The following is a 117821-nucleotide window of genomic DNA, read 5'->3' on the forward strand; positions in this document are numbered from 1 at the left end:
ATTCAGGTCTTTCTTAATATTTTTCAGTAAAGCTTAAAATTTTCTGCATTAGGATCTTACAAGTCTTTTGCTAATTTATTAAAAAATAATCTATACTGTTTTTTACTATAACTAAGGTCTTTAAAAATTACGTTTTCGGAGTTCTCATGGTGGCGAAGCAGAAATGAATCCAACTGGGAACCATGAGGTTGCGGGTTTGATCCCTGGCCTTGCTCGGTGGGTTGGGGATCCAGTGTTGCCATGAGCTGTGGTGTAGGTCGCAAACAAAGCTCGGATCTGGGTTGTTGTGACCATGGTGTAGGCCAGCAGCTTCAGCTCCGTTTGGACCCCTAGCATGGGAATATCCATATGCCTCGGGTGCGGCCCTAAAAAGACAAAAAAAAATTTAAAAATTACCTTTTCTATTTGTTTCTAATTCATAGAAATGTAATAGATTTTTGTATAGTATATTGATTTTTTTTCTTTTGTCTTTTTAGGGCTGCACCTGGGGCATATGGAGGTTACCATGCCAGGGGTTCAATCAGAGTTGAAACTGCTGGCCTACGCCACAGCCACAGCAACACCAGATCCGAGCCATGTCTGTGACCTACACCACAGCTCACAGCAACACCGGATCCTTAACCCATTGAGCAAGGCCAGGGATCGAAACTGCATCCTCATAGATGCTAGTCAGATTCATTTCTGCTGAGCCACAATGGGAACTCCCAGAAACTCTAATTTAAATTACAGTAGATTTTGTACCTGAAAACATGAAAGCCAGAAGAAAGTGGCACATTTTTCAAGTGCTAAAATGAAAGAACTGTCAACTAAGAGTTCTATATCTGACAAAATTATCCTTTGGGAATGAAGGGGAAATCAGAACACTCTCTGATGAAAGAAGACTACAAGAATTTTTTCCTTCTTTCCTACCCTTAAAGAAGGACCAAAGGAAGAAATGCCCAATTTATACTTTTTTTAGTGCTTAGGCTTAGTGTCATATCTAAAATCCAACCAAATTTAAAATAATTTAAACAAACAGAATATGTTCTCTTAAATAATAGGATCACAATAGAAATCAATAACGGAAAGACAATAGGAAAATCTGCAAAACACTTGGAAAGTAAACAACATATTTCCAAATGATCAGAGAAGTCATAAAGGAAATAAAAAAATTCAGAGTTAAACTAATTACTGAATAAAGCACCATGATTTGCGAGATACAGTTTATATAGTGCTGAGAGGGGGATTTATGTAACAAAATGCTTACAGGAAAAGAGGGAAATATCTCAAATCAATAGTCTAAGTTCTTATCACAAGAAGCTAGAAAAATGAGAGCAAAAGGAACCCAACTCAAAAGCAGAAGCAAAGAACTAATCAAGTTAAGAACACCTAGGAGTGCCTATGGTGGCTCAGCAGAAACGAAACTGATTAGCATTCATGAGGACTCGGGTTCTATCCCTGTCCTTGCTCAGTGGGTTAAGGATCTGGCATTGCCGTGAGCTGTGGTGTAGGTTGCAGATGTGGCTCAGATCTGGCATTGTTGTGGCAGTGGTGTAGGCCAGGGGCTGCAGCTCTGATTTGACCCCTACCCTGGGAACCTCTATATGCTGCAGGTGTGTCCCTAAAAAGACCAAATAAAAAAAGAAAAAGAAAAGAAAAGAGCACCTAGATGACCCTTACCCTAGGTACCATGAGAGGACAGGCTGGACCTGAGCCACTGGGAAGGGCAGCGCTTGAGTCTGGAGGGTCAGTGCTGGTTTTGTGGGTGGGATGTAGCTGGGAATGAAGGAGATGGGATGACTGTGGGGACCACAGTCTTTTCTCTTCTCTTGGGAGGTTGCAGGCATATCGAGGAGCCCTCAGGTGATAGGTTCTACCCTGGGATATTTGTCTTCCTATGGGTCCTTTGGGAAAAATGTTTGCTCTGCTAGGAAGGACACTAGGCATGTGGCTTAGCCTGGAGGAGAAGGGAGAGTAGCCCAGGGGCTCTTCTCAGCCCTGCTGCCTTGGGGGAGGGGCTTAGCTGGGGTTGGGGGGAACAAGAGAGTGTGCTCATGGAGTGCTCCAGGCTGGGTGATGGGTGTGTTTCCAAAGTCAGGCACCAAGGGTCAGAAATTAATCATGAAACATTCCCTACACTATAAGCAAGTCAGTTGCCTGACTGTCGGGGTGGTGGTGTGGTGGTGGCGGTGGGTGGGAAGCAGGGAAGTTTCCCTTAGAGGTCAGAGCAAGCTATCAGCCTCCCCAGGGCCACACTCTGGGTACAGCTTTGCCATATGGTTAGTTGTAAAGTATGTACCAAAAAGTAATGTGCAAAGGGCTCGCTGCTTATAAATTAGAGAAAACAGGGTAATCCCTTAAAATTCTGCCTTATTGCATCTTCCTCAAAGAAAGAATAGAAATGGGTGGTATTTCCAGCCTTCAATTCTCTTTCTGTCCTTCCTGCTACAGCTCAATGGATGAGCATCATGGAGACGCTGTCCGTGGTGCTGACGAACACCAACTACCCAAGGGATCCTCCTCTGCTTTCTTTTCATTCTTAACAACTGAGTATTGGAGTTCTCGTTGTGGTGCAAGGGAAAATGAATCTGACTAGTATCCTTGAGGATGTAGGTTCAATCCCTGGCCCCCCTCAGTGGGTTAAGGATCTGGTGTTGCTGTGGCTGTGGTGTTGGCTGGCAGCTGTAACTCTGATTCGACCCCTAGCCTGGGAACTTCCATATGCAGCAAGGTGGACCTAAAAAAGCAACAAGCAAACAAACAAACAAACAAAAAAACCCACAACTGATTATTACTAATAAGTAAGAGGTGGAGAGGACCTCAGGGAGTATCGACTGGCCTCTGCTTCTATGCCTCAGAGGCAGTGAGGAGCTGTGAACATCATTACAGGACCTGCCCCACCATCAGGATGAGCAACTCCAGGTTGCCCATAAGCAGTTTGTAGTGAGAGAAGGTGATGACCATAGCCTTGAGAGATGTGGTAGACAGAACAAGGGGCCCTCAAAAATGTCTCTCAGAATCTGTGAATATGTCCCATGAAAAAGGGAATTTACAGATTAAATTAAGGATCATGTGATTAGGAGATTATGGTGGTTTATCCGGCTGGGCCCAATATAATCACAAGGGTCCTTTCATATATGTGAAAGAGGGAAGCAAGAGAGGCAGAACCAGGAAAGGAGATGATGGAAGCAGAACACAGTGAAACCTCAAGATGCGACACTGCTGGCTTTGACGATGGAGGAAGAGGCCACAAGTCAAGGAAAGCAGGCAGCAAGGAAAAGGCAAGAAAAGAAACTCTCCCCTGGAGCCTCCAGAAAGAACAGGGCTATGTTGACATCTTGATTTGTGTTCTTTTATACAGCAATTTGTGATAATTTGCTAAAGCAGCAACAGGAAACCACAAGAGGTGCCACCTTTTTTCACCCGACATTGTATGTTCTGAGATAAGGAATATCTTAGCGCTAAATCATGATGTGAAGCTTAGGTTTTGGGAGCAGAGACAGGAGTTAGCACCAGGGGTGTGAGGAAGCTTAGGCCCATCCAGCCAGGAGAGGCTGTGGGTCCAGCTTCCAGAGAACCAGTGAGAAGGAGCACCACCTGAGGAGAGACCCTTTGGCAATTTTAGGGTCCAGTGTGGGCTAGGAGGTGACCCATGACTCAGAACCCATATGTCATGCAGACTAGCCAGGTGGGGCCCCCCAGGGAATGGGTCAGAGGCTTTGGGGGTGTCTCACTGGAGGAGACATGGCAAGGCAGGACCAGGGGCTCTCAGCTGCTCCTGAGCTGAGCACTCACCAGGAGTGGACACTGGGGGCTGGTGCTCTCTGAGGTCATGCTGGCCACTGGCCCTAGGAAAAGGTCAAGACTATTTGTGAAGGGGTGTGGGAGGAGGTCACAGTTTTGGTCAGAATATGGGACAAGGAGGTTCCCTTTTCCAAGCAGGGGGTAGAGAACTCCTTTCTCCACCAATGCGGTTTAGGAGGGGACGGGCCAGTAGGGAGGAAATGAGGAAGGTCCTTAAGAAGCCACATCTGTCCTGGACCCAGAGGGGAAGGATTCATAGGCTGATGGGGGTCCAGGAGAAAGCGGCTTGAGAAGAGAAAAAGGATCCAGGAAAGGACTCGGACAACAGGCTTTGAGCGGAAGGGTCAGGGCCTCAGAGGAAAGCAGGGTCAGCATGTGGGGAGGACACCTAGGGAGCCTGGGTGTCTTGGATCTGGTGACTGTAGTGGCTCTGCTGAGGCCAGACCTGCCCTTCAGGCCAGGAGATGCTGAATTGCAACAGTGGCCTCATTCTCTATCTCTATCTGCCTGGAAAGTGGTGTAAAGGTCGTCTGAGACCTGCCATCCTGGCCAGGCCCATGTTCTCCCATCCTACACATCATGGGCTGTGGTTAATGCATCTGCCACGTGGGAGCATTTGACTCGACCTGGCCTGTCCAGGTGGCTTGTCTTTTCTGTGTGAACTTGGCCAGGACCACCCTCAGATTCTGAGGCTATAAATCCCCCTCACCAGGGTGGTTGGACTTAATGAATTAATTATTAATATTATTATTACTTGCTTTTTTAGGGCTGCACCTGTGGCATATGGAAGTTCCCAGGCTAGGGGTGGAATTGGAGCTGTAGCTGCTGGCCTATGCCACAGATCATGGCAACACTGGATCCTTAACTCACTTGAGTGAGGCCAGGTATTGAACCTGCATCCTTAAGGATACTAGTCAGGTTCCTAACCCACTGAGCCATGACGGGAACTTCAAGGGTGGTTGGATTTAAATAAATAGCAGGAGGTACAATTTGCTGAGTACTTACTACTTGCCAGCATAGCTGCAGGTCTGCTCAGAGAAGCAGGACAACACTTGAGTGTGGAGGGTAGGAGGGGGACTTATGTGTGCTAATTTATAGATGAGAAAGCTGTTGAGAAGCCCTCAGATCAGCAGCTGGTGAGGGAGGAGCGGATGAATGAGAGGGAATCTCCAGGGGGAAGTAGGGAGGCTGTGGAAAGCCAGGCTCAGAATCCGAGGGTGGGTGTCCTTCCTCCTGACCTGGGATCAGCCTGAGGGATAGAAGCAGCATCTAGGAAATGCCATCATACCTCCTGATCCTTGTGAGGAAAACACAACACCCCAGGGTGGCCACCAGAGCCACCCTAAACAGGACCCCAATCACGATGAGTATAATGACCTCCACACTGAAGGTTGGGCAGTTTTTTTTTTGACCTGAAAGGAGAAGAGAAAGGGGGAGGTGAAGGCTGAGTCCCTGGAAGGAAAACCACAAGGCTTCCAGGGGAGGGGGCCTGGTTAGGGCGGAAGGAAATGCCCTGAGGTCTGCGTGTGACGTGTGTGTTTTGTTATCGCAATGTCCTCCTCCTGACTCTCCCGAGGCAGGGGGTTGCATCATTTTCTCTTTCTCATATTTGGAACCTTGGACTTGCTCTAATTCTATATTCCTCCACATGTAGCCAGTTCTGCATCCTGTTCATTTTCCTTTAAGGTCAATTTTCCTCTCACGCTATCCTCCTTCCTTTTGTTCCTTCTTTCCATCACTCTTTTTTTTTGGCCTTTTCTAGGGCCGCACTCGCTGCATATGGAGTTTCCCAGGCTAGGGGTCTAATCAGAGCTGTTGCCATCAGAGCCACAGCAATGCGGGATTCGAGCCACATCTGCAACCTTCACCACAGCTCATGGCAACACTGGATCCTTAACCCACTGAGCGAGGCCAGGGATCAAACCCGAAACCTCATCATGGTTCCTAGTCATGATTTGTCAACCACTAAGCCACGACAGGAACTCCACCTTTCCATCACTCTTGATGGTTTTAGAGGGCAGGCCCTCAACAGTCCACTCAACGCTGATGAGTAATAATAATAGCTGACTGTTTTCAGGTCCTGCCGTGTGGCTGGCATGGGGGAAATCCTTTACATCCCTCCTCTCTTATCCTTCCATCCCCATGAGGGAGAGGGCTCATTCCCAGCGTGCATGCATAGGTCTGATCTGCAGAGTGCTTAAACAAATCAATGGAGGTCATGGAACTGGTAAGTGGTTCCACTGTATCTAAGTTCTGCTTGAATTTACAGCTCCTAACAGCTATGTTAATAAGAACAGTAATGCTATTTGATAGCATTTATTGAGCCCTGGCTCTGTGTATGACACGAAGAGCTTTCGTCCCATTAAATATCCTTACCACAGCCTAAGATCCAGCTGTTCTAGTCCAGTTTCACTGATGAGGAAACTGAGGCTCAGGTGGTCGACTATCTTGCTGAAGATCAACCATCTAGTGCACATCAGAATCCAAACTATAAAAAGCTTGTTTAATTCCGGCATTCTCATCCGTGTTGCTCTAGAGGCTCTGTAGGAGGGGCCCAACTCCTCAAGGCTGCCGTCACTTTCAGTCCCTCACCCCTGCCAGTGAAGGACATGTGGAGGAAGTGGGGGAGGTAGGGTCACTCACATTTCACATCCAGCCTGAGGGGGTCACTTTTGCTGGAATTGCCCAGGTTGGAGGCCTCGCACTGATAATTCCCAGCATCCTCCCTCCTGTCGGGCTCTATGGTGAGGGTGCCATTGTCCTGGGACAGCTCCATCCTCTCTGTGAGCAGTAGACTCTGGCCATTGAAGAACCAGGAGATGGCGACCCCGGTGTCATTTGTGAGGCATTTCAGGACCACGGTGTCCTCGTGTTCTGTGACGGTGGTGCTGTTGGCTTCGATGATGGGCTTTGCCACTGGGTCTGCGGAGAAACAGAGGAGGTGACTTGGTGGTGAGTGTGTCTGGGGCCGGGGGCCACGCTCCTTCCTCAGAGACCTCAGCCATTCCTGGGGCCCAGTGACCTCTGTAAAGGCGACTCAGGATGGCCCTGACCCCGTGAACAAGGTCTTGGGTCTCTCCTCATGGAGGAAGTGTAAAGGAGAGGGCAGCACCTCCTCTCGGACCTCTAGGTCCCCCGGGACGAGCCCTGACCAGTCCCCTCGACATCTCTGTAGTCTCAGCACTAGGAACATCTTCTCAGCCCACAGTCCAGCAAACTTAATGTCAAGTGGAATTTTCCCAATGGATTCCTATGTGATTCTTTTCTAGAACTTCTGTGACTTTAAAAGGTCAGGCCCCACTTCTCATATTCACTTCTGTATGTGTTGAGGAAGGCAGGCTTGCCAGCTCTGTCCATCTTTGGTGTAAAGGCAGCTTTACATAAAATAGAGAAGGTATTTACTTTCTGTTAAATTATTAGTGAACATGGATGGCCTCGCCCTGGCTTTGTCACCCGAGGAATTGAACAGCTTCCAATCTCAAGGGTTTCTTGCTCTAAAGAGAACTTGTACTTCCTAATCTGTAGAGTGATTATCACAGTGAAAGAAATCTCTGGAGACATAGTGCCAGTTTCACAAAATATTGGCACCCTTGGAGTAGAAGGAAACTCCTGCTACTAAACAAAGGGCTTATTATATGAAAAGCCCAGAGCTAGCTTCACACTCAGTGGTGAAGCACTGAAAACTTCTCCTCTAAGATCAGGAAGGAGAGAAGGATGCCACTTTCACTACTGCTATTCAACACAGAACAGAAGTCCAAGCCAGAACAATTAGGCAAGAAAAAGAAATAGAAGGGATCCAAATTGGCAAGGAAGAGGTACAATTATGTCTGTTTGCAGACAGCATGACCTTACATGTAGAAAAACCTTGAGTTCCTATTCGTGGCGCAGCAGAAACGAATCTGAATAGGAACCGTGAGGTTGCAGGTTCAATCCCTGGCCTTGCTCAGTGGGTTAAGGATCTGGTGTTGCCGTGAGCTGTGGTGTAGGTCCCAGATGTGGCTTGGATCTGGCATTGCTGTGGCTGTGGTGTAGGCCAGCAGCTCTAGCTCCAATTTGACCCCTAGCCTGGGAACCTCCATGTGCCATGTGTGCAGCCTCAAAAAGAAAAAAAAAAAGGAAAAAAAAAGAAAAACCTAAATATTCCACGAAAAACTGTTAGAACTAATAAGTGAACTTAGCAAAGTTGCAGGATACACAACAGACAAAAATCAGTTCTGTTTCTCTACACTAACAATGAATTACCTGTAAAGAAAAATCAATAAAACAATTGCATATACAATACCATCTAAAGAAATAAAATGCTTAGGAATAAATCTAGTGAGGCAAAAAAAACGGACATAGAAATCTACACCCTCCTTCACTGTTGGTGGGAATGTAAATTGGTACAACCACTATGGAAAACAGTATGGAGGTACCTCAGAAAACTAAATATAGAACTACCATATGACTCAGCAATCCCACTCCTGGGCATATATCCAGACAAAATTTTCATTCAAAAAGATACATGCACCTTTATGTTTATTGCAGCACTATTCACAATAGCCAAGACATGGAAACAACCTAAATGTCCATTAACAGATGAATGGATTAAAAAGATGTGGTATACATACACAGTGGAATACTACTCAGCCAAAAAAAGAACAAAATAATGCCATCTGCAGAAACATGGATGGAACTAGAGCTTCTCATACTATGTGATGTAAGTCAGAAGGAGAAAGACAAATACCATATGATATCACTTACATGTGGAATCTAATATATGGCACAAATAAACCTATCTATAGAAAAAAAACCTCATGGATGTAGAGAACAGACTTGTGGTTGCCAAGGGGAAGAGAGAGGGAGTGGGATGGATTTGGAGTTTGGGGTTAGAAGATGCAAACTCTTGCATTTGGAGTGAATAAGCAATGAGATCCTGTTGTGTAGCATAGGGAACTATGTCTAGCCACTTCTGATGAAACATGATGGAGGATAATGTGAGAAAAAGAATGCATATATATGACTGCAAGGAATGTGTGTGTGTATACATATATGTATGTATGCTGTATATATGTACAGCAGAAATTGACATAATATTGTAAATCAACTACAATAAAAATAATTAAAAAATATATATTTTGCTTTTTAGGGCCACACCATGGCATATGGAGGTTCCCAGGCTAGGGGTTGAATCGGACATACAGCTGCTGGCCACAGCCACAGCAATGCAGGATCCGAGAGGAGTTTGTGACCTTCACCACGGCTCATGGCAACACCAGATCCTTAACTCACTGAGCGAAGCTAGAGATCGAACTTGCAACCTCATGGTTCCTAGTCAGATTTGTTTCTGCTGTGCCACGATGGGAACTCCAAGATAATAAAAATCTTAAAGAAAAAGAAACCTACAGAATTTTGCTGGAAGAAGAAGGATAGGAGTTCCCTGGTGGTGCAGTGAGTTAAGTATCTGGCACTGTATGGGTTTGATCCCTGGCTTGGGAACTTCTCCATGTCATGGGGGCAGCCTCCCCGCCCCCCCTGCAAAAAAAGAAAAGAAATTAAAGAAGCATGGATAAATGGAAAGACATCTGTGTTCATGGATGGGAAGATGTAATATTGTTAAGATGACAACTTAACAAAGAGACCCACAGATTCAATGCAATCCCTATCAAAATCCCAATGAAATATGATGCAGATACTGAAATTTCCAAAAAGTCACATATAATCTCAAAGGACCCCAAACAGCTAAAATAAATCTTGAAAAAGAACAAAATTGGAGGACTCATACTTTTTGATTTTAAAAGTCACTGCAGGGGAGTTCTTGTTGTGGCTCAGTGGGTTATGAATCCAACTAGTATCTATGAGGATTCAGGTTTGATCCCTGGCCTTGCTCAGTGGGTTAAAGGATCCAGTGTTGCTGTGAGCTACAGTGTAGGTTGTAGATGTGGCTCAGGTCTGGTGTTCCTGTGACTGTGGTTGTGTGTGTAGGCAGGTAGCTACAGCTCCAATTGCACCCCTAGCCTGGGAACTTCCATATACTATAGGTGCGACCCAAAAAAGACAAAAAAAAAAAAAAAAGCAACTGCACAACTACAGTAACCAAGATAATGTGAGTCTGACATAAAGATAGACATATAGACCAATGGAAAAGAAATAGAGACCCCAGAAGTAAATCCCAGGGTATATGGTCAAATGATTTTCAGCAAGATGCCAAGACCATTCAATGGGGAAAAATCTATTCAAAAAATGGTAACAGGAAAACTGAATATACACAAACAAATGAAGTAGAACCCTTAGCTTGTACCATGGACAAAAATTAAAATAAATTTAAAATTTTAGCAGTTCCCATGGTGGCTCAGCAGGTTAAGAACCTGACACAGTGTCTATGGGTATGTGGGTTTGATCCCTGGCCTCACTCGGTGGGTTAAGGATTTGGCATTGCCACAGCTGAGGTGTAGGTCACAGATGCAGCTCAGATCGGGCATTGCTGTGGCTGTGGTGTAGGCCTCAGATGCAGCTCTGATTCGACCCCTAGCCTGGGAACCTCCATATGCCACTGGGGCACATGGAGGTTTTTCCTAAAAAGAAAAAAAAAATTTTTGTCATTTGCAACAATATGGATGGACTTGGAGGTATAATGGTAAGTGAAATAAGTCAGCTAGAGAAAGACCAATACTGTATAATATCACTTAGATGTGGAATCTAAAAAATTAAGCAGGAGTTCCCGTCGTGGCGCAGTGGTTAACGAATCCGACTAGGAACCATGAGGTTGCGGGTTCGGTCCCTGCCCTTGCTCAGTGGGTTAACGATCCAGCGTTGCTGTGAGCTGTGGTGTAGGTTGCAGACGCGGCTCGGATCCTGAGTTGCTGTGGCTCTGGCGTAGGCCGGTGGCTCCAGCTCTGATTCGACCCCTAGCCTGGGAACCTCCATATGCTGCAGGAGCGGCCCAAGAAATAGCAACAACAACAACAACAACAACAACAAAAAAGACAAAAGACAAAAGACAAAAAAAATAAATAAAAAAATAAAAAATAAAAAATTAAGCAAACTGGTGAATATAAAACTTCCATATGCTGAAGGTATGGCCATAAAAAGAAAAAAAAAATCCTTAAACATGAGAGTCAAAAGTATAAAAGTCTTAGAAGAAAACATAGAGGAAAACTTCTTGAAACTGGATTTGCTAATGATTTCTGAGATAAGATACTAAAAGCACAGACAACAGAAGAAAAAAATCGGTAAATTGGATTATATCAAAAGAAAATTTCTGGGTATCAAAGGACAAAAATCAAGAGGGTGCTGGCAACCCACGGATTGGGAGAAAACATTTGCAAATCACATCTGGTAAGAGATTAATGTCCACTTTTTCTTTCTTTCTTTTTTAATTTTTTTTGGCTTTTGTCTTTTTAGGGCCGCACCCATGGCATATAGAGGTTCCCAGGCTAGGGGTCGAATCAGAGCTGTAGCTGCCGGCCTATACCACAGCTCATGGTAAGGCTGGATCCTTAACCTACTGAGCAAGGCCAGGGATTGAACACATACCTTCATGGTTCCTAGTTGGATTCATTTCTGCTGTGCCACGATGGGAACTTCTAATGTCCACCTGTTCAATTCAACAACAAAAAGAAATTAACCCTGAGGACCTTTCGTCTTTTCCCATCTGCAGTGTGCCCGCCACTGCATACATGAGGCTGAGAGAACCCCCTCCCCATATCCAGGCTGGACTCAAGGTCTGCCAGGAAAAACCAGACAGCAAGGAGAGGAAGGGTCTGCTGAGATATAGTGGGAGGGTTTGGGCACACATTTGGGATTTGCTTGTAACTTTTGGGAAGTTGGGAAGTAACTTCTTTCGGACTCTTCTCTGAAAACCTACAGGCTCTATCACACAGCTTGGTAGTGATGGTCCAGGGGTCACTTACCAGAGACTGTGATAGTCTTGACTGTGGTTTTACTGAGGCCAGTGACAGAGTTATGGACAAGGCAGCTATAGAATCCACTATCATTTGCAGTGATGTTGAGGATAAAGGTCCCGTGTGACTGCTGGGGCCTCCCAGAGATAAGTCAAGAACAGAGCGGATGGGTTAGAGGCTACTCGGCTGGAGAGGCTGAGGTTGCCTCTGGATGATCATAGGAGTCTGAGGGGGAAAAGGTGGGAGTGCCTGGGCCATTTGGAGCAGAGAGTATAAAGCCACATGTGATGTAATCAGAGGGAGGAGGAAGCTCCTGGAGTGTGTAAAGACCACAGTGTCCTTCCGAACTTGGTATAATCTCATTTTAAAACTTTCTGACAATAACCGCCCCTCATTTTCCCTCACTCTGAGTCTGAGACATTAACAAATCTCTTTCTCCCATCACAGGATAGTGATCCTGAGCCTCTCAATGCAGAGCTACACATCCCCTCCCAGTCTTAGCTCAAGGCTGGGCCTGTCCTGATTTGCCCGGGACAGGAAGTCATGTCGCATCTGTGGGTCCAAGGGTGACAATCTAGGCACTTGGTCCTGAGGGGAATGGGTATGACCTCTGGCAGTGTGGATTTCAGTGGGCAGCTGAGGCCATGTAGGAACCAAAGTTACTCACGGATAACATTCAGGGTGAATGGGTCACTGTAGGTGGCACTCCCTGGGTTCTGGATTTCACACTCATAGGGTCCTGTGTCATTCCTTTTGATGCTGACTAAAGCGAGTGTCCTGTTGTCCTTGGACAGGTCCAGCCTGGTGCTGCTGGGGAGGCTCTGGTTGTTGATCCACCACCTGTAGGTTGTGTGCTGAGTCTCAGGTTCACATGTTAACACCAGAGTGTCCTTGTGCTCCATGGGGTTGGGGTTGTTGCTGGTGATGACGGGCCTGGGTAACACCGCTGTGCAGGTAACAGAGAGAACATTGCCTTTCTTATACCTTTGACTCCTCCAAGAGTGTCTTCAGTCAGAGCTGGCATCTCTCACCTCTCAGTCAACCTGAGTCTTTAAAGAATCAGGCAGGTTTGTGTATCCCAAGACAAATGAGAATGTGAGGCCACCTGCTCTATATCTGGGAGAAAGCACGGGCGTCTTCTGCACTGAGTTGTGGAAAGAACAAAGTGGAAGTCAGAGACTACCTGGCAGGTGTCTGGTTCTTCCCTGACCAGCCTGGCCTGGGAACTTGGGGTTTGAGCAGAAAGAAACAAGGGGAGACCAGAAGAAAGCTCAGAGGTCAGCTCAGTACTCAGAGTCTGGAGGTGGGCAGTTCTGTCCAAGGGTTTGATAATGACTGACATGAGGCAGTGGCCCCATAAATGGTAGGGCAGAGTCCAGTGAATCAAAGAGAAAAGAATGATGGAGTTCCTATGATGGCTCAGTAGTAATGAACCCAACTAGTATCTATGAGGATGCGGGTTTGATCCCTGACTTCGCTCAGTGGGTTAAGGATCTGGCATTGCTGTGACCTGTGGTTGCAGGCGTGGCTAAGATTCCTCGATGCTGTGGCTGTGGCATAGGCCGCAGCAGCAGCTCTGATTCAACCCCTAGCCTGGGAGCCTCCATATGCTGCAAGTGCAGCCCAAAGCCAAAAAAAAAAAAAAAAAAAGAGAGAGAGAGAGAGAGAGAGAGAGAGAGAGAGAGAAAAGAGTGAGCAGATAGGCAGGCAGGAGGGAATGATAAGTGAATGAATGAATGAATGACCCATAACCTCTGTAGAGACTGCATCCTGGGTGCAGGATCCAAGGGGGTCTGGCCACTCACGCTTCTGCTCCCTCCCCGTGAGGTCACACCATTTACTCCTCCCCTCCTTCACAAAAGCAGCTGCGTGTGTTGCACATGGGTTCTGTGCTGGTTGCAGGTATAGAGTGGGGACTGAGAATGACAAGTGCTTTCCTTTATCCTCCAACACATCAGGAAACACATTTCAAGTTTAGTGTGGGGAGATGTGGATCTGCCATCTGAGGGAGGCGCCTGGACTTTGTCTGCACTGGCTTGGGTTGTTGCCTCAGATAATTTAGTTCTCTGGCAAATGCAGATTAATTTTCCATTTGGCCTCACTCCCCAGACCAGAATCTCTCCCTCTGAGCTGGGGATGCTCAGAAGAAAGGATCTGAACCAAGGTCTAGTCTTGGGGTCTAGAGACATCTAATGAGGCCCTGAGGGTGTGGGAGAGGAGGGGGCTATAGCTGCAGACCCACTTCTTGTGACTTATCTGCCACTAGTGTCTGTGTGATCCTGATTCAGTGACTGTATTCACTGTGCCCGAGTTTCCCCGTAATAAAATAAGACGAATGGTAAATGGTCTCAGACTTATCATGTTGTTTGTATATTAACTGTAAATCATTCATAATTAACAACCTAAAGCTGGGCATAGAGGAGTTGACAAATAAACTGTCCACTTTTATTTGTGTCCACAGGGGAGGGCCCCTTGGGCTGAGTCCTGGTGGACGAGGAGCTGCCAGCAGCATCTTTTCTCCTTTGTTCATCCCTGGGGACACTGATCTTCCTCTGGAGTCTCGTTAGTCCCCACTGAAATTGGCTAGTGGCCTGGGGACCTGACCCACCTTGCTTTTCATACTGAGTCTCAGGTGAAGGACCAGGCTCCATCCCTGCCCAGATGTGGCTCTTGGGACTGAGCTCTGACTGGTGAGCAGCTCAAAGCCTTGGGACTCAGGCAGCTGGGAACTTGCTGTTCCCTGTCAGCCCTGCCGCACAGACCCTCTAGGGTCACTGGAGGCAGGGGCCCTGGGACAGGGTCTGGGGAGGGGGCTTCCCAGGGCTGAGCTTCTCTGTGAGGATCCCAGGGGACCCTGAGGCCAGGCCCCTACTGAGTCCTACAGGGTCTTCCTCATGGTCACGGTCACAGGGAGGGGCCCAGGGGGTTGACTGAGACTGATCTCCCTCTGCTGAGTTACTGCCATAGGACTGGTCCTTCTTTTTGCATAGAATGTCTGTAGGGTCTGGATTCCAGGAAAGGAATTTTGATTCTTCGAATTTTGTTTCCAATGCATGTGTCCTAAATTTTCAAATCCCCAACATGGGATATAATGCAGAGGGGATGGGGCACAGTCCAAGCCTGTCAATCCTGAGGGTATGACTAGAATTCACCCCACCCAACACCCAGAGTTCAGAGAAGAATCACTCACGGTATATACGGAGTTGTCCAGTCACACTTTCAGTCTGATTATCTCTCTTTGTGACAAGTAGGGTGTAGTAGTTTCCTGTGTCACTCTGGGCGACCTTCTGGAACAGCAGGGATCCATTGGGGTAGATTGTCTCTCGACTGCTCTGTGCAGGCCCTGGGGTATTTGCTTGAGCGTCCACTCTACATGATACGATTAACTGGTTGGTCTCTACCCTTTCTCCTTTGTACCAGCAGTAGCCTAGAATATTCTCTGTCACATTGTGGACAAGTAGAAGAACACTTGTCCCTTCCACAGCATTGAAGGGCACTGATTCAATAGTGATCTGGGCAGTGGTGGGCAGGTTCCAGAAGGTTAGGAGTGAGCCTAGGAGGGAAGAGAGAGAAATCAGTTAATATACGGACTTATGCATTGGGATGGGAAATAGACCTGGGTCCTGAGCAGGTCTATTTATACCTCAGCCTTGTTGTATGTTTTTGTAGAATGTATGTGTGTGTGTCCTACTGGTGCATGGTCAGCAGCATGACCTCGTTTCTTCTGCCCCCTGAGCTTATTATTTCCCCTGGTTGGAATACTCCTCCCAGGTGTGTGCCTGGCTCACTCCCTCACGGCCCTCACTCACCTGCTCACACTCAGGGGGCTGTTAGGAGCTGCCCTCCCCAATCACCTGCTTTAATGACTCCGTCTTCACTGTCTACCTTTTCCTGCTTTGTTTCAAGTCACTTGTCAGCACTGATAGCACATTCTGGATCTCTTTGCTTGTCTGTCTTCCTCCCATAGAACGTGAGCTCTATGAGGGCAAGGACTTGTCTGATTCTCTTGTCCCCTGAGTGCTTGGAACAGGCTGCAAACACCTGGTGATGAAGCAATCATTGTCCCCAGGGCCCGCCACACCTTGGTATTTATTTGCATTTTCTAAAGTTGGTGGGTAATGTAATGTTTAGTGTCCCTGGCTGAGTTGTTTTTCTATGACAATAATTATGATTAGTATTGTCATCGGTTTTCAATGATTTTTATTATTTTTTTTTGGTATTTTTAGGGCCGCACCCACAGCATATGGAGGTTCCCAGGCTAGGGGGCCAAGCAGAGCTGTAGCTGCCAGCCTACACCAGAGCCACAGCCACAGCCAGATCCAAGCCGTGATTGCGACCTACACTACAGCTCACAGCAGCACCAGATCCTTCAACCACTGAGCGAGGCCAGGGATAGAACCTGTAACCTCATGGATACTAGTCAGATTCATTTCCGCTGAGTCAGGACAGGAACTCCAGTTTTCAACAATTATTGCTCAGTGAAGAATAATTTGCAAGACCTACAGAACCTGTAGGTGTCCTGCCCCTCACCAATTGCAGTTCACTGAGATTTTTCCTGTTGCTGAGCCCCTCCCCCCTCCTACCCTGGTCCTCTGTCCTCTCCCTTCAGGTCCAAACAGAAACCCTCAGTCCCCTCTCAGAGCCCTGTCTCCCCAGGAGACCCCAACCAGGCTCTGTTCTCTCATCTCCAGCCACTCCCTGAAAACTGTCCCCTCTCACCTGCCAGCAGGAGCCTGTGCCAGGGGACATGCCCTCTGTGGGCAGGGGCTGAGGGGGGCTCCATGGTGCCTGCTGCCTGCTGTGTCCCTCCCTGTGAGAGAAGAGTTTCTGCTCCAGAAAGGCTCACAAGCACTGCTGTCTGAAGTGTGAGCTCTGCTGTCCTTCCTCCCTCTGTGCTGGGCCTCCTCCTGGGGCAGGAGCACTTCACTGGGTCACATGGGTGGGGGCGGGGTCTCTCCAGGACCCTCCCTCTCCCTCCCCTCTCGTTCCTGCCTCCCCAATGCCCTCCTTCCCCTCCCCTTCTGTCTATATGTCCATCCCTGGACACTTCTGAGACACACACACACACACACACACCCCTGTTTAGACAAGCACAACCCAGTGGTGTCTGGGTCATGGGCTCCCTACAGCTATGGATCAGAATTCATTCTCAGCCTCCCACACAGCCCTCTCTTATCTCCTTCTGGCTTTTCCCTCCCGAGCAGGAGCCTGGGTTGGGGGGGAAGCATCAGGAAGCCTTGTCATAGGAATGTCATCCCCACTGTGCATGGGAATCAGCTCTGGAACTTTATAAGGACCAAGAATGCCCAGGTGACACCTTAGAAAGGCTGCTTCAGCAGCTGCCTGGATCACATGCTGCCCAGCCTGGCTGAGAGCCTGCAATGCTGGTGAGGCTGCTTCTCCCCACCCACCCCAGTGTTGCCCTCAGCTGTGTTCTGGCCTGGGGTCTGTCAGCACCACACAGAGCCAGGCATCTCCAAACCCTGTGATACTTTCCTTTTGTGACACAGAACCCCAGCTGGGCACCCAGTTCTCAAAAATCGGAGAAAGTTGGATTTACTCCCAGCAGGAAGGTCACAGATGACTCTGGAGGTGAGAAAGAGGCAAGCTGAGTGACAACTGATCAGGGGACCTGACCTCCATCTTTAGTGTCACCAGCCTGGTGGCTGTTTCCAAGGACAAAGACCCAGAGCTGGATGTCAGAAGGAGCTGTAGGTTTTCCCACCTTGGCTCAGTGGGTTAAGGATTCAGTGTTGCTGCAGCTGTTCCACAGGTCATAGCTGTGGCTTAGATTTGATCCCTGGCCCGGGAACTTCCATATGCCAAGTCTATGGTTGAAGAAGAAAAAAAAGGAAAAGGAGGAGCTGCAGTTCCCAGGTGTGAAAGGAAATGTTTCCTGTGTGTCCTTGGAGGAGAGGATGGTGCTGCTGGGAGACAGGGCAGCTAGAGATGTAAATCTTGCCTATGTGTGCATGTGTTGGGGGGTATACTCATCTTTTCCCATTTTCTCCAGCTGGAACCCAGGGCATCATCCTGGCCACATCCTACTCCCATCCAGTCCATCATGAAGTCCTGTTCCCCTGGCCCCTCTAGAAACCATAGGAATCTGGCCCTTCTCCCACCTTCACTGCCCCTTCCTCTTAACGACTGTGACAAATCTTTCTGTGTCTCTGTCTTTGCCCCCTCCAGGTCTTTTCCACGAAGTAGCCAGAGGATCTTTCTAAAACTTAAATCTGGTCACACACTCCCAGCCTTTCAACAGGCCCATCCTTGCTCTCAGGATAAAGCCCCAAATCCTGGGCGCAGCCTCCCAAACCAGGTGCCCAAATCTGGGCCTCTGCGCACCTGGCCCCTTCTCCTCCTCCCCTCCCTCCGTGAGCTCCCTGTACTGCAAGCTGCCACTTCCCTGGGACCCTTTTGCCCAGCAGCCATCTGCTCATCTTTGGGTCCAATGTCAGCTCCTTGGGAAGCCTCCCTCTTACATTTCTCAGGATTTTCCTTCTTGTATTCACCACAGATTGGCAGATGAGAAAACTCAGATAATCAGATAATTATATCTGACTTGTGGGAGGGTTATTAATGCCTGTATCCCCAGCTCAAACATGAACCTGTCCTCACCATGAGAGTCCAGGCCTGGTACAGGTAAAGGTTTGTTGGGTGTCTGCTGAACGAACCTGCACCAATGGAGAGTTTTGGGTCCAGAATCAAGGTTGGGGCACATGGCAGTTTTGAGCTCACACATTTCCTGCCCTCAGGAGGCTGGGGTGGCCATGTCCTTGCCCTCACTGGCCAGGCAAGGATGCCCAGGAGCCCTCGCTCCCTCAGAGCCTCAGTGTCATCATCTGGGAAATGGGGTGATCATAATGACACTAGTGTCATCTGTTACTGGCCAGACCAAACTGATGAGTAGGATGGCTCCAGCCAGCCAGGATGCCCTTGGAGTTGGGGTGGGTCTGATTCATTCAGCAGAGGCCTGCACCAGGGCAGGGCCTCAGGAAACGACAGGGGAATCTAGGGGCTTGGGGGGATGAGCCCTTGGGAGTAGGCAGGCCCATGGGTTTGGGAGTAGGACGGGCTCAGCCCTGTGCAGGGGTCCCTACCCAAGAGGATTCTAACTTCTCACAACAACCCTAAGGGCAGCACAATCATTATTATCCCCTATTATCCCCGTGTTACAGTTCACCCATTCCTTCCTTCTTAATGGAATGAATATTTGAGTGCCTATGTGCTGGCACAGCAGGCTCTGCAACTGTGGGGCAGACAGAGCCCCGCTCTCAGGGAACTCACGGGCTAGTTGGTGGTAAAGGTAAGGATAACCCCCATCTCTCCTGAGGGCCGGTTGTGTGACAGCGCCAGACACACTACTGCGCTCCTCCAAACCTCACAACGGCACTGGCATAGGGACTCCTGTCATCACGCCCATTTTATAGCTCAGAAAGTTGAGGCAGAGAAGGAGGGAGCCTCTTGTCCGTGTCCCACTCCTCGTAGCCTGAGGAACCAGGTCTCCCTTTCTTGACCATGGTCTGTACTGCCTCTGGGCTCTGTGTCCTGTGTGTGGGGCTGAGTCTTACAGTGTGACAGGGAAGGCCCTTGGGCCCCAGTCTGAGCTCTGAGCCTACTTAAGCCTGCTTATGCATCTGGAGACAACTCCAGTTCTATCCTTGCTAATGATAAAGTCTATGGCAGGGAGGATGATGAGCTTGGGGGTCTCTGGGCTTGAGGGCTCTGTCAGTTTCCTTCCTGTACAGGAACCTCCCATAGGTCCTCACTTGGATTGACACATACTCCTAATCCAGCAAGGACTTCATGTGTGCCTCTGCCTGAGGCTTGTACCATCTCTGTTTGGCCCATTAGTTTGTCTCCAGCCTGCTGAGATCTGTAAATAATGTGACACTGGAGAAAACCAAGGTGACAGCTCTCCCTTCTCCTAAGCAATGGTTAGGGTATCCAAAGCCAACCCTGGGCCCCCTGGTCCTAGGAGTAGGTATCAGGAAGTCAGGTCCTAGGGCAGCCAGGCTGAAGCAGGTGAACTGACAATGAATGGATGAGCGGATTGAATGAGGGATGGTGGGACAGGACTGCTTTGAGCTGTACTGTGCCCCCTCCCCCAGGCAGTCCCTACTACGGGGCACCCCTTCCTCTTACCTTTCCCTGATTCATCCCAAACATCCTCCCAGAGCAACGGTTGCTAAATCTCTTCCCCATTACCGTCTGATTGGTGCCAGAGACCTGAAAATTGGGCTTGGACCACTTCTACCTTGGAAACATGGAGGGTAGAGGTTGCCCACACTCACCTAGTGAGTACCGAGGAGGAGCAGGAATCCTGGTTTGGAACACTCACATCCTGGACTCTCTTCCAGTTTTCCCAGAGCACAGAGTGCCTCACTCCCCGCTCACTGAGCTCCGCTGAGGGGGTGTTGTGTGTCGGCAGCTGCGGTGGCTCATGCTTTAATCTATGCAGAGGCTGATGGCAAGTGTCAAACTCCAGTTCACACTTCCTAAGATGGTACTGGGCAACTGATAAGTCTCTGTGGTCAGGGTAGTATCTTCCTCTCACATGACCCCCTTCTCACAGTGGATTTTTCCTGTACCCACTCCACACAGGACGTCACTGGGCCAGTCCAAGAGCTTCCCCAGTTCTCTTGGCAGTGAAGTCAAGGCCACTTGGTCTCCAGTTTCCCGTAGGATGTCTAAGGTTCCTTCAGGGCTGCTGTCCTCTCCCACTCACCTTTGTCCCTCTTCGAGGCCCATGCCCAACTGGCCAAGGCGGTCCCATTTCCCTAGCTTACTCCTTAAATCCTCTGAGGTCCCAGATCCGGGGCCAATTCCCGCTGCAAGGCGGGTGCGGTGGAGCCTCCACACCATCCAATCCCAGACTTTCTTTGCTCTGAGTCCCGCCCCCTGAGCAATCCGAGCGTCACTGCACTGCCAGACCCCGCCCCCCTCGGCTAGGGCCTGAGGCCCCGCCCCCTCCAGCGCTGTGCAGTCTGCGATCAACAAAAAGTACATCGCTGGAGGCAGCAAAGCCTGTGTGTCAGGCTGAACTAGTGGGGAGTCCCGCGGGGGTCTCCCCAGCAGGGAAGCCCGTCTTTTCTCATGTTGGGTGTCAGCGTCATTTTTTCGCTTACCTTCCTAAATTAAAATCCTCTAGAACGCACCCCACCCGCCAGCTGGAGCGGGAGACAGGGATGCCACTGAGCCGCATTCTAGCGTAGGCTCCGGGAAGGTGGGGCAAGGTCTTCAGGGGATTGTAAGGGAGGCGGGGCGACAGCGCCTGAGGCGGAGTTCTGCCTGAGAGCCTGTGGCAGAGGAAGGTTTTTTCCTCCGCCGTCTTTCTCCTGCACCACTATAGTTCTCTTTCTCAGGGTTCTTTTCTCTGCCCTTTCCCTCACGGCAAGAACTGCAGGCAGTGATGGTGGATGTAGAGTGATCAACACCTGTGCACTGGCCGGGAGCCACACACCGCCTCGCGGGATCAGGCTGCCTGAGGGGGCGTGGCGCGAGGCTGGGAAAAGGAGGGAAACAGACGAGGCTCAACGGTCGCGCATGCGCACAGGCTCAATTGCCGCTGGGCGTCCAAGGCCAGGCCGCCTCTGCCGTCGCGTCGCTGTCCTGAGGGCGTCTTTCGAGACTCGGTTCCGGAGGCCTAGAGAAGCAGCTGGAAGTAGCAGATATGGAATCCGCTCTTCCCATCCCGCCCCTCCTCAAGCACAGGACCAGCCCTGGCACTGAGACACCCAAATGACCCTCTTCTCGTCCCTGAGGGAGACGGCGCAGCTCTTCTAGGGGACACAGGCCTCTGAGCCGAGACCCCCCCTCCCCCATTACCAGCCTTTGGACTGAGCGGCCTCAGCGCCCTCAGCTTCCGGGTTGGGGCCCGTGCTGTTTTCTCCACCTCAGGCTCTTTCGCCAAGTTTCCCCACATTCCATGGGTAGAACTTCCGTGCCCCTTTGAGCCTAGAGGAGGCGTTCAGGGGCTGAGCCTGCTCCCCCGGGGCAGCATGGCCAGCTCGGGAGGAGGACCGAGAGTGCCTCTGCCCACGGAGTCTTGAGCCCATGACTCGCTCTCACCGCTCCCCCAGCTCTCGCTCCGTGCAGCCCCGACCTTGCCTGAGACTTGAACGGAGCCCCAGCGCCTCAGCCAGGCTCCCCCTACCTGAGATCACACCCCACGAGGCCATGGACTGCCGGGACGGGGCCTCCCCTGGGGGGCCACCTGGCAGAGGAACAAGCGCCTTCCTGCCCGCTGGGCACCCAGAGAGCTCCAGGGTGGCTCCTGCCCGATCTTCAGCCTGGCCCGCACGGAAACTCCCGAAGGTAAGGGCCCACATTCAACATGGTGCCTGCCCCAGAGCTGTGCTCAGAGCGTTCTGGAACTCAGGGATGAGTACTGGCTCCTTGCCCAGGGCCTTTTTTAGTGTCGGTTTGATTTCCCCCAGACCCCTGTGGGGAGGCAGCCTGGTGCAGGGGAAGGAGTCAGAGCCTGGCTGGGGATCCTGGCTTGGCCAGCCCCTCACCGCCCAGCCTCCAGCACCATCCTTGTCTTCTCTAGGCCTCAGCTTCCTCCTCCATCAGATGGGGCTGTTGATCTGTGTGTGGCAGGACCTGAGCTCACCTGACATTCTGGTAGGTCTTAGTCCTTCTTGACCTAAAGAAGGACGGTCCCTGGGAGGTCTCCATGCCTCCAAGGTCAACTCACCTGTGTTCCGGTAGTGTCGGGGGTTCTGGCCTCTGGTTTTCTTCTTGAGTGCTGGCATCCCACCAAATCCTGATGTCACTTCCTAACCAGGTTTTCCCTTGAAGGCCAACTTCATTCTCTGGGCCACTGTGCCATCCCCTGAGCTGGCGAATTGTTGTCTAATGTGGACCCCAGTAATGAATCTGCACCAGAATCTGTGACCCATTCAAGAAATATCTTCCACTCCGAGGCGGGTCTCTGTAGGATGGTTGGTTTGGTTTTTTTTTTTATTTTTTATTTATTTTTTATTTTTTGTCTTTTGTCTTTTTGTTGTTGTTGCTATTTCTTGGGCCGCTCCTGCAGCATATGGAGGTTCCCAGGCTAGGGGTCGAATTGGAGCTGTAGCCACCGGCCTACGCCAGAGCCACAGCAACGCGGGATCCGAGCCGCGTCTGCGACCTACACCACAGCTCACGGCAACGCCGGATCGTTAACCCACTGAGCAAGGGCAGGGACCGAACCCGCAACCTCATGGTTCCTAGTCGGATTCATTAACCACTGCGCCACGACGGGAACTCCTGGTTTGGTTTTGATAGAAATCTCCACTGGGCCAAAAATCCCTGCTGGGATCTGGCTCCCTGGGCTGGAGCTGTGTGCTTGGGGTTGTAGGGTCTGACTGTTGCCGGCTGTCTTGGGATACAGGTTTAGTCTGGGCTGGTGGTCCATTTGGGGGTCCTAGTCCCGGCTCGGCCAGAGGTGTTGATCCAGCTTCTTGTTGAGCTGGAGGTGTCTCTACAGGCCAGGTTGTGGCTGGGCTCCAGGTCCCTCTCTCAATTCTGGCTCCTGTTGATTTCTAGATTCTTTTGCTGGCCCAGGTCTGTGCTGTGAAGCAGCTTCCTCTTTCATGAAGGGCATCTTTTGGATGGGGGCGGGGGGGGGGGTGACTGCTGAGGTGCAGGTTCCTGTGGGGCAAGAAATTCCTGCTACAAAGCAGGTTTTTGTTGGGCTTGAGGTTCCTGCTGGGATTCAGCTTCATTTTGGGCAAGAGGCTCCTGCTGAGTGAGGAGTATATTGGGTCCCTGCTGATCCTTAGATGCTGGCTTGGCTGTGGCTGTTTTTCTGGCCCAGGGTCCGGTTGGGCGATTAGTGTCTGGTGTGGCTCAGGTTCCCAGTGGCCCAGATACTGACTTAGAACCTGGCTCCACTGTTGTATGTCCCTCATGGGAGATGTTGACCTCCCAGGCTTCATACCTCTGGGCCCCCACAGGCCTCCTTGGTCGCAGATCCCTCATTGGTTACTCATGAGGGCACCTCCCTTGGGGTTCCACTCCTTCACTCTGGTATCCTTGGTCTTCCTTTTGAAGGCAGTTGGTGAGTGGGCCAACCACTGCTAGTGCCCCACTCCTGTACCAAGTGAATCACTCTGTGCCTCCTGCTGTGGGAGGAGGGATTATGAACAGATGGAAGCTGAGGGCCCAACAGTCTCCTACCAGAGGGATTGTGTCTTAAATGAACCCCATCCCACTCACCACTCAGTTACAAAGAAAGTTTCTTCTCATAAGGCCAGCATTCCAATTTAGTCCTCTGTTTCATCTGGATGACAGAAGCCAGATTCTGATCAGTGTTCCTTTTATATTCTCTACTTCTGATGTTTGAGGAGAGGGTCAGAGGGGAAAGCGGGATAAACTGTTGTAATTTTTCCCTCTTAAATCATTCTTTCAGATGGTTGCCACCTTTATTTCCTTATATTATCATTCTGACCATTTTATTCTCATGTTAAAAAAGATATCCTCCTATTTCTTCAGCTTGAAGCCCTTTTCAATGGCATTTGAAATCGTTCACATCAATTTCTAGCCTTGAACTATGCCTCTGCATATGTCTCCTTTACTAGATTGGAAGTTTACAGTATCAGATGACCATTGATGATGATGATGATGATGATGATAAATAATGGAGAGGTTTTACGTGCTAAGAAAACTGTGCCAGGTTTTTTTTTTAACCTATGTTATCTTTAGTAAGACTATGTTTGATTCATTGCTTTAACTTCTTTCTTTGCCTTACCTAGCTCTTACCTCCAAAAATTTTGTTGAATGAATTAAAGAATAAAAAAATGGGCAGTGGAGAGAGATTGAGGGTAGTATTGGATGTGCGTATAATCTGGATTGAGTTTGGAATGAACAAGGTAAAGTGAGTCGTCTGGACTGAATGTGAGGTTCTAGGCCCTATTTGAAAATGATTTTGACTTGTTATATTTAAACATATTTATTGCCTTTTGTTTGCTACTTGCTTGGTTGTATTTAAGGTCCCATGGGACCAGCTAGGCAACCGGGGACTCCTGGTTTCTTTCAGGTAAGTAAGTTTAAGCTGGGTAAGGAGAAGCCCCAGGAAAAGACTGACAAGAGAAGAAGGCACTCCAGGGAGCAATAATCTTGGGGAAAATGCTTTTTGAGAACAGTGGAATGATTTAGGAAGCAGGGACAGGTGTGGGGAGCTTGAGGCGAGAGAAGAGCATCTTCTAGGTGTGCTCACTGCCTTGTTGACTGACAGTGTTTCATCAGGAAGGTGGGCTCTCAGAGCTCCTATAAAGGCAGAGAAAAGCTCTCCAGCTTACATAGTCTGAGAAATTGCTGGCAGGCTCTGGAGGGCTTGTTTTGCTTCTTGTGGTGTCTTTGGTGTCCTAGGGTGAAAAGAAAAGGGAGAGATTACTGTTAAAAATATTTTCAAAATTCAGTTTTTATTTTATTTTTATTTTTTTGACTTTTTTTTAGGGCAGAACCTGCAGCATATGGAGGTTCCCATCGAATCAGAACTTTAGCTGCCGGCCTATGCCACAGCCACAGTAACACCAGATCCGAGCTTCATCTGCGACCTATACCACAGCTCATGGCAACGCTGGAACTTTAACCCACTGAGTGAGGCCAGGGATCGAACCTGCAACCTCATGGTTCCTAGTCACATTTGTTTCTGCTGCGCCATGACAGGAACTCCAATGTTCAGTTTTTATGAGAGCTTTGAAATTGGGTTTCTTTTTTTTTTTTGGTCTTTTTGCCATTTCTAGGGCCGCTCCCTTGGCATATGGAGGTTCCCAGGCTAGGGGTCTAATCGGAGCCTCAGCTGCTGGCCTACACCAGAGCCACAGAAACGCGGGGTCCGAGCCATGTCTACACCACAGCTCACAGCAACGCCCGATCCTTAACCCACTGAGCAAGGCCAGGGATCTAACCTGCAACCTCATGGTTCCTAGTCAGATTCATTAACCAAACTGAGCCATTATGGGAACTCCAAGAACTTTTAAATTGTTAAAAGTAAGGCTTGTTCAGTGGAAAATATCAAAATGAAAAAATATACCCAGTAAAAAGTTAAAAGATGCCCCAACCCCAATCTCCACTCCCCATTTCATAGAGCTAACTACTGTTACTAGTTTGGTGCATAGTTCTCCAAACGTTTTTGTATAAAAATACAACAGTTTAAAACACAAGTATGAGCTTATACTATACATATTGTTTTACTGTGTTCCTTTAACAAATCTTTTATTATTGCACAATATTATACATCTATAGCAGTCCTTAAGACTTAAATGTACAGTTCAGTAAATGGTTACAAAGAAATATGCATGAAACTAATACCCAGGTCTGGAAATAGAATATTGCCAGCAACCCTCCTCCTTTTCTGATCTCTACTCTCTCCCCCCATGGTGGCAATCTTGACTTTTGTAGTAAGCATTATCATTTTTTTCTTTATAGTTTTACCACCTACCTATGCATTCCTAAATCATGTAATTTTGCATTTTTTGAACATTATATGAAATCATGGTATGATTGTTCTTTCTTTTAATTTTATTCAACATGTTTGTTAGATTCGTTTATGTTGTTTTGTTATTGTTCATACTTCACAGATACATAATATTTGAAAATACTACTATATATTTTTTCATTGGCCAATTTTCAGTTTGGGGTGGTTATGAATAATGGCTATGAAATATTGTTTATGTCTCCCAGTGTACATAAGCATGCATTCCTTTTGAGTTTATGGTCTGAGAGTTGAATTGCTTGGTCAGGAGCTTAAACTTAGATAACTACCAGCATTTTTTCAAAGTGATTTACCAATTTTGGAGTTCCCGTCGTGGCGCAGTGGTTAACGAATCCAACTAGGAACCATGAGGTTGCGGGTTCGGTCCCTGCCCTTGCTCAGTGGGTTAACGATCCGGCGTTGCTGTGAGCTGTGGTGTAGGTTGCGGACGCGGCTCGGATCCTGAGTTGCTGTGGCTCTGGGGTAGGCCAGCGGCTACAACTCCGATTCAACCCCTAGCCTGGGAACCTCCATATGCTGCAGAAGCGGCCCAAAGAAATAGCAAAAAGACAAAAACAAAACAAAACGAAACAAAACAAACAAACAAAAAAACAAAGTGATTTACCAATTTACACTCCCACTAGCAGGAGATGAGAGTTTCTCTGTGCTACTCTCTGCCAATACTTGGTATTGTCAAACATTAAAATTGTTGCCAATCTGATGATGTAGAGTGATCTCTATTTGGGCTTAATTCATATTCTCCTAATTACTAGTAAAGTTGAGGACCACTTCCCATGTTTGTTAGCTATTTGGATTTCTTGTCTCTGAAGTGCTTATTCAAGTCTTTTGCCTATTTGTTGTGTTACCTGCCTTCCTCTCATTTATCTATAGGAATTTTTTATGTATTCTGAATATTAATCCTTTGTCAGTATTAAAAGTTGCAGGCATATCCCTACTCTGTAGATTATCATTTTATTCTTTTGATGACCAAAATTTCTTAATTTCAATGAAGTCAGATTTATTAATTTTTTCCTTTATGACTTATACTTTTTGTACCTTGTTTAAGAAATTCTTTCCTGCCCCAAGGTCATGAATATATTCCGCTATATTCCCTTATCAGCTTGTCCTTCAGGGATTTCCCTCATTGCCTAGTGGTTAAAAGAATGTGGCATTGTTACTGCTGTGGCCTGGGTTTAATTCCTAGCCCAGGAACTTCTGCATCTCCCCTCCTCAAAAAAAAGTTTGTCTTTCAAATTTAGATCTTTAATTCACTGAAATATATTTTTTATTTTTTAATTTTTATTTATTTTTTAATTTCTAAAATTTTTTTGTCTTTTTTAGGGCTGCACCTTTTGCATATGGAGGTTCCCAGGCTAGGGGTCGAATTGGAGCTGTAGCTGCTGGCCTACACCACAGCCACAGCAAGGTGGGTTCCGAGCCGCATCTGTGACCTACATACATCACATCTCACAGCAACACCGGATCCTTAACCCACTGAGTGAGGCCAGGGATCGAATCTTCGTCCTTGTGGGTACTAGTCAGACTCGTTAACTGCTGAGTCCCAACGGGAACTCCTGAAAAATATTTTTGTGATGGGTTTGAAATAGAGGTTCTTTGCATCTTTTTTTCACTTAATATACTGTGGATATCTTTCCAATCAACGTATAAGGAATGATCTAGCTAATTTTCTTTTTCTTTTTCAGCCGCACTAGTGGCATGTGGAAGTGCCCAGGCAAGGGATCAAGTCTGAGCTCCAGCTGTGACCCACTCTGCAGCTGCAGCAACACTGGTTCCTTAAACCACTGTGCCACAGTGGGAACTCCTACCTAATTATTTCCAGCAAATGCAAAATTGTCCAGTTTGCTCTTGATGAAATTTTTTAATTGAGGTATAATTGATATCTAGCATATTAGTTTCAGGTGTGCAACATAATATTTGATATTTATATACATATTGAAATGATCACACAATAAGTCTGCTAATGATGAACATTTAATATGTTCATTTATGGAAGTTCCCAGGCTAGGGGTCCAATCGGAGCTGCAGCTGCCAGCCTATGCCACAGCCACAGCAACTTGGGATCTGATCCGAGTCTGTGACCTACACCACAGCTCACAGCAACACAGGATCCTTAACCCACTGAGCAAGGCCAGGGATCGAACCCGCAACCCCATGGTTCCTGGTCGGATTCTTTAAACACTGAGCCATGACAGGAACTCCTATCTCATTCTTGACAACAGCATAATATCAATCAGTTTAACATTTGCCAATATACTTCTTTTTTCTTTTGGCCATGCCTGCTGCAGGTAGAAGTTCCCAGGCTAAGGATTGAATCTGTGCCACAGCAGTGGCCATAGTCACAGCAGTGACAACACCAGATTCTTAACTTTCTAGGCTACCAGGGAACTCCATCAATATACTTTTTTATATGACATTTAATTATACCTAGACTATGGAGGTAGTTTAAATTACCTAAACACAGACACTGGTGTCACTGTCAGAGATCTATGAACAGGTCCCCAACAGCCCTGTCTCCCTCCACTTTGATAAGCAATGGCATAGTATCATTAAAGAATTGGGTTAAGCTTCTCTAGTCATAAAAGAATTGTGTTTTGCTTTTCTTGCTCTTCCTATTTCCCCACAAGTTGACACTGAGTAGAAAGGGCTGAGCTGTGTGCTTATCCTGGTCTTCATTTCATTTCTCTTGTCTCTTTGCAACCCCTGCTTCATCCCTAGTTGATTCCACAGTCATTCTGGTTTAAGGAAGGTCATTCTTTTGTAACTTACTGGTTTTCTTCACTCTGCCCTTGAAATGGTCACAGGGACATGGCTTCTTCGGCAGCCCGTGCGCTGTCATGAATTTTCTTCTAGGGGCTCTCAGGAACCAATCTGAAATAAGGGGGTTTCTGCTTAGGAGGGTGAATATGTTTCTTTTACCTGCCGTCTTTCTTGCTTCTCAGTTCTTTTTCATACTGCAGTGAGTGTGGAAAAAGGTCAACATAGAACAATGGAGATATCCAGTTGTATGAGCACCAGCGTTTCTAGATTGTTTTGCCTGACCTCTCTGGGCAAGAATTTGGTGGCAAATTTGGAAGAGGCATCAGAGTATCATTAGGAAGACTGAAAAATGAGGAATAAGACATACGTGTCTGCCTTTTAGTGGCTGCTTTACTTCAAGCAAGACATTTTCCCTCTTTTTTTTTTTTTTTTTCCTCATGTGGAGTTCCCAGGCCAGGGATCAGATCTGAGCCGCAGTTGCCACCTAGGCCAAATCTGCAGCAATGCCAGACCCTTAACCCATCATCCTGGGCCGGGAATCGATCCTGTGTCCCAGAACTCCCAAGATGCCACTGATCCCCTTGTGCCACAGCAGGAACTCCCCTTTTGCCTCTTGATTTCAGTCTTACGTGTGAGTGAAATAAGGTTGAGAATGGGGTCCAAGAAGGTCTTTGACTGCGGCCCTGGGATGTTGGGGAAAAGGATAAGGGGAGGGAAGCCAGAGAGTCAGCCAGCTTTTCCTGGACCTGGCAGGAGTCCAGCACTTGCTTGAGACTCAGGAAGGAAATAAGTGTTGGTGCTTCATGTGATGGGCTGGTGGAGAGGGAACAGGGTGAGGTCAGCTCAGATAACATCTGCTCTGGTCTCGGAGGGACCCAGGGAGCAAGTTGGGATCTTGATGGTGCATCACTGTTGTCAATGTTGAATTACTGACCTTTGCACTCACATTCTTGGACAGCTTCCTGGAGCCACTTCCCAGAAGCCTGCCGTGGGTCCCTATGGCCTCTGGTGATTCCTGTCAGAAGGAAACAGGTCACTTCCAGGCACTGGGTGAAGAAGAGACCAAGACAAATGGTCCACATTTTTTCAGTGCATCTCCTTTGCTTTTCCTTTTTCACTCAGGGAACTAGGGTACTTCGAGAGACTAGTATTTAAATAGATAAAGAATTGAAGTTTAAAATCTGGCCTAGAGAAAAGATTAGCTGGAACCAGATGGAGAAATAATGGCTTTTTGATAGGAGAGAGGACAGAAGGTAGGGGTTAATCAAGACCTTACAATATTCCCCCATTAAGATCTCCCCTACACACATTAAAATTTTCATGACTTAAGGAATGAGAACAAGGAGTAGATTATTCCTTAAAGAAGTCAGGAACTTCACCTGACCGCCACATTTAGTTGTATTTGTATCCATAATCCCAGTTCAACTAACTGCAAGATAATGGTATTTACCTCTGTTCCTCTGGCACAAATCCATTCCTCTTTGGAACTCTATTCAAGCCTATTTTATTATCTGATGCTATCTTATTCCCATTTTGTGATACCTAAGATATTTTTGTGATAATCAAAAATGGTGATTTATAGAGATTCTGGTCTAGAACTGGGTCCAGATGATGCTTCCTCTGTGTAGGAATTGCTACTTCCTGCCAGACCTAATGTGGCATCACATGTTCCTTCATCATGTTTGAATGTAGCTGTCACTGCAAATTACACTTACTGTTTATTTTTTGAAATGTGTTGTGGACTGAATGTGTCCCCCTAAAACTCAATGAGCCATAAATCTTAATAACTCAGAATGGGAGTTCCTATTGTGGCTCAGCGGAAAGGAATCTGACTAGCATCCGTGAGGATGCAGGTTCAATCCCTTGCCTTGCTCAGTGGGTTAAGGATCTGGTGTTGCTGTGAGCTGTGGTGTAGGTTGCAAACCTGGCTCATATCCCACTTTGCTGTGGCTATGGCATAGGCTGGCAGCTACAGCTCCAATTAGACCCCTAGCCTGGGGAACTCCATATGCTGCATGTGTGGCCATGAAAAGACAAAATAAATAAATAAATAAATAAATAAATAAATAAATAAAATAAAAAGAGTTAGGGCACTACTGTCAATGGCAGTGTAAAATGGACCAGCCTCGATTGACAATAGTATGGAGATCCCTCAAAAAATAAAAATAAATAACTCAGAATGACTGTGTTTGGAGATAGGGCCTTTACAGGCACAAATTAAAATAAGGCCCTTATGTTGGGCGCTAATCCAGTCTGTCTGGAATCCTTATAAGAAGAGATTTGGGCACACAAGGAAACACCAGGCATGTACATGCCCAGAGGAATGACCAGGTGAGGTTATAGCAAAGAGATGGCTATCTGTGAGCTAAGGAGAGAGGCCTCAGAAGAAAGCAAACTTCTGACACCATGATTTTGGACTTCCAGGCTCCAGAATTGTGAGAAAATAATTTGCTGTTGTTTAAGCCACCCAGTCTGTGGTATTTTGTTTGGCAGTCCTAGTAAAGTAAACATCTTTCTTCCTCACTGGGCTCTGGCTCAGTAGTTATTCAGTTCCTTGGCTCCTGACTCATGGTAAATGTTTGTTTGATAAGCAGACAGACAAGTTGTCCAGAGAGGGCCCTTAGAGCAGCATCTGGTTCAGTCCAACTCTCTTGTTTCCCAGACTCATGCCCTTTTTGCCACACAGATGGAGAGCATTGCATCATTTCCCCAAGTGCTGTTTCCAAATGTCCTCATGCCCGGTTTTGAGTGGTGTTAATCTCAACAGGCAGAGTCCTTGCCATCTGAAGTTTTCTGATATTTCACTTTCTCCTGACCTCTACTTCTAGTTCTAGAGAAAAGCCACAGGATATTAGAGCCAGAAGGAATCTTGGACATTATTAGTGGAACTCCTTCATTGAGAAATTTTTCTTTTTCACTTTTAATGCAATGTAACTATATTAGAAAAAAAATTCATAAAGTACAAATAAAGAAATTTTTACTCTTTATCAACTGTTGGAATTTTGGCATGTTTCCTGCATACAATTATAAAAAAATATAGTGATAACCACTGTATATGAACAATTCCCTTTTGCTCACTTTATAAGCTTGCTCCCGTGTTGTCTTAGAATATTTATTACAGACATTTTGAATGACTGCATAACATTCTCAAATATGTGCTCCAGATTATTTAACTATTCTTCCATTGCTGAATATTTAGATTGTTTTATTTTTCGATATTTATTGTTTCTTTGTGCTTGTAACTGTTTTCCAAATGTTGGATTTGTGCCTTGGACAAGATTTCCAAAAATGGAATTACTGGGTCAAAAATTAAGAACAGTCTTATGTTTATTGATATCATCACCAAGTTGCTTTTAAAAGAGCTGTACTGATTAACTAAATCACTATCTCTTTTATTTTCAGGTGAGGAAACTGAGACCTAGAGAGAGTGAATGAAATGTCCAACTTCACAAAGGTAATGGTGACTCATCTGGAGTTAAAACCTGGGTACAATACTCTTATTCTGTTGTTCTTTCTGCAGCCCTACATGACCCTAATATCTGGATGAATCTGAAAATGAAGCTGCACGTTACTATAGTATTATGTCCTTCATGACAAACATCCGACATTTTTGGACCACTTTTATGATTTTGCTATAACTTATACCACCTCTTCCACTATTTAATTCATAACTTTTTCTCTAAATAAAGTTAATTTACAAAATGGCTCTTTCCGAAGCAATGTTTTCTCTGAGATTACAGGTTTGATACATGCTTAGATTTTTTTATACATGCATTGAAATAAGTATATGAATATTAAAGTGGAAGCTAATTCATGTTCTATTTAAAATCAGTTTTGGAAAATATTGATATAGTGAAAGGGCATATACTTTATATCCAGACAGACCTGGGGTCAACTGCTTAACTATATAGTCTTTGAGAAGTCACTTTGCTTCTGTAATCTTTGGTTCTCTGGTTTGCAGAGTGGATATTAGTAGCTACCTGGCAGTGTTGTTAGGACTAAAGGAGCTACTGTAGGCTCAGTGCCCAAGCAGGTGTTCAGTACATGATGGTTGTTATCCTGGAAGCTATTTCCAAAGGGAGTGTTTATGCTGGAATATTAGGCTTCTTGCTTTCTGTTCAGTTGTCTGTGTAAAGAAGTCATTTCCACTTGTTAGCTTTTATGATAAATCTATTTTAATTTTGACTTCTCAGTTCCACTACTTATTAGCATTGTGATTTTGGACAAGTTGCTTAACATTTCTGTGCCTCATTTACATAATTTGTAAAATAGGGCTAAAGAAGGTACATTGGTGTGTGAGTATATCATCTGTTTTCTAGTTCTGTCCACCGGAGGGCCCAGATTCAGTAGCCTTAGTAGCAACAGACAATAACTAATGCCTCAGGTTTGTGAATATCATTCTCCCACGAAGGAAACCAGGACTCTGTGGGGAAATGGCTGACCTCAGGGCTGGGAAGGAAAGTACAAGATGAGCTTGGAATATCTTTGTGGTGTGAGAAATTCAGGAACTGCTAAAGAAATCACATGTCTGAGTTCCCTGGTGGCCTAGCAGTTAAGGACCTGGTGTTGTCACTGTCATGGTGAGAGTTTGATCCCTGGCCTGGGAATTTATACATGCCATGGGCATGCACCCCAAAAGAAAAAGAAAAGGAAATGATATGTCAAAAAGACATTGAAGCCACCTTGAGCCCAGTGGCTAGTGAGCAACAGTGGGACAATATGAACAACATTGTAAATAAATTCAGTAATAGATTATAATCCATACATATCCCTGTGTCTTTACTTCTATAAATAAATAATTGAATGCCTAGATAAATGGGAGAGAAGGAATAGCTCTTACACATAGTAGAATCTTAATAAATATAGAAGGAATGATGGAATAGAAAATCACCATTTTGCTAAGACCACAGTAATGCTTGTTGGAAGCAAGAATCATCAATGAATTTTAAAAATTAATGGGCAAAAGTATGATGAGAAGAAACAAGCTGTTTGCATAGTCTCAAAGTACCTCTCCACAAGATACTTATTGAAATGGGAAAATAGTACCTTTACCAACACCATCTTAACCGGTGTTCAAATTTAACATCACTGCCATGAGAGAAGGCATGTGGTATTAGTGCCCCAAATGTGTAATCTGAATTTGTTCGTACGGAAACATCAGATAAGCCTAAATTGAGGCACATTCTGCAAAATAACTGATGGTACTCTTCAAAAGCATCAAGGTCATGAAAAACAAGGAAGGTTGAGAAACTACCCTAGATTGGAGGAGACCAGGAGAGATGCTTTCTTCAGTGTGGGATCCTGGATTGGATTCTGGACCAGAAAAAGGACATCCATCGAGATTAACAAAATCTGAGAATCTGTGCACTTGCTAATAGTTGTGTAGCATTGCTAATTTTTTGCTTTTGATAATAGTTATGTATGGTGTTGTTTAAAAAAAACTTGGTAGAGTTTGGATCTTTTGGAGCTCTGATTATTTATACAACATTTTTAAGTCTGAAAAATGAGAAGTTAAAAAAGTACACTAGATTTCGGTGAGGAATGTATAAAGTGCTTAGGGAAATCCTGCCACATGGACTGTTTAATACATGGAAGTTACTATTATAAGTAATTTTAAAATTAATAAGTAATCTTATAAAGAGTATTCTATTATTGTAAATAATTTATTTCTTAACATTTTCATCTGTTCTTAGTTACTTCTTTTTTAATTTCCACTTGCCTGTGAAAAGCATTTTAAACATGGATATGTGGTTATTTTCAGACATAAGGCAAGATCATATTTTATTTTGAGAATATTTTGAGTGGGGATGAGTACGTCTTATTTCCTCTCACCAGATTTGGGAAACAAGAACTGAGCTCAGCCACCACCGAGCCTCTGTGGTTTGTCATTGCGCCACCTCGCGGCCTAGTGAGCTTTCTTCAACTCATTGCCCTTGTGCCTTAGGAGCTACTTTAGATGTTTTACCCAGTTCATTTCTTGAATCCTTACTAGGTTCATATTATCAATCATTTACTTTTCAAAACAGTTATATATGCTAAGTGGTAGTTTATTCATTTTTAGATGATAAAACTGTAGGCTTAAAAGTGTTGAGCATCTTGTCCAGGCTTGCAAATTCATGGAGCCAGGATTTGGATCATGGTTCTCCTGAATTCAAGTCGAGTCTAAAGGTCCAGGTGAGTCTAAAGGAGTTGCTGTGTTTGAGAATTATTGGTATAAACAGTGGCTCTCAAATGGGGATAGGTACCCCCTCCAGGGCACCTTTGGCAAAGCCTGGAGATATTTGTTAACTGGGGGTGGGGTGAAGCGAAGGGAGAGGCTGCTATTGGCTTCTAGCAGGTAGAGGCCACAGGAATGTTGCTAAACAGGTTACAAAGTGCAGAGCAGCCCCCAACAACAGGGACTTATCCAGCCCTAATGTCAGTAGTGCTGCTATGAAACCGAGTATAGAATCCCTTAAGGGCAACATTTTGAACTCAGAAACCTGAAGATTTTTTCTTTACTTAGCGAATGTTTAGTGAGCACCGTGCAGGATAGTGTGAGGGATGTGGAACAATATACCAGGAGGTGCCATGGGGAGGGTGCAGGGTAGAAGGGCAGGGCCAGGGGTAGGAGAGGCACACCAACACCTCAGCTTACCTAAGGCAGAGCATGAAAAGTGCAGAGAGTCAAGTTAAGCTTGTTCACAGGAGGGAGGGCTCACGTCTGGGCCTGGGGCGAATCAAGGCAGGCTGTGGGAGGAGGTGGTTTGGAGCAGGTTGTGTGAGCAAAGTTGAGCTGGGAAAGCACCAGACCAGCTGGGGAACAGCCCCGGGGTCTAGCTGAGTGGAGCACAGAGCACTCGGGAGTGTGAGGAGGGGTGGACTGAAAGGCAGCTGTGGCTGGAGCTTTGAATCCAGCCTGAGGACTCGAGCCTTGGTTTCTGTCACAGCGGTGGAAAAGCCTTCCCTTCCAGAATGGTGGTCTAGTGCCAGGGCTGTGGGGCCAGCGGCTTCCAGAGAGCTCTCTCTGTAAGGGAGGGAACGTTTGGAATTGGGGTGGAGTCGGGGGGATTGGGGTGCCGTGGCTTTAGGGCTGAGTCAATGCTGAGTGACAAAGCTATTTGGCCTTCAGGTAGCCCTTGGGGAGATGTTCCCTTCCAGTGGGCACACACGTGGGGATGAGGTCCCTTCTGCACAGTTGCCCTGCTAGGGGCTCGGCCACTTGGCTGTAGTGAAAAGTGGCGCTTATTCGGAACCCCTAACCCAAAGGTGAGCTGTGGGAACAGGGCTTCAAACATGGGTACTGTGTGGTGGTGTGATTTTTCTAGTTCATCATCACCTTACCATGAAGTTGCGCTAAAAATGGTTGGGACACGTCTGGTGCGCTGTAAAGAATGTCATGGAGGACCGACTTCTTGTCTTCAGATGTCCAGTCACCTTCAACACCCTCCACCACCGCCTCCCAGGCTGGCCCTGGGGAGGTTCATTGCTCTCTGCCACAGGGATTGGGGCAGAGGTAAGGCGGCAAATCTTTGAGGAGCCCGTGTTTACTTCTCCCCCGCCAGCTACAGTTGCAGGCACTTTCACACACATCCTCCCGTTTAACTCTCACAGCCCTCTCTGGATTTCTGTACAGTTCTCTCCTTTTTATAAAGGAGCAAACAGACACTGAGAAAGGCTAACTTGCCCCCAGTCCCTGAGGCCTAGAGGGGCTGCATTTTACTGCATGTGTGGTCATGCTCGTTTCTGTTTTGCCACATTTCTCCCACCTTTTTATCTTTCACAGAAAATTTAAAAAAATTGTTTTACCTGTATTTGGGTTGCTGGAGACCGTGGACATCAGCCTTAGTGGCAGCAACAGAAGGAGGGAAGCGATTAGAACTTTCATTCCACCTGTTGGTGCTGCGACAAGTCACTTGAAGTCGCTTGAAGACTGTGACAGGTTCCCACTCCTTGGGGTGGCTCAGGCTGAGTGTGGTTCGGGGTTGGTGGTCTGCGCTTTAATCCCAGGCCAGTGTTCCCACTAGAGGGTGAGAAGGGCTAAGTGCCACCAGCCTTGTTAGGTAACAGGTTGGATCATGGGCTTTATCGGAATCTGGGAGGGAAAACCAGGCAAACAAAAGAAGTGAAAGACTCTTAAGAACCTGAGCAGGTGACTGATAACTTGGCAGCAGCGCTGCTTCCCTCCCCCTCTATACCCCCCAACGTGCTAGGATTTCTTCCCCCAGTCTGTCTGCTTGTTTGAATTTCCTTATACCTTTGAGTGGCATTTTCTAGCTTAGTCTCTGACAGGAAAGCGAGTCTCAGGGTTGGCAAAGCGAGGAGGACACGGTCTGCTTCCCCTCTGCCCTCCCGACTCCCAGCCTTGGCACATCATCGGCAATAGCAGTGTTGTTGTTTGGGAAGTTGCCGTGTCCTGACTTTGACAGTTTCCTCGAGTTCTGTGGCCACACGGGGTGGGAAGCAGAGAGGATGAGGGAGGAGAGGCTCTCGTCTCTTGCCCCGAGCCCTGCCCTGGAGCGCTGGGTCAAACCAGGCCTCCTGTTGTTGGTCAGGAAGGTGGCGCTGCCTAAAGGAGAGGGACCTGGGTTGGTGGAAGACCCTCAAGGCTTCAGGTCCAAGAGGGTTTGAGAAACAGGAACCACAGCGGGGAAGGTGTTAGCTCAGGCTGCTGGGCTCTTGGTGCCAGACCTCGTTTGGAAAGAGTCCAAGGCTAAAGCAGGAGCTGATCCTACCTGGAACAAACACCAAGGGTACAGGAAATCAACACTTACTAAGTGTGACTCACTCCAGGGACTTTAGGAAATGGGCTCAAAGACAGAGCAGAGGCTGGCCTTGAGTGCTGGGTGATTTTTGTGGGGCTGAGGGGAAGGTTAACAAGGAAGTCCTCCCTGGCTCCTCCAGACCAGAGTGAGAACAGGTGGTGTGACCGTTCCAGCCAAGGAGAGGGAGGAGGCAAGGAAGGCATGGCTTTGGTTTGCTCTTTCTTACCCTCTTGGTTTCAGATTGTTTGCCTTTGGACATGTTGTAGACTTTGCTACCACGGAGTTTATAAAGCATCTGCAGGCAGCAGGCACTGTGCCAGGCAGTGGAGATTGTCCTGGAGTTGAAGGCTCGGGCTCGGCTGAGCTTGGTCTGATATAAACCACTGATGTGGCTCCTCCCTGCAACGTTCTAACAGTGGTCTGTGTCCTCAGGAAGCTCAAGTCTAGCCAGGGAGGTGACGTGTATATGTCATAACACCTAGAGACACAGTGGGACCAAATTTGAGAAGAGGCAAGAGTTCACTGTGGACTGTGAGACGCCAGGGGACTCTGGGTTTAGCGGAACTTGGGCTGGGTCTGGAGGGTGGGGGAGGATTTGTGTTGGGGGAGGGCAGAGGGGGGCAGGGCAGAGAAGGAGCCTGGAGCTGATTGGGTGGGGGCTTTTGAGGCAGGGGCCGTTTCTTGTTTATGTCTATGTGCCTGAACTCATGTGGGTAGTGTGTAAAGTTTGTTGAATTGACCGATATTTTTGTAACCCTTTAACTAGGCCTGCTACGTTAGGAAGCATGTGGAAGTGCAGCCCATTACCAGAAAGAACCGTTTTTCTGACAGAAGATCATGCGTGCGCACGCGCACACACGCGCGCGCACACACACACACACACACACACACACACACACACACACGAGTCTGAGGGGCTGCTTTGCTGTCCCATCGAGTGGCCCCGCAGTCCACTCCGAGACTGCCGGGGGATGAGGGAGCTGGTCCTCACACCTTCCTCCAGGTCCCCTCTGTTTGCCCCTCTGCTCTCCCCAGGTCCTGGCTCCCTGTCAGCTCGCTCCGTCTGGCTTTCTCCTCTACGGACTTTGATGGGGTGTCGGGTCCTGTTTTCCACGGGAGGGAGCTTAGGGTCCCTCAGGTCCATGGCTATAAAACACCCCAAGCCCGACAGGCTCTTCTCTTGTTAATACTGACAGCTACTCAGAGCACCAGCTCTGACTAGAACAGTCAACACTCTGCGACTTCCAAAGGTCTGCCTCCAGGACGGAGGTAAGGGGAGAGTGGGAGAAATAACTGTTTTCCCACTGTAATTTTGTCTCCCCACTCTACATTGTGCTTAGTTAGACATTCCAAAATGCTTGTTGACTGTATCCATGCTTCCTGCTGCTCTAAGAATAGCCATTTGTTCACACCTACATTCAGTGGGCATTTGAGTCCCTCATGTGTGCCGGGCATTTGAGTCCCTCATGTGTGCCGGACATCCCTCCGGGTGTCTCCGGAGTAGAGGAAGGTGTGACGCTGTCTCTGAGGAACTGTCACTACACACAGACCTGTGGAGAGTTCGTCCAGCTGCCCCTCTTTGTGGAAGCAGAAATGAAAGCTCAGGGAAGTTATGTGATTTCTTCAGGGTCTCACTCAGTTAGCTTCAAAGCCAGGGAAGGAAAACTCGGGCTTCCTGACTTGCTGGAATCTCTGCTAGTGTGCGGCTGCCTGGCTGCTGCCTGTGCAGATGTGGTGAGCTCCGGTAGGAGAGAGAGGACGTTCAGGATGGAGCAGGAGCCCACCAACATTTGGAGACTCCAGAGGGAAATGTCTGATTGAACCTTGCCTGCAACAATCTGGGCCACTCGCCTTCTTTTACTTTTTCACTTGGAGCTTGAAATGAGGAGCGTGAGAGCCCAGAAACCCCAGAGTGGACGATTTTCACAGGAGGTTGATGAAATGAGCCCAAGTCTTTGTCTACGTCTTTCACAGCATTTCTCGTGTCACTGTTAGGCTCTGGCTTTGAGTGGGGTTCCCTCCATGCCTGGTCCTCAGGGAGGGCAGGGGCCAGGTCCGATTCATCCCTGTGTCTCCAGCGCACAGCGCATAGCAGGCTCTGATAAATGCTTCTTGACAATAAAGCTGAACAGAACGTAGACACCTGCACAGGTAAGGGCTGACTGGGCAGCAGCACAAGTAGGCGAATCCAGTCTCCTGACGGCAACTGGTGTGGAATTAGGCTCTCTAAATGCAGGTGAGGTGCTCAGAATGGGGACGTGGGTCGTCCTGTGGCTGTGCTGCTGGGGTTGGAACAGTCCCCGGACTCGGTGTTTCTGCTGTGGTTGACACACCTCACTTGCCCGTCAGAAAGTGACCAGAGAGCACAGGGAACTTCAGAATATGTCATTTTGGAAATGGCTGAGGGAGGATGGAGGGGTGCATGGTGGTTTCTCACAAGTATTTGAAGGTCTGTTGTGTGAAAAGGTATGAGGCATTTCTGTGCCTACAGAGAGTAGCAGTAGGCTTGTGAGTCTGCATTGGACACATTTTGGCTCAGGATGAGAAAGAACTGTCAGGGTAAAGTAAGTTTCCTTGGAAAATGAAAAGTTTACCGAGTTCAGGCAGGAGCTGGATGTCTGGAAATAACTGTCCTGGTGATTTTCTTCTTGAAGGTTACTAGGGTAGGGCTTGGCTTGGCCCCCTGGATTCCCATTAACACCACATTTCATTAGGTATTATAAAAACTGCCTTTTGAAATGTGACATCACTCTATGACGCAGGCCCAGGTCTGACAGTTACTTCGTCATTGTGGGTGGTTGTGATTCTCTTGTGTAATCTGTGCCTTGGTCTCCACCTGGTCTGCTCACACCCTCCCGGCTCCTTTACTGTGAGCACGGTAAACTCATTGCATTTCCAGAGCGTGACCACAAGGTGGCAGCGGTGCCCCACTCGTGTTTCTAAAACTACAGTGATTGCCAGTGTAAGAGCTCTGTTTAGGATTAGGAAAAGGGCAAGGTGAAGTGACTAGGTAAACTTTTTTTTTTTTTTCCCGATAAGTCCAGAGTTGAGATGAATCTGAAACTATTACATTTTATTTTTTATAATTTTTAAAGAAATTTATTGAAGCATAGGTGATTTACAATGTTTTTCAGTTATACACATGTATTTTATACACATGTGATTCAGTTATACACATGTATTTTTTCATATTCTTTTGCATTATAGTTTATCATAGGATATTGAATATAGTTCCCTGTGCCATATAGTAAGACCTTGTTTATTCATCCTCTATATAGTAATTTGCATCTTCTTTCCCCAAATCTCAGTCCTTTCCTCCTCCATTGCCCTACAACTTGTCAACCACAGGTCTGTTTTCTGTATCTGCGAGTCTGTAAAACTATTGCAGTTTGGAAGTGGCAGACACTTTAGAGAAGTATCTCAAATTTTAATATGCTAACAGATCGCCTGAGTATCTTGTCCAAATATAGATCTTATTTTTCTGGTAGTGCCTGAGATCTGCATTTCTTTTTTTTTTTTTTCTTTTTTGTCTTTTTGCCATTTCTTGGGCCGCTCCCCCGGCATATGGAGGTTCCCAGGCTAGGGGTCTAATCGGAGCTGTAGCTGCCAGCCTACGCCAGAGCCACAGCAACGCGAGATCCGAGCCGCGTCTGCAAACTACACCACAGCTCAGGGCAATGCCAGATCGTTAACCCACTGAGCAAGGGCAGGGATCAAACCCGCAACCTCATGGTTCCTAGTCGGATTCGTTAACCACTGCACCACGACGGGAACTCCCCAGAGATCCGCATTTCTAATAAGCTTTTGAGTGATGCTGTTTGCTCTGGTTATTGGACCACACTTTGAATAACAAAGACTTAGAAGTCATTTGCTTGGGTACACATTGGGAGAAAACTATACTTGAAAAGACACATGCACCCCATTTTTCATAGCAATGCTATTTACAACAGCCAAGACATGGAAGCAACCTAAGTGTCCACCAACAGATGAATGGATTAAGAAGATGAGGTTCATATATAAAATGGAATATTAATCAGCTATAAAAATGATTGGAATGTTGCCATTTACAGCAACCTGGGTGGACCTAGAGATCATCATACTAAGTGAAGTAAGTCAGACAGAGAAAGACAAATAGCACATGATATTGTTTATATGTGGAATCTAAAAAATGATACAAAGGAACTTATTTACAAAACAGAAATAGATTGGCAGACATAGAACAAACTTGTGGTTATCAAAGGGGAAATAGGAGAAGAGGGATAAATTAGAAGTTTGGTTTTAAAACACATATTACTCTATATAAAATAGATAAACTATGGGAGTTCCTGTCGCGGCTCAGTGGTTAACTGAGAACTAAGAACCATGAGGTTGCGGGTTCGATCCCTGGCCTTGCTCAGTGGGTTAAGGATCTAGCATTGCCGTGAGCCTTAGTGTAGGTTGCAGACGCGGCTTGGATACTGCATTGCTGTGGCTGTGGCGTGGGCCAGTGGCTACAGCTCCGATTCGACCCCTAGCCTGGGAACCTCCATATGCCACAGGTGCGGCCCAAGAAATGGCAAAAAAGACCAAAAAAAAAAAAAAGGATAAACTATGAGGACTTACTGTATAGCACAGGGAACTATATTCAGTATCTTTTAATAACCTATAATGGAAAGGGATGTTAAAAAGAATATATAGGGAGTTCCCGTCGTGGCGCAGTGGTTAACGAATCCGACTAGGAACCATGAGGTTGCGGGTTCGGTCCCTGCCCTTGCTCAGTGGGTTAACGATCCGGCGTTGCCGTGAGCTGTGATGTAGGTTTCAGACGCGGCTCGGATCCCACGTTGCTGTGGCTCTGGCGTAGGCCAGTGGCTACAGCTCCAATTCAACCCCTAGCCTGGGAACCTCCATATGCCGTGGGAGCGGCCCAAGAAATAGCAACAACAACAACAACAACAACAAAAAAGAATATATATATATATGTGTGTGTATAACTGAATCACTTTGCTATATACCTGAAACTAACACAACATTGTAAATCAACTATATTTCAATAAAACTATGATAAATAAATAAAAAGACTACGTGTGAATCATGAAAGAACAGAGAATGTGATTTATGAAAGCTTAAGAATTAGAAGAATAGCTTAATTGCCTCTTAGCTACACTATTGGAAAAACAAGCTATAGTTCATATCACTTAAAACATAGAGATGAATGATATTTAAAGACATTTACTATAATAAGGACTTCATGTTGGCCTCAGGACCTAATTTACCCCATAACGGAGGGGGTGCTGAAGAGTGATGGTGGAAGAAAAAGTACTATATTGTAATCAATTTATAATGTTTACCTTGTTTTAAATTGTCTACATTATCTATAGATGGCTTCTCAAATGTTTAGTCTAAGCAATTAAAACTCAAAATTACTCCCTCTCCCCCAAAAGAAATCATTTAGATTAATTCTCCCTTCCCCAGATTTGTGGATGAAGAGAGACTGAAGTCCGGAGAGAGAAGGTGACTTGCCTGACATAGCCGTGACTTGAGCACTTGGGTTTCTCCATCTAAACCAAATCTTCTCACTCTTAGTCCAGTTCTCTCTCCACTGTATCGTGTGGCCCTCTTTACTGTCGTGGTGGTGACTCTGTAGCTTTAGGAACAAGAACTCCCATTTTCACCACCATCCCCTTTGGTCTTTGCTCAAGGCATCACTTTGGTTACTCCGATTGATGGAAATGATCAATAACCAATCTATAGTAATAGTAAAAAAGAGTTTTATTGGAGCCAAACAGAGGATGGTGGCCCTGGAGACAGTGAATAGGTCTGAGAAACTGCTCTGGAGAAGCATGGTTTTCAGCCCAATTTTATATATTGTCAGAAAGACCATCAAACATATCCTTCAAGTTACATTCCTTCAAGGTTTCAAATAAAAACAGATCATCCACGTACACAGCAAGTTAGCATGGCCTCAGCACGGCCTGGGAAGGGAGTCTTATTGTCAAAGGAGTACTAACACTGGTGTCCTCGGAAGGCAGGCATTTGTTTTTTTTAAGTGCATAGTCTCCTTCCTCCCTCCCTCCCTCCCTCCCCCTCCCCCTTTCTTTCTTTTTTCATTTACAATATTAAATTAGATTCAGGAGTACAACTTAATGATTCTATATTTTTGTAGATTATATTCTATTTATATAATCTATTTATAGTCATTATGAAATATTGGTTATATTTATATATTTGTGTGCTATACCATATAATTCTATAAGTTATGTATTTTGTACATAACAGTTTATAACTCTAAGTCTCCTACTCCTGTCTTTCTCCTCCTTCTTCCCTCTTCTCGCTGGTAACCACTAGCTTGTTCTCTATATCTGTGAACCTGTTTCTTTCTTTCTTTCTTTTTTTTTTTTTTTTGTCTTTTTGCTATTTCTTTGGGCCGCTCCCCCGGCATATGGAGGTTCCCAGGCTAGGGGTCGAATCGGAGCTGTAGCCACTGGCCTACACCACAGCCACAGCAACGCAGGATCCGAGCCACGTCTGCAACCTACACCACAGCTCACAGCAACACCAGATCGTTAACCCACTGAGCAAGGGCAGGGACCGAACCCGCAACCTCATGGTTCCTAGTCGGATTCGTTAACCACTGCACCACGACGGGAACTCCCTGTTTCTTTCTTATCATACTCACTAGTTTATTGTATGTCTTCAGATTCCAGGTATAAGTGATAAAATATAGTATTTGTCTTTCTGTCTGACTTACTTCACTAAGCATCTATGTTGTTGCAAGTGGGAAAATTTCCTTCTTTTGAATGGCTGAGTAATATTTCATTTTGTATATTTACTACATGGACACTTAGGTTGATTCCTTGTCTTGATGATTTTAAGTAATGCTGCTGTGCACACAGGGGTTCATGTATCTTTTGCAATTAGTGTTTTCATTTTCTGCAGACATACACCCAGAAGTGGCATTGCTGGATCAGGTGGTGGTTCTATTTTTAGTTTTTCGAGGAACCTCCATACTGTTTTCCATAGGCTGCACCAACTTACATGTCTCCCAACAGTGTACAAGGGTTTCCTTTTCTTTACATCCTCACCAACATTTGTTATTTATGTTCTTTTTGATAGTAGCCATTCTGACAGGGGTGAGGTGATATCCTCATGGTGGCTTTGATTTGCATTTCTCTGATGATTAGTGATGTTGAACATCTATTTATGCACCTGTTGGCCATCTGTATGTCTTTGCTGGAAAAAATGTTTATTCAGGACTTCTGCCCACTTTTTTTATTTTTATTTTTTTTGGTCTTTTTTTAGGGCCACACCCACAGCTTATGGAGGTCCCCAGGCTAGGGGTCTAATCGGAGCTGTAGCTGCCAGCCTACACCAGAGCCACAGCAACGCCAGATCTGGGCCACGTCTGCAACCTACACCACAGCTCACGGCAACACCGGATCCTGAACCACTGAGTGAGGCCAGGGATCGAACCTGCAGCCTCATGGTTCCTAGTTGGATTCATTAACCACTGAACCATGACGGGAACTCCCTGTTTTTTTTTTTTTTTTTTTTTAACATATTGAGTTGTGTGAGCTATTTTTATATATTGGATAGTAATCCCTTATCAATCATATCATTTGCAAATAGTTTCTCCCATTCAGTAGGTTGCCTTTTCATTTTGTTGGTAATTTCCTTTGCTGTGCAAAAGCTTTTAAGTTTAGTTAGGTTCTATTTGTTTTTTTCTTTTTTCTTTTGTTTCTTGGTCTTAGGAAACAGATCCAAAGAAAATATTGTTATGATGTAAGTCAAAGGGTGTTCTGCCTCTATTTTCCTTTAGGAATTTATGGTTTCCAATCTTATATTTAGGTCTGTAACTCATTTTGAGTTTATTTTTGTATATGGTGTGAGAAAATGTTCTAATTTCATTGTTCTACATGTAACTGTCCTGTTTTCTCAGCATCACTCATTGAAGAGACTATCTTTTCTCCATTGTGTATTCTTCTTCCTTTGTCATAGCTTAATTGACCATAAATGGATTCATTGGTTTAATTCTGGCCTCTCTGTTTTTAAATTTTATTGACTGATTGATTGATTGTCTTTTTAGGGCCACACCATGGCATATGACAGTTCCCAGGCTAGGGGTCAAATTGGAGCTGTAGCCACTAGCTTTACCACAGCCACAGCAATGCCAGATCTAAACCACAACTGTGACCTACATCACAGTTCACAGCAACACTGGATTCTTAACCCACTGAGCAAGGCCATGGATTGAACCCCCATCCTCATAGATACTAGTCGGGTTCATTACCGCTGAGCCAACACGGGAACTCCCTTGCCTCTCTATTCTGTACCATTGATCTGTGTGTCTGATTTTGTGCCAATACCACACTATTCTGATTACTGTAGTTTTGTAGTATTGTCCAAAATCAGGGACTATGATAGCTCTACCTCTGTTCTTCTTTTTCAAGATTGTTTTGGCTATTTGGGGTGTTTTGTGTTTCCATGTACATTTAAAAATTATTTGTACTAGGAATTCCCATTGTGGCTCAGTGGTTAACAAATCCAATTAAGAACCATGAGGTTTCGTGTTCCATCCGTGGCCTTGCTCAGTGGGTTAAGGATCTGGCTTTGCTGTGAACTGTGGTGTAGGTCGCAGATGCGGCTCGGATCCTGCATTGCTGTGGTTGTGGTGTAGACCGGCGGCTACAGCTCTGATTAGACCCCTAGCCTGGGAACCTCCATATGCTGCGGCCCTAGAAAATACAAAAAAAAAAAAAAAAAATTTTGTTCTAGTTCTGTGAAAAATGCCCTTGGTATTTTGATAGGGATTACATTGAATCTGGAGATTGCGTTAAATGGTATGGTCATTTTGGCCACACTCATGGCATATTGCAGTTCCCAGGCCAGGGATCGAATCTGAGCTGCAGCTGTGATCTGTGCCACAGCTGTGGCAACGCTGGATCGTTAACCCACTGCACCACAGAGGTAACTCCTGTCTTCAGTTTCTTTCATCAATGTCTTTAAGTTTCCTGACTACTAATCTTTTACCTCCTTAGGTAGGTTTATTCCTAGATATTTTATTCCTTTTGATGAGATTGTAAATTGGATTGTTTTCTTAATTTCTCATTCCTATAGTTCATTGTTAATGCATAAAATTCAAGATTTCTGTCTATTAATTTGTATCCTGCAATTTTGCCAAATTTGTTGATGAGCTCGAGCAGTTGTTCTAGTGGTATCTTATGTTAAAATAAAACATAAGAAAAGAAAAACAAAGCTTCCAGTTAATTAATGATTTGCCGGAGTTGAGAACCACTTCCCTAAGTAATCTTCCTGAAAATGGTATTTTGTCATGTTTCTGACCTTTTAAAGCTTTCCTGTAACTCCTGTCTTCTGTAGGATGAAGTTCAAAATCCTAGGTTGCCATTGAAAGCCCCATAGCATGTCCCCCATCTGCTTCCTTGGTCTTTGCAGTAAGACTCAAACTCAAGTTTTACTTTCCCATGTCTGCATTTATTCTAATTCTTTTCCTTCTTCCTGTAGTTCCCTTACTTCCTACTCAGCTTCCTAAATTATTTTTCATCCTGAGGCCCATTTCAGATCCTGTGCCTTCACTGAAAACTTTTATGAGTATTTCTGTTAGAAACAGTCACTTTCCTGTCCTTGGATGCTGGTGGGTAGGATGATGTGGAGTGAAAATATGAGCTTTAGATTTAGAAACATGTGAGTCTGAATCTTGGTTCTCCCTTTTACCTGTTCTTGGATAAGGGCCAAGAAAATTGATCTTCTTGCAATTTTTGTTTCTCATTTCCCTAATAGGGGTAATAGCACCTACTTCACAGGGTCATCGTGAGCATCAGATGAGGTGCAAACATAAATGTCCCAGCACACGGGAGCTTCCTTCCTCCTCTTGTTTGTAGCTCAGTGGTCCCCAGAGGGATAGTGTGTGGTGCAAAGGCTCTTGTCAAAACTTCCTCCAGAGCCTGAAAAGATATCTGACTGGTCATCACTAAGATGACAGACACACTTGTTCTGAACTGAGTGCTTGGATCTTTAAGGAATTCAACTGAGATTTTTGTTGTTGTTGTTCTGGAAACCAACTCAGCAAATAAGTGACCTATGGATAGAGGAATGTAACTAGCAGGGTGGGGGCAGGTAGAGAATAGGTTAAAAACATTGGGAGGAAGCCATCATGCCTCCCACACCCACCCCTCTGCTCTCAGTAGGACATTGAGGAAGTGTCCTTAGTAAAACTCCCTAAACCACGAGTTCTGCTTAGCAAGCCTTCCCTAATCCATTCTGTGCCCAGGTGTTGTGTACACAGTGAGTCAGGCCCCTTGTAAATTGAGTGCTTTCTCCCTTGCTGCTCCCTCCACCCACACAGTTCGGTGTTGGGTGCTCTGGTTTGGCCCCCGGTTCCAGGCCCCTCGTATGGGTCTAAGACGTCAAGGCCAGGAGGGGCAGGCTGGGGAGGAAGGCAGAGGCCAGCAGGTAGGGAAGGAGGCAGGTGGGGCTGCCATTGTTCAAAGGCCACAAACTCTGGGTGTGTTTTATGATTGTTTCTGCATTTAGGACCTCCTCCCCTTTGTGATCAACCCAGGGACTCTCCCTCCTCTCTTTCCTACTCATTACCCATTTTGTCCCCAGTGTCCCCTGTCTATGGCCAGAGAATGGCTGTGCAAATAGTTGACAGTTCAATAAAAATGACTTTTCCAGTTACCTGATCCTGTTTCTTGCCCCAAAGAGGCTGAGGTTCATAAACGCTTGCTTTATGAGGGGATGTGTAATTGTGAGTGTAATGTTAGAGTTCAGGTGTGTAAGTCAAGGGCAAGAGAGAAAACAGAAGGATGACTGTCACATCTTGAAAATGGAGGGGCAAAAATAATTCAGGAAGGTGGATTTCATTCAGGAGACCTCAGCAATCTTAGGGCATCTTCTACCAAGATTAACATTAACATTTATTTGAGTGGGAAAGGAGGTTAAATTATGTTGTTAGATGCTGGGTAAATCACTTCTCTGTCTCAGTTTTTGTAATCTGTAAAACCCTGGGTGGTAATGCTCATGGTATTTGAGAGGCATATGTTGAATATGGGTGGGTATGAGCTCTTAGAATTATGGATATAGATAGGCAAAGGTGGCACCTTGGTCATATGGGTGGGGAGGCATCTTCTAGCCAAGATCCTGGCTGGCCAGCTGGAGATGAAGATGGTAGGGGGAGTCTTATCTTGCATGACTGGAGAGAGTGGGTAGCAGTAACTCATGAGGGGCCTTTTGGAAAATGTCTTAATGTAAAGGCAGGAATATGTAGAGGGCATGTGGCTTGTGTCACAGTTTTTGTCCCTGGGAGTCTAGGATTGTGTCCTAGAGTTAAATGGTTTTGCTGAAAGCCACGCTTATAACCAGGCTTCAGGGTATGTCTTGCAATAGACACCATCTTGCTTAAGGAATTCCCTGTTGTGGCCCAGGCAGTACTTTTGTCTGTGTAGCATCTTTATTTATAATGTGTAAAGAGCAAGACTGAAAAAGGAAATAAGGAAATGTATGTGGATATTAAGAGGGCAGAATTGGGACAGCAGGTATAAGATGTAGGACGTATATATATATATAAGTTTCATGTGAACATAAGAGGACTTTTTAAAAATTGGATCTCTCCATAAAAATATACTGAGCTACCTTGAGTGATGTCAGATTCCATCTGAAGAAGCACTGAAACAAAATCATGAGAGATGAATGTATAGCCTTTTTAGCTTAATGGTTAGACTGAGTCACTGAAGTGAAAGGAGACGAAGAAGAAGATGGACGAGGGTGAGAGAAAACAGGATGGAAACAGGCAGGAGTTGAAAGGGATGTTTACTGTGGCTCATCAACATAGCAGGCACTGTGTTTAATGCCTTAGATGTCTCACCTGCTGTCTTACTATCATTTCCCAGTGCGGTAAGAGTTATCCTCATGTTACAGATGAGGAAGAAGGGGCTAAAGGAGACGAAGTGATGGCTCCAGGGTCATCCAGCCAGTTAATGACAGAGCTAGTGTGTTTCACGTCAAGGCTTGTGCTCCTGCCTGTGGATCAGAAAAAGGAAAGAGAAGGAAGGCAAAGCAAGTTTGGGTGTGGGTCAAGTTTAGGCAGATAATGGTCTTCCCCAAACGTCCCCATCCTGATCCCTGGAACCTGTGAATGTTACTTTTTAAGGGAAAAGGGACTCTGCAGATGTGATGAAGTTCAGGATCTCGAGACAGTGAGAATATCCTGGGTTTTCCAGCTGGGCCCAGTGTCATCACAAGCATCCTCATAAGTGAAGGAGGGAGGCAGGAGAGTCAGGGTCAGAACAGCGCAGCGTGAGAAAGACTCCACCAGCATCGCTGGCTTTGCAGATACAGGGGCTGTGGGCCAAGGAATGCGAGTGGCCCCTGGAAACTGGAGCAGGGAAGGGAGCGGTTTTGCTCCTTGGATCTCCAGAAGGACTACCATCCTGCCAACACCTCGATTTTATCCCAGTGACACCCATTTTGGGCTTCTACCTCTAGAACTGTATGAACGGGGGTGGAGGGGTGTATATTGCCATTGCATTTCAAGGAGATTCCAGTTTGCCACCTAGGAAAGGAGACTGGTAGAAATATGTCCATATATTAAACTGATTAAGCCTAGATGATGGGTGGAGAATGGAACACGGGCGATCGTTTTTTTCATACTTTACCTTAATTTTCAAAAGTAAAAATGAAATATCATTACTTTGTGATGTTATGAACGTTGAAATATAAGTATGTTCAATGAACTGTGGGAGCACAGAGAGGGAACCACACTCTTTTGCCTGTGGAGGCCCTTCCCACTCTGAGGGCGCGCGCCCTGTGAGTTTGCTGAGGGCAAGGGCAGGGGAAGGACGGATGTTGCAGGTAGAGGAACAGCTTGTGCCAGGGCAGGAAGGAGGAGTGATAGACTTTGTTGGGGGTGGGCATGAGACTTTGTCCTTCAGTCTAAGTAAGTGTTCAGTCATGCAAAGGATGAAATCCAAAGGGACGAGTCTCTAGGTATCAAGGAATATGGTTGGGGACATCTTATGGGCTGAACCAAGACTTTCTGGCATTTTGAAATCATACAAGTAGCTTCAGACTCAGTGGCTGGGGAGGATGTGCTCGTGAAAGAGTTGTTGTTTAAGGCTCAGGCTTTTGTGCTTTTCCCTCCTCCTGTTTCCTGCAGGTGGTCAGGTTCCCAGTCCCCAAATAGGTCCCCTGTATTTTGCAGGAGGGTTTGTTTCCTTTGTTAGGAGTGGAGTGGTTTTTTGTTTTTTTCTTTCACCAGCAGTTAGGAAAAGGATAGAGTGACTTCCTTCTCTGCTAACAGTAGAGAATAGAATAGAGCCATAGAATCTCATCTTGAGAGTCCTCCACCCACCAGAGAACCACTCCTATTCCTGGCCCTCCTAGATCCTGGGGAACTCACAGGCCACACAGAGCTCTATGTGAGGAAAAAAACCAAAAAAAAGAAAAAAAAAACAACCCAACAATAACAAAAAAACCCCCAAAACCAAAGGTGAGTAAGAAAAAGTGTTGTAATTGATTTATTTTTTTTTTTTTTAAATGTTTCTCCCTTTTTTTCCTCACCACCCTTATATGTTAGTGCCAATTGCTGCTCTCTGGGCATAAAACTCATTTCCTTGATCCTGCTGTGGTTTGGTTCCACCCATCATAACAAGGGACCTATTTTTTTTCTACAGTGAAAGACCCCTGTGTTTGTCCCTAGAAGTTCCACCCTGAACTGGTGCCACAGGTTGAATTTCCCTGTTCTGTTTCTTCCAGGTCATCTTAGAATCTGCAGGCTTGTGGGGCTGGAAGAGGGTCCCGAGTTGCGTGCAGGGAAAGGGGAGGCCTGTGCGAATCCCATGCAGTTCTAGGCCTGTTTGCAGAAGAAGCAGGATTGTGGGCCAGGGGACCTGGGTCCTGGGGCTGGTGGCTAAGCTTGACCTTGAATTAGTAGACTTGTTTCTCTAGGCCTCAGCCTTCCCTGCTGCAGAACGATGATCTCAGGCCCTCCAGCTTGAACACCCGCCATGCATTTTCTTTCCTTTTCCTCTTTGAAATCTGTATCATTCCTTCAGAGCCCAAGGATCCACCATCAGATAAAACTAACTTGACTAATGTCTGTGTGAGAGGGGACCCGCTCCCAGGTATCCTATACCCAGTTGGCTGGTCTTTTAGGATGGAGTGAAGGGTGGATATTTTTGGCCTGGTCTCATTTGGGACCCTCTTTGGTGGCAGGAAGGGCAGGGGTGTATGAAATTGTGAAAGTCTCGACGAGCAGCTTAAGGAGTTTGGACTCTTGTGACTGAGGAACCACCAGCGGCTTTAAGTGGGAAGTGACCTGGTCAGATCTGTGTGTTGGGACATGTGCTCTGGCAGCTGTTATGTAGGGAGAACTGTGGCTGTGGAGCGTCCCCATGAGAGGCTGAGATCGGAACGGGGAGAGCAGAAGGCCTGGGGAACAGGGGACAGGAGAGCCTTTGGAAGACGAGCAGGCCTTGGCGAGTGACCCGAGAGGAGAGGGTGGTGAGGAGGAGGCCTGAAGATGAGCGGGAGCGGCGTCCAGTTAGGGCTCTTGGGCGATCAGATGCCACGAACCCTGAGATAAGGATGAGGGGAGGTTGTCTAGGGCCCGAGATGCTAACTCAGACCTGGAAATGTTTAGACAAGATGCCTGTGGACTGTGCAGGTGGAAGTGCTGCCCAGGCAGTGGGAAGAAGCTCCCCGAGGAGCTGGGGCTGGAGCGAGTGAGTGGTGGAGGCTGAGGGGGGGAAGCGGGAGCGAGCCTGGGGGCTGCGCCCGTGCGGTACTGCTCGGCCTGGTCTCCTCGTCACAAGGCACAGAGCTGAGTTCCGCTCCTCATCACCCTTTCCTCTGTTGATCAGGGTGCCTTTTCAGGGTTTGGGCGAGAGAGACATTCTTAACCTGGGGGTCACTTACTACCTGCCTGTAATGTAAGTCTTTGGCAAATGGGTGCTGTTACGCGACGAGGGGCGAGGTGGGAGGGAGGGAGAAAGGAAGAACTTCTGGACAAAGTGGCGGAGAAGGGCAGGCAGTCACGCACTCTAAGGCCCTTTGGCTTTCTTTACGAAACCCAGAGCACAGCGTGAATGTGAGGTTGTGTTGAGAGCACCTGTCCATGGGCAGAAGGCGGAGGGGTGAGACCAGGAGGGTGGAGAGGAAGAAGTGCCTTAGAAGGAGAAGCTAGTGGCTAGGCTCCTAGGTCTAGAAACGTCCTTGGAAGGCTCCTTACTGCTTAAAAATTTCTTGACCTGCCCATTCCTCGGGGGTAAGGCGTTTGATGTGTACATACTGCAGTAGAAACTCCTAACAGCCAGCGCATTGATTGACATTGCTGGTGACAGTACAGTTGACAACTAGTACCACTAGTCGTATACTAATAGAACAACTGACAATCAACAAATATTGTGTGCTTACTGCAGGCCAGGCAGTGTGCTAAACACTTTAAATAACCAGATGACCTCATTTGTTCCTCACAAGGGCACATGTGGTAGGTACTTTTATGAGCCCCCCCCCTTTTTTTTACAGATGTGGGGACCAAGATGTAGTCTGTTGCCCAAGGCCTTGCAGCTGCAGGGCTTGAGCCAGAATTTGAAGCCAGGTTACCTGGGGGAGTTTCTGGCCTGTGCTCCTAACCACTCAGCAGTCCTGTGGGGATGTGATGAGGTGGTATTCTCACAGAGTGGTGCTCAGACCATCCGTGTGAGTGTTACCTGGGATGTTTATTAAAACTGAAGTGGGAGCTCCCGTCGTGGCGCAGTGGTTAACGAATCCGACTAGGAACCATGAGGTTGCGGGTTTGGTCCCTGGCCTAGCTCAGTGGGTTAAGGATCCGGCGTTGCTATGAGCTGTGGTGTAGGTTGCAGACGCGGCTCGGATCCCGCGTTGCTGTGGCTCTGGTGTAGGCTGCTGGCTACAGCTCCGATTGGACCCCTAGCCTGGGAACCTCCATATGCCGTGGGAGCGGCCCAAGAAATAGCAAAAAGACAAAACAAACAAACAAACAAACAAACAAACAAAACCCTGAAGTGTATAGGTCTCACCCAGGGACATGCTGAGAGCGGGGGTGGGGATGGTGGAGGGGCAGCCTGGCATGTGCAGTGCAATCTGTCACCCACACAGAGGTCTGCATGCTCCCCATCTTTTTTGAAATGGAGGGTCAGTCTCCCTAAGGGCTCTGAGCTGCAATGCAGAGAAACTGGTTGAAATAGAGAGCATCCAAACACGTTTACCGGGCTGATCTTTAAAGTCCCTACCTCAAGTGAGGACAATGCAGAGTTTCTACAGTTTACTTTTGGGATTTTCACACATTGTGGCATTGGGGACCTGTACCAGCCGTGGTGGGGGCTGTGTATGCAGAGCCCTGGGCTGGTAGTGTTGAGAGCTGGTCTGAGTCAGCTCAGCAACCAGTTTTCTTTGTTACAATGAGAATGTCAGTTGCTTATTCTGGACTTGAGTTCTTATCTGGAAATTGTTGGATTGGGGTGAGATAATCTCAAGTTCTGCTTCTATGATTAGTAGCAGGGAGGTCAGGGAAGGTGTGGCAGAACCATGAATGCTTCTTTCCTTTTTCTTTTTTTTCTTTTTATAGCCACACCTGCAGCATATGGTAGTTCCCAGGCTAGGGTTCAAAGTGAACCTGCAGCTGCTGGCCTACACCACAGTCACAGCAACGCCAGACCCGAGGCACATCTGCAACCTACATGGCAGCTTGTGGCAACACCAGATCCTTAACCCACTGAGCAGATAGAACCCACATCCTTGCAGATAGTAGGCTTGTTTTTTTTTTTTTTTTCTTCTTCAAGGGCCGCATTTGGGGCATATGGAAGTTTCCAGGCTAGGGGTAGAATTGGTGCTGCAGTTGCTGGCCCACACTGCAGCCACAGCAATGCGGGATTTGAGCCCAGTCTACGACCTACACACAGCCCACAGCAACACTGGATCCTTAACTCACGAGTGAGGCCAGGGATTGAATATGCATCATCATGGATACTAGCTGGGTTCCTAACCGGCTGAGCCGCAATAGGAACCCCTTCTTTTTTTTGTCTCATGTGTATTGAGTTCTGTCTATGCCCCTCTTGCACGGCGCTGTGTCGCTGTGGCCTGGCGCTGTGCACTGTCGGTGGTGAGGAGAGTCTCTGGAGCCAGGAGCCCCATGGTGCTGGGGAAGGAGGCCTAGTTGGTAGGTTCCCTGCCATCATAGAGACTCTGTTTTGTTGTGACAAGACTTCCTTCCTGTTCTCCCTCCTCCCCCCTCCCCAGCCTTGAGCATCCCTTTCAGTTTCTGGAGTGGGCTAAGATTGTTAACTTTCCTGGCTGTTTCTTTCCTACCTGTAGTTCCCTGAAACAGAGAGGAGGAAATTCATTTCATAGCCACCAGGGTCTCTGCTTCATGTTTTCCTCTTTCCCCATAGAGCCTGACAGAACGCACAGGGCTCAGGGGGACACATGTGCACCCTCCAGCTCCCAGCATTCACATATGGTGAAGGGTGGGGTTATGTTCTTAAAGTTGCTTGGGGGCCTCCTAAAACACATGTGAAGCCTTGTGGAGCCCTGATGTCTGTTCCTGCCAACTAAGAGTTGAGAGTGGGCTCATAAAACTCAATATCACAAAACAAATGATGGATTAAAAAATGGGCAGAAGACCTGAACGGACATTTTTCCAAAGAAGACATACACTTGGCCAGTGGGCACATGAAAAGATGGTCAACGTTGCTAACCATTCAGAAATGCAAATCGAAACCATAATGAGATATCATCTCACTCCTGTCAGAATGGCTGTCATCCAAAAGTCTGCAAATAAGGAATGTTGGTGAGGATGTGGAGAAAAGGGGACCTTAGCACTCTTGGTGGATTGCAGCTATTTTTCCATTGTACAGCTACTATGGAAAATAGTATGGAGATTCCTCAAAAGTTAAAAACAGAACTAACATATGATCCTGCAGTTTCACTGCTGGGTATACATCTGAAGAAAATGAAAACATTAAGTTGAAGAGATCCATGAATTTCAGTACATAGCAGCATTATTTACAATTTCTAAGATATGGAAGCAGCCTAAGTGCCCATCAACAGATGAATGGATGCAGAAGATGTGGTATAGCTATACGATGGAATAGTACTCAGCCATAACAAGAATGAAATCCTGGAGTTTGTAACAATGTGGATGGACCTAGAGAGTATTATTCTCAGTGAAGGAAGTCAGACAGAGAAAGAGAAAACTCTATAACTGATATGTGAAATCTAAAAGGTAAAACAAAGGATGTAACAGAAACAGACTCACAGATTAGAGAACAAATTTGTGACTACCATTGGGGTGAGGGAGAGGAGAAGGGGTGAGATAGCGGTATGGGATCAAAAGACATAAACTACTGTGGATAAAATAAGTTAACAACAAGGATATGTAACCAAGCAGGTCTCTGTGGGGCCTTCCTAGGACAGAACCCCCCATGTTCTCCTCCTGCCTCCTGTCAACGGAAAAACTTGAGCCGAAGAATAAATTTAATCACAGAAATGAGAAAATGCAGAAACAAAGGAAAATAGTCAAACGAGACAAAATAATAATAGTTTAGCCATTAAACAAATTAAAGGACCTTTAGTTCCTCCTCAGGGGCTATAGATAATATTCTGAGCAATATCCTTTGAGCTGTTTTGCCGATACTGAAACCCCCACTAGATGGAAGAAGTTAACTACCTGACGACCAGACTGTAGCCATCACATATATTCTGCATCTTGCATGATTTCAAGACTGGCATCAAGGAAATGGGAACAAACTGATCCTGAAATTGAAGATTAATTTTACTTAAAACAATCAAGATGTTGCTTATCGGAACACCCCATAACCAATTTCAAGATGATTGTTGGAGCTGACTGTGCTGTTTTCCCCCATCTCTCTGCCTGTACACCTCTAAATTGCCCTCACCCCTGTTTTAAAATTTTTTTGGCTGTGCCCACAGCATGCACAAGTTCCTGGGCCAGGGATCGAACACACGCCATAGCAGTGACAGTGCTGAATCCTTAACTGCTAGGCCACCAGGGAACCTCACGAAACCCTCTTTAAAAGCCCTTACAGGAGTTCACTGATGCCTCAGCAGGATAAATATCCCAGGACTAAGTCCTCCGTCTCCCCAGGTTGCCAGCCTCCTGAATAGAGCAACCTTTCCTTCCCTATAACACTTGTCTCTTGAGGGACCTTTCAAGTGATGCAGCTGATCCTGAGTTTGGTGTCAGGTATATTGTTCAGAGCAGTGAAACATGGTCATTATTTTGTAATAACATTAAATGGAATATAATCTATAAAAATATTGAATCACTGTTGTACATCTGAAACTAATATAATACTGTAAATCTATTATGCTTCAGTAAAAAAAAAAGAGTTGAGAGTGGGTTCTGTGAATGAGCAAGAGTGAATTACCTGAGCCTGGGTGTGAGCCTGTGGGTCAGAGTGTGGGGTCAATGGCAGCTGATGGTGAGAGGAAGTGATTCAGAAGCTGGGTTTGCTTTCTTTATGTTTCTGCTTTTTATGCAATGTACTAGTAACTTGTGTTGTCAGAGGGCTGATTAAAAAGATGTTAGACCTTTCCTTAATGTGGACTGAAATTTGCTTTGTTTTATTCTTAGGTGTGTAATGTGTGTGAGGGTGTGGGCAGTGGAGGATGACACACCAGACCTTCCTGAGCTGTCTGAGGTCAGCTCTCAGAAATTCAGTGTTGAGTATTTAGTCATCATCACCCTTGGACTTGTGAGTAGGACCCAGGTGATTTGAGAGCGTCTATGACAGAGGAATCATCCTGTTCCGGGAAGGTTAGAGGCACTTTGACAAGCAAGAAGCAGGCCACTGTTAGCCACTGTTAAGAAGGACAATGGCAGTGAGAGGTCAGGGCAGTTGGAGGCCTTGTGGAATTGTCTCTAGGGAACCGTTCAGACCAGGAGATTGAACAGTAGCTAAGGGTGAGGTGGAGAGAAAGATGCACGAAAATGCTCAGAGCAACCGGTGCCAAATATTTTCTGAGGCTAGGCGTATGTCTCCTTGACCACACTGAGGCCCCAAGTCAACTTGGTGGGATCTGCCCTCTGTGCTGAAAACCCCCTCTGCTAAGGCTTCTTGGAGCCCTTGTATGACTTCTTTCTTCTTCAATGAATTTATTACATTTATAGTTGTACAATGATCATCACAACCCAATTTTATAGCATTTCCATCCCAAACCCCCAGTGCATCCCCCCATCTCCCAAACTGTCTCCTTTGGAAACCATAAGTTTTTCAAAGTCTGTGAGTCATTGTCTGTTCTGCAAAGAAGTTCATTGTGTCCTTTTTTCAGATTCCACATGTAAGTGATAGCATTTGATGTTGGTGTTTCATTGTCTGACTGACTTCACTTAGCATGATAATTTCTAGGTCCATCCATGTTGCTAAAAATGCCGGTATTTCATTCCTTTTAATGGCTGAGTAATATTCCATCGTGTATATGTACAACATCTTCTTTATCCACTCCTCTGTCAGTGGACATTTAGGTTGTTTCCATGTCTTGGCTATTGCAAATAGAGCTGCAATGAACATCGGAGTAGATGTGTCTTTGCGCCTCGTGGTTTTCTCTGGATAGGTGCCCAGGAGTGGGATTGCTGGATCAAATGGTAGTTCTATTTTTAGTTTTCTGAGGAATCTCCATACTGCTTTCCACAGTGGTTGCACCACTTTACAATCCCACCAACAGTGTACTAGTGTTCCTTTTTCTCCACACCCTCTCTAGCACTTATTGTTTGTAGACTTTTTGATGATGGCCATTCTGGCTGGTATAAGGTGGTACCTCACAGTGATTTTGATTTGCTTTTCTCTAATAATGAGTGACGTTGAACACCTTTTCACGTGTTTTTTGGCCATCCGTACTCTTCTTTGGAGAATTGTCTGTTTAGATCTTCTGCCCATTTTTTGATGGGGTTATTTGTTTTTTTGGTATTCAGCTACAGAAGGTATTTATAAATTTTGGAGATTAATCCCTTGTCAGTCGATTCATTTGCAAATATTTTCTCCCATTCTGTGGGTTGTCTTTTTGTTTTGTTAGGGTTTCCTTTGCTGTGCAGAAACTTTTTAAGTTTAATTAAGTCCTGTTTGTATATTTTTGTTTTTACTGGATGTGAGAAGATGTTGCTGTTGTTTATGTCAGAGAGTGTTTGGCCTGTTTTCCTCTGAGAGTTTTATACTATCTGGTATTTAATCCATTTTGAGTTTATTTTTGTGTATGGTATTAGGGAGTGTCCTAATTTCATTCTTTTACATGTGGCTGTCCACTTTTCCCAGCACCACTTATTGAACAGGCTATCTTTTCTCCATTGTATATTATTGCCTCCTTTGTCATAGGTTAGTTGGCTGTAGGTGCATGGGTTTAATTCTGGGCTTTCTATCCTGTTCCACTGATCTATATTTCTGTCTTTGTGCCAGTACCATACAGTTTTGATGACTATTGCTTTGTAGTATAGTCTGAAGTCAGGGAGCCTGATTCCTCCAGCTCCATTTTTCTTTTTCAGGATGTCTTTGGCTATTCTGGGTCTTTTGTGCTTCCAAACAAACTTTAAAATATTTTGTTCGTGTTCTGTGAAAAATGTCCTTGGTAATTTGATAGTGATTGCATTGAATCTGTAGATTGCCTTGGGTAGTATAGTCATTTTGATAATATTGAACTTTTCCAATCCAAGAGCATGGTATGTCTTTCCATCTATTTGTGTCATCTTTGATTTCTTTCATCAGTGTCTTATAGTTTTCAGAGTACAGGTCTTTTGTCTCTTTAGGTAGGTTTACTCCTAGGTATTTTATTCCTTTGGATGCGATGGTAAACAGGATTGCTTCCCTAATTTCTCTTTCTGATCTTTCATTGTTAGTATATAGAAATGCTGTCGATTTCTGTGTATTAATTTTGTATCCTGCGACTTTGCCACATCCATGGATGAGCTCTAACAGTTTTCTGGTAGAGTCTTTAGGATTCTCTAGGTATAGTATCATGTCATCTGCAAATAGTGATAGTTTTACTTCTTCCTTTCCAATCTGGATTCCTTTTATTTCTTTTACTTCTCTGATTGCTGTGGCTAGGACTTCCAAAACCATGTTGAACAGTAGCAGTGAGAGCAGACATCCTTGTCTTGTTCCTGATCTCAGCGGGAATTCTTTCAGCTTTTCACCAGTGAGAATGATGTTCGCTGTGGGTTTGTCATATATGGCCTTTATTATGTTGAGGTAGGTTCCTGCTATGCCCACTTTCTGAAGGGTTTTTATCAGAAATGGGTGTTGGATTTTGTCAAAGGCTTTTTCTGCATCTATTGAGAGGATCATATGGTTTTTGTTTTTCGGTTTGTTCATGTGGTATATCACACTGATGGATTTGCGGATATTGAAGAACACTTGCATCCCTGGGATAAATCCAACTTGATCATGATGTATAATCCCTTTTAATGTACAGTTGGATTCGGTTTGCTAGCATTTGTTGAGGATTTTCGCATTGATGTTCATCAGTGAAATTGGCCTGTAGTTTTCTTTTTTTGTGGTGTCTTTGTCTGGTTGTGGTATCAGGGTGATGGTGGCCTCATAGAATGAGTCTGGGAGTGTCCCTTCCTCTGCGATTTTTTGGAATAGTTTCAGAAGGATAGGTGTTAGCTCTTCTCTAAATGTTTGATAGAATTCGCCTGTGAAGCCATTTGGACCTGGACTTTTGTTTGTTGGAAGTTTTAAAATCACAGTTTCAATTTCAGTTCTTGTGATTGGTCCATTCATCTTTTCTATTTCATCTTGGTTTAGTCTTGGGAGATTGTACTTTTCTAAGAATTTGTCCATTTCTTCTGGGTTTTCCATTTTTTTGGCATGTAGATGCATGTAGTAGTCTCTTATGATCCTTTGTATTTCTGTGATGTCCATTGTTACTCTTCTTTTTCATTTCTTTTTTTTTTTTGTCTTTTTGCCTTTTCTAGGGCCGTTCCTGTGGCATATGGAGGTTCCCAGGCTAGGGGTCTAATTGGAGCTGTAGCCGCTGGCCTATGCCAGAGCCACAGCAACTCGGGGTCCGAGCCGCGTCTGTGACCTACACCACAGCTCACGGCAACGCCGGATCCTTCACCCACTGAACAAAGCCAGGGACCGAACCCTCAACTTCATGGTTCCTAGTCAGATTCGTTAACCACTGCGCCACGACGGGAACTCCTCCTTTTTCATTTCTAATTTTATTGATTTGAGTCCTCTCTCTTTTTTTTTTTTTTTGGTAAGCCTGGCTAAGGAGTTTATCAATTTTATTGATCTTGTCAAAGAACCAGGTTTTCATTTCATTGATCTTTTCTATGGTTTTCTTAGTTTCTATTTCATTGATTTCTGCTCTGATTTTTAGGATTTCTTTCCTTCTACTAACTTTAGGTCTTGTCTGTTCTTTTCTCTCTAGCTGCTTTAGATGTAAAGTTAGCTTGTTTATTTGATCCTTTTCTTGTTTCCTGAGGTAGGCTTGTATTGCTACAAACTTTCCTCTTAGAATACTTTTGCTACATCCCATAGATTTTGGACTGTCTTATCTTTGTTGTCATTTGCTTCTAGGTATTTTTATTTATTTTTTTGGTCTTTTTTTTTTTGCTATTTCTTGGGCCGTTCCCACGGCATATGGAGGTTCCCGGGCTAGGGGTCGAATCGGAGCTGCAGCCACTGGCCTACGCCAGAGCCACAGCAACGCGGGTTCCGAGCCACGTCTGCAACCTACACCACAGCTCACGGCAACGCCGGATCGTTAACCCACTGAGCAAGGGCAGGGACCGAACCCGCAACCTCATGGTTCCTAGTCGGATTTGTTAACCACTGCGCCACGACGGGAACTCCCTAGGTATTTTTAAATTTCCTCTTTTATTTCTTCAGTGATCCATTGGTTGTTTAGCAGCATGTTGTTGAGGCTCCACGTGTTGTGTGTTTTTTTGCAGTTTTTTTCTTGTTGTTGATTTACAGTCATATAGCAGTGTGGTCAGAAAAGATGCTTGATGTGATTCCAGTTTTCTTAAAGTTACTGAGGCTTGATTTGTAGCCCAGGATGTGATCGATTTTAGAGAATGTTCCATGTGCACTTGAGAAGAATGTGTATTTCTTCTGCTTTTGGATGGAATGTCCTATAAATATCTATTAAGTCCATCTGGTCTAATGCTTCATTCAGGGCCTATGTTTCCTTATTGATTTTCTGTCTGGATGATCTGTCCATTGCTGTAAATGGGGTGTTAAATTCCCTGACTATTATTGTGTTATTGTTAACTTGTCCTTTTAAGGTTGTTAGAAGTTGCCTTATATATTGTGGTGAACCTCTGTTGGGTGCATAGATATTTAAAATTGTTATATCTTCTTCTTGGATTGATCTTTTGATCATTATGTAGTGACCTTCCTTGTCTCTTAAAATGTTCTTCACTTTAAAGTCTATTTTGTCTGATATGAGTATTGCTACTCCAACTTTCTTTTGATTCCCATTTGCATGGAATATTTTTTTCCATCCTCTCACTTTCAATTTGCATGTGTCCCTAGAAGTGAAGTGGGTCTCTTGAAGACAGCATATATATATATAGGTCTTGTTTTTGTATCCATTCAGCCAGTCTGCATCTTTTGGTTGGGGCGTTTAGTCCATTAACATTTAAGGTAATTATTGATTTGTATGTTCTTATTGCCATTTTATTCATTGCTTTGGATTTGTTTTTGTTGCTCTTTTTTCTTCCCTTCTTCTCTTGTTCTCTCCTCTTGTGGTTTGATGACTATCTTTAGTGTTGTATTTGAGTTGATTTTTCTTATTTGTGTGTGTATCAATTGTAGATTTTTGGTTTTCAGTCACTCTGAAGTTTTGATATAGGAGTCTATATATATATATATATATATATATATATATATATATATATATATATATATATATGAGATTGTTTTAAGTTGCTTATCTCTTAATTGCAAGTGCATCTCCAATGTCCTGCTTTTGTACCCTCCTCTTCTCATGATTTCTGATTTTGGTGGTATAATTGTGCATGGATGATTTCATATCTTTACTGTATATATACCTTTACTGGTGAGCCTTGTCATTTGTGGAATTTTTGTGTCCAGTTGCAGCCTTTTCTTTTCTGCCTAGAGAAGTTCCTTTAGTATTTGTTGTAAGGCTGGTTTAGTGTTGCTGAATTCTCTTAGCTTTTGCTTATCTGTAAAGCTTTTGATTTCTCCTTCAAATCTGAATGAGAGCCTTGCTGGGTAAAGTAATCTTGGTTGGAGGTTTTTTCCTTTCATCATGTTAAGTGTATCATGCCACTCCCTTCTGGCCTGCAGAGTTTCAGCTGAAAAATCTTCCAATAACCTTATTTGGGCTCCCTTGTATGTTATTTGTTTCTTTTCCCTAGCTGCTTTCAAGATTTTCTCTTTGTCTTTAATTTTGGTCAGTTTGATTAATATGTGTCTTGGGGTGTTCCTCCTTGGGTTTATTTTGTATGGTACTCGTTGCGCTTCCTGGATTTGAGTGAGTGATTTCTTTCCCACGTTAGGGATTTTTTTCGGCTATTATCTCTTGGAATATTTTTTCTGTTCCCTTCTCTCTCTCTTCTCCTTCTGGCACCCCTATAATACGGATGTTGGTGCATTTAACATTGTCCCAGAGTTCTCTGAGACTCTCTTCATTTGTTTTCAATCTTTTTTCTCTTTTCTGTTCCACACCCATAATTTCTACTAATCTGTCCTCCACCTTGGTTATTCGTTCTTCTGCTTCCTGTATTCTGTTAGCTGCTTCTAGTGAATTTTTTATTTGTTATTGTATTTTGCGTCTCTTCTTGTTTAAGTTTTCTATCTTGTATCTCTTTGCTCAGTGTTTCCTGTAAGTTATCCATCTTTGCCTCCAGCTTATTTCCAATGTCTTGCATCATCTTCAGCACCAATAGTCTAAAGTCTTTTTCCTGGAGGCTGAGAATCTCCTCATTGCTTAGCTGATTTTCTGGGCTTTTTTCTTTCTCCCTCATCTGAGTTATAGTTCTCTGTCTTTTCATTTTTATAGGTTTTTGGTGTGGTGACCTTTTTACAGATAATAGAGTTGTAGCCTCTCTTACTTCTGGTGTCTGCCCCCCTTGTGGCTGAAGTCAGCATGGGGGCTTGCTGTAGGCTTCCTGATGGGAGTGACTGGTGCCTGCCCACTGGTAGGTGGAGCCGATTCCTATCCCTTTGGTGGGTGGGGCTTTGTCTGTGGGTGAGATTAGAGGTGGCTATGTGCCTGGGGGGGGTCTTTAGGCAGCCTGTTTACTGATGGGTGGGGCTATGATCCCACCTGGGTTGTTGTTTGGCCTGGGGTTTCTCAGTGCTGATGGGTGGGGCCATATTTTCCCAAAATAGCCCCCTCCAGAGAAAGGCAGGGCTGCTGAATATTCCCATGAGCTTTGGTTCCAATGCCCTTCCCCCACAGCAAGCCACATTCACCCCATTTTCCCAGGAGGTCCTCCAAGAACTGCAGTCAGGTTTGACCCAGATTCCTATGGAGACTTTGCTTTGCCCTGGGACCCAGTACACATGAAAGTCTGTGTGCGCCTTTTAAGAATGGGGTCTCGGAGTTCCCGTTGTGGCGCAGTGGTTAACAAATCCGACTAGGAACCATGAGGTTGCGGGTTCGGTCCCTGCCCTTGCTCAGTGGGTTAACGATCCGGCGTTGCCGTGAGCTGTGGTGTAGGTTGCAGACGTGGCTCGGATCCTGTGTTGTTGTGGCTCTGGCATAGGCCAGTGGCTACAGCTCCGATTGGACCCCTAGCCTGGGAACCTCCATATGCCGTGGAAGCGGACCAAAGATATAGCAAAATACAAAAAAAAAAAAAAAAAAAAAGAATGGGGTCTCTGTTTCCCCCAGTCCTGTGGAGTGGCGCTCCTGTGCATCAGTCCCATTGGCCTTCAATGCCAGATGCTCCGGGGGCTCTTTCTCCCAATGCCAGATCCCCAGGTGTGGGGGCTTGATGTGGGGCTCATAACTTTCACTCCTGTAGGTGAGTCTCTGTGATATAGTTACTTTCAGTCTGTGGGGCTACCCACCTGGGAGGTGTGGGGTTGCTTATATCATGTAATCACCCCCTCCTACCTCTTGATGTGGCCTCCTCTTTGTCTTCTGGAGTAGGATATCTTTTTGAAAGTTTCTAGTCCATTTGGTTGAGGATTGCTCAGCATTTGGTTGTGATTTTGTTGTTTTTAGGAGAGAATTTGAGCTCCAGTCCTTCTATTCTGCCATCTTAATCTCACCTCTCTAAAGTGTCTGGGAAACTTTAAAAAAATTACCAGTGCCTGGGTTCCACCCCTTACCAGTTAAATCAAATCTGGGTGGGGCCTGATACCAGTTGTTTCTAAAATTTTCCCAGTTGTTCTAATGTATAGCTATATTTCCCACTGGATTTCTCCCTGTCTTGCCTTGTGGCATTTTCCATTTCTATTTTGGTATTATAATAAATTATCATGTCTTATCTTCTGTCTTAGGCTTTCTGTTCCCTGGGGTAGGTGCCCTGTGTTTCTCATTTCTATATTTTTCATGGGGTCCAACACAGAGACTTGTAGCCCAGTAGCCGTGCCATAAGGATTTCATGAACATGTAAACTGGTCGTCAGGAAAATATTCTCAATCACAAGCAGGTTGTGTCCTGAAGCTGAGGTTTACATGTTAATACCACAGGTCCCTCGTCCTCCCCATGATTAGAGTTGCTGCTTGTGATGATGGGTGTGAATAACTCCTCCCTTCAGCATAAGGGAGAGAACATCGCCCCGTTTGGTATCTGTTTTCAGGCATGTTATTGTGACTACGGATTCTCTGTGTGTGTATAGCAGGGATGGGTAAGGAGACAAATCTAATTAGAACGAAGGAATATACTACTGGTAAGAGAAGTATTAGCAAAGATGAAGAAACTGGAACTTCTCTGATTGGCCAAGGGAGGCCTCTGTAGGTTCTTGAGTAGGAGAGTGAACCAGTGTTTAGGAAGGTAGTGTGAGGCAGTAGTATGCAAGGAGGATTTCAGTAGAGAGACCAAAGCTTAGAATTCAAGCAGTGCTTCCAGCAGAGGTGCTGAGGGCCTGGGTTACTTAGGGGGATGGGAGTGGAGAGAACAACCTAACAGAGATGTTAAAAAAGAATCAACAGACTTCTGGTGATGCATTGAGTCTGGGAAAAAAAAGAGCAAGGGCTGAGGAAGCAGTGGTGTCCTCAGAGAAATGCATGTGCTGTGGGGGAAGCCATTTAGGTGGGGAGAAGTTTTGGAAGGTATTTATTTATTTTAAAAAATTTTTATTATGATTGATTTACAATGTTCTGTAAATTTCTACTATACAGCAAAGAGACCCGTTCTTTTTCTCACATTATCCTCCATCATGTTCCATCACATGTGATTAGTTATATAGTTCACTGTGCCATTGCTTATCCACTCCAAATGGAAGAGTTTTCATTTACTAACCCCAGACTCCAATCCATCCGACTCCCTCCCTCTCCCCTCTGGCAAACACAAGTCTGTCCTACATGTCCATGATCTTTTCTGTTTTGTAGATAGATCATATGTGCCATTTTTTAGACTCCACATATCGGTGATACATGTAGTGTCTGTCTATCTTTCTGACTTACTTCACTCAGTATGAGAGTCTCTAGTTCCATCCATGTTTCTGCAAATGGCATTATTTTGTCCTTTTTTATGGCTGAGTATTCCATTGCATATATGTACCACATCTTCCTAATCCATTCATCCATTGATGGCCATTTAGTTTTTTTCCATGTCTTGGCTATTGTGAATAGTGCTGCAGTGAACATAGGGGTGTATGTATCTTTTTCAATGAAAGTTTTGTCTGGATATATACCCAGGAGTGGGATTTCTGGGTCATATGATAGTTCTATATTTAGTTTGCTGAGGTGTTTCCGAACTGTTTTCCATACTGGTTGTACCAATTTACATTCCAACCAACAGCGTAGGAGGGTTCCATTTTCTCCACATCCTCTCCAGCATTTGTTATTTTTTGACTTGTTAGTGATGGCCACTCTAACTGGTGTGAGGTGGTACCTTACTGTAGTTTTGATTTGCATTTCTCTAATGATTAGTGATGTTGAGCATTTTTTCATGTGCCTGCTGGCCATCTGCATGTCTTCTTTGGTGAAATGTCTATTTAGGTCTTCTGCCCATTTTTCAACTGTGTGTGTGTGTGTGTTTTGCGTTGAGTTGTGTGAATTGTTTGTATATTTTGGAATTAAGCCTTTGTCAGTTGAGTCATTTGCAAAAATTTTCTGCCATTCTGTGGGTTGTCTATTTTTTTTTAAATGGTTTCCTTTGCAGAAGCTTTTGAGTTTAATTAGGTACCATTGGTTTATTTGTGTCTTTAATGTCTTTATTCTAGGAGGTGGATCAAATAAGATGTTGCTGTGATCAGAAGGTGTTTGGATGTGAGTGTCTGAGCTCTGGGAAGTGGTAGGGGCTGGAGGTATCTATGAAGGAGCCATCTGTAGAGTGCCATGGAAGTTGTGGAACGAGGGTGGTGTGGAATGAGACTGGCAGGTCTGAATTGAGATCCGATGTGGGGGTGCAATGCACAGGTTGGGGCGTAGGAGGAGAATGTCCAAGAAGAAAAATGTTGTCTATGGTCTCAGATGTTGTAAAAGTGAACCATGTGAGGGCAGTGAATGTACTTTTGCATTGGCCAAGAGATGGGTACTGATTTTATGCTGCTTCTGTCTTGGGAACAGAGGCAGCAGTGCAGAGCGCCAGGAGGAATCAGGTGACGGGGCAGGGGAGAGACAGCATATGTTTCAGCTGCTTGGCAGTGAAGGAAATGAGGTAACAGCTAATTCTTGGTGGAGTTAATAACGGAGGGTTATCCAGGTTAGAATGGATCTGACCTGTGAGGGGACAGAAGGAAGGAACGGGACATGAGGAAGAGGGCGGGTGCTAGAGAGATTTCTATATGCCTGAACTTGAGGAGACTGCTAGGAGTGAAAGCTGTATTGCTGCATCTGATTCATGAGAACATTTGTGTGGGAAATGTGGTTTATTCCTAATAATGAGGCCAGGAGATCTTTTACTCATGAAATTGTCCTGTTTCCCAGAGGAAGATAGGCAGTTTCTTCCAGGCACTTTGGGGCTGTGGGCTGTTGCTTCTAGACAGACTCACTTTGTCAGCAGATGTGCAAAGGCATTTAGCTAATTCTCTGATCACTAGGTCAATTATATGTAGACTTAGAGATGGTTCACTGTGACCCCCAGTTAAGCAAATTCTGTTTCTTCTGCAGGTAAAGAAGACATTATGGAAAGCAGTAAAAGTGTGAGGCAGCACGTTGATGTCTGATATATAATTTTTATTATAAATATAGAGCAAATTTTACAAATAATTCAGAAGCAGACTTAGCCAGGCAAAGCTAAATTACACAGAATAGCACGGATGAGAGGAGTTGCATAGAGTCTGTGTCAGGGTTAGAAAACCCTGAAAGAGGTACCTGAGTACAGAGACCTGCCATCCAGCCCTCTTTGAGGGGGTCAGTTCCACACAGCATGAGGTCAGGTCATGGATATGGAATAAAACCTTTCTCTCGGAGTTCTCGTTGTAGCCCAGGGGAAATGAATTTGACTACGAACCATGAGGTTGAAGGCTCAATCCCTGGCCTCGCTCAGTGGGTTAAGGATCTGGTGTTGCCGTGAGCTGTGGTGTAGGTCACAGATGCAGCTTGGATCTGGCATGGCTGTGGCTGTGGCGTAGGTTTGCAGCTGTAGCTCCAATTAGATCCTTGGCCTGGGAACCTCCATATGCCCTGGGTGTGGCCCTAAAAAGCAAAAAAACCCAACAACCTTTCTCAACAACCCCGAGGAGCTTCCATCTGTGCAGAAGGCTGAGTGACAGGAGGACGTGCTTCTCTTTCTCCCTCCCTTCCTTTTCTGCTGACACACTGGGTCTCATAGGCGCCAGGGCAGAAAACAGATTGCAGAGGTTATTCAAGAAGCCTAGGGCTGAGTTATATCCCTCCCCTTGGGTCCTAAGGAGCATCAGTACCAGTGCAACTTTCTAGGTTGCAAACAGCACCAACAGCATGTGTGGTAGTTTCCTTCAGGGCGCCCCCACTTCTCAAGGGCCAAACACAGCTTAGCAGAGGCCAAGGTTTCCTGAGAAGGTGAGTGGGGCAGACGGATGGAAATGCACAGGTGGGGACATGGATCATGGTGGTGCTGATGATTGGTCTGATGCCTAGAAACTGAGTGAGATCCATTTCTTGCCAGGAATGTAGAGAACAGCTGCTTCCTATTTTCTGAGTGGAGCCCCTGACATAAAAGGCTTGAGGGGCTCCTGGCCAGAGGGACTTGGAGGGTTTGAGGGGCTTCTTTCCCTAATGCAGTCAGATTGGCTTACACAGGTAACTAAGTAAACATAACCCCTTTCACATAAACAAGCAGTTACAAAAAGTAAAATAGCAGAATGTCTCAGAAGAAGGGAAAAAACCTAATACCCAAATTGTGATTTCTTTAACAATTATTTAAATAATCTCTGAAGGATAGCGTTCAGATTCCTTTCCCAAATCCCAGCAGACTGTTTTTGTTATGAGGTGACTGTCCCCTAAAGCAATAATGTCTCCTCCATAAAGTTATTATAATATATATATATATATATTTGCATTTTTCATTAGGAACCACTTATGGATCCTGACAATTGGTTTTCTAGTTGCCTTTTTTTTTTCTTTTTCTTTTTTTTAGGGCTGCACCTGATATATATGGAAGTTCTCAGGCTAGGGGTCGAATTGGAGCTACAGCTGCCGGCCTACACCACAGCCAAAGGAACTTGGGATCTGAGCCACGTCTGTGACCTACGCCCAGCTCATGGCAACGCTGGATCCTCAACCCACTGAGAGAGGCTAGGGATGGAACCTGAATCGTCATAGATTCTTGTTGAGTTTGTTAACTGCTGAGCCGAGAAGGGAGCTTCCTCTAGTTGCCTTTTTTTTTTTTTGTCTTTTTGCCTTTTCTAGGACCACTCCCACGGCATATGGAGGTTCCCAGGCAAGGGGTCTAATCGGAGCTGCAGCCACTGGCCTACACCACAGCCACAGCAATGTTGGATCCTTAACCCACTGAGCAAGGTCAGGGATAGGACCTGCAACCTCAGGGTTTCTAGTCAGATTCGTTAACCACTGCGCCACAATAGGAACTCCTTTTTTGTTTGTTTGTTTGTTTGTTTTCTAGTTGCTTTTAATAGATTCTCTGAAGATAGACTTTCCAAAGGGCCAGGTGGTATTCTAGGTAAGCAATAAGGTGTTTAGGCCCAGGTCCTGAAGGTAGATAACCTTGACAGCGGACAAAGGTGTAAAATTTACAGTCCCAAGTTGGTATTGCCCTGTGGTGTTGAGTTCACACCAGGTTTTGGAGAGCAAGGAGAAGCTTTTCCTCTTCCTTTTTCTCTCTCTTCTCATTTCTTCCAGAAATGGCATGTCTTCCAGTGCAAAAGGACATAACTCTTAAAGTTATGCCAAATTCAAGTTAGACTCCAGTAGGACAGGGCTGAGGTGGGAAGGAATGAGTGTGTTCTGAACAGGCAAGTTTAAAACCAGGTTAGGTCAGGAAATGGGGAGGGGCAGAGGCCCTGGCACCTCTCTCCCAAGATCTGCTTTGCCACATGTCACTGACAAGGACTGTTGGGTTTCCTGCAGACCTCCTCCTACATGTGCCTTTTCATCTACTGACACCGAAGGAGGAGGCTGTGACCAGGCAGCCTGGTCGAGCCTCACTGGGGAATGAAGAGGGGGAAAGACCGTCTTCCCATTTTCCCTGAGGGGAAAGGGGTCTCCTGGGGATGGGGCTGAGAAGCTTAGAATAAGTCAGCAGTGCATCAAGCAGGACTGGCTGCATTTCTCTCTCTCTCTCTCTTTTTTTTTTTTTTAAACTTCTGAATGAATCATTTCTGTGGCTCTTGGAGATGAAGGTGCTAAAGTAGATTTCTTTGATTCCTGGGCATTGAGGTTCAGGGAAAAATAGGCACCTTCATCGATCTGAAAGGCATGAGCAGCAGTCAGTTAAATCAGTGTCACAGCTTAGGCCCTCACATTGGCTAGTGTGATCCAGCTCCATGTGATTTCACTACTTTGAGACTTGTGGCTTCAAAGAAGGGCTTTTACTAGCCATCATCTCTGCTTGCTAACATCCTATTGAATGATCACTAGAAAAGATAGATAATGGAATTCTCCAGTGGAATACCATGATACAGCAATAAGAACAAAAACCTTAAAGACATCAACAATATGGATGAATCTCAAAAAAAAAAAAAAACAACAGTTTTGAATGAAAGAAGCCAAGCACATGTAAGGACATACTGTGTTTTTCACTTATGTAAGAGCATAATCAGACAAACTAATCTAGTACTTTGGAAGTGAGGATAGCAGTTACTCTTTGCAGGGGAGTAACTGGATATATTTTTTTTAGCTGGAGAATGACATGTTTTATTTATTGATTTGGATGCTTTTTACATATATTTTCCAACTGAAAATTCATAGATTGTTAAAATATGATCTAAGCACTTTTCAGTATATATAGTTCAGTATACCTACTGAAAGGTCAGATGAGAAAATTCAGTAAAATTAATAGACTCTAAAGGAACTAAGACCTCAGACCCATTAGAATGGAAACTATTATTTGACAGGAAGAGCAGGGTCAGATTTCAGGCACAGGAAGGAGGATACTCTAGTGCCTTCCTTGCACTGGACATTGTGCTGGGTACTTTACATTTGTTATGTCATTTAATTACTTGAACTTCTTTTTGAAGTGGGCAGCAAGCCCATTTTATAGATTAAAAAAGCTGAGCATCAGAGAGGTTAAGTTACTTGCTCAAGGTCATAGCCAAGATTCAAACAGGGTGGGAAAAATTTCAAAGTCAACATTCCTGCATGAGTTAGACTCTTGGGAGTGATTAACCAATAATTCTTTGGTGCTGCAGTGGGGAACTTTGGCTTATACTTGATCTCACATTTGTGTCTTCAAGAATAACCCATTCTAAATGGAGATATTTCCTTGAGAAAAGGAGCTAATGAAACTGGCTGTACTTACCTTGTTAGGTGAGTTGTTGACATGGCTGTGACCTGGGGAAGCAAAAGAAGAGTTATCAGCCCATGAAAATGCAGAGCTGACTTGTGGCCTCAGAACATGGTGTTCCTAAGCTGTTGTGACTACTGGCTGAAGGAGGTGGCAGGTGGTGGCAGGGTGGGGTGTGGGGTGGTCCATGATCATTTAAGGAATTTCCTCCCCTCAGTCTGTGGTCCAGACCCCAGGACATTAGACCAAGGAGGGGTTGGCAGCTACAGGAGGCCTCCATGGGCTTCTGAAGATTTCTTCCAGTTTACAAGGCCTGAGTTTTGCCCAGGAGTGTTTCTCAGCAACAGGCTTCAGTGTCAAGGAGGGGCGTTGAGGCCCACAGCACCCCGAGCAGCAAAGGCAGGGAAAGTCTCACCAAAGGAGATACTCACGTCTGTAACAGAGGCAGGAGGGAAAGGAGCAAGGATGAGGAATGGCTCCTGGGAACATGTCCATGTCATGGCCTTCCTGGCTTGCCTGGTCTGGTGGGAGTGAGTGTTCTCCTGGGGCTGGGTCTCAGGGGAATCTTGCTTGGCAAGGAAGGGTGTGAAAACCCATGACAAATTAAGGTTGGGACATGGAGAGCCCTTCTAAAAACTCAGAAGGGAGGGAGATATTGGGAATCAGGATTTTCGACTGGGGCAGGGCATGTGGTGAGTGAGCAGGTTTACTTACTTACTATGGTTGAAGTCTGGGGATTTGTGCTCTGTGATATCATGCCGGTCACTTGCCCTAAATAAATGTGAGACACTGTGACTGACATTTATTTGCACCTTGAATTAGGAAGGACACTGTCAGCGTGATTCCTTGGGGCTCCTCAACGCTCATTTACACTCGGTTGGTACTCTTGCCTCTGAGGACCTCCTTCAGTCTACAATCATCCCTTCTAGTGTTTACTCCTTTCCTGGTTACTGGCTGTTCACATATAGGGCCTTTCACATCGACTGCTTCCGAGCCTATTTCTACCCTGGCACCTTTCCCCTTTTGTGGGTAGATGGCTGGTTGTTTCTCAGTTTATTTATTTCCCAAGTGCCTTTGATTGTTTCTGCCTTTTCTTAGGTTCTCTTCCTGTCCTATCGCTCCCTCCTTCTGCTACTATTTTTGAGAGCAGACTACTCCCTTTCTGTGATCCTATTTTAATTTCTTCTTTACTTTTCCTTTTTGGATCTTGGCTTTACTCACTGGGGACAGAGGAACACAGCTGGCTCTGCCCCCTCTAAACCAGAAGGGGATGGAAATAACCATGTCCAAGTGAGAGTGGGGCACAGGAAGCATGAAGACCAGGGAAGAAGAGGAATTAATGCCGAGAAGCAGGGCTTTAGGAAGAGTGAGGAGCAGATCCAGGCTCAGAGACAGGGATGAAGTTTCCTTCCCTCTCCCAAGCATGGCAGTTAGGTTTAGAGAAACAGAACAAGAGGAAATGCATCATACCATTTGGTCTATATCACACACAGAATATACACCAAGGCTCCTATCAGAGCTACCCCAGCCAGGGCTCCAGTCTCGATCCCGGCAACAGCACCACTTGAGAGGCCAGTTGCTGAATCATCTGTCATAGAAATAAAAGAGAAGAATGAATGAAGGTGGTATTATTTTACAAATGGAGATGCTTTGGGAAACAACTGGCAACATGAGGGTGTACCTACTTGCTCCTTCAAGGAATAAATTTTCTGTGGGAAGGTTGCTGAGAGGTGATTAAGTGACTATATTCTTGTGTTTTTTTTTTTTAGGTTGATGTTCACTTAAATTTCCACCACGCATTTCTGCACTCAGATATTTTTGAAGTAAGAGGAGCTGATGGCTAGTTTTGTATAACTTCCCACCTTTTGATGGTTACATCTTTTTCTGGGTACTAAGTGTTGTAGCCATAAATATGTGCCTCTCAGGTGTCTTGTGGTGGGGACTTAAGTGATGGAAGGCCCTCCGAGTTCACTACCCCTTTGCAGAGATACCACCTTTTGCATAGGCATCTAGCAAGGATGTGAAATCAATCCCAATTCTTGAGAACTGAACTCCCTCCAAGGGTGATTTTAGCACAAGGACTCCCTGTCAGCTTTGCAGACACCCTCTAAAGCTGCACTGCAATCTAAAACTTCCTTCCTTCTTGTTCTTCTTCACAGGCATCAGATATGTATGCATCATGGTCTGAGGACCCTCCCAGGCTCCTCCCACTCCTGCCCCACTTTCCTTCACAGGCATTTCCCCCAGTTAATGTCTTGTATGTCTAATCCCATCTTGGCTGCATCTCACAGAATGTAAACTGTCATATCAGACATGAAACTATGCACTCAACTCCTTTTTTCATCTCCCATATTTAGTCAGTAATATGTTCCTTTGGGTGTTTTGTATTATGCCTCTCTTCCCATCAATATATAATACCTTTTGCATCTGGTTATTCTTTTTTATTTCTGTTGCCCTCACTAGTCAGCTCAAGTTTGAAGATTAATGCTGATGTTGGCTATTGTTATGAGTTACTATTATGTACCCTGCTCTGTGCTATACACTTTCCATATATCTCATTTAATTTATATAATAACCCTGCCAGATTGACATTATTTCCATTGTACAAGTGAAATACCTGAGGCTTTCAGTGGTGAAAAAACCTAGTAATAGCTAATAAGAGATGATCTAGAGTCAGGTAGTCCTTGACTCTAAGAGTACCTGATTTTATAGAGCCTCATGGTAATAGTAATAATAGTATCTAACATTTATGGAATATTTCTTCCGTGTATGGCATTTTGCTAAGAGTTTAATTGACTATTACTTTAGTGTGTGAAATAATGCCTTGAAGCCAGTACTTTCATTTTGATTTTCTTTTGAGGTATATGAGGCTCAGAGAAGTTAAGAATCTTGTGGAAAAAGTTTATAATTATACATGCTTACATTTAAAAATAATTATATCAAATCAGGAGTTCCCGTCGTGGCATAGTGGTTAACGAATCCGACTAGGAACCATGAGGTTGCAGGTTTGATCCCTGCCCTTGTTCAGTGGGTTAACGATATGGCTCGGCTCCTGCGTTGCTGTGGCTCTGGCGTAGGCCATCGGCTACAGCTCCGATTTGACCCCTAGCCTGGGAACCTCCATATGCCGCGGGAGCAGCCCAAGAAATGGCAAAAAGACAAAAAAAAATATAAATAAATAAATAAAAAATAAAAATAAATAAAAAGAATTATATCAAATCAACATCCAAACTTTACAACTTAAGGAAATAGCTAGCAAAGGAAGAACAAACCAAACCATAAGCTAGCATAAAGAAGGAAATAATAACAATTAGAGTAGAGAGAAATAAAATAGAGAATAAGAAAATAATAGAGAAAATCAATAAAACCAGAAATTGTTTCTTCAATAGAGATTAACAAAATTGACAAACTCTTAGTTAGATGGATCAAGAAAAAAAAAAAAATGGAAGATTCAGATTACAAAAATCAGAAATGAGGGCGTCCCTGTTGTGCCTCAGTGATTAACAAACCCAGCTAGTATCCATGCGTACTCGGGTTCAATCCCTGGCCTCACTCAGTGGTTAAGGTTCTGGCTTTGCTGTGAGCTGTGGTGTAGGTCACAGATGTGGCTCGGATCTCGCATTGCTGTGGTTGTGGTGTAGGTCGGTGGCTACAGCTCCAATCTGACCCCTAGCCTGGGAACTTCCATATGCTGTGGGTGCAGCCCTAAAAAGACAAAAAGAAAAATAAATAAATGAATAAATAAAAACTGAAAAAAAATCAGAACAATCTCATTAAAGAAAAGTATAAAAAAAAACAGAAATGAAAGTGAGACCATTACTACCAATTCTCAGGAAATACGAATTACAAGAGTATTATGAATAATTGTATGCCAATAAATTGCACAACTGGTGAAATGGACAAATTCTTAGAAACACAAAAGATACCAAGGCAGAATCATATAGACATGAAAAATATAAATAGAACTATAACTATGAAAGAGATTAAATCAGTTTAAGCATTGGGCAAAATTCAAAATATTTTCATTGTAAAACCCTCTAGGAATAGAATGAAACCACCTAAACAAACGGAGGCCATATTTCGAAACCTGAGTCTAACATCATTCTAAATTTGAGAAGTAAAGTTTTTCCACTAAGATCAAGACCAAGATAAGGATGCCTGCTTTTTATACTTCTATACAAAATAATATTAAAAGTAATAGGCAGGAGTTCCTGTCACGGCACAGTGGAAACAAATCCGACTAGGAACCATGAGGTTGCGGGTTTGATCCCTGGCCTCACTCAGTGGGTTAAGGATCTGGAATTGCCATGAGCTGTGGCGTAGGCTGGCAGCTGCAGCACTGATTTGACCCCTAGCCTGGGAACCTCCATATGCCTTGGGTGTAGCCCTAAAAAGCAAGTAAAAAAAAAAAAGGTGCAATTTTCACTTAAAATAAAAAAATGAAAAAATGTAGATATAAAAAATAAAAGTAATAGGCAGACCAATTAGGCAAAAAAAAAAAAAAAAAAGAAAAAAGAAATAAATGACATTGAAACTGTAAATGAAGAAGTAAAATTAACTATTTCCAAATGAAATCCAGATGATCCTTATATAGAAAACCCTAAAAATCCCACAAAAAAACCCTATCAGGACCAATAAACAAACTTGGCAAAGCTGCAGGATACTAAGCCAACATATAAAAACAGCAGTATTTCTATACATGAAAAATGAACAAACAATATTAAAAGGAAATTTTAAAAATTCCATTTACAACAGGATCGATAGGAATAAATATTTAGGAACTAACTTCACAAGGTAGTTGACAGATTTATACACAGAAAAACTAAAAAATAATTTTTAAAAAAGACATTGTGAAAGAAATTAAAGAAGACATAAATAAATGGAAATATGTCCTGTGTTTATGGACTGAAAGACTTAATATTGTTTAGATGACAATACTAAGGAGAGTGAGTGGATATATATATAGGTAATGATTCCACAACAATATGAATGTACTAATGCCACTGAGATATAAACTTAAACGTTATTTAAAGGCTAAATCTTTTTGTTTGCTTTTTTTAGGGCCACACACCCAGCATATGCAGGTTCCCAGGCTAGGGGTCGAATTCGAGCTGTATCTGCCGGCCTACACCACAGCCATAGCAACAGGGGATCCGAGCCACGTCTCCGACCTACACCACAACTCACGGCAACACCTGGATCCTTAACCCACTGAACAAGGCCAGGGATCAAACCTGCCTCCTCATGGATGGTGGTCAGATTCGTTTCCACTGAGCCATGATGGGAACTCTGAAATGCTAAATCTTAAATTTTTTTCCATGTAAAAAAAGTGTAACATAGAAAAAATAATGTGCAAGGTCACAGATTAAATGCCAGATCCAGGATTAGAAACTAAGTATATTTGACTTAGAGACTGAGTTCTTACATTTTATCATTCTGCTTGCTGTAATGGTCTCTTAAGTAATACTCTGTTTTGCACATCACTGGTAGAATCATCCAGGGTATGAAGCATGAGGCCAGGGGTCACTTACATTTCACATCCAGCCTGAGGGGGTCACTTTTGCTGGAATTGCCCAGGTTGGAGGCCTCGCACTGATAATTCCCAGCATCCTCCCTCCTGACGGGCTCTATGGTGAGGGTGCCGTTGTCCTGGGACAGCTTTATCCTCTCTGTGAGCAGTAGACTCTGGCCATTGAAGAACCAGGAGATGGCGACCCCGGTGTCATTTGTGAGGCATTTCAGGACCACGGTGTCCTCGTGTTCTGTGACGGTGGTGCTGTTGGCTTCGATGATGGGCTTTGCCACTGGGTCTGTGGAGAAACAGAGGAGGTGACTAAGTTCAACTAAATAAAGGCCTTATTATATGAAAAGCCCACAGCTAGCATCACAGGCAATGGTGAAACACTGAAATCTCTACCTCTATGATCAAGAAGAAGACAAGGATGTCCCTTTCACTACCACTCTTTAACAGAGTACAAAAGTTCAAGCCAGACAGGTAAGAAAAAGAAATAGAATGAATTTAAATTGGAATGGAAGGGAGTTCCCGTTGTGGCACAGCAGAAACGATCTGATTAGTAACCTTGAGGTAGAGGCTTCAATCCTGGCTTCGCTAAGTGGGTTAAGGATCTGGCTTTGCTGTGAACTGTGGTGTAGGTTGTAGATGCAGCTCAGATCCTGCGTTGCTGTGGCTGTGGTGTAGGCGAGCAGCTGTAGCTTGGATTTGACCCCTAGCCTGGGAACTTCCATATGCCGTGGATGTGGCCCTAAAAACCAATAATAAATAAATAAATAAATAAATAAATAAATAAATAAATAAATTGGAATGGAAGAAGTACTATTACTTCTGTTGGCAGATGGCATTACCTTACATGTAGAAAACCATAAAGATTGCACCAAAATAACCTGTTAGAACTAATGAATGATTCAGCAAAGATGCAGGATACAAAAACAACATATAACAATCAGTTGTGTTTTATACACTAACCATGAACTATCCAAAAAAAGAAATTAAGAAAAAAATTCTCTTTACAATAACATCAAATGGAGTTCCCGTCGTGGCTCAGTGGTTAACGAATCTGACTAGGAACCATGAGGTTGCAGGTACGATCCCTGGCCTTGCTCAGTGGGTTAAGAATCCAGTGTTGCCATGAGCTGTGGTGTAGGTTGCAGATGCGGCTCTGATCCTGCGTTTCTGAGGCTATGATATAGGCTGGCGGCTACACCTCCGATTCAAACCCTAGCCTGGGGACCTCCATGTGCCGCGGGAGCGGCCCAAGAAATGGAAAAAAGAAAAACAACAACAAAAAAATCAAATAACATAAGCTACTTAGGAATAAACACTTCTGATGCGGCCAAAGAGTTGTCCACGAAAGTCTAAATGTTGCTAGGATATTAAAGAGGTCGCAAAAAATGGAAAAACTTCCCATGTTTTTGGATGGGAAAACATAAGTGGTTAAGATGAAAATACCGCCGAAAGAGATCCATACGTTCAATGCAATCCCTATCAAAATTCCATTGACTTTTTCCCTTTTATTTTTATTGGAGAAGATCTGATGTCAGCGACTCTCCCTCCCTTCCTCCCTTTTTCTCATTACACATGCCAAGATGCATGTGCTTCTTGTTCATTGGTGTATCTGATCACTAGGGAAATGAAATTGAAACCACAAGGAGATACCCACCTTACACTCATTAGGAGGGCTATCATAATAAAAAGAGAGAACAGCAAATGTTGGCAAGGATGTGGAAAAATTGGAACTTTTGTGCATTGCCGGTGGGAATGTAAAAGGGTACAACCACTGTGGAAAATGGTATGGCAGTGTGTCAAAGGACTGAACAAAGACTTCCTATTTGATCCAGCAATTCCGCTTCTGAAGTATTAGCGATTATTTCTACTCAAAATAATTGAAAGCAGGGTTTTTGTTTTTTTGTTTTTTGTTTTGGTCTTTTTAGGGCCACAGCCGTGGCCTATGGAAGCTCCTAGGCTAGGGGTCAAATCTGAGCTATAGCTGCCAGCTTACACCACAGCCACAGCAATGCGGAATCCAAGCCGCTTCTGCGACCTACACCACAGCTCACGGCAAAGCCAGATCCTTAACCCACTGAGCGAGGCCAGGGATTGAACCAGCATCCTTATAGGATGCTAGTCTGGTTCTTTACTGCTGAGCCACCAGGGGAACTCAGAAAGCAAGAATTTGAACGGGTATCTGTCCACCCATGTGCATAGGAACATTATGCATATTATCCAAAACGTGGCAACAAACAAAAGTTCAACTAATGAGTGATAAACAAAACGTGATATATATGTGTATATCCATACATATAGGGGGACACACACACACACACACACACACGGGAACATATGTAATTCAGGCCTAAGAAGAAATGACATTGTGGAGTTCCCTGATGGACTAGTGATTAGGGATCTGGCATTGTCACTGCTGTGGCTTGGGTCACTGTTGTGGCGTGGGTTCCAACCCTGGCCCAGGAGCTTTCGCATGCCACAGATGTAGCAAAAGAAATGCCATTCTGCTATAGCCTATACGAGAGATGGAACCTTGAAGACATTATGCTTGGTGAAACAAGCCAGACACCAAAGGAAAGGTATTGTATGATTCCACTTGAAAGAAGGACCTAGAATCGTCAGATTCAAAGAGACGGAAAGTGGAAGGATGATTGCCAGGGGTTCAGACTGGGGAGAGGGGAGTATAGGTAAAGGGTACAGAGTCTGGTACGGTTAACATGAACGTTCTGGATGGACAGAGGTGATGACTGCACGACAACATGAGTGTACTTAATGCCACTGAGCTGTACTCTTAAAACACAGTTAACATGGTGAATCTTAGGTATATTTTACCCACCTAAAAATGGTGGAGATTACCACTGTGAAAAAAGGAAGACTCTTGTGCAAGCTCGCAGAGTAATTGCCAGGCCCAGGATTAGAAACCAAGTGTATGTGAGGTAGAGACTGAGCTCTTAACCGTTTTGCCATTCTGTTTACCTAGTGGTCTCTTGACTGATAACTCTGCCTGCTGTGGCCTCTATCCGTTTTGCACATCATTGGTCGAATCATCCAGGGTATGTAGCATGAGGCCAGGGGTCACTTACATTTCACATCCAGCCTGAGGGGGTCACTTTTGCTGGAATTGCCCAGGTTGGAGGCCTCGCACTGATAATTCCCAGCATCCTCCCTCCTGACGGGCTCTATGGTGAGGGTGCCGTTGTCCTGGGACAGCTTTATCCTCTCTGTGAGCAGTAGACTCTGGCCATTGAAGAACCAGGAGATGGCGACCCCGGTGTCATTTGTGAGGCATTTCAGGACCACGGTGTCCTCGTGTTCTGTGACGGTGGTGCTGTTGGCTTCGATGATGGGCTTTGCCACTGGGTCTGCGGAGAAACAGAGGAGGTGACTTGGCGGCGAGTGTGTCTGGGGCCGGGGGCCACGCTCCCTCCTCAGAGACCTCAGCCATTCCTGGGGCCCAGTGACCTCTGTAAAGGCGACTCAGAGGATGGCCCTGACCCCGTGAACAAGGTCTGGGGTCTCTCCTCATGGAGGAAGTGTAAAGGAGAGGGCAGCACCTCCTCTCGGACCTCCAGGTCCCCCGGGACGAGCCCTGACCAGTCCCCTCGACATCTCTGTGGTGTCTTGTCAGCCCCTGTGTCCAGCATCCTCCTCACCAGGTGGAATTCTTTTCCCACGTGGTTTCACTGACCCTTTGTGGAACTCTCTTTGGCCCTAGAAGTTCAGGTCCTATTCCTTTTAGGAATTTGAATATGTGAACTTCTCGGTATGTTGGGGAAAGAATGCTTGCCAGCCCCCGTGCATCTCTGGGGCTCAGGGAACTTTGCATAAAGTAGGGAAGGCATTTTCCTTTTTGTTAAATACCTTATTAGGGAATGAGACTGGCTCGTCCCTGTCTTCCTGACCTTAGAAATGGAAGAGATTTCATTTCCAAGTCTTTCTCACTCTACAGGGAGATTTTCTTCCTGGACTTTGTGTTGAATAAATATCACAGCCAAGGAGATCACTAGGGTCATGGTTACTGGTTTATCAGAATACTGGCATTCTTAGAAATTGATGGAAACCCCTGCAACTAAACAAAGCCCTTAGTATATGAAAAGCCCACTGCTAACATTACAGGCAATGGCGAAACACCGAAAGCTTTACCTCTGTGATCAGGAAGAGGACAAGGATGACACTTTCGCTGTGCTATTCAACACAGTGCAGAAGTCCAAGCCAGACAGGCAAGAAAAAGAAACAGAATGCATTTCCGTTGGAATGGAAGAAGTACTATTACTTCTGTTGGCAGATGGCATGACCTCACGGGTAGAAAACCCCAAAGACTGCACCAAAATAACCTGTTGGAACTAATGAATGAATTCGGCAAAGCTGCAGGATGCAAAATCAACGTATGATAATCAGTTGTGTGTTTTATGCACTAACCAGGAACTATCCAAAAGGGAAATTGGGAAAACGGTTCCTTTGCAACAGCTTTGAAAAGAATAAGATACTTAGGAATAAACTCATGCGATGAGGCAGTAGACCTGTCCATGAAAGTCTACCAAATGTTGCTAGGATATTAAAGAGGACACACACACAAAATGGAAGGACATCCCGTGTTTGGGGATGGGAAGATATGAGTTGTTAGGATGACAGTACCACCCAAAGAGATCCGCAGGTTCAATGCAATCCCTGTCAAAACCCCGATGATTTTTTTTTTTTTTTCCTGAAATAGAAACATCCATCCTCAAATTCATATGGAATTTTAAGAGACCCGGAGAACTGAAAGAAGCTGGCAAAAAAGAAGAACAAGGAGTTCCCTGGTGGCTCAGTGGGTTGAGGATATGGCATTGCCATTGCTGTAGCTCAGGTTTCTGCTGTGGTGCAGGTTTGATCCCTGGCTCAGGAGATCTGCATGCTGTGGAAATGGCCCGAAAATAAAATTTAAAAAAGAGCTACTTGAAGGACTCGTGCTTCCTCTTTTGAATGTTTGCTACATAACCTTAAAACAAAGGCAGTGTGATAATAGCATAAAGACAGTCATATAGACCAATGTAATAGAAAGTCTAGAAATAAATTCTGGATACATGCTCAGATGGTTCGCAAAGGTGCCAGTACCATTCAGTGGGGTAAGGATGGTCTTTTCAACAACTGATACCGAGGAGACTGGATAGCCAGCAAAGAATGAAGTTGAGCCCTTACCTAATATTATGCACAAGAAATTAACTCACAATGGATCAAAGACCTAAATGTGAGAGCTGAAACTACAGAACAGAAGAAACATAGGGTGAAAGCGTCACGATGTTGGGCTTGGCAGTGATTTCTTGGGTAGGAAACCAAAAACACCCTTGACAAATTAAAAAAATAAGATAATCTGTACTTCATCAAAATTGAAAACTCTTTTGTGTACCGAAGCACACTGTCAACAGAGAGGAAAGACCACTCACAGAATAGGAGAAAATCTGTTAAGGAATTAATTTCCAGGATGTATAAAGAACTATTACAACCCAACAGAAACAACAGCAACAAAAAACCCTCAATCTAAAAATAGGCCAAGTGGGAGTTCCTACTGTGGCGCGGTGGATACGAGTCTGACCAGTGTCCCTGAGGATGCGGGTTCAATCCCTGGCCTCGCTCAGGGGGTCGGGATCCAGTGTTGCTGTGGCCGTGGTGTAGGCCAGCAGCTGTAGCTCCGATTCGACCCCTAACAGGGAACTTCCATATACCGCAGGTGTGGCCCTAAAAAGAAAAATAAAGAGGCAGAGTGGGAGTTCCCTTGTGCCTCAGCAGGTTAAGGTTCTGGTGTTGTCTCTGTGAGATGTGGTGGGTTCGATCCCTGGCCTGGCTCAGTGGGTTAAGGATCCCACATTGCTGTAAGCTGTGGTGTAGGTTGCAGATGCAGCTTGGATCCAGTGTTGACTTGGTTGTGGTGTAGGCCGCCACGGCAGCTCCAATTCAGCCTCCGGCCCGAGAACTGCCATATGATGCAGGTACACCGTAAAGGGAAGAAGAAAAAAAAAAAAAAAAAAAAAGGCAGAACGACCGAATAGACATCTCCAAAGAATATACGCAAATGGCCAATAAGCACATACTAAGATGCATGTGCTTCTTGTTCATTGGTATATCTGATCACTAGGGAAATGAAATTGAAACCACAAGGAGATACCCACCTTACACTCATTAGGAGGGCTATCATAATAAAAAGAGAGAACAGCAAATGTTGGCAAGGATGTGGAAAAATTGGAACTTTTGTGCATTGCCGGTGGGAATGTAAAAGGGTACAACCACTGTGGAAAATGGTATGGCAGTGTGTCAAAGGACTGAACAAAGACTTCCTATTTGATCCAGCAATTCCGCTTCTGAAGTATTAGCGATTATTTCTACTCAAAATAATTGAAAGCAGGGTTTTTGTTTTTTTGTTTTTTGTTTTGGTCTTTTTAGGGCCACAGCCGTGGCCTATGGAAGCTCCTAGGCTAGGGGTCAAATCTGAGCTATAGCTGCCAGCTTACACCACAGCCACAGCAATGCGGAATCCAAGCCGCTTCTGCGACCTACACCACAGCTCACGGCAAAGCCAGATCCTTAACCCACTGAGCGAGGCCAGGGATTGAACCAGCATCCTTATAGGATGCTAGTCTGGTTCTTTACTGCTGAGCCACCAGGGGAACTCAGAAAGCAAGAATTTGAACGGGTATCTGTCCACCCATGTGCATAGGAACATTATGCATATTATCCAAAACGTGGCAACAAACAAAAGTTCAACTAATGAGTGATAAACAAAACGTGATATATATGTGTATATCCATACATATAGGGGGACACACACACACACACACACACACGGGAACATATGTAATTCAGGCCTAAGAAGAAATGACATTGTGGAGTTCCCTGATGGACTAGTGATTAGGGATCTGGCATTGTCACTGCTGTGGCTTGGGTCACTGTTGTGGCGTGGGTTCCAACCCTGGCCCAGGAGCTTTCGCATGCCACAGATGTAGCAAAAGAAATGCCATTCTGCTATAGCCTATACGAGAGATGGAACCTTGAAGACATTATGCTTGGTGAAACAAGCCAGACACCAAAGGAAAGGTATTGTATGATTCCACTTGAAAGAAGGACCTAGAATCGTCAGATTCAAAGAGACGGAAAGTGGAAGGATGATTGCCAGGGGTTCAGACTGGGGAGAGGGGAGTATAGGTAAAGGGTACAGAGTCTGGTACGGTTAACATGAACGTTCTGGATGGACAGAGGTGATGACTGCACGACAACATGAGTGTACTTAATGCCACTGAGCTGTACTCTTAAAACACAGTTAACATGGTGAATCTTAGGTATATTTTACCCACCTAAAAATGGTGGAGATTACCACTGTGAAAAAAGGAAGACTCTTGTGCAAGCTCGCAGAGTAATTGCCAGGCCCAGGATTAGAAACCAAGTGTATGTGAGGTAGAGACTGAGCTCTTAACCGTTTTGCCATTCTGTTTACCTAGTGGTCTCTTGACTGATAACTCTGCCTGCTGTGGCCTCTATCCGTTTTGCACATCATTGGTCGAATCATCCAGGGTATGTAGCATGAGGCCAGGGGTCACTTACATTTCACATCCAGCCTGAGGGGGTCACTTTTGCTGGAATTGCCCAGGTTGGAGGCCTCGCACTGATAATTCCCAGCATCCTCCCTCCTGACGGGCTCTATGGTGAGAGTGCCGTTGTCCTGGGACAGCTTTATCCTCTCTGTGAGCAGTAGACTCTGGCCATTGAAGAACCAGGAGATGGCGACCCCGGTGTCATTTGTGAGGCATTTCAGGACCACGGTGTCCTCGTGTTCTGTGACGGTGGTGCTGTTGGCTTCGATGATGGGCTTTGCCACTGGGTCTGCGGAGAAACAGAGGAGGTGACTTGGCGGCGAGTGTGTCTGGGGCCGGGGGCCACGCTCCCTCCTCAGAGACCTCAGCCATTCCTGGGGCCCAGTGACCTCTGTAAAGGCGACTCAGAGGATGGCCCTGACCCCGTGAACAAGGTCTGGGGTCTCTCCTCATGGAGGAAGTGTAAAGGAGAGGGCAGCACCTCCTCTCGGACCTCCAGGTCCCCCGGGACGAGCCCTGACCAGTCCCCTCGACATCTCTGTGGTGTCTTGTCAGCCCCTGTGTCCAGCATCCTCCTCACCAGGTGGAATTCTTTTCCCACGTGGTTTCACTGACCCTTTGTGGAACTCTCTTTGGCCCTAGAAGTTCAGGTCCTATTCCTTTTAGGAATTTGAATATGTGAACTTCTCGGTATGTTGGGGAAAGAATGCTTGCCAGCCCCCGTGCATCTCTGGGGCTCAGGGAACTTTGCATAAAGTAGGGAAGGCATTTTCCTTTTTGTTAAATACCTTATTAGGGAATGAGACTGGCTCGTCCCTGTCTTCCTGACCTTAGAAATGGAAGAGATTTCATTTCCAAGTCTTTCTCACTCTACAGGGAGATTTTCTTCCTGGACTTTGTGTTGAATAAATATCACAGCCAAGGAGATCACTAGGGTCATGGTTACTGGTTTATCAGAATACTGGCATTCTTAGAAATTGATGGAAACCCCTGCAACTAAACAAAGCCCTTAGTATATGAAAAGCCCACTGCTAACATTACAGGCAATGGCGAAACACCGAAAGCTTTACCTCTGTGATCAGGAAGAGGACAAGGATGACACTTTCGCTGTGCTATTCAACACAGTGCAGAAGTCCAAGCCAGACAGGCAAGAAAAAGAAACAGAATGCATTTCCGTTGGAATGGAAGAAGTACTATTACTTCTGTTGGCAGATGGCATGACCTCACGGGTAGAAAACCCCAAAGACTGCACCAAAATAACCTGTTGGAACTAATGAATGAATTCGGCAAAGCTGCAGGATGCAAAATCAACGTATGATAATCAGTTGTGTGTTTTATGCACTAACCAGGAACTATCCAAAAGGGAAATTGGGAAAACGGTTCCTTTGCAACAGCTTTGAAAAGAATAAGATACTTAGGAATAAACTCATGCGATGAGGCAGTAGACCTGTCCATGAAAGTCTACCAAATGTTGCTAGGATATTAAAGAGGACACACACACAAAATGGAAGGACATCCCGTGTTTGGGGATGGGAAGATATGAGTTGTTAGGATGACAGTACCACCCAAAGAGATCCGCAGGTTCAATGCAATCCCTGTCAAAACCCCGATGATTTTTTTTTTTTTCCTGAAATAGAAACATCCATCCTCAAATTCATATGGAATTTTAAGAGACCCGGAGAACTGAAAGAAGCTGGCAAAAAAGAAGAACAAGGAGTTCCCTGGTGGCTCAGTGGGTTGAGGATATGGCATTGCCATTGCTGTAGCTCAGGTTTCTGCTGTGGTGCAGGTTTGATCCCTGGCTCAGGAGATCTGCATGCTGTGGAAATGGCCCGAAAATAAAATTTAAAAAAGAGCTACTTGAAGGACTCGTGCTTCCTCTTTTGAATGTTTGCTACATAACCTTAAAACAAAGGCAGTGTGATAATAGCATAAAGACAGTCATATAGACCAATGTAATAGAAAGTCTAGAAATAAATTCTGGATACATGCTCAGATGGTTCGCAAAGGTGCCAGTACCATTCAGTGGGGTAAGGATGGTCTTTTCAACAACTGATACCGAGGAGACTGGATAGCCAGCAAAGAATGAAGTTGAGCCCTTACCTAATATTATGCACAAGAAATTAACTCACAATGGATCAAAGACCTAAATGTGAGAGCTGAAACTACAGAACAGAAGAAACATAGGGTGAAAGCGTCACGATGTTGGGCTTGGCAGTGATTTCTTGGGTAGGAAACCAAAAACACCCTTGACAAATTAAAAAAATAAGATAATCTGTACTTCATCAAAATTGAAAACTCTTTTGTGTACCGAAGCACACTGTCAACAGAGAGGAAAGACCACTCACAGAATAGGAGAAAATCTGTTAAGGAATTAATTTCCAGGATGTATAAAGAACTATTACAACCCAACAGAAACAACAGCAACAAAAAACCCTCAATCTAAAAATAGGCCAAGTGGGAGTTCCTACTGTGGCGCGGTGGATACGAGTCTGACCAGTGTCCCTGAGGATGCGGGTTCAATCCCTGGCCTCGCTCAGGGGGTCGGGATCCAGTGTTGCTGTGGCCGTGGTGTAGGCCAGCAGCTGTAGCTCCGATTCGACCCCTAACAGGGAACTTCCATATACCGCAGGTGTGGCCCTAAAAAGAAAAATAAAGAGGCAGAGTGGGAGTTCCCTTGTGCCTCAGCAGGTTAAGGTTCTGGTGTTGTCTCTGTGAGATGTGGTGGGTTCGATCCCTGGCCTGGCTCAGTGGGTTAAGGATCCCACATTGCTGTAAGCTGTGGTGTAGGTTGCAGATGCAGCTTGGATCCAGTGTTGACTTGGTTGTGGTGTAGGCCGCCACGGCAGCTCCAATTCAGCCTCCGGCCCGAGAACTGCCATATGATGCAGGTACACCGTAAAGGGAAGAAGAAAAAAAAAAAGGCAGAACGACCGAATAGACATCTCCAAAGAATATACGCAAATGGCCAATAAGCACATACTAAGATGCATGTGCTTCTTGTTCATTGGTATATCTGATCACTAGGGAAATGAAATTGAAACCACAAGGAGATACCCACCTTACACTCATTAGGAGGGCTATCATAATAAAAAGAGAGAACAGCAAATGTTGGCAAGGATGTGGAAAAATTGGAACTTTTGTGCATTGCCGGTGGGAATGTAAAAGGGTACAACCACTGTGGAAAATGGTATGGCAGTGTGTCAAAGGACTGAACAAAGACTTCCTATTTGATCCAGCAATTCCGCTTCTGAAGTATTAGCGATTATTTCTACTCAAAATAATTGAAAGCAGGGTTTTTGTTTTTTTGTTTTTTGTTTTGGTCTTTTTAGGGCCACAGCCGTGGCCTATGGAAGCTCCTAGGCTAGGGGTCAAATCTGAGCTATAGCTGCCAGCTTACACCACAGCCACAGCAATGCGGAATCCAAGCCGCTTCTGCGACCTACACCACAGCTCACGGCAAAGCCAGATCCTTAACCCACTGAGCGAGGCCAGGGATTGAACCAGCATCCTTATAGGATGCTAGTCTGGTTCTTTACTGCTGAGCCACCAGGGGAACTCAGAAAGCAAGAATTTGAACGGGTATCTGTCCACCCATGTGCATAGGAACATTATGCATATTATCCAAAACGTGGCAACAAACAAAAGTTCAACTAATGAGTGATAAACAAAACGTGATATATATGTGTATATCCATACATATAGGGACACACACACACACACACACACACACACACACACGGGAACATATGTAATTCAGGCCTAAGAAGAAATGACATTGTGGAGTTCCCTGATGGACTAGTGATTAGGGATCTGGCATTGTCACTGCTGTGGCTTGGGTCACTGTTGTGGCGTGGGTTCCAACCCTGGCCCAGGAGCTTTCGCATGCCACAGATGTAGCAAAAGAAATGCCATTCTGCTATAGCCTATACGAGAGATGGAACCTTGAAGACATTATGCTTGGTGAAACAAGCCAGACACCAAAGGAAAGGTATTGTATGATTCCACTTGAAAGAAGGACCTAGAATCGTCAGATTCAAAGAGACGGAAAGTGGAAGGATGATTGCCAGGGGTTCAGACTGGGGAGAGGGGAGTATAGGTAAAGGGTACAGAGTCTGGTACGGTTAACATGAACGTTCTGGATGGACAGAGGTGATGACTGCACGACAACATGAGTGTACTTAATGCCACTGAGCTGTACTCTTAAAACACAGTTAACATGGTGAATCTTAGGTATATTTTACCCACCTAAAAATGGTGGAGATTACCACTGTGAAAAAAGGAAGACTCTTGTGCAAGCTCGCAGAGTAATTGCCAGGCCCAGGATTAGAAACCAAGTGTATGTGAGGTAGAGACTGAGCTCTTAACCGTTTTGCCATTCTGTTTACCTAGTGGTCTCTTGACTGATAACTCTGCCTGCTGTGGCCTCTATCCGTTTTGCACATCATTGGTCGAATCATCCAGGGTATGTAGCATGAGGCCAGGGGTCACTTACATTTCACATCCAGCCTGAGGGGGTCACTTTTGCTGGAATTGCCCAGGTTGGAGGCCTCGCACTGATAATTCCCAGCATCCTCCCTCCTGACGGGCTCTATGGTGAGGGTGCCGTTGTCCTGGGACAGCTTTATCCTCTCTGTGAGCAGTAGACTCTGGCCATTGAAGAACCAGGAGATGGCGACCCCGGTGTCATTTGTGAGGCATTTCAGGACCACGGTGTCCTCGTGTTCTGTGACGGTGGTGCTGTTGGCTTCGATGATGGGCTTTGCCACTGGGTCTGCGGAGAAACAGAGGAGGTGACTTGGCGGCGAGTGTGTCTGGGGCCGGGGGCCACGCTCCCTCCTCAGAGACCTCAGCCATTCCTGGGGCCCAGTGACCTCTGTAAAGGCGACTCAGAGGATGGCCCTGACCCCGTGAACAAGGTCTGGGGTCTCTCCTCATGGAGGAAGTGTAAAGGAGAGGGCAGCACCTCCTCTCGGACCTCCAGGTCCCCCGGGACGAGCCCTGACCAGTCCCCTCGACATCTCTGTGGTGTCTTGTCAGCCCCTGTGTCCAGCATCCTCCTCACCAGGTGGAATTCTTTTCCCACGTGGTTTCACTGACCCTTTGTGGAACTCTCTTTGGCCCTAGAAGTTCAGGTCCTATTCCTTTTAGGAATTTGAATATGTGAACTTCTCGGTATGTTGGGGAAAGAATGCTTGCCAGCCCCCGTGCATCTCTGGGGCTCAGGGAACTTTGCATAAAGTAGGGAAGGCATTTTCCTTTTTGTTAAATACCTTATTAGGGAATGAGACTGGCTCGTCCCTGTCTTCCTGACCTTAGAAATGGAAGAGATTTCATTTCCAAGTCTTTCTCACTCTACAGGGAGATTTTCTTCCTGGACTTTGTGTTGAATAAATATCACAGCCAAGGAGATCACTAGGGTCATGGTTACTGGTTTATCAGAATACTGGCATTCTTAGAAATTGATGGAAACCCCTGCAACTAAACAAAGCCCTTAGTATATGAAAAGCCCACTGCTAACATTACAGGCAATGGCGAAACACCGAAAGCTTTACCTCTGTGATCAGGAAGAGGACAAGGATGACACTTTCGCTGTGCTATTCAACACAGTGCAGAAGTCCAAGCCAGACAGGCAAGAAAAAGAAACAGAATGCATTTCCGTTGGAATGGAAGAAGTACTATTACTTCTGTTGGCAGATGGCATGACCTCACGGGTAGAAAACCCCAAAGACTGCACCAAAATAACCTGTTGGAACTAATGAATGAATTCGGCAAAGCTGCAGGATGCAAAATCAACGTATGATAATCAGTTGTGTGTTTTATGCACTAACCAGGAACTATCCAAAAGGGAAATTGGGAAAACGGTTCCTTTGCAACAGCTTTGAAAAGAATAAGATACTTAGGAATAAACTCATGCGATGAGGCAGTAGACCTGTCCATGAAAGTCTACCAAATGTTGCTAGGATATTAAAGAGGACACACACACAAAATGGAAGGACATCCCGTGTTTGGGGATGGGAAGATATGAGTTGTTAGGATGACAGTACCACCCAAAGAGATCCGCAGGTTCAATGCAATCCCTGTCAAAACCCCGATGATTTTTTTTTTTTTCCTGAAATAGAAACATCCATCCTCAAATTCATATGGAATTTTAAGAGACCCGGAGAACTGAAAGAAGCTGGCAAAAAAGAAGAACAAGGAGTTCCCTGGTGGCTCAGTGGGTTGAGGATATGGCATTGCCATTGCTGTAGCTCAGGTTTCTGCTGTGGTGCAGGTTTGATCCCTGGCTCAGGAGATCTGCATGCTGTGGAAATGGCCCGAAAATAAAATTTAAAAAAGAGCTACTTGAAGGACTCGTGCTTCCTCTTTTGAATGTTTGCTACATAACCTTAAAACAAAGGCAGTGTGATAATAGCATAAAGACAGTCATATAGACCAATGTAATAGAAAGTCTAGAAATAAATTCTGGATACATGCTCAGATGGTTCGCAAAGGTGCCAGTACCATTCAGTGGGGTAAGGATGGTCTTTTCAACAACTGATACCGAGGAGACTGGATAGCCAGCAAAGAATGAAGTTGAGCCCTTACCTAATATTATGCACAAGAAATTAACTCACAATGGATCAAAGACCTAAATGTGAGAGCTGAAACTACAGAACAGAAGAAACATAGGGTGAAAGCGTCACGATGTTGGGCTTGGCAGTGATTTCTTGGGTAGGAAACCAAAAACACCCTTGACAAATTAAAAAAATAAGATAATCTGTACTTCATCAAAATTGAAAACTCTTTTGTGTACCGAAGCACACTGTCAACAGAGAGGAAAGACCACTCACAGAATAGGAGAAAATCTGTTAAGGAATTAATTTCCAGGATGTATAAAGAACTATTACAACCCAACAGAAACAACAGCAACAAAAAACCCTCAATCTAAAAATAGGCCAAGTGGGAGTTCCTACTGTGGCGCGGTGGATACGAGTCTGACCAGTGTCCCTGAGGATGCGGGTTCAATCCCTGGCCTCGCTCAGGGGGTCGGGATCCAGTGTTGCTGTGGCCGTGGTGTAGGCCAGCAGCTGTAGCTCCGATTCGACCCCTAACAGGGAACTTCCATATACCGCAGGTGTGGCCCTAAAAAGAAAAATAAAGAGGCAGAGTGGGAGTTCCCTTGTGCCTCAGCAGGTTAAGGTTCTGGTGTTGTCTCTGTGAGATGTGGTGGGTTCGATCCCTGGCCTGGCTCAGTGGGTTAAGGATCCCACATTGCTGTAAGCTGTGGTGTAGGTTGCAGATGCAGCTTGGATCCAGTGTTGACTTGGTTGTGGTGTAGGCCGCCACGGCAGCTCCAATTCAGCCTCCGGCCCGAGAACTGCCATATGATGCAGGTACACCGTAAAGGGAAGAAGAAAAAAAAAAAAAAAAAAAAGGCAGAACGACCGAATAGACATCTCCAAAGAATATACGCAAATGGCCAATAAGCACATACTAAGATGCATGTGCTTCTTGTTCATTGGTATATCTGATCACTAGGGAAATGAAATTGAAACCACAAGGAGATACCCACCTTACACTCATTAGGAGGGCTATCATAATAAAAAGAGAGAACAGCAAATGTTGGCAAGGATGTGGAAAAATTGGAACTTTTGTGCATTGCCGGTGGGAATGTAAAAGGGTACAACCACTGTGGAAAATGGTATGGCAGTGTGTCAAAGGACTGAACAAAGACTTCCTATTTGATCCAGCAATTCCGCTTCTGAAGTATTAGCGATTATTTCTACTCAAAATAATTGAAAGCAGGGTTTTTGTTTTTTTGTTTTTTGTTTTGGTCTTTTTAGGGCCACAGCCGTGGCCTATGGAAGCTCCTAGGCTAGGGGTCAAATCTGAGCTATAGCTGCCAGCTTACACCACAGCCACAGCAATGCGGAATCCAAGCCGCTTCTGCGACCTACACCACAGCTCACGGCAAAGCCAGATCCTTAACCCACTGAGCGAGGCCAGGGATTGAACCAGCATCCTTATAGGATGCTAGTCTGGTTCTTTACTGCTGAGCCACCAGGGGAACTCAGAAAGCAAGAATTTGAACGGGTATCTGTCCACCCATGTGCATAGGAACATTATGCATATTATCCAAAACGTGGCAACAAACAAAAGTTCAACTAATGAGTGATAAACAAAACGTGATATATATGTGTATATCCATACATATAGGGGGACACACACACACACACACACACACACACACACACACACACACGGGAACATATGTAATTCAGGCCTAAGAAGAAATGACATTGTGGAGTTCCCTGATGGACTAGTGATTAGGGATCTGGCATTGTCACTGCTGTGGCTTGGGTCACTGTTGTGGCGTGGGTTCCAACCCTGGCCCAGGAGCTTTCGCATGCCACAGATGTAGCAAAAGAAATGCCATTCTGCTATAGCCTATACGAGAGATGGAACCTTGAAGACATTATGCTTGGTGAAACAAGCCAGACACCAAAGGAAAGGTATTGTATGATTCCACTTGAAAGAAGGACCTAGAATCGTCAGATTCAAAGAGACGGAAAGTGGAAGGATGATTGCCAGGGGTTCAGACTGGGGAGAGGGGAGTATAGGTAAAGGGTACAGAGTCTGGTACGGTTAACATGAACGTTCTGGATGGACAGAGGTGATGACTGCACGACAACATGAGTGTACTTAATGCCACTGAGCTGTACTCTTAAAACACAGTTAACATGGTGAATCTTAGGTATATTTTACCCACCTAAAAATGGTGGAGATTACCACTGTGAAAAAAGGAAGACTCTTGTGCAAGCTCGCAGAGTAATTGCCAGGCCCAGGATTAGAAACCAAGTGTATGTGAGGTAGAGACTGAGCTCTTAACCGTTTTGCCATTCTGTTTACCTAGTGGTCTCTTGACTGATAACTCTGCCTGCTGTGGCCTCTATCCGTTTTGCACATCATTGGTCGAATCATCCAGGGTATGTAGCATGAGGCCAGGGGTCACTTACATTTCACATCCAGCCTGAGGGGGTCACTTTTGCTGGAATTGCCCAGGTTGGAGGCCTCGCACTGATAATTCCCAGCATCCTCCCTCCTGACGGGCTCTATGGTGAGGGTGCCGTTGTCCTGGGACAGCTTTATCCTCTCTGTGAGCAGTAGACTCTGGCCATTGAAGAACCAGGAGATGGCGACCCCGGTGTCATTTGTGAGGCATTTCAGGACCACGGTGTCCTCGTGTTCTGTGACGGTGGTGCTGTTGGCTTCGATGATGGGCTTTGCCACTGGGTCTGCGGAGAAACAGAGGAGGTGACTTGGCGGCGAGTGTGTCTGGGGCCGGGGGCCACGCTCCCTCCTCAGAGACCTCAGCCATTCCTGGGGCCCAGTGACCTCTGTAAAGGCGACTCAGAGGATGGCCCTGACCCCGTGAACAAGGTCTGGGGTCTCTCCTCATGGAGGAAGTGTAAAGGAGAGGGCAGCACCTCCTCTCGGACCTCCAGGTCCCCCGGGACGAGCCCTGACCAGTCCCCTCGACATCTCTGTGGTGTCTTGTCAGCCCCTGTGTCCAGCATCCTCCTCACCAGGTGGAATTCTTTTCCCACGTGGTTTCACTGACCCTTTGTGGAACTCTCTTTGGCCCTAGAAGTTCAGGTCCTATTCCTTTTAGGAATTTGAATATGTGAACTTCTCGGTATGTTGGGGAAAGAATGCTTGCCAGCCCCCGTGCATCTCTGGGGCTCAGGGAACTTTGCATAAAGTAGGGAAGGCATTTTCCTTTTTGTTAAATACCTTATTAGGGAATGAGACTGGCTCGTCCCTGTCTTCCTGACCTTAGAAATGGAAGAGATTTCATTTCCAAGTCTTTCTCACTCTACAGGGAGATTTTCTTCCTGGACTTTGTGTTGAATAAATATCACAGCCAAGGAGATCACTAGGGTCATGGTTACTGGTTTATCAGAATACTGGCATTCTTAGAAATTGATGGAAACCCCTGCAACTAAACAAAGCCCTTAGTATATGAAAAGCCCACTGCTAACATTACAGGCAATGGCGAAACACCGAAAGCTTTACCTCTGTGATCAGGAAGAGGACAAGGATGACACTTTCGCTGTGCTATTCAACACAGTGCAGAAGTCCAAGCCAGACAGGCAAGAAAAAGAAACAGAATGCATTTCCGTTGGAATGGAAGAAGTACTATTACTTCTGTTGGCAGATGGCATGACCTCACGGGTAGAAAACCCCAAAGACTGCACCAAAATAACCTGTTGGAACTAATGAATGAATTCGGCAAAGCTGCAGGATGCAAAATCAACGTATGATAATCAGTTGTGTGTTTTATGCACTAACCAGGAACTATCCAAAAGGGAAATTGGGAAAACGGTTCCTTTGCAACAGCTTTGAAAAGAATAAGATACTTAGGAATAAACTCATGCGATGAGGCAGTAGACCTGTCCATGAAAGTCTACCAAATGTTGCTAGGATATTAAAGAGGACACACACACAAAATGGAAGGACATCCCGTGTTTGGGGATGGGAAGATATGAGTTGTTAGGATGACAGTACCACCCAAAGAGATCCGCAGGTTCAATGCAATCCCTGTCAAAACCCCGATGATTTTTTTTTTTTTTCCTGAAATAGAAACATCCATCCTCAAATTCATATGGAATTTTAAGAGACCCGGAGAACTGAAAGAAGCTGGCAAAAAAGAAGAACAAGGAGTTCCCTGGTGGCTCAGTGGGTTGAGGATATGGCATTGCCATTGCTGTAGCTCAGGTTTCTGCTGTGGTGCAGGTTTGATCCCTGGCTCAGGAGATCTGCATGCTGTGGAAATGGCCCGAAAATAAAATTTAAAAAAGAGCTACTTGAAGGACTCGTGCTTCCTCTTTTGAATGTTTGCTACATAACCTTAAAACAAAGGCAGTGTGATAATAGCATAAAGACAGTCATATAGACCAATGTAATAGAAAGTCTAGAAATAAATTCTGGATACATGCTCAGATGGTTCGCAAAGGTGCCAGTACCATTCAGTGGGGTAAGGATGGTCTTTTCAACAACTGATACCGAGGAGACTGGATAGCCAGCAAAGAATGAAGTTGAGCCCTTACCTAATATTATGCACAAGAAATTAACTCACAATGGATCAAAGACCTAAATGTGAGAGCTGAAACTACAGAACAGAAGAAACATAGGGTGAAAGCGTCACGATGTTGGGCTTGGCAGTGATTTCTTGGGTAGGAAACCAAAAACACCCTTGACAAATTAAAAAAATAAGATAATCTGTACTTCATCAAAATTGAAAACTCTTTTGTGTACCGAAGCACACTGTCAACAGAGAGGAAAGACCACTCACAGAATAGGAGAAAATCTGTTAAGGAATTAATTTCCAGGATGTATAAAGAACTATTACAACCCAACAGAAACAACAGCAACAAAAAACCCTCAATCTAAAAATAGGCCAAGTGGGAGTTCCTACTGTGGCGCGGTGGATACGAGTCTGACCAGTGTCCCTGAGGATGCGGGTTCAATCCCTGGCCTCGCTCAGGGGGTCGGGATCCAGTGTTGCTGTGGCCGTGGTGTAGGCCAGCAGCTGTAGCTCCGATTCGACCCCTAACAGGGAACTTCCATATACCGCAGGTGTGGCCCTAAAAAGAAAAATAAAGAGGCAGAGTGGGAGTTCCCTTGTGCCTCAGCAGGTTAAGGTTCTGGTGTTGTCTCTGTGAGATGTGGTGGGTTCGATCCCTGGCCTGGCTCAGTGGGTTAAGGATCCCACATTGCTGTAAGCTGTGGTGTAGGTTGCAGATGCAGCTTGGATCCAGTGTTGACTTGGTTGTGGTGTAGGCCGCCACGGCAGCTCCAATTCAGCCTCCGGCCCGAGAACTGCCATATGATGCAGGTACACCGTAAAGGGAAGAAGAAAAAAAAAAAAAAAAAAAAAAGGCAGAACGACCGAATAGACATCTCCAAAGAATATACGCAAATGGCCAATAAGCACATACTAAGATGCATGTGCTTCTTGTTCATTGGTATATCTGATCACTAGGGAAATGAAATTGAAACCACAAGGAGATACCCACCTTACACTCATTAGGAGGGCTATCATAATAAAAAGAGAGAACAGCAAATGTTGGCAAGGATGTGGAAAAATTGGAACTTTTGTGCATTGCCGGTGGGAATGTAAAAGGGTACAACCACTGTGGAAAATGGTATGGCAGTGTGTCAAAGGACTGAACAAAGACTTCCTATTTGATCCAGCAATTCCGCTTCTGAAGTATTAGCGATTATTTCTACTCAAAATAATTGAAAGCAGGGTTTTTGTTTTTTTGTTTTTTGTTTTGGTCTTTTTAGGGCCACAGCCGTGGCCTATGGAAGCTCCTAGGCTAGGGGTCAAATCTGAGCTATAGCTGCCAGCTTACACCACAGCCACAGCAATGCGGAATCCAAGCCGCTTCTGCGACCTACACCACAGCTCACGGCAAAGCCAGATCCTTAACCCACTGAGCGAGGCCAGGGATTGAACCAGCATCCTTATAGGATGCTAGTCTGGTTCTTTACTGCTGAGCCACCAGGGGAACTCAGAAAGCAAGAATTTGAACGGGTATCTGTCCACCCATGTGCATAGGAACATTATGCATATTATCCAAAACGTGGCAACAAACAAAAGTTCAACTAATGAGTGATAAACAAAACGTGATATATATGTGTATATCCATACATATAGGGGGACACACACACACACACACACACACACACACACACACACACGGGAACATATGTAATTCAGGCCTAAGAAGAAATGACATTGTGGAGTTCCCTGATGGACTAGTGATTAGGGATCTGGCATTGTCACTGCTGTGGCTTGGGTCACTGTTGTGGCGTGGGTTCCAACCCTGGCCCAGGAGCTTTCGCATGCCACAGATGTAGCAAAAGAAATGCCATTCTGCTATAGCCTATACGAGAGATGGAACCTTGAAGACATTATGCTTGGTGAAACAAGCCAGACACCAAAGGAAAGGTATTGTATGATTCCACTTGAAAGAAGGACCTAGAATCGTCAGATTCAAAGAGACGGAAAGTGGAAGGATGATTGCCAGGGGTTCAGACTGGGGAGAGGGGAGTATAGGTAAAGGGTACAGAGTCTGGTACGGTTAACATGAACGTTCTGGATGGACAGAGGTGATGACTGCACGACAACATGAGTGTACTTAATGCCACTGAGCTGTACTCTTAAAACACAGTTAACATGGTGAATCTTAGGTATATTTTACCCACCTAAAAATGGTGGAGATTACCACTGTGAAAAAAGGAAGACTCTTGTGCAAGCTCGCAGAGTAATTGCCAGGCCCAGGATTAGAAACCAAGTGTATGTGAGGTAGAGACTGAGCTCTTAACCGTTTTGCCATTCTGTTTACCTAGTGGTCTCTTGACTGATAACTCTGCCTGCTGTGGCCTCTATCCGTTTTGCACATCATTGGTCGAATCATCCAGGGTATGTAGCATGAGGCCAGGGGTCACTTACATTTCACATCCAGCCTGAGGGGGTCACTTTTGCTGGAATTGCCCAGGTTGGAGGCCTCGCACTGATAATTCCCAGCATCCTCCCTCCTGACGGGCTCTATGGTGAGGGTGCCGTTGTCCTGGGACAGCTTTATCCTCTCTGTGAGCAGTAGACTCTGGCCATTGAAGAACCAGGAGATGGCGACCCCGGTGTCATTTGTGAGGCATTTCAGGACCACGGTGTCCTCGTGTTCTGTGACGGTGGTGCTGTTGGCTTCGATGATGGGCTTTGCCACTGGGTCTGCGGAGAAACAGAGGAGGTGACTTGGCGGCGAGTGTGTCTGGGGCCGGGGGCCACGCTCCCTCCTCAGAGACCTCAGCCATTCCTGGGGCCCAGTGACCTCTGTAAAGGCGACTCAGAGGATGGCCCTGACCCCGTGAACAAGGTCTGGGGTCTCTCCTCATGGAGGAAGTGTAAAGGAGAGGGCAGCACCTCCTCTCGGACCTCCAGGTCCCCCGGGACGAGCCCTGACCAGTCCCCTCGACATCTCTGTGGTGTCTTGTCAGCCCCTGTGTCCAGCATCCTCCTCACCAGGTGGAATTCTTTTCCCACGTGGTTTCACTGACCCTTTGTGGAACTCTCTTTGGCCCTAGAAGTTCAGGTCCTATTCCTTTTAGGAATTTGAATATGTGAACTTCTCGGTATGTTGGGGAAAGAATGCTTGCCAGCCCCCGTGCATCTCTGGGGCTCAGGGAACTTTGCATAAAGTAGGGAAGGCATTTTCCTTTTTGTTAAATACCTTATTAGGGAATGAGACTGGCTCGTCCCTGTCTTCCTGACCTTAGAAATGGAAGAGATTTCATTTCCAAGTCTTTCTCACTCTACAGGGAGATTTTCTTCCTGGACTTTGTGTTGAATAAATATCACAGCCAAGGAGATCACTAGGGTCATGGTTACTGGTTTATCAGAATACTGGCATTCTTAGAAATTGATGGAAACCCCTGCAACTAAACAAAGCCCTTAGTATATGAAAAGCCCACTGCTAACATTACAGGCAATGGCGAAACACCGAAAGCTTTACCTCTGTGATCAGGAAGAGGACAAGGATGACACTTTCGCTGTGCTATTCAACACAGTGCAGAAGTCCAAGCCAGACAGGCAAGAAAAAGAAACAGAATGCATTTCCGTTGGAATGGAAGAAGTACTATTACTTCTGTTGGCAGATGGCATGACCTCACGGGTAGAAAACCCCAAAGACTGCACCAAAATAACCTGTTGGAACTAATGAATGAATTCGGCAAAGCTGCAGGATGCAAAATCAACGTATGATAATCAGTTGTGTGTTTTATGCACTAACCAGGAACTATCCAAAAGGGAAATTGGGAAAACGGTTCCTTTGCAACAGCTTTGAAAAGAATAAGATACTTAGGAATAAACTCATGCGATGAGGCAGTAGACCTGTCCATGAAAGTCTACCAAATGTTGCTAGGATATTAAAGAGGACACACACACAAAATGGAAGGACATCCCGTGTTTGGGGATGGGAAGATATGAGTTGTTAGGATGACAGTACCACCCAAAGAGATCCGCAGGTTCAATGCAATCCCTGTCAAAACCCCGATGATTTTTTTTTTTTTTTCCTGAAATAGAAACATCCATCCTCAAATTCATATGGAATTTTAAGAGACCCGGAGAACTGAAAGAAGCTGGCAAAAAAGAAGAACAAGGAGTTCCCTGGTGGCTCAGTGGGTTGAGGATATGGCATTGCCATTGCTGTAGCTCAGGTTTCTGCTGTGGTGCAGGTTTGATCCCTGGCTCAGGAGATCTGCATGCTGTGGAAATGGCCCGAAAATAAAATTTAAAAAAGAGCTACTTGAAGGACTCGTGCTTCCTCTTTTGAATGTTTGCTACATAACCTTAAAACAAAGGCAGTGTGATAATAGCATAAAGACAGTCATATAGACCAATGTAATAGAAAGTCTAGAAATAAATTCTGGATACATGCTCAGATGGTTCGCAAAGGTGCCAGTACCATTCAGTGGGGTAAGGATGGTCTTTTCAACAACTGATACCGAGGAGACTGGATAGCCAGCAAAGAATGAAGTTGAGCCCTTACCTAATATTATGCACAAGAAATTAACTCACAATGGATCAAAGACCTAAATGTGAGAGCTGAAACTACAGAACAGAAGAAACATAGGGTGAAAGCGTCACGATGTTGGGCTTGGCAGTGATTTCTTGGGTAGGAAACCAAAAACACCCTTGACAAATTAAAAAAATAAGATAATCTGTACTTCATCAAAATTGAAAACTCTTTTGTGTACCGAAGCACACTGTCAACAGAGAGGAAAGACCACTCACAGAATAGGAGAAAATCTGTTAAGGAATTAATTTCCAGGATGTATAAAGAACTATTACAACCCAACAGAAACAACAGCAACAAAAAACCCTCAATCTAAAAATAGGCCAAGTGGGAGTTCCTACTGTGGCGCGGTGGATACGAGTCTGACCAGTGTCCCTGAGGATGCGGGTTCAATCCCTGGCCTCGCTCAGGGGGTCGGGATCCAGTGTTGCTGTGGCCGTGGTGTAGGCCAGCAGCTGTAGCTCCGATTCGACCCCTAACAGGGAACTTCCATATACCGCAGGTGTGGCCCTAAAAAGAAAAATAAAGAGGCAGAGTGGGAGTTCCCTTGTGCCTCAGCAGGTTAAGGTTCTGGTGTTGTCTCTGTGAGATGTGGTGGGTTCGATCCCTGGCCTGGCTCAGTGGGTTAAGGATCCCACATTGCTGTAAGCTGTGGTGTAGGTTGCAGATGCAGCTTGGATCCAGTGTTGACTTGGTTGTGGTGTAGGCCGCCACGGCAGCTCCAATTCAGCCTCCGGCCCGAGAACTGCCATATGATGCAGGTACACCGTAAAGGGAAGAAGAAAAAAAAAAAAAAAAAAAAAAGGCAGAACGACCGAATAGACATCTCCAAAGAATATACGCAAATGGCCAATAAGCACATACTAAGATGCATGTGCTTCTTGTTCATTGGTATATCTGATCACTAGGGAAATGAAATTGAAACCACAAGGAGATACCCACCTTACACTCATTAGGAGGGCTATCATAATAAAAAGAGAGAACAGCAAATGTTGGCAAGGATGTGGAAAAATTGGAACTTTTGTGCATTGCCGGTGGGAATGTAAAAGGGTACAACCACTGTGGAAAATGGTATGGCAGTGTGTCAAAGGACTGAACAAAGACTTCCTATTTGATCCAGCAATTCCGCTTCTGAAGTATTAGCTGATTATTTCTACTCAAAATAATTGAAAGCAGGGTTTTTGTTTTTTTGTTTTTTGTTTTGGTCTTTTTAGGGCCACAGCCGTGGCCTATGGAAGCTCCTAGGCTAGGGGTCAAATCTGAGCTATAGCTGCCAGCTTACACCACAGCCACAGCAATGCGGAATCCAAGCCGCTTCTGCGACCTACACCACAGCTCACGGCAAAGCCAGATCCTTAACCCACTGAGCGAGGCCAGGGATTGAACCAGCATCCTTATAGGATGCTAGTCTGGTTCTTTACTGCTGAGCCACCAGGGGAACTCAGAAAGCAAGAATTTGAACGGGTATCTGTCCACCCATGTGCATAGGAACATTATGCATATTATCCAAAACGTGGCAACAAACAAAAGTTCAACTAATGAGTGATAAACAAAACGTGATATATATGTGTATATCCATACATATAGGGGGACACACACACACACACACACACACACACACACACACACACACGGGAACATATGTAATTCAGGCCTAAGAAGAAATGACATTGTGGAGTTCCCTGATGGACTAGTGATTAGGGATCTGGCATTGTCACTGCTGTGGCTTGGGTCACTGTTGTGGCGTGGGTTCCAACCCTGGCCCAGGAGCTTTCGCATGCCACAGATGTAGCAAAAGAAATGCCATTCTGCTATAGCCTATACGAGAGATGGAACCTTGAAGACATTATGCTTGGTGAAACAAGCCAGACACCAAAGGAAAGGTATTGTATGATTCCACTTGAAAGAAGGACCTAGAATCGTCAGATTCAAAGAGACGGAAAGTGGAAGGATGATTGCCAGGGGTTCAGACTGGGGAGAGGGGAGTATAGGTAAAGGGTACAGAGTCTGGTACGGTTAACATGAACGTTCTGGATGGACAGAGGTGATGACTGCACGACAACATGAGTGTACTTAATGCCACTGAGCTGTACTCTTAAAACACAGTTAACATGGTGAATCTTAGGTATATTTTACCCACCTAAAAATGGTGGAGATTACCACTGTGAAAAAAGGAAGACTCTTGTGCAAGCTCGCAGAGTAATTGCCAGGCCCAGGATTAGAAACCAAGTGTATGTGAGGTAGAGACTGAGCTCTTAACCGTTTTGCCATTCTGTTTACCTAGTGGTCTCTTGACTGATAACTCTGCCTGCTGTGGCCTCTATCCGTTTTGCACATCATTGGTCGAATCATCCAGGGTATGTAGCATGAGGCCAGGGGTCACTTACATTTCACATCCAGCCTGAGGGGGTCACTTTTGCTGGAATTGCCCAGGTTGGAGGCCTCGCACTGATAATTCCCAGCATCCTCCCTCCTGACGGGCTCTATGGTGAGGGTGCCGTTGTCCTGGGACAGCTTTATCCTCTCTGTGAGCAGTAGACTCTGGCCATTGAAGAACCAGGAGATGGCGACCCCGGTGTCATTTGTGAGGCATTTCAGGACCACGGTGTCCTCGTGTTCTGTGACGGTGGTGCTGTTGGCTTCGATGATGGGCTTTGCCACTGGGTCTGCGGAGAAACAGAGGAGGTGACTTGGCGGCGAGTGTGTCTGGGGCCGGGGGCCACGCTCCCTCCTCAGAGACCTCAGCCATTCCTGGGGCCCAGTGACCTCTGTAAAGGCGACTCAGAGGATGGCCCTGACCCCGATCCTGTGAACAAGGTCTTTTTTGTGTCTCTTCATTAATGATCTGTGAGGAATTGGTAGCACCTCCACTCTGACTTTCACATCCCCCAGGATGCCCCTGACCAGTCCCCTAGTCATCTCTGTAGTAACTTCTCTGTGTCCAGCCTGCTCACCATCAAATGGAATTTTTTCCTGTGAAGTTTTCTTGCTCCTTTCCTAGAAATTTCATTCGCTCTGAAATGTTCAGTTCCCATTCCTTGCATACATCTTGTGTATGTTGAGCAGAATGGTCTTGCCAGCTCTGTGTATCCCTGCAGCCAAGGGAATTTTACATAAAGTGGAAAGGCATTTTCTTTTTGTTAAATAACTCATTTGGGAATGAGTATGACCCCATCCAGTCTCCTGGTATATATGTATATAATTAAAGTATCTCTCTGAACCAGGTACAATTAAAAAAAAAAAACTTTGCAACCATGACCACTGCTCATTTTCAATCATTCTGAGTTGAGACATTAACGTGTTTCTCCCATCACAGGATTATGACCTCAGAAGCTCATTCTCCTGGTGACCTGGGCAGCCTGGTTCATGTTCGAGCCTCACAGGGGCTGCTGCTCCCACTGATTTCTGTGTCCTTTACTATTGCCAGGAGGGTGGGCAATAAAAAAGGACACAGAATATTTGCAGGATGGGAACAGGGCAGTCAGCCGTTTGTGGGAATATTCGTGGAAGGTTTAATGGTGGGGGCAGCTGCGCAGAGCAGGGCCAGTCCCGGCTGGGATGAAGGAGGAGGAAGATGGGAGACATGGAAGGAGCCGAGAGAGGGAGAAATGTGCATTTACAAGTGACTTCAAAGTGGAGGCTACAGGTGACTTCAAAGATCCAAAGGTCCAAGAGCCCCACAGCTGCCCAGAAGCAGGACCTATGCCACCCTGGAAGCCCTCCCACGGCTGAGCAGCCCCACCGTCATCCTGAGACTTGGCTCTCAGCGCGCTTCAGGGGCAGGTGGTCAGAGGATGGAACATGGCTCCCATCCCTAGAGAGACAGGCACCAGGTGTGGCCAGAACCTGCTAGGGCTCTGCATCCTGATTCCAGTGTCTGAAGAGACTGTAGATCATTCCTTCATTCTTACTCCTTCCATCCTTCCTTCATCAAAGAAAGATTGCGTTTGCTACCTCTTGGGCCCAGTACTAGTTGCAGTGTAGACTGGGGTGTGAAGGAGCCAAGTCCTTTCCATTCACTCTAGTGGGAGTCACATCCAACACATCAGGAAACAAACAAATAAATGATTTCTTTTAAATTTTTTTTTTTTTTTTTTTTTTGCTTTTTAGGGCTGCACCTGTGGCATGTGGAGGTTCCCAGGCTAGGGGTTGAATTGGAGCCACAGCTGCCAGCCTACACCACAGCCACAGCAACACAGGATCTGAGCCGTGTCTGTGACCTACACCACAGCTCACGGCAACGACAGATCCTTAACCCATTGAGCAAGGCCAGGGATCAAACCCACAACTTCATGGTTCCTAGTTGGATTTGTTTCCACTGTCCCACTATGGGAACTCTGTTTTTATTTTTATTTATTTTTAAATGATTTCTAGTCCAGAGCAAGGAGCTTGTGCCTCAGCTACCTGAGGGGGAGGCCTAGACATTCCTGTCACTGACTCTGATGGTTAATACAGGTAATTCAGTTCTAGAATAAACAGAGTTACTTCTCCATTTGCTTTCACTTCCCAGGTCAGCCTCTCTCTCTCTGAGGTGAGGATGCCCAAGAAGAAAGGATCAAACCAACAGCTGGTTTCTGGGTCCACAGATGCACAATAAACACCCCCCCCCCCCCCCCCCCCGTGGTGGAGGAGAGGCTGGGGCTGGATCTTGGCGTGACTCTGATCACCTAGTTGTGGTCTGCGTAACTCTGATTCAGTGACTGCATCCCCCCTTAACTCGGCATTTCCTCAGTAAATCTTCTCAGGGTTGCCATGTTGTCTGTACATTAAACTTACATCATTCATAATTAACAACCTAAAACTGGGCATAAAGGAGTTACCAAATAAACTGCCCGCTATTATTTGCATCCACCGGGGAGGCCCCCCCTGGTCTTTGCCCTGGTGGACGAGGAGCTGCCAGGAGCATCTTCACTCCTCTCTGCATCCCTGGGGACACCGACCTTCCTCTGGGGTCTCCTTAGTCCCCACAGCAACTGGCTAATGGCCTGGGGACCTGTCTCACCTTGCTTTTCATGCCGAGTCTCAGGTGAAGGACCAGGCTCCACCCCTGCCCAGATGTGGCTCTTGGGGCTGAGCCCTGACTGGTGAGCAGCTCAAAGCCTTGGGACTCAGGCAGCTGGGAACTTGCTGCTCCCAGTTAGCCCTGTCCAGGAGCCCAGACCCAACAGTGGCACAGACCCTCCAGGGTCACTGGAGGCAGGGGCCCTGGGACAGGGTCCGAGGAGGGGCTTCCCGGGGCTGAGCTTCTCTGTGAGGCTCCCAGGGGACCCTGAGGCCAGGCCCCTACTGAGTCCTACAGAGTCTTCCTCAGGGTCATGGTCACAGGGAGGGGCCGAGGGGGTTGACTGAGACTGATCTCCCTCTGCTGAGTTATTGCCATCAGACTGATCCTTCTTTTTGCACAGAATGTCTGTGGGGTCTGGATTCCAGGAAGGAAATTTTATTCCTTTGAATTTTGTCTCCACTGCATGTATCCTGCACTAAATTTTCAAACTCTGACCCGGGACATAATGCAGAGGGGATGGGGGCACAGTCCAGGCCTGTCAATCTTGAGTCTGTGAATAGAATTCACCCTACCCAACACCCAGACAGGAATCACTCACAGAATACACGGAGTTGTCCAGCCACATTTTCTTTCTGTCCTTCATACTTTGTAACCATCAGAATGTAGTTTCCTGAGTCTCTCAGGGTGACCTTCTGGAACAGCAGGGATCCATTGGGGTAGATTATCTCTCGACCGCTGTGTGCAGGTCCTGTGATAGTTAGTTGAAAGTCTACTGCATATGATGCAATTAGTTGGTTTTTCTCTGCTGTATCTCCTCTGTACCAGTGGTAGCTTAGAACATTCTCTGTCGCATTGTGGACAAGTAGAAGAACGTCCCTTCCTTCTACAGCATTGAAGGGCACTGATTCAACAGTGATCTGGGCAGTGGTGGGCAGGTTCCAGAAGGTCAGGAGTGAGACTAGGAGGGAAGAGAGAGAAATCAGTTAATATTCTGACTTATGTACTGGGATGGGAACGTGCAGCCCTGAGTTCTGTGCAGATATCTCTTCATCTCTGAGTCTTAGTGTTTGTTTTTATAGTGCGTGCATGCGTGTGTCTATGTGTGTGCGTGCGTGTCCTACTGGTTGAAGGTCAGCAGCATGACCCCCATTACTTCATCTTCTCTGAACTTGTTATTTCCTCTGCCTTCCCAGGTGTGTGCCTGGCTCACTCCCTCACGGCCCTCACACGCCTGCTCACGCTCAGGGGGCTGTTGGGAGCTGCCCTCCCTGAGCACCTGCTCTAAAGATCCCATCTTCACTGTCTTCCTTTCCCTGTTCTGTTTGCTCAAGACACTTGTCAGCACTGACAGCACATTCTGGATCTCTTTGCTTGTCTGTTTCCCCCACATAGAACATGAGCTCCGTGAGGGCAGGGACTTGTCTGATCCTGGGACAGGCTGCAGATACCTGGTGATGAAGGAAGGAGTGTCCCCAGAGCCCTCCACACCCTGGTGTTTACTTGTCATTTTCTGAAGTTGGTGGGTAACGTAATGTTTAGTGTCCTGCTTATATTTTTGTCTGGAGTGACAACTGGTAAAGTGTTATTATTGTCATTCTTTTCCAACAATTGTTGCTTAGTGAAGAATATTTGTAAAATATAAATAATTGAGGTGTCCTGCCCCTCACCAATTCCAGTTCACTGAGATTTTCCTGTTGCTGAGCCCCTCCCCTCTCCTATCCTGGTCCCCTGTCCTCTTCCCTCAGGTCCAAACAGAAGCCCCCAGTCCCCTCTTGGAGGCCTGTCTCCCCAGGAGACCCCAGCCAGGCTCTGTTCTCTCATCTCCAGCCACTCCCTGAAAATTGTCCCCTCTCACCTGCCAGCAGGAGCCTGTGCCAGGGGACATGCCCTCTGTGGGCAGGGGCTGAGGGGGGCTCCATGGTGCCTGCTGCCTGCTGTGTCCCTCCCTGTGAGAGAAGAGTTTCCGCTCCAGAAAGGCCCACAAGCACTGCTGTCTGAAGTGTGAGCTCTGCTGTCCTTCCTCCCTCTGTGCTGGGCCTCCTCCTGGGGCAGGAGCACTTCACTGGGTCACGTGGGTGGGGGCGGGGTCTCTCTAGGACCTTCCCTTTTCCTCCCCTCTCGTTCCTGCCTCCCCAGTGCCCTCCTTCCCCTCCCCTTCTGTCTATATTTCTATTCCCTGATCACTTCTGAGTCCTCCATCTTCTTCAGTAGTGATTCTCCACCTACACACAACACACACACACAGACAAACAGACACCCCTGTTTGGACAAGCAGAACCCTGGGTATGTCTGGGTCAGGGGTTCCCTATAGCAGTGGATCAGAATTCATTCTCAGGCTCCCCACACAGCCCTCTCTTAGCTCCTGGCTTTTCCCTCCCGAGCGGGAGCCTGGGTTGGGGGAGAAGCATCAGGAAGCCTTGTCATAGGAATGTCATCCCCACTGTGCATGGGAATCAGCTCTGGAACTTTATAAAGACCACGAACGCCCAGGTGACAACTTAGAAAAGCTGCTTCAGCAGCTACCTAGGTCATATGCTAGCCAGCCTGGCTGAGACTCCATGATGTGAGGGATGGGAAAGATTCTCCCCTCTCTAGTTCAGAGCCAGAAGACCCTGTGAAAATGCAGATTCTGACTCAGCAGGTATGGGGTGGACCTAAAGCCTGCAAGTAACTAGCTCTCAGGTGATGCTGATCATACTGGGCTATGGAACACACTTTCTATAGCAAGGCTGATGGCAGCCCCTCTCCCCCGAGGCCACTCACCCACCCCAGTGTTGGCCTCTGCTATGTTCTGGCCTGGGGTCTGTCAGCACCACACAGACCCAGGCATCTCCAAACCCTGTGATACTTTCCTTTTGTGACACAGAACCCCAGCTGGGCATCCAGGGTGGCTCTTCTCCGTTCTCAAAAATCGGAGAAATTTGGACTTACTTCCAGCAGGAAGGTCACAGATGACCCTGGAGGTGAGAATGGGACAGGCTGATTGACGTCTGGTTAGGGGACCTGACCTCCATCTCTAGTGTCACCAGCCTGGTGTCTGTTTCCAAGGACAGATACTCAGGTCAGGTGCAGTTCCCAGGTGTGACAGGAAAGGTTTCCTGTGTGTCCTGGGAAGAGAGGACAGTGGTGCTGTGAGGTCAGGTAGCTGTGGGCTCCCTGCTCCTTGGGAAAGTTTTCAGGGAGCCTCTCCCTGAAAAAAATTTATTAATGGTGTTCTCCCAGCTACTGCAATGAATTCCATTTCTTAATTTTCCAAGGTTTCATTGTTTGTTTTGCTTCTCAGGGCTGCACATGGGGCATATGGAAGTTCCCAGGCTAGGGGTTGAATTGGAGCTATAGCCACTGGCCACAGCAATGCTGGATCGGAGCTGAGTTTGTGACCAACACCATAGCTCCTGGCAACACCAGATCTTTTAACACATTGAGTGAGGCCAGGGATCGAACCCATATCCTCACTGATACTAGTTCAGTTTTGTTTGTTTGTTTGTTTTGGGGTGCACCTGCAGAAGTTCTAGGCCAGGGATTGAACTTGTGCCACAGCAATGACAACGCCAGATCCTTAACCCACTGAGCCACCAGGGAATTCTGGATATTTGTTGGGTTTGTAACCTGCTGAGGCACAATGGGAACTCTCAAGGATTCAGAGTTTAAACAAACCACAATGTTTTGAGCTCTGCTCTCATGTAACTCTGCCTAGTCTTCAGGAAGTAGATCTGGGCTTCAGGAGAGAGATGTCAAGCAGAATATTTCAGGACACAAACTGTCCCTACCCATAGGTTGTTTAGTCAGGTGCAGAAATAATCTGTCTGTTGGCTGAGCCTTGGTTCAGAAACTGTCCGTGTTCTCCCTGACACCTGGCTGATTTTCCTGTGGCCACCCTGGCCTTTCCTATGGGTGGTACCAGGCAGGGCAAGAGAGCTGCTGTGGCAGGGTCTCCTAGACCCCTAGAAGGTGTAGGCGGGGTAGAACTGGCACCCAGGAGAGGCCCAGAAGGGTCTCACTGAGGGAAGGATGGAAATCAGGCTCCTTCTCCACCTCCTTAGGCTGAACTTAGGGGATTTCACCTGTTGACTTCCTGTGTGTTGTCTGCACAGCCCAATGTCGCCCCCTGGAGGGTATGCCCAGACCTGGGACCAATGTCAGGAGCTGCACCAGGTGTGCTGACCAGGCTCCAAAGAGTGTGAGCTGGGCCTGAGCCCTGGGCAGAGGTGGGCTCTGACCTCCAGCCTGAGGGGCCTGTCAGCCCGGGTCCTGATCACCGTGGGTCCCAGGCTTCCCACCTCCATCCCAGTGGAGGGTGGGCCCAGGGAGAGGACGGCCCTCTTGACCTAGTGGCAGGAGAACTGTCCACCCAGGTAGATGTGTGCCTCAGAAGGAGCTCTTTGTCCCTGGGGCTTCAAAGGAGCGGCCCTTGAGGGGACTCTTGAGGCTTTGGGGAGAGTGTGCCGGCCTGTGGGCTGAACCCCAGAAGGCCCTGTGCCTCATTCCTTCACAGCACTGAGGGCTACACCCAGGTCATCTGTGTCCCTTTGGGTCATCTGCTCTCAGCCTCCCCACAGGGCCCAGGACCTGGGGCAGCTCCACCTGGAGACTCAGTCAAGAGGGCCGTCAGTTCCTCCTCCACCCCAAGGGAGGGGAGGCCCTGTGGGACTCTAGCCCCTCTGAGATGGAGCCATCGCAGATGCTGGGTTCCCTGTGCCAACCCGCACAGGAAGCTCTCCTCCTTCGCCAGAGGCCCGGTGGCTGTGATGTCCCCAGGGGACCCTAGCCAGGTGTTCCCACAGATCAGGGAGCTTCGGGATGAGGAGCTGCGCCCTGATTCCTTTCAGTTCATGCTGGAGCCCCTTCCTCCCCTGTGGCGACTCCAGTTGTGCTGGAGAATCAGAGTTTGTGCCAGGTCAGGTCTCTGTGAGGAAAGGGACTCAGGCTGCTGGCCCAGGCCCTCCAGGGAGACAAGAAGTGTCTCACAGGGTAGAGATGGGAGGGGTTGATCTGGGAATGAGTGGGGGTCTGACTCCTCACAGCTAGGAGGCCCCTGTCCTCCTTCTTGACTCTGGGAGGAATAGAGGCTGATCCCGGAGCAGCCGTGGGCACTGACAGGCCTCCTCCCAGGCTGATGCCAGTGGCCTTGTGTCTACAGGGAACATGCTTTGAGCCCCACTTGTCACACTGAAGTTACAGGTTTCTGTCATGTAGTTTCCCTCATTCGTTTAAGGAATATTTACTGAGCATCTGTGATATGTCAGGCAGTGGCCTGGCCCTTGGACTCCACAGAGAACAGGAGAGATGTGGGTCCAGTGTTCACAGAGTTTAGTTTATAAAAGGGAGACAGGCACACAAAAAAATCATGGATTTCAGGAGCTGTTTATAAATGAGAGAAGGACCATGATGAGAAAGTGTCTGGTGCATTGGGCCTGTAATGGGGTCTCAGCTGGTCTGGGGGTCATGGAGGTCACCCCAGAGAAAATGACCTTTTGACTGAAACCTGAAAGGTGAGCAGACATTGGCCAGAGAAGGATGGAAGGCATGGGGGGAGGAGCTGCCTGAGGAGGGACTGACCTTCACGTAGGCCTGGTTGGATGGAGGTGCTGACAGTCAAGGGTCAGGGGCTGGGAGAGCAAGGAGGACTATGGACTGAGTGAGGCTGTTGAGGGTCAGATTCTGCTGGGCACTGGGTCATGCTAAGGGGCAGTGGGTCAAGCAGCTCCTGGGGAGACTCCAGGCTGTGGAGGAGCTCTGCTTCCCTCTGGTGGCCAAGAGGGAAGCGTAGAAGGAAAAGTCACTATTCCAAGTATTATTTTTTTCTAAGGCACCTCAAGAATTTGTTAGGTGTTTATATATCATACTAATGCTTAATCATGTACCATGCTTAAATTTACAATCTCTTACATACAGAGAGATTTTAAATTCAAGCATGGTACATACAGGGTCTTATCTCCCTCAACAAGATTTCATCCAATTCAGGAGTTCCCGTCGTGGCTCAGTGGTTAACGAATCTGACTGGGAACCATGAGGTTGCAGGTTTGATCCCTGGCCTTGCTCAGTGGGTTAAGGATCCGGTGTTGCCGTGAGCTGTGGTGTAGGTCGCAGATGGGGCTTGGATCCTGCGTTGCTGTGGCTCTGGCGTAGGCCGGTGGCTACAGCTCCAATTCGACCCCTAGCTCCAATTCGACCCCTAGCCTGGGAGCCTCCATATGCTGTGGGAGCGGCCCTAGAAAAGGCAAAAAGACAAAAAAAAAAAAATTTCATCCAATTCAGATTTGTGCTCTGATACCAGCCCAATTTCTGTCTGAGAGGTGATCCAGCTATGACATACATGGCCCTGGGACTGGATTGGACTATTGGTAAGTAGGAGGAGAGAGGAGAAATATCTGTGTGTCTGCCTGTGCCAGAGGGTGCAGGTGGACAAGGCTTCTTTCCTTCCCTTCGCCTAATCCCAGTGACGTCTTCCCATTGGGGCAGGGCCTGATGAATTCAGAAGACCAAGGTTGGTTGAAGGGGTTCCAAGCCTCCTCTTCCCTCCCTCTGGGGAATTCCACTACGTCTGCCCTCCGCAAGGGAATTGGGCTTCACTGTGGGAAGGAAGGCTTCCCTGTAGACAAGTGTCTGGAGATTCTTTTAGCAGAGAGATGTCATGGGTCCAGAATCCTAGCCCAGGGCTCAGTGTCCCTGTATCCTGTCACACCTCTAGTCTCCCAATTCCTCCTTAGGGAAGATGAGTTCTTTTGGTTTCTGCTTGATTGTTTGGTCAACTGGTCTCCAGCTCCTTATAGAACCAACAGAATTTGAGTGTGTCGTTTAGAGGCTTCCTGCCTTCCAGACTTTTATAACCAAGCCGAGGGCCTGGGAGATGAGAGGGTCATATTCTGTGTTTCCCCTGCCGGGAGGAGACAGGGAGATTGTCCTGGGAGTGGTGGCCCAGTGTGGGGCGGGACAGGAAGGGGCTCTTCTGTGTCCCATGGCAGGGTGGCCTCCATCTCTGGATGCAGTCAGCTGTCCTGGGTGGGATATAATAGAGCTGGCTAAGGACATCCAAGCTTACATGCCTGATCCTGATTCCTGCGTGTCCAGTCCAGAGCAGGTCAGGGTCACCTGTCAGTCTTCATCTTGCACTCCTGCCACTGATGTGTTCGCTCAGAGAAGTCTACACTGATGTGTGTAGACAGAGAAGTTTTTGGATTTCCAGTAATTTGGGGTCCTTAGTGTTATAGTCCATAATTGACACCATCGTGGGCAAAGTATCTAATATGCAGTAAATGGTTTTAGTAACTGACTTATTGAGAACTAATGACTTCTTTTACATTGTAATTTAATTGTTAGATTTGTTCCTGTTTATTTTTACCTTTTCAGAGGGTGAATTTGCATCTTACTCAAACTTGAACAAGAATGGGTTCAGGGACTGTTTGTTTTTTAATTTTTTTGAGCAGGTTAGTTTCACAGTAAAAGTGAGAGGAAGGTACAGAGGTTCATTGGATTCCCCCTGCCCACAAGTGTACAGCCTCCTCAACATTTGACATTCCGCATCAGAGGGGTTATTTGTCCAAATAATAAACCTATGTGGACATGCGAAAATCACTCAAATTCCATAGTTAACACTAGAGGTCACTCTTGGTGCTGTACATTGTAAGGGTTTGGACAAATGCAGATCAGGAACAGTCCTGCTGGCAGAACCACATCTTCTGGATTCTTTTTTTTTTTTTTTTTTTTTTTTAGGGCCGCTCCCATGGCATATGGAGGGTCTCAGGCTAGGGTTGAATTGGAGCTACAGCTGCCGGCCTACACCACAGCTCACAGCAACGCCGAATCCTTAACCCACTGAGCGAGACTAAGGATCAAGCCCACAACCTCGTGGTTCCTAGTCGGATTCGTTTCTGCTGAGCCACGACGGGAACTCCTGGATTCTTGAACACAGTGCAGATGGTTATGTTCCTATAAATTCAAAATGGATAGCATACATTGCGTGTTTCCTTACCCAAACCCAAATGGGGAAACCTTATGTGTGGAGTGGCTGTGATGCAACAGTGATACCTACAGGTTAAGAGTAGTTTAGAATTAAATGTTCATTTAGAAGTTGTCAGATTCTCTTAAAAGAGAACCTTCTTAAAAGGTCCTTATTTCTCGGAGTTCCCGTCGTGGCTCAGTGGCTAACGAATCTGACTAGGAACCATGAAGTTGCAGGTTCAATCCCTGGCCTTGCTCAGTGGGTTAAGGATCTGGTGTTGCTGTGAGCTGTGGTGTAGGTTGCAGACGTGGCTCGGATCCTGCATTGCTTTGGCTCTGGCGTAGGCCGGTGGCTACAGCTCCAATTAGACCCCTAGCCTGGGAGCCTCCATATGCCGCGAGTGTGGCCCTAGAAAAGGCAAAAAAAAAAAAAAAAGTCCTTATTTCTCAGATATCCAGAATACCATGTCAACACTAAGTTTCAACAGGCTGAGGACCTTCTCTGCCACTTGTGTGATTTTACTGTAAATTTATTTTAATTTAAGAAATGCAGAGCCACTGGCATGCATCCTGCCTTTTCATACTGACCATCAATTCTGCAGTGAACACCCACACACACACATATACACACATGTCTGCTATATGGAGTATGATCCAGGAGCTCATTCACTGGGCACACAGTTATGGGGCTCCCTGTGCCAGGCTTGGAGCTGGTCGGTGGACCCAGCAGAGACAGTATAGGTGTATACTGCCTTCACAGAGCTCCCAGCTCAGGGATGCTTTTAGAACTGGGGTTCTAGTGAACATGTGTGCACACTGAACATTAAGAGGCCAACATCCCTGATGGGAGGGGGAGGGAGTGGGAGGGATCAGGAGCTTGGACTTATCAGACACAACTTAGAATAAATATACAAGGAGAGCCTGCTGAATAGCATTGAGAACTTTGTCTAGATACTCATGTTGCAACAGAACAAAGGGTGGGGGAAAAATGTAATTGTAATGTATACATGTAAGGATAACCTGACCCCCTTGCTGTACAGTGGGAAAATAAAAAAGTTTAAATTAAAAAAAAAAATCTCAAAAAAAAAAGAGGCCAACATCATTATATGTACTAAACTGCAATCCCATTGGGAGTATAGGAAAAATTTTTTCCAGCATCCTCACATTTTATGGGATAATTCTTTGAGCAGAAAGCACGTATGTCCATATGTCCATCTCTCTGCCCACACCCATCCCTCATTTATGCTCTTAAGTGTCTGCCCATTCATCTTTTCACTAAGTGCTTTGGCTCTGCCCTCAGCAGCTCCCTCTAGGAATCATGGTTTCACAGATGGTGCACCTGAGCACAGGTGATTACTGCAGCACCTGTGACACCCGAGGCTGACTATTGACTGGTGGAGGTTTTAGAAGTGGTCGCATCCATGACGATGCTCAGGGAAGACTAAGGGGAAACTAACGAGTTTGGTCTTAAGTCAGTCAGACTTGAAGGTAAGTTGAGGCTGCTAGGGAGGGGGAGGGAGGGCACCCCAGGCACTACAATGGCTGGAACATGCCTGCATGACCAAGAACAGCAAGGAGGTCATCCTGTCTGTAGCTTTGAACTGGCAATTGAACTTAGGGGTTGTATAGGTGAGCAGAAGTGTGATATGTGCGTCTATCCCAACTGTAGAAATGAGGAAGCCTGAGGTCTGGTGTGGTACCTGGGTGTTGGGGTTCTCTTAGTATCAGCTTTAACCAGTACCTCACTGTGTAGAGGGTCAGGATGGATCTGGGGGAAGGAGCTGGTGTTCCGAGGCAGTTTTTGTGTCCATTCTGCCCAGGGAGGGAGGAGGGGGATGAGGATGCCCCTACAACACCTAAGGCTCTGGCATGTGGAGTGTAGGGGGTCTCTTCTGGTGAGTCTCTTTAGACACATGGCTGGGGGTGAGTGTCATGGCAATGATATTGCCATTCTTCAGAGGTTTGAATGAAGGGGAACCTGGTGTCCAGGGACCTGGAGGACAAGGCTGTGGTGAGAAGAATTCTGGATGGGGCTGAGTGGGTTCACATGGTCAGAGCGTGAAGGACTTATAGAGGACAGATCCTCAACTCTCCCTGACAGGAGCTGTGTTTGAGTCCAGGTGAGAAAATGGGGCTGACTCAGGGCAGAAACAAAGGGTGCAGAACAGTGCACAGAGGACCTAGGTGACTGTTCAGGTGTGGCAGCATGTGAGAAGAGGTCTGTCCCCACAAAAGGCAGGGGAGGCCTTATGTGTACTCAGGAGACAGTTTGACTTGTGTCTTGAGTGTTTTGACTGCCTGGCAGGGACACCAGATGAGTTAGACCTGAGCCCCTGGGAAGGATGGGTCTGGGTCTGTGGGATCAGATTCTGCTCTGTCCATGGGATATTTATGGGGAAGAGGAAGCTGAGGGTGACTATCGGGGCCCCAGTTTTTCTTCTCCCCTTGGGGCTCCCAGGCAAATGGAGGAGCCTTCAGGTGATGAGTTCTATCCTGGAGATTGGTCTTCATGCCCCCCCTCCCCCTTGTCCTTCAGGAGGTCCTTGTTCCGCTGGAAGGATGGATAGTTGGCAAAGGCCTCTGATAGCAGGCATGAGGCCTGGCCTGGAGGAGCTGGGAGAGTAGCCCACAGGCTCTGCTCAGTCTTGCTGCCTGGTAGGGGTGGGTGGGGGGGCTCAGCTGGGGTTGGAAATAGGAGCCTCTGCTCAGGGGACTTGAGGCTGTCAGCTGATGGGTGTGTCCCCAAAGTCAGTCACCAAAGGTCAGAAGTTAATCATGAAACATTCCCTCAGTGTTCTAGGCATGATGCTTGTCTGACTCTCAGAGTCAGTTCTCAGCCTCTCTGAGGATGGTCTCTGGGTGCAGCACTCATCTGCCTAAGGAGTTGTCATGCATGTACCAACAGCCACTGTCCAGACAGAAGAAAGCACTCCCAATTTATAAATTAGAGCAGAATTGAGTTATCTTTGTACGTGCTGCTGTGTTGCATCTTTCTCACTTCCAGTGGTCCGTATGGTGTCCTCCCTGCTGCCACCCAGGGTTAAGCACAGTGGAGACACTGTTCGTGGTGCTGACACACACCAGCTACCCAGGGGCTTGGGAGTTGTGGTCTTTGTGTTACATCTGCTTTCTTTTTATTCTTAAAAATGGAGTATTTCTGGAAAGGAAGAGGTGGAGAGAGCTCCATGGAGTATGGCCTGGGCTCTGTCTCCATAGCTCAGGGGTAGTGAGGATGTTGTGGATGTCACGGGAGGACATGACTCCACATCAGGATGACCAAATCCAGGCTGCCCACGAGCAGTTGGAGTGAGAGAAGATGATGACTGCAGCTTTGAGAGGTGTGGTAGACAGAACATGGGCCCCCAAGGATGTCCACATCCTCATGCCCAGAATCTGAGAATATGCCCCATGATTAAGGAAGCCTACAGATGAAATTAAGGATCACATGATTGGGAGATTGTGGTGGGTTATCTGGCTGGGCTCAATATAATCAAAAGGGTCCTTGTAAATGAAATAGAGAGGCAGGATAAGCAGCGCCAGAGATGCTATAATGATGGAAGCAGAGCACGGAAAGACATCAAGATGCTACACTGCTGGATTTGGGGCCACAAGCCCAGGAAAGCAGGCAGCCTCAAACAGCTTGAAAAGGCAAGGAAACGAGCTTTCTGTAGAGCCTCCAGAAAGAACAGAATCATAATGACTCCTTGATTTGTGTTGATTTATGCCACTAAGTTAGTGGTAAGAAACTATAAGAGGCATCACCTTGTCCAATCCAAGATTGGGTTCATGTGGGATAAGAAGCAGCTTAGAGATAAATTATGTGAATCTTTGCAGGTGGTTTTCCTTAACTATCAGCTCAGGACAAATGACACTTGGGCATTGGAAGAACACCCTCATAAACTGTGGGCTCTGTGCCTTATTGTACATACCAGCTTTATTTGTGTGAGTGTGGGCACCTGTCAAAGTGAACCTATAGGGGAGCAGCACCCACCCCAGGGCCCTTAGGAAAGGACAGAACCGTTGGCCCAGGTGTGTGGTGGGGGCTGCAGGTGAAGCCCAGGTGGAAAAGGGCCCTGGGACACTTTGAGGTAGGAAAGGGAGAGTCTGTCCTTTTGCCATGGGAGCCAGGGCGAGTTTTAGTAGAAGGAGCCCTGCACCTCTGACCCAGTGTTCATGTGTGGGGAGGAGGCTCAGCTCAGCAAGAGCCACAACAGAGAGCAAAATGGAAAGCAGCAGGAAGTGGAAGGTAGTGGTCATGGGGAGTGCCTGCGAGGGCCTTGCTCATGGCATAGATTCAGGGTCCCTCCCACCTTGGTTATCCTGATAGCCTCTCTGTCCCCCCAGAGGGAATGATGTCTGAGGGCTGGGCTTAGGGACACAACAAAAACCCATGAACAGAGTAGGCATCCTCGATCCTGGATTTGGGAACAGGAAAGAGGCCACAAGTCAAGGACAGAAGGGTGTGGTGAGGAGGGCCAAAGAGCTCAGGACATCAAGAGG

General features: G+C 46.1%; 3 protein-coding genes across 3 annotated transcripts; all 3 read right to left on the minus strand.

The window, feature by feature from the left end:
- Window positions 1-6083: 6083 nt before the first annotated feature.
- LOC125133212 (carcinoembryonic antigen-related cell adhesion molecule 1-like) lies at window positions 6084-107299 on the minus strand. The gene is made up of 9 exons (XM_047791338.1): window positions 107236-107299; window positions 102763-103143; window positions 98254-98532; window positions 93749-94027; window positions 89245-89523; window positions 84760-85038; window positions 80271-80549; window positions 77198-77476; window positions 6084-6705 (listed from the first exon to the last, which is right to left on the minus strand). The coding sequence occupies exons 1-9, from the start codon at window positions 107297-107299 to the stop codon at window positions 6419-6421; spliced, it is 2406 nt and encodes an 801-aa protein (XP_047647294.1). The 3' UTR covers window positions 6084-6418.
- LOC125133084 (carcinoembryonic antigen-related cell adhesion molecule 1-like) lies at window positions 11668-16591 on the minus strand. Its single transcript, XM_047791103.1, is given in 6 exon segments — window positions 11668-11818; window positions 11820-11874; window positions 11877-11927; window positions 12337-12612; window positions 14857-15219; window positions 16386-16591. Coding segments are annotated over 6 exon segments (960 nt in total). The 5' UTR covers window positions 16450-16591.
- On the minus strand, window positions 24772-37012 carry LOC125133085 (C-X-C motif chemokine 17-like). Its single transcript, XM_047791104.1, has 4 exons — window positions 36700-37012; window positions 29846-29926; window positions 28921-29022; window positions 24772-25021 (listed from the first exon to the last, which is right to left on the minus strand). Exons 1-4 carry the CDS (start codon window positions 36776-36778, stop codon window positions 24924-24926), a joined length of 360 nt encoding a protein of 119 aa, XP_047647060.1. The 5' UTR covers window positions 36779-37012; the 3' UTR covers window positions 24772-24923.
- Window positions 107300-117821: the final 10522 nt, after the last annotated feature.

This window comes from Phacochoerus africanus, chromosome 8, assembly GCF_016906955.1.
Source record: "Phacochoerus africanus isolate WHEZ1 chromosome 8, ROS_Pafr_v1, whole genome shotgun sequence".
Taxonomy (NCBI): domain Eukaryota; kingdom Metazoa; phylum Chordata; class Mammalia; order Artiodactyla; family Suidae; genus Phacochoerus; species Phacochoerus africanus.

Coding starts and splice junctions, on each gene's coding strand:
- LOC125133085 (XM_047791104.1), bottom strand. CDS start 36,778: ATGAAAGTTCTAATCGCTTCCCTCCTTCTGTTGCTGCCACTAAGGCTG. Junction 29,023..29,845: donor CCAAGAATGTGAGTGCAAAG/GTCAGTAATTCA, acceptor CCCTTATTTCAG/ATTGGTTCCTGAGAGCCCCT. Junction 25,022..28,920: donor GGGCAGAGTGAAGAAAACCA/GTAAGTTACAAA, acceptor TTTTCACCCTAG/GACACCAAAGACACCACAAG.
- LOC125133212 (XM_047791338.1), bottom strand. CDS start 107,299: ATGGAGCCCCCCTCAGCCCCTGCCCACAGAGGGCATGTCCCCTGGCAC. Junction 80,550..84,759: donor CCTCAGGCTGGATGTGAAAT/GTAAGTGACCCC, acceptor GTTTCTCCGCAG/ACCCAGTGGCAAAGCCCATC. Junction 6,706..77,197: donor CCTCAGGCTGGATGTGAAAT/GTAAGTGACCCC, acceptor GTTTCTCCGCAG/ACCCAGTGGCAAAGCCCATC.